The sequence below is a fragment of the Lolium perenne genome, chromosome 3, assembly GCF_019359855.2.
Source record: "Lolium perenne isolate Kyuss_39 chromosome 3, Kyuss_2.0, whole genome shotgun sequence".
NCBI lineage: Eukaryota > Viridiplantae > Streptophyta > Magnoliopsida > Poales > Poaceae > Lolium > Lolium perenne.
The window spans coordinates 125,679,268-125,823,446 of NC_067246.2; the positions used below are offsets into that span (position 1 = coordinate 125,679,268).

Sequence of the window (144,179 nt, forward strand, 5' to 3'; positions counted from 1 at the left end):
AATGAGGTAAAGACCTACTCATGCTTGTGTGTTCTTGATTATTGATGAATATGATTACAATGATGCCGTGATGGATATGGTTGTCTACGGTTTTTCTATGAGGTATCACCTTGTCTCCTCTTTTCCCGCCAGCCCCTCTTATAGCCTTTATATAGGAGGTTGCGACGCAGGTATCGAGTCCAGCTCGTTTACAAGTTAAATGTGAACTCTAGGGTTATGTGTCTTCGGCATGTTCTTGTTCCGCACACTAGGAACATGGGCCTTGAACGCTTCACGGTTGCCAAATCATCCTGGGTTACATGATCCTTACCAGGTCATGAGGTGGGCCTCCAGTTACGTAACATGAGGTATGTTAATGATGGGAACCCGAAGGGTCCCACGTTAGTTATCTTTTACGGTGAGGGTTAGCATAGGCGTTGCCACTTGTAAATCCAGTTGGCACCTATAACCCTATTTCCCACAATGTATATGAGGGGAACGGGACCGCCAAATGGGTAACCACATCCTCTCACCATCATCTCTCACACATCCATCCACCCACCATTCACGAAATCTGGCTCTACCTTGCGATTGTGAGAGCATACGACGGATAGTCACACGATGTGACAAACAGAGTAATGTTTTTACTGGATATTGTATGCCCGGGTTAGAACGTGTATAAATATATGTCTCTGGGTGTTACCATCCCGATTTCGGAACGTGGCCCCTCCAAACACAAATATACCATCGTAGAATATCCTCAACACAACATATGCCCATAGTTTTTATTTATAAAACTGAACAAATTAGAAGATGTAAAGGTTTTCAGTACTACTCCAATGGAGTACAAAATTATGAAGCCTTGGTTTTGGAACGGAGGGAGTAGGTGGCACTCTAATGGTGTCTAACACGGTATCTAGCTTTCTTAGGGTAGAGACTAGAGAGTCTCATGTGAGCATGATGTATGTATCTTCTCGCGCCTTGGGTCCTTGACGCACGTTTTTAATCCTTGAGCTTTGGGCTCTTGTCAGCACTTCCAGTCAGCAGGTATTACCAAGCACCGATTGCTTCCATTACTAAATGTGTAAGTTCACATTCCATAGCAATAAAAGTATTGCAACTTGCAGGTATGATGTAGGCGTAAGCTTCTTGCATTTACTAAGCTCTTTTGGTATGCTTCCACTGAGCCCAGCACCTTTGCAAACAGCCGAGTTAGATTGCCCAGCTCACAGATGTTGGCAGTTCAGCATTGAAGTTGTTCTCTGATATATCAAGTTCCTTCAAACTTTTGAGACCACCAATTGACCAAGGGATGGTGCCTGTGAACTTGCATCCGGGGAGTTGAAGAACTTTTAGCAGCTTCAGGGGGCTTGAGGGAAGTGCTTTAAATCGATTCAATGTCATTCTTCTTTCTGGATCAACGATGAAATGGAATCAAAACAGGAGGGAGGTTGCTTTTTTGCTTTCGACTCTCCTCGTCTCGTGGTTACTGGTTTCCTTTTCTCAATGAGTCTAAACTCTACTTTTCATCTCGTAAGAAATTTTTTTTTTGCGAACACGCAAAAGCTTTGCGTGTCATTGCATTAGAAGAAAAAGAAGCGGACTACAGCGGTTCTGGCATTCAAGAGGGAATGCGGGTACAAGGCGTGCTAGAATGGTAGGGCGACCATGAGCATGCCAAGAGAGTACAACGCCCGAAAAAAAGTGTAGAGCCCTATCTCCAAATGTTGCCCAGCCCTACTGCACCCGATAGCTTCCAAAGCTCCACTTCTTCGGAGATGCGCTTGCAGATACCTCGAGCAGTCTCCGCCGAGCGCTCGAAGACGCGGTTGTTCCTCTCCTTCCAGAGTGTCCATACCACGAGGAGGATAAGGGAGTCGAACCCTTTCCTCAGCTGCTGCGGGACGCGCCGCCTAGAGTCGGGCCACCACTCGATGAGCATGTCACCGGCCAAGGGCGTCAGGTGCGACAAGTTGCAGCGCTGGAGCGTGGCATGCCAGACCTCCCTAGCGAGGACGCAACCGAGGGCGAGATGATCCGCCGTCTCAGGGGCCTGCTCACAAAGAGGGCAGTTGGAGTGGGATTGCATACCATGCCGCAACATGCGATCCGCCGTCCAAATACGCCATTGCATTGCAAGCCAGATGTGGATCCGTAAGAATATTGCCAACCCCTCATCCTACGGAGGATTAATCGATTTGACACAGAGGTCACAAACGCTGAGACGTTTCTGGCATGAAAGAGTCACTGATACACCGTCGTCTTTCCATAGCCCACTCAAGTCCCTGACGCTGACGGGTGGCGAGATGCGATGCTTTCCGGTCGCAGTCGTACCAAGCCATGAACGGTGACGTCCGATCAAAAGAGTGGACCTATTGATTCCATGCCGCCCGCCACGCTGCCCGCGCCGCGCGGCGAGGAAATGTTCGCCGACTGCGACGGCGCCACGCGACCTAACTATTACGCGTGCTATAGACCTTGCGCAGGCCCATAGGTGCGACCGCGAGGCATGTTCAAATTTCCACAGCCGCTGTTACGACCAGCGACGGGGAATTAACACCGCAGATGAACTTTACTGGAGGTTCATTGGAGATAATTAGATAAACTCAAACGATGATTCAGATAGCAGCACGCAGCGACATGTATCAACGAACAAGAAAATGGTGATTTCTTGCGTTATTGCTAGGAGTACAAGCCATGTTGTATGGAGTAACATCGATCGGGTAACACGAACATTAAGTAAACAGGGCATCCAGCCCACATCACACGCACGCACGCACACGAACTGAAAATAGGCAAGCCACCGCTGCCGCTGCTCTTTCTTTCATATTTCCTGGCTCCCCCGTAGGATGGATCTTGTGGAGAGCGCGCACGTCCGGGGACGTCGGTAGCGGAGCGCGGACGAACCTCCAACCTCCCCTGTTACTGTCACTTATCAGCGGTTTATCACGCGAGGGAGTAGAATGGTGGAGCGGGCCTTTCAAGCCCGTGCGTGGGTGCGGCCGAGGTGGGCGGCGCGGAGGTCTGCGGGGTCGACGGCGGCGGCGCGGTTGGCTGGGCGGTAGTGGCCGGTGACGGGATCAGGGACCCACGACGCGTCGGTGGCGGCCTTCTCGGCCTCGCCAGCCGCCTTCCTGTCAGCGGCGCCGCGCCTCATCGCGCCGGAGGCGGCCGCCGCGGCGTAGCCCCTGGTGTTCGGGGCGAGCAGCTGGGCGAGCGCGCGGGCAGCAGCGGAGCCGGAGAGAGCGAGAGCCATCGGATCTTCTGTGTGTCGATCGGACGGCTGGTGGCGCTCTGGGCTCTGTGCTGCTGCTGCTCCGGGTAGATGGGTGCGGTGGTGTAGGAGGATGAGAGAGTCGAGAGGGAGGAGCTGTATTTAAAGGGAGACGGTCAAACGGGAGAGGGAGAGAGCGGGGGTTTTGGATTTGCGTAGCTCTTGGGTGGCGGGAGGGCCGCGTGCCGACTGACGAGCGGCAGAAAGCACCACGAAATGGCGCCGCGGGTTCGTCACTTCCTCTTGCTGGCCTTGGACGTGGTCGGCTTGATATTTTTGTTTACTCGTCCTGCTGCCGGGGCAGCGTGCAACGCCCGGTTCTCTGGACACCTGGCTATGAGTAATGATTAGGAACGGTTCAGATGAGCCAGCCAAGTCGGGTTACTTTTTTGGTGGGACGGCTGGATGTAAAACGGATTGGCACGATGAGGTTAATACTTTAGAGCATCTCCAGCCGGGCCTCCTCCAAAACAACCCCTAAGAGCATGGCTAATAGAATAGCTGGCTGCTGGCTCTAGACTTATGCCATGTCACCTAAAGCCTTTATAAAAGCCCACTTGTATAACAGGCTAGCTATTAGATTGGCTATAGTCTGGCATGTGTATGCAATTTACTAGGATCCAATGTAAACTACAACTTTGTGGCCATTTCAAACACCATAGATATATATGTCATTCATGCCAACAGGATGTGACGAGACAAACTGATTAATATTCAGACCACATTTAAACATTACATAACAAATAAGATCTTCGGCAAACGAGCCGTTAATTTCGATCTAGACAAACAATAAGCAACAAACGGGTGGAACATAGCACCATCACATTCTCGACACTTAAACATTATACATGAGTCTATCAGAAGTCATCAACCAAACATAGTACCAAATATGATCTTAGGCGAACAAGCCATTAGTTTTGATCTAGAGCACACACAGAAAGTCACAAAGTATAGTTGAAACTTTGTAGAAAGGAGCGACCGTCCATTTGCATCAATATACTTCAAGACTGTATGGAAAAAAGGAAACAAAAACAACGTAAATAAGCAGATATACATTACATTTTACTGAGCGACCGTCCATTTGCATCAATATACTTCAAGACTGTATGGGAAAAGGAAACAAAAACAACGTAAATAAGCAGCTATACATTACATTTTACTGAGCGACCGTCCATTTGCATCAATATACTTCAAGACTGTATGGGAAAAGGAAACAAAAACAACGTAAATAAGCAGCTATACATTACATTTTACTGAACAATACAGTAGGGTGCTCTTTAATTAGTTGATAAACAAAACAAGGTTGGATTAGAAAATGCATACCTGTACTAGCAAGTGAACTGTAGATGTAGATGCATAAGGAATTAAGAAATCATACCATACTTCCACATCGAGTCAGCCAAATTTCAATGCCTGAACCAAGGAGACGCGGATCCACCAAGGGCCTTGAGCCCGAGCACCTGCTGCACTTGGTTGCTGCAGCCTGGCGGGCTAACATGGTGTAGAAGAGGAGGCGGCCATGGACTATGCTAGTACTAGTGAAGATCCAAGACCCTGTGTGGAAGGGAAGGTCGACGACGGGACGAACTGGGGCACCGGTGGGCAGGACGAGCTGAGGCCCTGCCGGCCGGACGAGATAAGGCGCCGGCGGAGGGAACTCCAGAGGATCCGGCGGCGGCAAATCAATGGTTCGGGAGGTGGGATCTGGGGGAGATTTGGAGCATCGGTTCTGAAGGGGATTTAGGGCCTTCTTCGATTAAGGCGCGCAAGGAGCGATTTGGGACGAGGGAGAAAGGAATTGGCGCGCGGGAGACGAGGGAGACGCACCGGATCAGCAGCGCCGGCGCTAGCGCCAGCATCGGGCTGCAAGCGAGCGGTTGTTTCTCGTATCTGGAGCTGTAGCCGGACGATACACGGAGCGCCCGCTCTGTTCTCTCTCCTTTCGTCTCTCCCCTCCAGCTCGGATTTCAGTGACGTGGATGGGCTTATAGCCTGCTGACTGTGATCTATAATACTTGCTCTAAAGGGATTTGAGACGTGTCGGACTAAAAAAAATTTGCAGTCACGTCCCCCAAAGCCCATTTTTGTCCGGCGTGGTCCGATACGGTGTCCGGCGTCCCGAGTCCGTCTCCGTCCCACAGAGGACGCACCGGGGACGCTCGACACACCCAAAAGCGAGACGAACCGACGCGGGCCCGGCGCGTCAGCGGCTCAGTGAAAAATCGTCTCCCACTCCCGCCAAATCCCGCCCCTCCCGCCATATCGCGCCTATCCCGCCGCGCATTTCTGGCCTCCCAACACATATCCCGCCGCCGATTCATTTCTCCTTTCCCCGCCGATTTGTTTCTCCCTCCCGCCGTCCACCCGCCGCCACTACCCTCTCCCTATTCCATGACGCCGCCGGTAGCCCCCAAGAAGATGGCCAAGAAAGCGACCAAGAAGCCGCCGGACAATGCGACGAAAGGGGCGAAAACGCCGTTCGCGAAGCCGCGGAAGACGCCGGCCCCGAAGAAGAAGCCGGAAGGATGGACCGATGATCAGTGGCATCAAGACTGTCTGCGCCGGAAGATGTCGACGGCGGAGCGGAAAGGACGGAGGGCGGCGGAGCAGGAGAAGAAGGCTCTGGCGCGCCGCCAGCACCAGCACTTAATGGCCGGGTGTCTCGCCGCCACCAACGCGAGCCCATATAGTACGAACGTGCCGGTGTACGTTCCGGGAGTCTTCTCTCCGTCGTCATCCGCCTTCTACAACGACGGCCCCTCCGGCACTCCCGGGTGCGTGACGCCAAACTTGTCGCCGCACTACCTGGATGCGTTGCCGCATGGCGGCTTCAACCCCAACAACCTCTACTCCCCGGCATACAAGCAGCGCGAGCCAGGACCCGGTGCGGACGGCGACGCTTTCACGATTCAGCGGGAACGATCTCTTTTGAACGGCGTTTGGGGGACGCGACTGGGGAGCGACGTCCCCCAAAGGCGGCACGAACAAAACACGTCCCCCAAACGCTCAATCCGGCGCGGTTTGGGGAACGCGGCTGGAGATGCTCTTAGTCCAGTGACCTGACGCATAATGATTGTTTTATTCACAGTGTGTCTTTTATCTCCGGGCTTGTTTGACTTCTACGAGCTAATACTGACGGCAGCGTTGTGAGGGCTTTTTTGCGGCACGTTAATGGTCCCGCCTCGCCTTGTGTGAGTCAGTGCTAGCGTGGCAGGTATTGAAGGCAAGGTTGTGCATCCAGGGGAGCCCTGTGTACACTTCTCGCCACGCCACCACCACTACCTTATCCCGCACCAATGTTGCCAGCACTGTCAACGCCATAGTTGGCGTTGTCCTGGCATTGGCCGTGGACATCTTTGGTATCTTCGTGGACCTTGTCGGCACCGACGACGAGTAGGGGTCCATGGAACGAACCCTAGCTAGGGTTTTTATTATAAATATTTTTTCTTTGTTGGCACTATGTAAATTATTTCGTATTACTAATAATTATTATTAAAAAATGCCATATCGAACCATTGTGGCAGACCTAACCTAAACGGTCGCGCGCTCAAAATTACCATTGTAGTGTCCATGATCCGATTAAAACGATCAATTTTCATGTTCGAATTGCGTCGGGCCGTAAAACTTTAATCATTATTTTTTTGTTAGTAAAATATGAGATATTCCTGACCTTCTGTTGGATTATTAGGCAATTTCCGTGTGAGTTTAATTACCGAAAGCAACATTACAGATGCACAAGCATACTTAACCATACACATCAGACTAAGCACATGCATCAGATCTGAACATGGAATAAGTAGCAGTGCAAGGTAGGAGAGGGAAATCACGTACATCGCGACCGGGAAGGTCGCACCAGCAGTAGCACCACCACCACCATAGGAGTTGTTGATGTCGCCCATGGTGTAGTCGTAGTCGTTGATGAAGCAGACGGACCGGCGAAGATGAACACGAACAGCAGCGAGCAGTCGCGCCGAGACGCTCCCCAAAAACCTTATCGCCCGTCTCCCGGTGCAGGATCTCAACGGACGGAGTTTCGGAGGCCTGCTCTCCCGGACGGCTATGCACGCAGTCGCCGGGATGGGGAAGACTAGAGAGTAGCACAGCAAAAGGAACTTCACGAGAGAGAGAGAGATCTAAAAGCACTGTTTTCAGATCTGATCGGTCTCCTTGTATAGCTTGGGAGGAAGCCGACCCGACCACGTTGACACGCGTAGGAAGCCAGGGACACGCGGCGAGCATGCACATGCAGGCCGACACGTACCCAACACAGTTGGTGCACCAAGCAAAAATTTAGGCTTCCTTGAGTGTGTCTCGAACTCGAACTCGAGTCACGAAACGCGACGTGCGTGCGTGACGTGTCGTGACGTGCCGTGCCGAGCCGAGACGGGCGGGCGGAGGAGGAGGAGTGTGCGAGGGCTCTTTCTATTCTCACTCACTTGGAATGACTAGAACAGCAGCCCTTATATACCACTCCAACTCACTCCCAACTAGCAATGTGGGACTAAACTTTGTCCCCCAAGGCTGTCCCAAGCTGCCAACGTGATGGGCCTTGAGATTTCAGGAATTGTAGACAATATGGGCTGCCTTACTGGGCTGCAGCCCATCTACATTCAACACCTTCACAATTTTTTTTTGATAAAAGGCACTGAAGTGCCCAACTTTGAATTAACAAAGCCACGAACGGCGAGATTGATACACAGCACCTTCTCAACATAATGAGATTGCACAAGTGTAATCCCATTATTCTCATCTCTCAATAGCTTGATGTTCAATATAACATCAGCTTCTCCAAGATCTTTCATCTCGAAACACTGAGATAGGAAGGTTTTTACCTCCTCAATCACTTTGAGACTTGTCCCAAAAATTAGTATGTCATCCACATACAAGCATAGGACAACTCCCTCACCCTCACCATGGCGGTAGTACACACATTTGTCGGCTTCATTAACAACAAAGCCCACAGATGTCAAAGTTCTTTCAAACTTCTCATGCCATTGTTTAGGTGCTTGTTTAAGACCATACAAAGATTTATTTAATTTACACACCTTTCTTTCTTGACCTTGTAGTACAAAACCATCAGGCTATTCCATGTAAATTTCCTCATCCAACTCTCCATTTAGGAAAGCCGTCTTAACGTCCATTTGATGAACGAGAAGACCGTGTGAGGCAGCCAATGACAGTAGTACTCGAATGGTGGTCAATCTCGCCACAGGTGAGTAGGTATCGAAGAAATCTTCGCCTTCCTTTTGGGTATAGCCTTTGGCTACAAGCCGAGCTTTGTACTTCTCAATAGTACCATCAGCTCTAAGCTTCTTCTTAAATACCCATTTACATCCTACATGTTTGCACCCATAAGGACGCTCAGATAACTCCCACGTTCCATTAGCCAAGATGGAATCCATCTCGCTTTGAACCGCTTCCTTCCAAAGAGTACGCATCAGGAGATGCGAGAGCTTCTGAAATGGTAGTGGGAGTATCATCCACAAGATATACAATGAAATCATTACCAAAAGACTTTGCAGCCCTTTGTCTCTTACTCCTTGTGGGAGCTTCATTGTCATCTTCGTCAGAATCTGAACTTTCATCATCAGATTCCTCATCAGACTCCATAGGAGTTTCATGTATTGGATCAGATTCCCAACTAGACATGCCATGCATATCTCTCATAGGGAATATATCCTCAAAGAATGTAGCATCTCTTGATTCAAAGATGGTGCCAACATTCATGTCGTCTACTCCAGATTTCACCACAAGAAATCTATAAGCAATGCTATGGGCAGCATAGCCAAGAAAGACACAATCCACGGTTTTTGGTCCAAGCTTTCGTTTTTTGGTGATTGGCAAATTCACTTTTGCCAAACAGCCCCAAGTTCGTAGGTAGGAGAGTGTTGGTCTTTTCTTTTCCCACTCCTCATAGGGGGTAATCTCTTTATTCTTGGTTGGAACACGATTTAGGACATGACACGAAGTCAATATAGCCTCCCCCCACCATTCCTTGGATAAACCCGAAACATCTAACATGGCGTTAACCAAATCTGTTAGAGTACGGTTTTTCCTTTCCGCAATCCCATTGGATTGTGGGGAATTGGGAGGCGTCCTCTCATGGATTATACCATGTTCCGCACAGAATAAATTGAACTCATTAGAAAAGTACTCTCCACCACGATCGGACCGAACCCTTTTTATCTTTCTTTCAAGTTGATTCTCAACTTCAGCCTTATAGATTTTAAAGAAATCAAGAGCCTCATCTTTAGTTTTCAGTAGATACACATAACAGTATCTAGTGGAATCATCGATCAAAGTCATGAAATATTTCTTTCCACCTCTTGTCAACTCACCATTCATCTCACATAGATCTGAATGTATGAGCTCTAGTGGTGCCAAGTTTCTTTCCTTCGCAGGCTTGTGAGGCTTACGAGGCTGCTTTGCTTGCACACAAGCATGGCACTTAGAGCCTTTGACAAAAGTGAATTTCGGAATTAAACTCATATCAGCAAGCCGCGTCATACAACCGAAATTAACATGACAAAGTCATGAATGCCAAACATTAGTTTCATTAACACTAGTGCTTACATGGTTCACAACATTATCACAGAAGTCTTCTAGAGAGAAGCGAAACATTCCCTCACATTCATATCCCTTTCCAACAAAAGTTCCATACTTGGACAGTACAACTTTATTGGATTCAAACACCAACTTAAACCCATCTTTCATAAGACGGGAGCCGCTAACGAGATTCTTCTTGATAGAAGGGACATGCAGCACGTTCCTCAGTTGCACGATCTTTCCCGAAGTAAACTTCAGATCTACCGTGCCAACACCACGAACAGTAGCATGTAACCCATTCCCCATCATTACTGAGGAACCTCGGGCCTGATAAGAGGTAAACATGGAGATGTCAGCACATACATGAACATTGGCACCTGTATCAACCCACCATTCCGTGGGCTGAAACACCGAAAGAACAGTAGGTAACATATTACCATACCCTGTAGTTCCTTCCTCTGTGTTGCCAATGACCATGCTGACAGAATTTGAGTTCTGTCCAGCCTGACATTTCTTTCCTTTGCGTTGTGGACAACGATTGGCCCAATGGCTGATGGCGTGTAACTCACACGTTCGTTGGGAACCCCAAGAGGAAGGTATGATGCGCACAGCAGCAAGTTTTTCCTCAGAAAGAAACCAAGGTTTATCGAACCAGGAGGAGCCAAGAAGCACGTTGAAGGTTGATGGCGGCGGGATGTAGTGCGGCGCAACACCAGGGATTCCGGCGCCAACGTGGAACCTGCACAACACAACCAAAGTACTTTGCCCCAACGAAACAGTGAGGTTGTCAATCTCACCGGCTTGCTGTAACAAAGGATTAACCGTATTGTGTGGAAGATGATTGTTTGCAGAAAACAGTAGAACAAGTATTGCAGTAGATTGTATTTCAGTAAAGAGAATTGGACCGGGGTCCACAGTTCACTAGAGGTGTCTCTCCCATAAGACAAACAGCATGTTGGGTGAACAAATTACAGTTGGGCAATTGACAAATAAAGAGGGCATGACCATGCACATACATATCATGATGAGTATAGTGAGATTTAATTGGGCATTACGACAAAGTACATAGACCGCCATCCAACTGCATCTATGCCTAAAAAGTCCACCTTCAAAGTTATCATCCGAACCCCTCCAGTATTAAGTTGCAAAGCAACAGACAATTGCATTAAGTATGGTGCGTAATGTAATCAACAACTACATCCTTAGACATAGCATCAATGTTTTATCCCTAGTGGCAACAGCACAACACAACCTTAGAACTTTCTCACATCGTCCTGTGTGTCAATGCAGGCATGAACCCACTATCGAGCATAAATACTCCCTCTTGGAGTTACAAGCATCTACTTGGCCGAGCATCTACTAGTAACGGAAAGCATGCAAGATCATAAACAACACGTAGATATAACTTTGATAATCAACATAACAAGTATTCTCTATTCATCGGATCCCAACAAACGCAACATATAGAATTACAGATAGATGATCTTGATCATGTTAGGCAGCTCACAAGATCCGACAATGATAGCACAATGGGGAGAAGACAACCATCTAGCTACTGCTATGGACCCATAGTCCAGGGGTAGACTACTCACACATCACACCGGAGGCGACCATGGCGGCGTAGAGTCCTCCGGGAGATGATTCCCCTCTCCGGCAGGGTGCCGGAGGCGATCTCCTGGATCCCCCGAGATGGGATCGGCGTTGGCGGCGTCTCTGGAAGGTTTTCCGTATCGTGGCTCTCGGTACTGGGGGTTTCGTCACGAAGGCTTTAAGTAGGCGGAAGGGTAGGTCAAGAGGCGGCACGGGGGGCCCAGACCATAGGCCGGCGCGGCCAGGGGTGGGGCCGCGCCGCCCTAGGGTTTGGCCACCCCGTGGCCCCTCTTCGTTTCATCTTCGGACTTCTGGAAGCTTCGTGGACAAATAGGCCCCTGGGCTTTGATTTCATCCACTTCCGAGAATATGTCCTTACTAGGATTTCTGAAACCAAAAACAGCAGAAACAAAGAATCGGCACTTCGGCATCTTGTTAATAGGTTAGTTCCAGAAAATGCACGAATATGACATAAAGTGTGCATAAAACATGTAGATAACATCAATAATGTGGCATGGAACATAAGAAATTATCGATACGTCGGAGACGTATCAGCATCCCCAAGCTTAGTTCTGCTCGTCCCGAGCAGGTAAAACGATAACACAGATAATTTCTGGAGTGACATGCCATCATAACCTTGATCAAACTATTTGTAAAGCATATGTAATGAATGCAACAATCCAAGACAATGGTAATGACATGAGTAAACAACTGAATCATAAAGCAAAGACTTTTCATGAATAGTACTTTCAAGACAAGCATCAATAAGTCTTGCATAAGGGTTAACTCATAAAGCAATAAATTCATAGTAGAGACATTGAAGCAGCAACACAAAGGAACATGAAGTTTCAGCGGTTGCTTTCAACTTATAACATGTGTATCTCATGGATATTGTCAACATAGAGTAATATAATAAGTGCAATATGCAAGTATGTAGGAATCAATGCACAGTTCACACAAGTGTTTGCTTCTTGAGGTGGAGAGAAATAGGTGAACTGACTCAACATTGAAAGTAAAAGAATGGTCCTCCATAGAGGAAAAGCATCGATTGCTATATTTATGCTAGAGCTTTTATTTTGAAAACATAAAGAGAGCATAAAAATAAAGTTTTGAGAGGTGTATGTTGTTGTCAACGAATGGTAGCGGGTACTCTAACCCCCTTGCCAGACAAACCTTCAAAGAGCGGCTCCCATTTTATTTTATTTTGGGTGGCACTCCTTCCAACCTTTCTTTCACAAACCATGGCTAACCGAATCCTCGGGTGCCTGCCAACAATCTCATACCATGAAGGAGTGCCTTTTTATTTTAGTTTTATTATGATGACACTCCTCCCAACCTTTGCTTACACAAGCCATGGCTAACCGAATCCTTCGGGTGCCGTCCAACAATCACATACCATGGAGGAGTGTCTATTTTTGTTAATTAATTTGGGACTGGGAATCCCATTGCCAGCTCTTTTTGCAAAATTATTGGATAAGCGGATGAAGCCACTAGTCCATTGGTGAAAGTTGCCCAACAAGATTGAAAGATAAACACCACATACTTCCTCATGAGCTATAAAACATTAACACAAATCAGAGGTGATAAATTTTGAATTGTTTAAAGGTAGCACTCAAGCAATTTACTTTGGAATGGCAGGAAATACCATGTAGTAGGTAGGTATGGTGGACACAAATGGCATAGTGGTTGGCTCAAGTATTTTGGATGCATGAGAAGTATTCCCTCTCGATACAAGGTTTAGGCTAGCAAGGCTTATTTGAAACAAACACAAGGATGAACCGGTGCAGCAAAACTCACATAAAAGACATATTGAAAACATTATAAGACTCTACACCGTCTTCCTTGTTGTTCAAACTCAATACTAGAAATTATCTAGACCTTAGTGAAACCAAATATGCAAACCAAATTTTAGCATGCTCTATGTATTTCTTCATTAATGGGTGCAAAGCATATGATGCAAGAGCTTAATCAAGAGCACAACAATTGCCAAGTATCACATTACCCAAGACATTTATAGCAATTACTACATGTATCATTTTCCAATTCCAACCATATAACAATTTAACGAAGGAGAAACTTCGCCATGAATACTATGAGTAGAAACCAAGGACATACTTGTCCATATGCTACAGCGGAGCGTGTCTCTCTCCCATAAAGTGAATGCTAGGATCCATTTTATTCAAACAAAACAAAAAACAAAAACAAACCGACGCTCCAAGCAAAGCACATAAGATGTGATGGAATAAAAATATAGTTTCAGGGGAGGAACCTGATAATGTTGTCGATGAAGAAGGGGATGCCTTGGGCATCCCCAAGCTTAGACGCTTGAGTCTTCTTGATATATGCAGGGGTGAACCACCGGGGCATCCCCAAGCTTAGAGCTTTCACTCTCCTTGATCATGTTGCATCATACTCCTCTCTTGATCCTTGAAAACTTCCTCCACACCAAACTCGAAACAACTTATTAGAGGGTTAGTGCATAATAAAAAATAACATATTCAGAGGTGACACAATCATTCTTAACGCTTCTGGACATTGCATAATGCTACTGGACATTAGTGGATCAAAGAAATTCATCCAACATAGCAAAAGAGGCAATGCGAAATAAAAGGCAGAATCTGTTAAAGCAGAATAGCTCGTATTGACGAATTTTAAAATGGCACCAGACTTGCTCAAATGAAAATGCTCAAATTGAATGAAAGTTGCATACATATCTGAGGATCATGCACGTAAATTGGCTTAATTTTCTGAGCTACCTACAGGGAGGTGGACCCAGATTCGTGACAGCAAAGAAATCTGGAACTGCGCAGTAATCCAAATCTAGTACTTACTTTTCTATCAACGGCTTAACTTGGCACAACAAAACACAAAACTAAGATAAGGAGAGGTTGCTACAGTAGTAAACAACTTCCAAGACACAAAATAAAAACAAAGTACTGTAGGTAAAAACATGGGTTGTCTCCCATAAGCGCTTTTCTTTAACGCCTTTCAGCTAGGCGCAGAAAGTGTGCATCAAGTATTATCAAGAGACGAAGTGTCAACATCATAATTTGTTCTCATAATAGAATCAAAAGGTACCTTCATTCTCTTTCTAGGGAAGTGTTCCATACCTTTCTTGAGAGGAAATTGAAATTTTATATTACCTTCCTTCATATCAATGATAGCACCAACAGTTCGAAGAAAAGGTCTTCCCAATATAATGGGACAAGATGCATTGCATTCAATATCCAAGACAACAAAATCAACGGGAACAAGGTTATTGTTAACGGTAATGTGAACATTATCAACTTTACCCAAAGGTTTCTTTGTAGAATGATCAGCAAGATTAACATCCAAATAACAATTTTTCAGCGGTGGCAAGTCAAGCATATTATAAATTTTCTTAGGCATAACAGAAATACTTGCACCAAGATCACATAAAGCATTACAATCAAAATCTTTAACCTTCATCTTAATGATGGGCTCCCAACCATCCTCTAGCTTTTTAGGAATAGAGGCTTCACGCTCTAGTTTCTCTTCTATAGCTTTTATGAGAGCATTTGTAATATGATGCGTGAAAGCCAAATTTATAGCACTAGCATTAGGACTTTTAGCAAGTTTTTGCAAGAACTTTATAACTTCAGAGATGTGGCAATCATCAAAATTCAAACCATTATAATCTAAAGCAATGGGATCATCATCCCCAATGTTGGAAAAAATTTCAGCAGCTTTATCACAGGCAGTTTCAACAGTTTTAGCAGTTTCAGGCAGTTTTTCGCGCTTTGCATTAGAAGTGGAAACATTGCTAACACCAATTCTTTTATTATTAGTAGTAGGAGGTGCAGCAACATGTGTAGCATTAGCATTACTAGTGGTGGTAATAGTCCAAACTTTAGCTACATTCTTCTCTTTAGCTAGTTTTTCATTTTCTTCTCTATCCCACCTAGCACGCAGTTCAGCCATTAATCTTATATTCTCATTAATTCTAACTTGAATGGCATTTGCTGTAGTAACAATTTTATCATCTAAATCCTCAGGTTTAGCAGCCATTTTATTAATTAAAGAAGATTGTGATGCAGACATGTATGAGATTCGGGTTTCAGCATTAGCAAGTTTAGTTTGCAACCCCGAGATCTCCCTATTTAGATTTTCAAGTTGATTCCCTATATTCTTCAACAAGGTAGATTGCTCATTCATAGTTTTAGTAAACAATTTATTTTGCTCATATTGTGATTGCATAAAGCTCTTGGTGGATCTTTCAATTTCTAGCATCTTTTCTTCATTAGGTGAAGCATATCTACCATAAGAATTACCATTAGCAGGGTATGGCCTAGAATCATTGTGATTGTTATTTTTAATGAAATTCACATCAACATATTCTTTTTGAGCAACCAATGATGCTAACGGAACATTATTAGAATCAATATTAGTCCTATCATTCACAAGCATAGACATAATAGCATCAATCTTATCACTCAAGGAAGAGGTTTCTTCGACAGAATTTACCTTCTTACCTTGTGGAACTCTTTCCGTGTGCCATTCAGAGTAGTTGATCATCATATTATCAAGAAGCTTTGTTGCTTCACCAAGAGTGATGGACATAAAGGTACCTCCAGCAGCTGAATCCAATAAATTCCGCGAAGAAAAATTTAGTCCTGCATAGAAGGTTTGGATGATCATCCAAGTAGTCAATCCATGGGTTGGGCAATTTTTAACCAGAGATTTCATTCTTTCCCAAGCTTGAGCAACATGTTCAGTATCTAATTGTTTAAAATTCATTATGCTACTCCTCAAAGATATAATTTTAGCAGGGGGATAATATCTACCAATAAAAGCATCCTTGCATTTAGTCCATGAATCAATACTATTCTTAGGCAGAGATAACAACCAATCTTTAGCTCTTCCTCTTAATGAGAAAGGGAACAATTTTAGTTTAATAATATCACCATCTACATCTTTATATTTTTGCATTTCACATAGTTCAACAAAATTATTAAGATGGGCAGCAGCATCATCAGAACTAACACCAGAAAATTGCTCTCGCATAACAAGATTTAGTAAAGCAGGTTTAATTTCAAAGAATTCTGCTGTAGTAGCAGGTGGAGCAATAGGTGTGCATAAGAAATCATTATTATTTGTGGTTGTGAAGCCACACAACTTAGTATTTTCAGCGTTGGCCATTTTAGCAACAGTAAATAAAGCAAACTAGATAAAGTAAATGCAAGTAAACTAATTTTTTTGTGTTTTTGATATAGCAAACAAGATAGCAAATAAAGTAAAACTAGCAACTAATTTTTTTGTATTTTGATTTAGTGCAGCAAACAAAGTAGTAAATAAAACTAAGCAAGACAAAAACAAAGTAAAGAGATTGAGAAGTGGAGACTCCCCTTGCAGCGTGTCTTGATCTCCCCGGCAACGGCGCCAGAAAATTTCCTTGATGGCGGGTACCTCACACGTTCGTTGGGAACCCCAAGAGGAAGGTATGATGCGCACAGCAGCAAGTTTTCCCTCAGAAAGAAACCAAGGTTTATCGAACCAGGAGGAGCCAAGAAGCACGTTGAAGGTTGATGGCGGCAGGATGTAGTGCGGCGCAACACCAGGGATTCCGGCGCCAACGTGGAACCTGCACAACACAACCAAAGTACTTTGCCCCAACGAAACAGTGAGGTTGTCAATCTCACCGGCTTGCTGTAACAAAGGATTAACCGTATTGTGTGGAAGATGATTGTTTGCAGAAAACAGTAGAACAAGTATTGCAAGAGATTGTATTTCAAGAAAGAGAATTGGACCGGGGTCCACAGATTCACTAGAGGTGTCTCTCCCATAAGACAAACAGCATGTTGGGTGAACAAATTACAGTTGGGCAATTGACAAATAAAGAGGGCATGACCATGCACATACATATCATGATGAGTATAGTGAGATTTAATTGGGCATTACGACAAAGTACATAGACCGCCATCCAACTGCATCTATGCCTAAAAAGTCCACCTTCAGGTTATCATCCGAACCCCCTCCAGTATTAAGTTGCAAAGCAACAGACAATTGCATTAAGTATGGTGCATAATGTAATCAACAACTACATCCTTAGACATAGCATCAATGTTTTATCCCTAGTGGCAACAGCACAACACAACCTTAGAACTTTCTATCCTTTGTCCCGGTGTCAATGCAGGGCATGAACCCACTATCGAGCATAAATACTCCCTCTTGGAGTTACAAGCATCTACTTGGCCAGAGCATCTACTAGTAACGGAAAGCATGCAAGATCATAAACAACACGTAGATATAACTTTGATAATCAACATAACAAGTATTCTCTATTCATCGGATCCCAACAAACGCAACATATAGAATTACAGATAGATGATCTTGATCATGTTAGGCAGCTCACAAGATCCGACAATGATAGCACAATGGGGAGAAGACAACCATCTAGCTACTGCTATGGACCCATAGTCCAGGGGTAGACTACTCACACATCACACAGGAGGCGACCATGGCGGCGTAGAGTCCTCCGGGAGATGATTCCCCTCTCCGGCAGGGTGCCGGAGGCGATCTCCTGGATCCCCGAGATGGGATCGGCGTTGGCGGCGTCTCTGGAAGGTTTTCCGTATCGTGGCTCTCGGTACTGGGGGTTTCGTCACGGAGGCTTTAAGTAGGCGGAAGGGTAGGTCAAGAGGCGGCACGGGGGGCCCAGACCATAGGCCGGCGCGGCCAGGGGTGGGGCCGCGCCGCCCTAGGGTTTGGCCACCCCGTGGCCCCTCTTCGTTTCATCTTCGGACTTCTGGAAGCTTCATGGAAAAATAGGCCCCTGGGCTTTGATTTCGTCCAATTCCGAGAATATTTCCTTACTAGGATTTCTGAAACCAAAAACAGCAGAAAATAGCAACTGGCACTTCGGCATCTTGTTAATAGGTTAGTTCCAGAAAATGCACGAATATGACATAAAGTGTGCATAAAACATGTAGATAACATCAATAATGTGGCATGGAACATAAGAAATTATCGATACGTCGGAGACGTATCAATGGCCAGTCTCGCCACACACCCAGCAAGGATCTTTCTTCTCCGTTTTCCCTTTCTTCTTGAAGTTGGTAGTCTGGGAGACTCCCTTATTCTTTCCCTTGGACTTGTGGGCATTTTTCTGCACCATATTGGCAGCAGAATGTCCCTCGGTGACAAGGTATCAACTTGTCAATGCCTACGGATTGTAGGCTAGGGTTTAGTTGGAAGTAGAGGGTAAGTAGATCTCGAAGGTTTCAGCCGGAAAGTACTCGACGAATATGAAAACTAGGGTTTGCAGACAATGATTCGATTGATTCTTCGTCCCTCGACTCCCCCTTTATATAGGAGGTGGAGCCGAAGGATTCGTGCTATACAAGTTTACAGAGTCCGGGACGGTTTCTAACTCATCCCGCCAAATTACAAACAACACTTCCTATTACAACTCTTATCTTTCCTTAATAAATCTTGGGCTCCCGAATCTTCTTATTCTTCGGGTATTGGGCCTCCAGCAAACCCCGGGTACCATCTTCGGCAGGCCCATTTGGGATGCCTATGTCAGTAGCCCCCGAGATTTTGCTTGAATCGTAGAATCAAGGAAAATCTCCACTGTTTATTTTTATTCGGAAGCTTTAACTTTTTTATACTTCTTCACATAAAATTCTATATTGTACAGGGATAATGGTAGTTGGGGCTAGTTCATCTGACGGATCAGGTACTAGTTAACTGCTCTAGTGGCAATCCGCAAAAACCTACTTCAAAATCACGTCCCTGGACATGATCTCGGGATACTGGTGTAAACTTCGACAGGTGCCGCTTAAGGTCTTACCATTCTGTCGAGTCCCAGTCGAATTTATCGGGTACCTAACGCGTCCGTTAGGATTTTTCTTCGTATCTGTTGATACGGAAAAAAGTAGCAGAGCGCAGTCTTTGGCGATGCCACGCCCAGCAGAACGGATCTGGGGTCTTACCTTCGCAAATTTGCGGCATTCAGAAATTGATCGCAACTTCGGCGTTCTGAGAATATATTGTCGAGTGCTTTTCCGGCTGTTGGAATGGCACATTTTATCGAGTCAAATATGACTTATACTGCTCTCCCGATGGGAGTATATGTAGAGTTAATTATAACTCGAAATATACTCTCTTACTTTTCCATTTTTTCTTTGTTAATTTCATCGGGCACGCGAACAGCGTTCCCGATGGGAGTAGCCCCCGAGGCTACAACCAAGAACTTGTGCTTGGTTGTAGGCTCAACATTTTAATCCACCTTGTCACTATATTGTCATTATTTCCCAATATGATCTTTTTCTTCTTCTCTCTTTTTTATTTCTCGGGTGCGCGAACAGCGCTCCCGATGGGAGTAGCCCCCGAGGCTACAGCCAAGGACTTGTGCTTGGTTGTAGGCTCCCGCAATTTCTATATTTGTCATACTCGAAAATTTACTTTTTTCCGAAGTAGCCCCCTTTTTTGATGTTATGACGACATCATCAATGTATACTTGCACGTTCTTCCCAATCTGTGTCGCCAAACACTTCTGCATCATCCTTTGATATGTTGCTCCCGCATTTTTTAGACCAAAGGGCATTGTTCTGTAGCAGAACACGCCGTAAGGTGTAATAAACGCGGTCTTTACTTCATCTTCTTCTTTCAATCTGATCTGGTTATAACCAGAATATGCATCCAGGAAGGAAAGACGTTCACATCCAGCCGTGGAATCGATAATTTGATCGATCCTCGGGAGGGGAAAGTGATCCTTTGGACAATGTTTATTGACACACGTAAAGTCGACGCACATGCGAAGGACCTTAGTGTTTTTCTTCGGCACCAGCACAGGATTTGCTACCCATGTGGCTTCTGTGAATATCTCTTTGATAAAACCAGCTTCTTGTAGTCGATTAATTTCTGACAGCATGGCTTTGCGGTTTGGTTCCGAAAAACGTCGCAAAGGTTGTTTGATTGGTCTCGCTAGTGGATCCAAGTTTAGGTGGTGCTCGGCAAGTTCCCTGGGTACTCCTGGCATGTCAGCTGGACACCATGCGAAGATTTTCCAGTGCTCACGGAGGAACTCGACGAGCGCGCTTTCCTATGCGATATCCATGTCGTTTGCGATAGATGTCGTCTTTTTTGGGTCTGTCGGGTGAATCTGCACCTCTTTTGAATTTTTCTCGGTACTGAAAGTTGATTCTTTGTTTGGCCTTCCAACGTCCTGGGCAAGACGTCGTAATCAGTCATGCTTTTTGACGCCAAGTACTCAGCTTGCATCCCGAAGGTTTCTGACAACCGGTGGAAATCCTTGTCGCACTTATCGGCTAAGGCAAAGCTTCCATTAACTGTGATTGGTCCCTTTGGTCCAGGCAACCTCCACAACAAGTATGTATAGTGTGGCACCGCCATAAATCTAGCATATGCCGGTCGTCCCAACAGAGCGTGATATTGCGACGGAAAATCCACGACTTCAAACTCGAGCCTCTCGATTCTGTAATTTTCTCGGGTCCCAAACCGAACGTCGAGATTGATCTTTCCTAATGGATAACTTGGTTTCTCCGGTGTGATGCCGTGGAACCTTGTGTCCGTTGGTTTCAAGTTTGCCAAGGATATGTTCATCTTCCTCAATGTATCTCGCATACATAAGGTTTAAGCTGCTGCCGCCGTCTATGAACACTCGAGAGACATCAAATCCCGCGATAACTGCTGGCGAGAATAAGTGCCGACTGCCCTGGTCGAGGAACTTGCTGCGGATGATCTGCTATTGTGAAGCCGATATCTTGTCCCGACCAATTAAGGTACTCAACTGTTGGTGGAGGCATTTTTCTGCCATAAATACCGTCGTGAGATTACTTTCGAGCTCTATTGGACGGCCTTCCCTTACGAATCATCAACACTGCTCCATTGGAATTAGGATCAACATAAGGTGGTGGTGCAAAGCTGCCGCTATTACGAGCCGATGCCGATTGTCATCTCGTAATCGCGGGAGGAGGCGGCAAGTGAATCTCGCTTACGGGTTCTCGAGGATTTCTCTCGTGCTGCCCGCGCATTAGCGTTCTCTGCATACCGTAACATTGCTTGGAAATTTCGACAATCATACGCAAGTGCCCTGACTGTCTTTTTCCGTTCTTTGTCGAGGAAAAATGCATCCGGCATGGTCCGTTCATCATCTCTTCGGGGGACACGAAAGGTCTTGGGAACCTAGGCCCGCTATTTTGCCTGTTGCGTGAATCATCCCTGTTATCACCTCGCTGCTCACTGCTTCTACGATAATCATCTCTGTTGCTTCCTCCTGTGTTTGTCCGAAAACCTGCCGAAATTTGTCCTGGAGCGTCGTAGTTACGGTACGTCCGAGGAAATCTTCGCCTCGATTGATAGTTTCGACCATGGTCCTCCTCTCGGCGACTGTGTCGTTTGTTGTGGACGGCATCTTCTCCGTCCGCCCATTTATTTGCTATCTCCATTAACGCGGATACTGTCTTTGGATTGGTCCTTCCCAAGTCTTCGACGAAATCTCCACGCGACTCTCGCGACAAACGCATCTATTGCTCTCTCGTCGATATATTTTCTGCCGAGTTTTTAATGATATTCCACCTCTGGATGTACTTCCTCATTGGCTCATCCGGCTTCGTCGACACGCTCTCAACTCCTCTAACGACGCGGGTTTTTTGCACGTGGATCTAAAGTTCTTGACGAACACATCCTCGAAACTTTCCCATTGTCGATGGATCCCGGAGCGAGTTTCTTTATCCAAGATCGTGCGGCTCCACTCAAATGCACCTGGATACTTTGCATGGCTGTTGCCCTGGTTCCTCCCGTGAGCTTCACCGTCTCCAGGATAGTCGACTAGCCAATCCTCTCGGATCTTGAAGGCCGTCGAACTTCTTGAAATTATCGGGTAACTTGAATCCCGAGGGGACTCGAGTTTTCCGGACTCTCCTCGTAAAGCATGGCAAGCCACACATATCTTCGTCGGTCAATTCCGGAGATTGCCGATGATCCCTTCGCTTTGCCGCGCTCCGTCGACTCTTGCATCTTCTTCGTGTCTCTTGCTCCACTTGGCCCTTCAAAGCCGCCGCTGTTGCTGCTGCAGGTCGTGGACTATTTTGCCTTGCCACTCCTTCGGGAGGCGTTTGACACAAACGCTGTCCCCATAGCTCCAACTCCTGCTACCGCCATATTGTACAATGTTTCCCTTGGATCACCTGGAGGTGGTTTAGACGCAAGGATAAAAGCATGTGTCGCCATATACCCAGCCTCTGGTGTCTTAGGGATGATGTTTCCTCTTGTATCTATCGACATGAAGGACATGTCGAGGTTACGGACCAAGTGCTCTCTTTACGCTTCGGGTATGTGTTGCAGCCTTGATCTTGCTCTGTTCCGCGCCTCCCGATGGCTATCACCCGTTGTTCTAGATTGTCGACTTAAATCTGCCCTTATCCTCCTGGATGCAGAAGCTGCCTCCTTTCTCCTGTTCAACTCAGCGGTCTGATTTCTAATTCCCTGGCAGCTCGTGCGAGCCTATATTGATATGCTTGCAGTTCTTCTGGTGTGGCCGTGGTAGCCATTGGTTCTGTGCCGTTCATAGCTCTCGCGGCTCTGTCCCACGCTGCTTGTGAAAGTTGAACTCTATCTCGCGGCTCTGGCCCGACGTATTTGTTGCCCAGGCCTTGTCGCAGATTGGAGGGATCGACGTATGGATTTCCCAAACTGTCGAAAGCCTCAGATGTCTCCTCTTGATCTTCAATGGCGTAAATCTGATGATACTTTGTACTCAGATCTACGTTGGGTTTGGCGACATCATCGTTGAGATTGATGAAGACCTTGCCCACTGTGAGAGATTTGTCGATGAAGTCGTAACTGTCGACATCGCTTGAGCCATCGCTTATATATGAGTCCGCAGATGACTCAAACGACATGTCGTTGAAGATCTTGGCGAGTTTCTCTCTTGCTCTGGTGCTGACGTAGCGTGTCGCCGAGGTTTCTTCTTCTCCTGACTCGGTCGACGATGCATAGTTTGAAAAATCGGAATCGACCACCGACGATCCCGACGAAATCGGAATCTCGACACGATACGATCCTTCCTTCTCGACGCGAAAGTGAAACCTTCCGAACGTCATCTCCATGGGCTCCGCCAGATACGCATATGCATCCAAACGGGAGGGTGGGTGAGGAACAAAATCGACAAGACCAGCAGCGATCTGTTTACCTCGATCCATTGTGTTGCTTGCGGTTGACGATGTCGAAGATCTTGAGCGTGCCATCGAGATCAGCTCCTTACGCCTCTAGTCCCCACGGACGGCGCCAATTGACAAGGTATCAACTTGTCAATGCCTACGGATTGTAGGCTAGGGTTTAGTTGGAAGTAGAGGGTAAGTAGATCTCGAAGGTTTCAGCCGGAAAGTACTCGACGAATATGAAAACTAGGGTTTGCAGACAATGATTCGATTGATTCTTCGTCCCTCGACTCCCCCTTTATATAGGAGGTGGAGCCGAAGGATTCGTGCTATACAAGTTTACAGAGTCCGGGACGGTTTCTAACTCACCCCGCCAAATTACAAACAACACTTCCTATTACAACTCTTATCTTTCCTTAATAAATCTTGGGCTCCCGAATCTTCTTATTCTTCGGGTATTGGGCCTCCAGCAAACCCCGGGTACCATCTTCGGCAGGCCCATTTGGGATGCCTATGTCACTCGGTTCCTCCAGTGTGTTTGTCTTTTGCCCTCGCCTTCTCTTCAACATCCAGAGAGCCCATGATATTCTCAACAGAAAACTCATGCCTCTGATGTTTCAGGGAAGTGGCAAAGTTCCTCCATGAAGGAGGAATCTTAGCGACAATGCATCCCGCGACAAACTTGTCCGGCAGCACACACTTGAGGAGCTCGAGTTCCTTTGCCATGATCTGTATCTCATGAGCCTGTTCTACTATAGATCGGTTCTCAACCATTCTGTAGTCATTGAACTGCTCCATAGCATACAGTTCACCTCCGGCATCGGCAGCACCAAACTTAGCGTCCAGTGCATCCCACAGTTCCTTCCCATTTCATATGTGCAGATAAGCATCAACCAACTTATCTCCAAGCACACTTAGAACGGCACCCACAAAGATTACGGTGGCATCCCCGAACGCTTTATCCTCGTCAGGAGTAAGCGGACCTCTGGGAGTACCTTCCGCAACTCGGTGCACGCCCATAGAAGTGAGCCACAAGAGGGTCTTACTCTGCCATCTCTTGAAATGAGAACCCGTAAACGGGCTCGGTTTAAGCACAGCAGCAAAACCAGACGGTGAAAATTGCCTATGCATATAAGGTTTTTGGATTGTTGGATTATTAGGCAATTTCCGTGTGAGTTTAATTACCGAAAGCAACATTACAGATGCACAAGCATACTTAACCATACACATCAGACTAAGCACATGCATCAGATCTGAACATGGAATAAGTAGCAGTGCAAGGTAGGAGAGGGAAATCACGTACATCGCGACCGGGAAGGTCGCACCAGCAGTAGCACCACCACCACCATGGGAGTTGTTGATGTCGCCCATGGTGTAGTCGTAGTCGTTGATGAAGCAGACGGACCGGCGAAGATGAACACGAACAGCAGCGAGCAGTCGCGCCGAGACGCTCCCCAAAAACCTTATCGCCCGTCTCCCGGTGCAGGATCTCAACGGACGGAGTTTCGGAGGCCTGCTCTCCCGGACGGCTGTGCACGCAGTCGCCGGGATGGGGAAGACTAGAGAGTAGCACAGCAAAAGGAACTTCACGAGAGAGAGAGAGAGAGATCTAAAAGCACTGTTTTCAGATCTGATCGGTCTCCTTGTATAGCTTGGGAGGAAGCCGACCCGACCACGTTGACACGCGTAGGAAGCCAGGGACACGCGGCGAGCATGCACATGCAGGCCGACACGTACCCAACACAGTTGGTGCACCAAGCAAAAATTTAGGCTTCTTTGAGTGTGTCTCGAACTCGAACTCGAGTCACGAAACGCGACGTGCGTGTGTGACGTGTCGTGACGTGCCGTGCCGAGCCGAGACGGGCGGGCGGAGGAGGAGGAGTGTGCGAGGGCTCTTTCTATTCTCACTCACTTGGAATGACTAGAACAGCAGCCCTTATATACCACTCCAACTCACTCCCAACTAGCAATGTGGGACTAAACTTTGTCCCCCAAGGCTGTCCCAAGCTGCCAATGTGATGGGCCTTGAGATTTCAGGAATTGTAGACAATATGGGCTGCCTTACTGGGCTGCAGCCCATCTACATTCAACACCTTCACAATTTTTTTTTAGATAAAAGGCACTGAAGTGCCCAACTTTGAATTAACAAAGCCACGAATGGCAAGATTGATACACAGTGCTGAACCCAGCTTACAGAACGACACCACAGACCCACACAAACTACCGAAGAAGCTACAGTCGGAAGCGCAACCAACAAGCTCAGCCAACGCGCCTGCGAGGACTCGGAGGAGAGGTGGAGTCTACAGTGTCGGGCCGGAGCTCACTCGAGAGCGAGCCATTTTCACGCGCGCCTTAACAGACCTCCTCCGTCGCAGAAAACACCGCCGGAAGCCGACCACTGATACGTCCCCGACGTATCCATAATTTCTGTCGTTCCATGCTTGTTTTATGACAATACTTACATGTTTTGCTTGCACTTTATGATGATTTCATGCATTTTCCGAAACTAACCTATTAACGAGATGCCACAGTGCCAGTTCCTGTTTTCTGCTGTTTTTGGTTCCAGAAAGGCTGTTCGGGCAATATTCTCGGAATTGGACGAAATCAACGCCAAACCTCCTATTTTTCCCGGAAGCATCCAGAACACCGAAGAGGAGTCGGAGAGGGGCCAGAGGGCCACCAGACCATAAGGCGGCGCGGCCTGGCCTGGGCCCGCGCCACCCTATGGTGTGGCGCCCCCAGGTGCCCCCCTGCGCCGCCTCTTCGCCTATAAAATCCCTTTCGACCTAAAAACGCGACACCAATTGACGAAACTCCAGAAAGACTCCAGGGGCGCCGCCGCCATCGCGAAACTCCAATTCGGGGGACAGAACTCTGTTCCGGCACCCTGCCGGAACGGGGAAGTGCCCCCGGAAGCCATCTCCATCGACGCCACCGCCTCCACCATGCTCCGTGAGTAGTTCCCCCATGGACTACGGGTTCTAGCAGTAGCTATGTCGGTATACTCTCCCCCATGTACTTCAATACAATGGTCTCATGAGCTGCCTTACATGATTGAGATTCATCTGATGTAATCGGTGTTGTGTTTGTTGGGATCCGATGGATGATACATTATGATTAGTCTATCTATAAAGTTTGTGAAGTTATTGTTGCTGCAATCTTGTTATTCTTAATGCTTGTCACTAGGGCCCGAGTGGCATGATCTTAGATTTGAGCTCTATATTGTTGCTTAGATTGTATCTACAAGTTGTATGCACATGTCACTGTCCGGAACCAATGGCCCCGAAGTGACAAGAATTGGGACAACCGGAGGGGATGGTAGTGATGTGAGGATCACATGTTTTCACGGTGTGTTAATGCTTTGCTCCGATACTCTATTAAAAGGAGTACCTTAATATCCAGTAGTTTCCCTTGAGGCCCGGCTGCCACTTTGGTAGGACAAAAGATGTTGTGCAAGTTTCTCATTGCGAGCACGTACGACTATATACGGAAAACATGCCTACATAATTAATAAGCCTGATGTTCTATCTTAATGCTTTGATTCCTATCAATTGCCCAACTGTAATTTGTTCACCCAACACTTGTCACTTATTGGAGAGTTACCACTAGTGTAGATCGCTGGGAACCCCGGTCCATCTTTCATCATAATATACTTGTTCTACATGTCATTGGAAGTAGTACCAACTATTTTCTGGTGCCATTGCTCTCATATTGCTATCACTGCTGCTGTGTTACTGTTACTACTGCTCTCATATTACTGTTACTTTCACATCACCCCTGTTGCTAGTGCTTTTCCAGGTGCAGCTGAATTGACAACTCAGTTGTTAAGGCTTATAAGTATTCTTTACCTCCCCTTGTGTCGAATCAATAAATTTGGGTTATACTACCCTCGAAGACTATCGCGATCCCCTATACTTGTGGGTTATCAAGACTGTTTTACGCGCCGTTGCCGGGGAGGCATAGCTCTACTCATAAGTTCACCTGGGGAGTACACTCTACCTCTCTCTCTGTTTTATTTTATTTTGTTTTGCTTAGTTTACTTTTGTCTAGTTTATTTGTGCTTAGTTTATTTCTGTCTAGTATTAGTTTGCGTAGTTTACTTTTGCTTAGTTTATTTTTGTCTTGTTTTATTTGTCTCATATACCCAAAAATCCATAAAAATTTGAAAAACCGAAAAATTAAAAAACTGCTGTTATGGGAGAACCAACAACCTACTTGGAGCTTATAGAATGTTATAATAATTATAGAAAATCAAGAGCTGGTGAAGTAATGAGTGCTATGATAGAAAAAGTGAATACAATTGCTAAAATCTTGCTTAAACGCCATGATATAAACTGTTGCTCTCAACAGGATACTAAACATCTTAAATTTCAATGTGGCTTTAGTGAGGAATTTTTAATTAAGAACTATAATCGGAATTGCTATATTCATTATGGGTTCGAAGAGGTAGAACAATTTGTCGTGTTTATGGGAGCCTCTGAGATCGAATCCTTCATGGTTGAGAATTATGAAACTTGTGTTGTTTGTAAGGACCTTAAAGATTATGTCTCTTCTATCCTTAATTGTTGCATAGAATGCTTCGGTAATAATCCTTATATCATTGATTATAAAGAGAGACACATTAATGCACAAGAATGCACTCACAATTTGCAGGAACCGGTGGAAGAAGAAATTGATGAACCTGAAAGCTCATTGGATGAAAAAGAGGAGGAAATTGATGAACCTGAAAGCTCATTGGATGAAAAAGAAGAGGAGAGCGACGAACAAAAGGAGGAAGAATGGATTAGCTACCCATGCCAACCTTCTAATGAGAGTAACTCTTTATCCCTTACACTATTTGATTGTCCTCCATGCTTAGGAAGAGGTTGAATGTTATGTTCTCGTGGATTCTCTTGAAATAGTACCTATGAGTAATACTTGTGAGAATAATTATGCTACTGTTATTTATGATAATCCATGCTACTTTGATAAATCTTATGATAATGCTTTGTTTGTGCCTGATGTCGAAATGCATGGTACTAAAGAATTTTGCTTGGCAAATGTTTATGATAAATCTCTAGATGATGGTCCTATGTTACTTGATAATATTAATTGTGCTACTAATGAAAATGGGATTGGAGAGTTCTTGACTTATTCTATGAGTCCCATATCTCTTGAGAATGATCAACTACCTTGTTATATTATTAATAAAAGTAAGTTTGAAAGCATTAAATCCACTATTCTTGAACTTGATAAAAATTATATGTTTGTGGATCATGAAAAGTATGCTGCATGTGATAGCTATATTGTTGAGTTTGTTCATGAAGCTACTGAAAATTATTATGAGAGAGGAAAACATGGTTGTAGAAATTTGCATAGTACTAATACGCCTCTCTATATGCTTAAAATTTTGAAGTTATACTTATTCTATCTTCCTATGCTTGTTACTTTGCTTTTCATGAACTTGTTTATTTACAAGATTCCTTTGCATAGGAAGCATGTTAGGCTTAAATGTGTTTTGAATTTGCCTCTTGATGCTCTCTTTTGCTTCAAATACTATTTCTTGCGAGTGCATCATCAAAACTGCTGAGCCCATCTTAATGGCTATAAAGAAAGCAACTTCTTGGGAGATAACCCATGTGTTATTTTGCTACAGTACTTTGTCTTATATTTGTGTCTTGGAAGTTGTTTACTACTGTAGCAACCTCTCCGTATCTTAGTTTTGTGTTTTGTTGTGCCAAGTGAAGCCTCTAATCGAAGGTTGATACTATATTTGGATTTCTGCGCAGAAACAGATTTCTATCTGTCACGAATCTTGGTCCAATTCTCTGTAGGAAACTCAGAAAATTATGCCAATTTACGTGCGTGTTCCTCAGATATGTACGCAACTTTCATTAGTTTTGAGTTTTCTGATTTGAGCAACGGAAGTATTTTATTAAAATTCGTCTTTACTGGCTGTTCTGTTTTGGCAGATTCTGTCTCTGTTTTTTGCATTGTCTCTTGTGGACTTTAAGCGAGCTTTTCTAGACGTAGAGGGCTGTAGCTAATGTTTTATTGAGTTCTTGCAATGTGCCACTACAGGACCAAAGTGGATTCAAATTTTTTGAGTACTAACCCCTCTAATGAAGTTTATGAGAAGTTTGGTGTGAAGGAAGTTTTCAAGGGTCAAGAGAGGAGGATGATATATGATCAAGAAGAGTGAAGAGTCTAAGCTTGGGGATGCCCCCGTGGTTCATCCCTGCATATTTCAAGAAGACTCAAGCGTCTAAGCTTGGGGATGCCCAAGGCATTCCCTTCTTCATCAACTTATCAGGTTCCTCCCCTGAAACTATATTTTTATTCGGTCACATCATATGTGCTTTACTTGGAGCGTCTGTATGTTTTATTTTTGTTTTGTTTGAATAAGATCGGATCCTAGCAATCCTTGTTTGGGAGAGAGACACGCTCCACTTTTTCATATGAACACTTGTTCTTCGTTTTACTTTTAATGTTCAATGATAAAAGTTGGAAGCTACAATACTTATCTTTATTTGGTTGGAAGAAGAAAATGCCTCATATGTATTGGATAATTTGACACTTGGCAATTGTTTTGAGCTCTCAAGTAGATCATAAGTTTTTGCATGTAGTTTAAACCTATTAGTGGAGAACTACCGTAAAGCTTGTTAAAATTGGTTTGCATAATTGATCTCTCTTAAGGTCTAGATATTTTCTGGTAAAAGTGTTTGAGCAACAAGGAAGACAGTGTAGAGTATTATAATGCTTGCAATATGTTCTTATGTAAGTTTTGCTGTACCGGTTCATACTTGTGTTTGCTTCAAACAACCTTGCTAGCCTAAGCCTTGTATCGAGAGGGAATACTTCTCATGCATCCAAAATACTTGAGCCAACCACTATGCCAATTGTGTCCACTATACCTACCTACTATGTGGTATTTCCTGCCATTCCAAAGTAAATTGCTTGAGTGCTACCTTTAAACAATTCAAAATTTATCACCTCTGATTTGTGTTAATGTTTTATAGCTCATGAGGAAGTATGTGGTGTTTAGCTTTCAACCTTGTCATTTACTTTTGACGGACTCTCATATGGACTAGTGGCACATCCGCTTATCCAATAATTTTGCAAAAAGAGCTGGCAATGGGATTCCCAGTCCCAAATTAATCAAACTAAATAGACACTCCTCCATGGTATGTGATTGTTGGACGGCACCCGAAGGATTCGGTTAGCCATGGCTTGTGTAAGCAAAGGTTGGGAGGAGTGTCATCATAATAAAACTAAAATAAAAAGGCACTCCTTCATGGTATGAGATTGTTGGCAGGCACCCGAGGATTCGGTTAGCCATGGTTTGTGAAAGAAAGGTTGGAAGGAGTGCCACACAAAAATTAAATAAAATGGGAGCCGCTCTTGAAAGTCCGGTTGGCGAGGTAGTTAGTGTACCCATTACCATTCGTTGACAACAACATACACTTCTCAAAACTTTACTTTTTATGCTCTCTTTATGTTTTCAAAACCAAAGCTCTAGCACAAATATAGCAATCGATGCTTTCCTCTTTAAAGGACCATTCTTTTACTTTTATGTTGAGTCAGTTTACCTACTTCCTTCCATCTTAGAAGCAAACACTTGTGTTAACTGTGCATTGATTCTTACATACTTGCATATTTGCATTCATCATATTACTTTATGTTGACAATATCCATGAGATATGCATGTTGAAAGTTGAAAGCAACCGCTGAAACTTATATCCTCCTTTGTGTTGCTTCGATGCCTTTACTTTGAATCTATTGCTTTATGAGTTAACTCTTGTGCAAGACTTTTGATGCTTGTCTTGAAAGTACTCTTTATGAAAAGTTTTGCTATATGTTATCTACTTGTTAGCAACTATAGATCATTGCCTTGAGTCACTTCATTCATTTCATATGCTTTGTAATAGTATGATCAAGGTTATGTAAGTAGCATGTCACTACAGAAATTATTCTTTTTATCGTTTACCTGCTCGGGACGAGCAGGAACTAAGCTTGGGGATGCTGATACGTCCCCGACGTATCCATAATTTCTGTCGTTCCATGCTTGTTTTATGACAATACTTACATGTTTTGCTTGCACTTTATGATGATTTCATGCATTTTCCGGAACTAACCTATTAACGAGATGCCACAGTGCAGGTTCTGTTTTCTGCTGTTTTTGGTTCCAGAAAGGCTGTTCGGGCAATATTCTCGGAATTGGACGAAATCAACGCCAAACCTCCTATTTTTCCCGGAAGCATCCAGAACACCGAAGAGGAGTCGGAGAGGGGCCAGAGGGCCACCAGACCATAAGGCGGCGCGGCCTGGCCTGGGCCCGCGCCACCCTATGGTGTGGCGCCCCCAGGTGCCCCCCTGCGCCGCCTCTTCGCCTATAAAATCCCTTTCGACCTAAAAACGCGACACCAATTGACGAAACTCCAGAAAGACTCCAGGGGCGCCGCCGCCATCGCGAAACTCCAATTCGGGGGACAGAACTCTGTTCCGGCACCCTGCCGGAACGGGGAAGTGCCCCCGGAAGCCATCTCCATCGACGCCACCGCCTCCACCATGCTCCGTGAGTAGTTCCCCCATGGACTACGGGTTCTAGCAGTAGCTATGTCGGTATACTCTCCCCCATGTACTTCAATACAATGGTCTCATGAGCTGCCTTACATGATTGAGATTCATCTGATGTAATCGGTGTTGTGTTTGTTGGGATCCGATGGATGATACATTATGATTAGTCTATCTATAAAGTTTGTGAAGTTATTGTTGCTGCAATCTTGTTATTCTTAATGCTTGTCACTAGGGCCCGAGTGGCATGATCTTAGATTTGAGCTCTATATTGTTGCTTAGATTGTATCTACAAGTTGTATGCACATGTCACTGTCCGGAACCAATGGCCCCGAAGTGACAAGAATTGGGACAACCGGAGGGGATGGTAGTGATGTGAGGATCACATGTTTTCACGGTGTGTTAATGCTTTGCTCCGGTACTCTATTAAAAGGAGTACCTTAATATCCAGTAGTTTCCCTTGAGGCACGGCTGCCACCGGCTGGTAGGACAAAAGATGTTGTGCAAGTTTCTCATTGCGAGCACGTACGACTATATACGGAAAACATGCCTACATAATTAATAAGCCTGATGTTCTATCTTAATGCTTTGATTCCTATCAATTGCCCAACTGTAATTTGTTCACCCAACACTTGTCACTTATTGGAGAGTTACCACTAGTGTAGATCGCTGGGAACCCCGGTCCATCTTTCATCATAATATACTTGTTCTACATGTCATTGGAAGTAGTACCAACTATTTTCTGGTGCCATTGCTCTCATATTGCTATCACTGCTGCTGTGTTACTGTTACTACTGCTCTCATATTACTGTTACTTTCACATCACCCCTGTTGCTAGTGCTTTTCCAGGTGCAGCTGAATTGACAACTCAGTTGTTAAGGCTTATAAGTATTCTTTACCTCCCCTTGTGTCGAATCAATAAATTTGGGTTATACTACCCTCGAAGACTATCGCGATCCCCTATACTTGTGGGTTATCAACCACCACCGGGGGCCGAGCCAAGATGCTCACAAACCGAACCGCAACACCAAGGAAGCTCGACAAGGGGAGGGCACGAAGCAAGCCTTGCCGAAGATCGCCGAAGAGTCACCTCTGACATGACCAGCGGAGAGCCGTGTGATGTGGGCTCCAAGACGGTGTCTTCAAGAAGAGCACGACACCGGAGTGCCGCCACCACCCGATCCGGGGATCTTGGGTTTTCACCCGGAGCATGAAAGGGGGCAGGGAGAAGCCACAACGACGCCTTCAAGAAGGAGACGACGTCCGTGGACGCCGCCGTCGTGGCCCTGGAAGAGCCAGGGCGAGAGTTTCCTCTCGGCATCACCTCTCCACCACCCAGACATGGCGAGGGCCACCACCGAGGTGACAGCCACCACGCCCCCACAAAATGCAACTCGCTAAGAACCATGACATCCCCATGTCCATGGCCCCAGCTAGCACCAGAACCTCAGAACCTCGGGCTCGCCCGCCAATCCACAAGGTTCCCACCTTCCAGGGCCGCCGCCCCGGCTCCCAACTCTGCACACTACCACACTGAGGAAAGACGGTAACTTTGCATTGAGGACACCGGGCGCCAACCAAGGAGCCGGCCGGTGATACGTCTCCAACGTATCTATAATTTCTTATGTTTCATGCTTGTTTTATGATAATACCTACATGTTTTGTTCACACTTTGTATCGTTTTGATGCATTTTCCGGAACTAACCTATTGACAAGATGCCGAAGTGCCAGTTCCTGTTTTCTGCTGTTTTTGGTTTCAGAAATCCTAGTAAGGAAATATTCTCGGAATTGGACGAAATCAACGCCCACGATCTTATATTTCAAGGAAGCTTCCAGAGCACCGAAGAGGGGCCAGAGGAGAGCCAGGAGGGCCCCACACATGGTGGCGGCGCGGCCAAGAGGGGGGCGCGCCTCCCTGGTGTGTGCCTCCCCCGTGGCCCTTCCGACTCCGACTCTTCGCCTATATAAGCCTCCCTGACCTAAATCTTCGATAAGAATAAGCCACAGTACGAGAAACCTTCCAGAGCCGCCGTCATCGCGAAGCCAAGATTCGGGGGACAGAAGTCTCTGTTCCGGCACGCCGTCGGGACGGGGAAGTGCCCCCGGAAGGCATCTCCATCGACACCACCGCCATCTTCATCATCGTTGCTGTCTCCCATGAGGAGGGAGTAGTTCTCCATCGAGGCTAAGGGCTGTACCGGTAGCTATGTGGTTCATCTCTCTCTCCCATGTACTTCAATACAATGATCTCATGAGCTTCCTTACATGATTGAGATCCATATGATGAGCTTTGTAATCTAGATGTCGTTATGCTATTCAAGTGGATTTTACTTATGTGATCTCCGGAGACTCCTTGTCCCACGTGTGTAAAGGTGATAGTGTGTGCACCGTGTGGGTCTCTTAGGCTATATTTCACAGAATACTTGTTCACTGAGTTATGATTTGAGTTGGATGTCTCAATGAAATTGTGGTGTGTTAGTACCTCCTATGAATTCTCACAGTGACAGCGTGGGGTGTTTATTAGTACTTGGGAATACATCTTTAAGGTTTGCCTACATGATGAATTAGTGTTCGTTATCTTGCCAGAGAGTAATTCAGAATAGCATAGTGAAGTGCTTATTTATATTCAATTATGATTGCAATGTTGAGAGTGTCCACTAGTGAAAGTATGATCCCTAGGCCTTGTTTCCACACATCGAATCTCCGTTTATTTACTGTTCCACTGCATGTTTACTCGCTGCCATATTTTATTCAGATTGCTATTACCACTCATATTCATTCATACCACTTGTATTTCACTATCTCTTCGCCGAACTAGTGCACCTATACATCTGACAAGTGTATTAGGTGTGTTGGGGACACAAGAGACTTCTTGTATCGTGATTGCAGGGTTGCTTGAGAGGGATATCTTTGACGTCTTCCTCCCTGAGTTCGATAAACCTTGGGTGATTCACTTAAGGGAAACTTGCTGCTGTTCTACAAACCTCTGCTCTTGGAGGCCCAACACTGTCTACAGGAAAAGAAGCGTGAGTAGACATCAAGCTATTTTCTATCGCCGTTGCCGGGGAGGAAAGGTAAAAGGCACTCACACTCCGGTCCCAGGCAACTAAGCTATTTTCTGGCGCCGTTGTAAGTGCTCGAAGCTATTTCCTTTAGATCCTGCAATTGCATCTTTTTGTTTCTTGTTAAACACTAGTTAGGCATAATGGAAAGCAACTATGAGCTTTTTAATCTATTTCCTGAGTTAAGACATGAATTGTTTGATGCGAAAATTAAAAAACCTATGAAATCTTATTTGCATGATAGTAGCAATGATATTAGTATGAACGCTTTGAACATCATTGTTGCTAATGATATGGAAAATTCTAAGCTTGGGGAAGCTGGTTTTGATGAGCATGATATTTTTAGTCCCCCAAGCATGGAGGAGAAAATTTTCTTTGATGATATCTTGCCTCCCATTTATGATGACTATAATGATAGTAGTCTTATGGTGCCGCCTACTATGGAGGATAAATTTGATTATGATTACAATATGCCTCCTATATTTGATGATAGCTACTTTGTTGAATTTGCTCCCACTATTACTAATAAAATTGATTATGCTTATGTGGAGAGTAATAATTTTATGCATATAGCTCATGATAAGAATGTTTCATGTGATAGTTATATTGTTGAGTGTGTTCATGATGCTACTGAAAATCTTTATGAGAGAGGAAAATATGGTTGTAGAAATTTTTATGTTACTAAAACACCTCTCTATATGCTGAAATTTTTGAAGCTACACTTGTTTTATCTTCCTAATCTTGTCACTTTGCTCTTCGTGAATTTATTTGTGTACAAGATTCATTTTCATAGGAAGTGGGTTAGACTTAAATGTGTTTTGAATTTGCTTTTTGATGCTCTATTTTGCTTTAACTCTTATTTCTTGCGAGTGCATCATTAAAATTACTGAGCCCATCTTAATGGCTATAAAGAAAGCACTTCTTGGGAGATAACCCATGTTTTTATTTTACTACAGCAATTTTGTTTTATATTTGTGTCTTGGAAGTTGTTACTACTGTAGCAACCTCTCCTTATCTTTATTTTATTGCATTGTTGTGCCAAGTAAAGTCTTTGATAGTAAAGATGATACTAGATTTGGATTACTGCGCAGAAACAGATTTCTGTCTGTCACGAATTTTGGCAGGGTTCTCTGTGGTAACTCAGAAAAATCTGCCAATTTACGTGAGTGATCCTCATATATGTACGCAACTTTCATTCAATTTGAGCATTTTCATCTGAGTAAGTCCAGTGCCTCTAAAAAAATCGTCTTTACGGACTGTTCTGTTTTGACAGATTCTGCCTTTTATTTCGCATTGCATCTTTTGCTATGTTGGATGGATTTCTTTGTTCCATTGACTTCCAGTAGCTTTGAGCAATGTCCAGAAGTGTTAAGAATGATTGTGTCACCTCTGAACATGTGACTTTTTGATTATGCACTAACCCTCTAATGAGTTTGTTTTGAGTTTGGTGTGGAGGAAGTTTTCAAGGGTCAAGAGAGGAGGATGATACAATATGATCAAGAAGAGTGAAAAGTCTAAGATTGAGGATGCCCCGTGGTTCATCCCTGCATATTTCAAGAAGACTCAAGCATCTAAGCTTGGGGATGCCCAAGGCATCCCCTTCTTCATCAACAATTTATCAGGTTTCTTCTATTGAAACTATATTTTTATTCTGTCACATCTTATGTACTTTACTTGGAGCGTCTGTGTGTTTTATTTTAGTTTTGTTATTTTCATTCTCTGAATAAATTCATGCTTGTGTGGGAGAGAGACACGCTCCGTTGTTGCATAAACATATATGTTCTTAGCTTTATTCTTAATGTTCATGGCGAAGGTTAAAACTGCTTCGTTAATTGTTATATGGTTGGAAACAGAAAATGCTACATGTGATAATTGGTATAATGTCTTGAATAATTTGTTGGAGATATGCCCAAGAGGCAATAATAAAATGGTTATTATAATATCTTTGAGTTTATGATAATGTTTACATACCATGCTATAATTGTATTAACCGAAACATTGATACATGTGTGTTATGTGAACAACAAGGAGTCCCTAGTAAGCCTCTTGTATAACTAGCTTGTTGATTAATAGATGACCATCGTTTCATGATCATGAACATTGGATGTTATTAATAACAAGGTTGTGTCATTATGTGAATGATATAATCGACACACCCAATTAAGCGTAGCATAAGATCACGTCATTAAGTTATTTGCTATAAGCTTTCGATACATAGTTACCTAGTCCTTATGACCATGAGATCATGTAAATCACTTATACCGGAAAGTTACTTTGATTACATCAAACGCCACTGCGTAAATGGGTGGTTATAAAGGTGGGATTAAGTATCCGAAAAGTATGAGTTGAGGCATATGGATCAACAGTGGGATTTGTCCATCCCGATGACGGATAGATATACTCTGGGCCCTCTCGGTGGAATGTCGTCTAATAGCTTGCAAGCATATGAATGGTTCATAAGAGACCACATACCACGGTACGAGTAAAGAGTACTTGTCAGGAGACGAGGTTGAACAAGGTATAGAGTGATACCGATGATCAAACCTCGGACAAGTAAAATATCGCGTGACAAAGGGAATTGGTATCGTATGTGAATGGTTCATTCGATCACTAAGTCATCATTGAATATGTGGGAGCCATTATGGATCTCCAGATCCCGCTATTGGTTATTGGTCGGAGAGAAGTCTCAACCATGTCTACATAGTTCGCGAACCGTAGGGTGACACACTTAAGGTTTGATGTCGTTTAAGTAGATATGGAATATGGAATGGAGTTCGAAGTTTTGTTCGGAGTCTCGGATGGGATCCAGGACATCACGAGGAGTTCCGGAATGGTCCGGAGAATAAGATTCATATATAGGAAGTCACTTTCCAAGTTTGGAAATGATCCGGTGAATTTATGGAAGGTGGTTTCTAGAATTATCCGGAGTAAATCACTATGGAAGGAGGAGTCCCGGAGGGACTCCACAAACCCTAACCAGCCAACCAAGTGGGAGGGTGGAGTCCATGGTGGATTCCACCTCCTTGGCTGGCCAAGAAAAGGGGAAAGGGGAGAGTCCCTGTCCCTCTAGGTTTTGTCCATAAGGCAGTTTTTCTGTTGGGGTCTTATTCGAAGACTTTGGGCAAACCCTTGGGGTTCCACCTATATAATGAGGAGGAGAGGGAGGGGCAGCCCATGGCTTGGCCGCACCACCCCTGCCCCCTTGAGGCCGGCGCCCATGGCACCCCCTCTCCCCAAACCCTAGCACCCCTCCTCCACTACTTCTCCCGCATATGCTTAGCGAAGCTCCGCCGAAGATCTCCATCGACACCGCCACCACGCCGTCGTGCTGCCGGGATTCCGAGGAGGATCTACTACTTCCGCTGCCCGCTGGAACGGGGAGAAGGATGTCGTCATCAACACCAAACGTGTGACCGAGTACGGAGGTGCTGCCCGATTGTGGCACCGTCAAGATCTTCTACGCGCTTTTGCAAGCGGCAAGTGATCGTCTACCGCAGCAACAAGAGCCTCATCTTGTAGGCTTTTGAAATCTTCAAGGGTGAGTCTTGATCATCCCCTCGTTGCTCCCGTCTTCTAGATTGCATCTTGGCTTGGATTGCGTTCTCGCGGTAGGAATTTTTTTGTTTTCTATGCAACGAATCCCTACAGTGGTATCAGAGCCGTGTCTATGCATAGATGGTTGCACGAGTAGAACACAATGGTTTTGTGGGCGTTGATGCTCTTGTTGTCTTTAGTTTGAGTACTTTGCATCTTTGTGGCATAGTGGCATGAAGCGGCTCGGACTAACTTTACATGACCGCGTTCATGAGACTTGTTCCTCGTTCGACATGCAACTTGTATTGCATAAGAGGCTTTGTGGGTGTCTGTCTCTCCTACTATAGTGAAGATTCAATTTACTCTTCTATTGACAACACTAGTATCACCGTTGTGGTTCATGTTCGTAGGTAGATTAGATCTTACTCGAAAACCCTAAACCACGTAAAATATGCAAACCAAATTAGAGACGTCTAACTTGTTTTTGCAGGGTTTGGTGATGTGATATGGCCATAATGTGATGATGAATATGTATGAGATGATCATTATTGTATTGTGGCAACCGGCAGGAGCCTTATGGTTGTCTTTAAATTTCATGTTGAGTAGTATTTCAAAGTAGTTGTAATAGTTGCTACATGAGGTGAACAACCATGAAGACGGCGCCATGAACCTTGACGCTACGCCGACGATGATGGAGATCATGCCCGTTGATGATGGAGATCATGTCCGTACTTTGGAGATGAAAATCAAAGGCGCAAAGACAAAAAGGGCCATATCATATCACATATGAATTGCATGTGATGTTAATCCTTTATGCATCTTATTTTGCTTAGAACGCGACGGTAGCATTATAAGATGATCCCTCACATTAATATCAAGATAATAAAGTGTTCTCCCCTCGTATGCACCGTTGTACAGTTTGTCGTTTCCAAGCATCTCGTGATGATCGAATGTGATAGACTCAACGTTCACATACAACGGGTGTAAGCCATGTTGCACACGCGGAATACTTGGGTTTGCTTGACGAGCCTAGCATGTACAGACATGGCCTCGGGACAACGAAAACCGAAAGGTTGAACACGAATCATATGGATGATATGATCAACATGTTGATGTTCACCATTGAAGCTACATCATCTCACGTGATGATCGGTTTTGGTGTAGTGGATGTGGATCGTGTACCACTTAACAACTATGAGGGATGTTGTATTAAGTGGGAGTTCATTAGTAATTAGATTAAAATATGAACTAATTATCATAAACATAGTCTGAGTAGTATTTTGAATTAATTTTGTAGTATTGGCATCCGTTTTCTACCATGCACTAGTCTTGTAATTGAGATAGAAATACTGTTAAAATCTGACAAGAAACTTTACGGATTGGTACCGTATTGTTAAAAGAATCAAGAATTGATTAAGTCCTATTGCAAACTTTTAGTAAACCTCACATTGTTGATTCAAAGAGCTATGGTTTCAATTAGTACCTAAAGTTATCTTGTCTCCGTGAAACTTGAAGTTCAAATCTGTTTGAAAAGTAAGGAGCTGAAAATTTAGTTTTCAGAAATAATCAAGGTATGAGATATATGTGATATCTAAGACCTTATTACAAGATGATAGAATATAATTTGGTGAGACTACATAAACTCATAAGTTTTATGGGAATGTACGAAGGTTGAAGACGCAAGGCGTCCCAATCCTCCAACTATTGGGGCACTAACGATATTCGCATATCCATGAAGTTATCATCCTTAGTATGCACCGTTGCTAAGACTCGTCGTTTCGAAGCATCACGTGATGATCGGGTGTGATAGATTCTACGTGTGCATACAACGGGTGCAAGCCAGATTTACACATGCAAATACTAAGGTTAAAACTTTACGAGCCTAGCATGTACCGACATGGTCTCGGAAAGTCATCAAGATACAATGGATAAAATTATGAGTGAAATTGTTCATCATATTACAAGGTTACTAATAGTGAAATCCGGAACACTTGTCATATGATGATCAACTTCAAAGTTAGAACCTCAAGGTTATTGGTATTTGACCAACAAACCTAGAAGTTAATGATGTTGAAGTGTTTTTCTAAATAATAAGGAAAGCTAAAAGAGAAACTAAAAAAAATTATTGGCAGAAAGAAAGAAAAGACTAGAAAGTCTAGCTCAGGTGTATATAAATGATATACATGTTATGGATGTATTCCTCGTTTGGTCACACAAAGAAATTCTTGGGTATTAGTACTATATTGGTTGGTATGAAGTGTCATACAAAACAACGCAATACAAGAATACAATGGCCTAAGTGACTGACAAGGAATACGATAGGAATGCACGTCTGGAACAAAAATAAAGTGTTATTATGTTCGTCGTTAGCATTCTATCTAGCCCTTAGAATTTATAATAAAGAACTTAATAATTGTTATTTTGCTCTGGTCAAATGAAAACAATGAGTTGTTCAAATTATGACATTACTCCATGTACGATGGATAAGTTATTATAAATCTTAATGGTGAAACACACATACATAACACTGACGCTAAAATGTCATAAGGCAAATGATTTGAATTCCACTTATTTGTGGAACCGCCATTTAGGTCATGTTAGAAAAGAACGCATGAAGGAACTCCATGCAAATGGATTTTTGGAGTCATTTGATTTTTGAATCATTTGGCGCTTGCAAATATTTTCTAAAGAGAATGATTAAAATACCGTTCATAGGCCAAGAGTTGAACGGGCAACAAACTTAGTGGAAAAATACATGATGATGTATGTGGTTCACTAGGCATAGTTGTGTGCGGGAGATTCTTCTACTTCATGAAAACTTCCAACAATGAATTGAGTATATATATGTGGATATATTCGATAAGGAAGAAGTTTGAAACATTTGAATGGATTCAAATAATTTTCAGCATGAAATAGAAATCATCGTAATAGAAAAGTCAAATATCTATGATTGGATCATGGTGGAAATATTTGAATTACGAGTTTTTAGCGAACATCTAAGAGAGTTATGAAATTGTTCTACAACTCACGTTTCTTGGAGTATCAAAGTGATGATGAAGTATCCAAGAGATGTATCCAAACCTTGTTGGATCAATGATGAGATAAAATATTGATGCCATTATATTTTTGTGGATTATGCTTTAGTGACTACCGCTTTTACACTGAATAGAGCATCATCATGATCCGTTGAAATGACACCATACGAGTTATGGCATGGGTATGAACCCTGATAGTCTTTTCTTAAATTTTGGTATGCATAGCATAAGTAAATAAGTTTACAACCAAAATTGGATGAATGTCTTTGTTGGTTATCCCAGAGATTTGATTGGGAATTCTTCCCACGAGACAAAGACAAAAGTATTTGTCAATGTTTCTTATTTCCGAGAAATTGTTTCTAGCGAAGTTTTTGAGTGGGAGGACAATAGAACTTGATAAAGTTTATGAACCTGAGCATAATGATCAGAGTAGCACATCATCGGAATTGGTTCCGGAAGCGGCCACGACGATCATGGCTCCCATGACTACAAAGTGTTTTAGTCATGGAGATCGAAGTAAATATTGAACCTTGTAGGTATGGTTTACTTTGTGATCAAATAAATGATTTGTGGACAAAGGATTGATTTTGAACAATGATAAACCAACTACAAACAAAGAAGTTATGATGGGCCCTGACTCCGTTAAAATGGCTATACGCCATGAAATCCAAGATAGATGAATACTTTTTGAAAGTAATGGATCTATAAATTTGATGGACTTGGATGAAATATCCTTGAAGAAGCTTGACTTGTCGAAAAGTTGTTTACGAAAAAGTTCAAAGAGTTGACTACGATAAGATTAGATCTTCCGTAGCAATGCTTATAGTCTATGTGGATTATTCTAGTATTCACTACATATTTCTTTCATGAGATATGTTAGTAGGATGGCAAAATACATAACTTATCAGAAGTGTGTATTAAAAGGTGTATACAAGATACAACCAAGAGTTTTGCTGGTCCGTGGAATACTAGATAGGTATACAAACTTCAATTGAATGAAGTGAGTATCACGGAGTTGGAATCTTCACCAGATGAAGTAGTCAAAGAGTTTTTGATTTCATCAGAGACGATGAAGAGGCTTGCATTTGCAAGAAATTAAGTGGGAGCGCTGAGACATATTTATAATACTTTATGTAGATGACATATAGTTGGTTATAAATGATGTAATTATATACTTGGTTAAAAAGGTTTCATTGAGAAATTAACTTCAATGAAAGGATATGGACTGAAACAAATTTAGTGTCAAGATCTATGAAGATAGATTGAAACACATAATAAGTTTAAGTCAAAGTACATAGAATGGATATTGAAGTAGTTCAATATAGAAATATTAAGAAAATGTTCTTGTCATGTGAAGTTTTAACAAGACTTGAGTGTATCTGACACTCAATGAGTAAAAACACATGAGTGATTATAGATCACGAATAATATGTACACAATCAGATGTCCTATGCTCTAAAAGTGTTATGAGCATATATCAGAATGATTCATGTGATGATCATTGAAAAACAGTAAGAATATTCTTGAGTACTTAAGAAGAACCAAGTATATATAAATATAGTTTTGTATGGAGAAATGACAAACAAATCACTGTAAGAAGTTGCACCGATATTTGGTTTGTCACATATGAAAATAAAATTTCAATCTCAATTAGACTAAGTGTTATTTAAAAGGTAGCACAATGAGCTAGAAGTTGTCTATGCTAGATTTAGAAGAGTTCTAAATATTGTGACGGATTCTACAAAAGAAGGCAGAGTATGTCATTGTTTTGACAATGGCAAAGGATGTTAAGTCAAGAGGTTCTTTGAGAGCTTGGTGTAGTTTCGACAGAGTCAGAACTTTCAAGCTATATTGTGTGTGACAATATTAGTGACATATTTCAGAGCGCGGAATTAAGGTTCCACCAGAAGACCAAACATATTTAATGCCGACTCATTTGGAAATGAGTGATGCGTTGAGACGCAAATGAATTGCAAAATACATACGTTTCTGAGCGTGTCAGATCCGTTGACTAAAACCTCTCCTGTGAGCAAAATATGATAAAGCACCAGAAGGCCAAGGTGTTATATCTTTACAAATGTAAACTAGATTATTGACTCTAGTGCAAGTGGGAGACTGTTGGAGATATGCCCAAGAGGCAATAATAAAATAGTTATTATAATATCTTTGAGTTTATGATAATGTTTACATACCATGCTATAATTGTATTAACCGAAACATTGATACATGTGTGTTATGTGAACAACAAGGAGTCCCTAGTAAGCCTCTTGTATAACTAGCTTGTTGATTAATAGATGATCATCGTTTCATGATCATGAACATTGGATGTTATTAATAACAAGGTTATGTCATTATGTGAATGATATAATGGACACACCCAATTAAGCGTAGCATAAGATCACGTCATTAAGTTATTTGCTATAAGCTTTCGATACATAGTTACCTAGTCCTTATGACCATGAGATCATGTAAATCACTTATACCGGAAAGGTACTTTGATTACATCAAACGCCACTACGTAAATGGGTGGTTATAAAGGTGGGATTAAGTATCCGGAAAGTATGAGTTGAGGCATATGGATCAACAGTGGGATTTGTCCATCCCAATGACGGATAGATATACTCTGGGCCCTCTCGGTGGAATGTCGTCTAATAGCTTGCAAGCATATGAATGGTTCATAAGAGACCACATACCACGATACGAGTAAAGAGTACTTGTCAGGAGACGAGGTTGAACAAGGTATAGAGTGATACCGATGATCAAACCTCGGACAAGTAAAATATCGCGTGACAAAGGGAATTGGTATCGTATGTGAATGGTTCATTCAATCACTAAGTCATCGTTGAATATGTGGGAGCCATTATGGATCTCCAGATCCCGCTATTGGTTATTGGTCGGAGAGAAGTCTCAACCATGTCTACATAGTTCGCGAACCGTAGGGTGACACACTTAAGGTTTGATGTCGTTTAAATAGATATGGAATATGGAATGGAGTTCGAAGTTTTGTTCGGAGTCTCGGATGGGATCCAGGACATCACGAGGAGTTCCGGAATGGTCCGGAGAATAAGATTCATATATAGGAAGTCACTTTCCAAGTTTGGAAATGATCCGGTGAATTTATGGAAGGTGATTTCTAGAATTATCCGGAATAAATCACTATGGAAGGAGGAGTCCCGGAGGGACTCCACAAACCCTAACCAGCCAACCAAGTGGGAGGGTGGATTCCATGGTGGACTCCACCTCCTTGGCCGGCCAAGAAAAGGGGAAAGGGGAGAGTCCCTGTCCCTCTAGGTTTTGTCCATAAGACAGTTTTTCTGTTGGGGTCTTATTCGAAGACTTTGGGCAAACCCTTGGGGTTCCACCTATATAATGAGGAGGAGAGGGAGGGGGCAGCCCATGGCTTGGCCGCACCACCCCTGCCCCCTTGAGGCCGGCGCCCATGGCACCCCCTCTCCCCAAACCCTAGCACCCCTCCTCCACTACTTCTCCCGCATATGCTTAGCGAAGCTCCGTCGGAGATCTCCATCGACACCGCCACCACCCCGTCGTGCTGCCGGGATTCCGAGGAGGATCTACTACTTCCGCTGCCCGCTGGAACGGGGAGAAGGACGTCGTCATCAACACCGAACGTGTGACCGAGTACGGAGGTGCTGCCCGATTGTGGCACCGTCAAGATCTTCTACGCGCTTTTGCAGGCGGCAAGTGATCGTCTACCGCAGCAACAAGAGCCTCATCTTGTAGGCTTTGGAAATCTTCAAGGGTGAGTCTTGATCATCCCCTCGTTGCTCCCGTCTTCTAGATTGCATCTTGGCTTGGATTGCGTTCTCGCGGTAGGAATTTTTTTGTTTTCTATGCAACGAATCCCTACATAATTTGATACTTGGAAATTGTTGTGCTCATGTTTAAGCTCTTGCATCATATACTTTGCACCTATTAGTGAAGAACTACATAGAGCTTGCTAAAGTTTGGTTTGCATGATTGGTCTCTCTAGCTAAGGTCTAGATATTTTCTAGTAAGGGTTTGAGCAACAAGGAAGACAGTGTAGAGTCTTATAATGCTTGCAATATGTTCTTATGTAAGCTTTGCTGTACCGGTTCATACTTGTGTTTGCTTCAAATAACCTTGCTAGCCTAAGCCTTGTACTGAGAGGGATTACTTCTCGTGCATCCAAAATCCTTGAGCCAAAAACTATGCCATTTGTGTCCACCATACCTACCTACTACATGGTATTTCTCTGCCATTCCAAAGTAAATTGCTTGAGTGCTACCTTTAAACAATTCAAAAGTTATTACCTTATATTTGTGTCAATGTTTTATAGCTCATGAGGAAGTATGTGGTGTTTATCTTTCAATCTTGTTGGGCAACTTTCACCAATGGACTAGTGGCTTCATCCGCTTATCCAATAATTTTGCAAAAAGAGCTGGCAATGGGGTTCCCAGCCCCAAATTAATTAACTTTCATAATTTTACAAATAGACACTCCTCCATGGTATGAGATTATTGGCAGGCACCCGAGGATTCGGTTAGCCATGGTTTGTGAAAGCAAGGTTGGAAGGAGTGCCACCCAAAAATAAAAATCTTTCATGGGATCCGCTCTTTGAAGGCCTGTATGGCAAGGGGGTTAGAGTGCCCACTACCATTCGTTGACAACAACAAACACCTCTCAAAACTTTACTTTTATGCTCTCTTTATGTTTTCAAAATAAAAGCTGTAGCACAAATATAGCAATCCATGCTTCCCTCTTCGAAGGGCCTTTCTTCTACTTTCATGTTGAGTCAGTTTACCCACTTCTTTCTATCTTAGAAGCAAACACTTGTGTTAACTGTGCATTGATTCTTACATACTTGCATATTTGCATTCATCATATTACTTTGTATTGAGAACTATCCATGAGATAAGCATGTTGAAAGTTGAAAGCAATTGCTGAAACTTAATCTTCCTTTGTGTTGCTCCAATGTCTTTACTAAGAATTTATTGCTTTATGAGTTAACTCTTATGCAAGACTTATTGATGCTTGTCTTAAAAGTACTATTCATGAAAAGTCTTTGCTATATGATTCAGTTGTTTAGTCATTGTCTTTATCATTGCTTTGAATCACTGCATTCATCTCATATGCTTTACAGTAGTATGATCAAGATTATGTAAGTAGCATGTCACTTCAGAAATTATCTTTGTTATCGTTTACCTACTCGAGGACGAGTAGGAACTAAGCTTGGGGATGCTGATACGTCTCCAACGTATCTATAATTTCTTATGTTCCATGCTTGTTTTATGACAATACCTACATGTTTTGTTCACACTTTATATCGTTTTGATGCATTTTCCGGAACTAACCTATTGACAAGATGCCGAAGTGCCAGTTCCTGTTTTCTGCTGTTTTTGGTTTCAGAAATCCTAGTAAGGAAATATTCTCGGAATTGGACGAAATCAACGTCCACGATCTTATATTTCAAGGAAGCTTCCAGAGCACCGAAGAGGGGCCAGAGGAGAGCCAGGAGGGCCCCACACATGGTGGCGGCGCGGCCAAGAGGGGGGGCGCGCCCCCTGGTGTGTGGCTCCCCCGTGGCCCTCCCGACTCCGACTCTTCGCCTATATACGCCTCCCTGACCTAAATCTTCGATAAGAATAAGCCACAGTACGAGAAACCTTCCAGAGCCGCCGCCATCGCGAAGCCAAGATTCGGGGGACAGAAGTCTCTGTTCCGGCACGCCGTCGGGACGGGGAAGTGCCCCCGGAAGGCATCTCCATCGACACCACCGCCATCTTCATCATCGTTGCTATCTCCCATGAGGAGGGAGTAGTTCTCCATCGAGGCTAAGGGTTGTACCGGTAGCTATGTGGTTCATCTCTCTCTCCCATGTACTTCAATACAATGATCTCATGAGCTTCCTTACATGATTGAGATCCATATGATGAGCTTTGTAATCTAGATGTCGTTATGCTATTCAAGTGGATTTTACGTATGTGATCTCCGGAGACTCCTTGTCCCACGTGTGTAAAGGTGACAGTGTGTGCATCGTGTGGGTCTCTTAGGCTATATTTCACAGAATACTTGTTCACTGAGTTATGATTTGAGTTGGATGTCTCTATAAAATTGTGGTGTGTTAGTATCTCCTATGAATGCTCACAATGACAGCGTGGGGTGTTTATTAGTACTTGGGAATACATCTTTAAGGTTTGCCTACATGATGAATTAGTGTTCGTTATCTTGCCAGAGAGTAATTCAGAATAGCATAGTGAAGTGCTTATTTATATTCAATTATGATTGCAATGTTGAGAGTGTCCACTAGTGAAAGTATGATCCCTAGGCCTTGTTTTCACACATCGAATCTCCGTTTATTTACTGTTCCACTGCATGTTTACTCGCTGCCATATTTTATTCAGATTGCTATTACCACTCATATTCATTCATACCACTTGTATTTCACTATCTCTTCGCCGAACTAGTGCACCTATACATCTGACAAGTGTATTAGGTGTGTTGGGGACACAAGAGACTTCTTGTATCGTGATTGCAGGATTGCTTGAGAGGGATATCCTTGATCTCTTCCTCCCTGAGTTCGATAAACCTTGGGTGATTCACTTAAGGGAAACTTGCTGCTGTTCTACAAACCTCTGCTCTTGGAGGCCCAACACTGTCTACAGGAAAAGAAGCGTGAGTAGACATCAGCCGGCCACCGCACCCTTGCACCGCCGGGGGGAAAGCCCCTTCCAGAATGGCAACCAGCAGCCCCCATGGCCCTGGCGCCCGCAGATCTGGGGCGAGGATGGGCTCGAGAGGTGCCCGGGGCCCCTTCCCCGGCCCGAACTCGATGCGACCAGATCTGGCACCAACACCACCTCGTCAGGCTCCACCGAACCGGGCCGGTCGGGCGCCGCCGCCGGCCGAGCTGCTCGCCGCGTCGGACGCCACACGCGTCGCCACCTTCTTCCTCCGTCCGTTAGGGAAGAGCCCGCGCCGCCTCGCCGGAGCCGCTCCAGGGAGCCGCCGCCGCCACGAGCGCGCCGAGGTTGCGTCGTCACCACGCCGAGGCCGAAGCTCCACGCCGCCGCGCCCGCCGCCCGCCGCGCCGCCTCACTGGCCGCCGGTCCCGCGCCCGGCCGCCGCGCGAGAGGTAGAGGGCCCCGCCGCCGGCGCCGCGCGGGCTTTGCCCGGCGACGCCCTCTGGCGGCGGCGAGGGGAGGGGGAGGAGAGGAGGGGGGTCGAGGAGGGGCGCCGCCGGGGGAGCCCTCGCGTCGCTCGCGGGAGCGACCGAGAGGCTAGGGTTTTTTCCTCACTCCCTGACCTTCATACTTAGAAAGTATTGCACTCAATGGTGTAATATTTGCTACATACATTTTATATTTGAAAATTAAATTTATTGTTAAAGTTTTCTCGAAGCACCTAATAATCGCCCGTATATGGAGGAAGTAGGAAGTTTCCTGGCTCTTCTCGGTTTAGTTAGTCAATTATTTTGGTGTACTTTTGCTGGCGTACTAGGTAGCGTGGTATCTTGACCTGCAGTATTGTTTCGGCCACGTATTCGAGGTAGAACGACACCGCGAAAACAAAACCAATTTTCCCTGTGCACGGGTAAATTGGAGGCGCATGTCGGCTGCTGCCTGGAGGCGTCCCCGTGGGCACGGCGAACATGCCGCTGATCTCTTTTTTTCTCAGACAAAACGTGGACGGGAAGGCGGTCGGCAGCGGGGCGATTCATCTGGACAGGTCGTATCCGCCGTGCGCCAATCGCTACCGTACCGACCTATCTGGACTCGGCAACAGCACCACAAATAGAAAACGGAGAAAAAGGAAGAGATCCGTGATGACGGGGAAATAATCCTATGAGACCGGGTCTATCGATCCAGCAATTTAGACCAACTCCAGAACGTGCCACGTGTGCTCACGAATCCTAAAGCAGCTCGAGGTCTTCTTCCCCAAATCATGTCAAATCTTTGTCGCCGCGCAACCCTGCTTCTAGGAATTTTTTCTGCTAATACAGCGGTGCCGGCAGCCAACATGAGATCGGAGCAATGGCTAGCCTGAATGCCTCATAACTGGCCCGACACCAGCAACAGATTACATGCGAACGAGATCGAGCCACATTGAGGCGCTTCCTCGTAGTGGACGCCAGGACCTCCATTCTCCATGTATGACTAAATCATGGCTTGCCCAATTACCATCAGCGTGATTATTATCCAGGCCATGGCCATGACATCGGCCAAGCTCGGTTAAGATCTCAAAATTCTTACGCGACTTGGGATGGAACAAACCAGGACGACTATCTATAGGAAGCCGCACCATGGCAGGAAAATGCCCCGTCAATTTAAGGTAGGAGCCATCCAGGGCAGAGTTCAACAACGACACACCACCGGCCATCAACCAGAATCATATCAGAACTTGGGAGAAGAAAATTCCAATGATTTGAGGAAGAGGACGTGGGCCGGCTTTGAGATTCGTGCGCACACGTGGCGCGTTCTGGAGTTGGTCTAAATTGCTGGGTCGATAGACCCGGTCTCATAGGATTATTTTCTCGTGATGACGCGGTCGGCGTTTTCGTGGCGGTCGCCATCCGGCGCGGCGCGGTGGACCGGAGCCGATTCCAGATTCCGGTGACGTTGTGACGGCCGCACGCGCATCTTCGGTCAAGTTTGGCCGTTCGGCAAAGCGGAAGAAAATATGCAGAATCGGATGCAAAGCCGCATCTTATTTCTCTACTTTTCTTTATATGTGCAAAATGCCAAGGACGCCATTTTGTTGGAATAATAGTATCAACCATGCTGACGGTGTCAATCAAATGCGACCTAACCTTCTTTCGGTTCCTTCAATCATGACAAGCCTAATTACCAAAATAGTCCGGGAATAAGATATTACTACATTGTCCTCCTGCTGTCATTCGGCCATCATGAGGCATGCCCACCTCGAAATCGATCAATATACACTACTATACGGGGGAAATTTATTATTCCTACCAGTAAAATCCGTAAAAAAAATGAGAACCAACAACAATAGGTTGGATGGTTAGAAAGGTGGTTCTACCCCAAATCTATTAGAGTTCAAACATTAGGTTTGACATCTATGTGTCTGGAGGTGACGTTCCCATCGACAGTGAGGTGCATGTGTTCACCCTTCCGGTTCCGGACAGACAAACACGGGCTGCATTTTCGAAAAGATAGAGACTGGCTGTAGACCCTGAAGTTGCCACTGCAGATAAACAAAGTCTATTGACAGCACAAAGTCTCTCCGCCTAGGTCTGCAGGATGTGGTAATCCACGCCGAATCAGTCTGTCAGCTGTTCAACATCAGTTCCTCGGGTTTGTTGTATTCGTCAGGCGTGTGTACTCAATTCTCACTCCAGTTGAGAAAACGAGGGAGAACTCGTTGTACTGGTTGGATGTGTTAGCTACGAATTTGTTGCCACTGAGAATTTGAAGTAGTTTGTCCTATTTGTACGATGTGGGAGATCAACTTTTGCCTTTGGGGCCGCGTGTCAGCGCTACCCAGTTTTGAGGGAGATGAGAGCTCTCTAAAGCACAGGGAAACAGTAGACCTTGGACACAAGATGCAGATTTTGACAGGGAGCACTATTCAAACATAACAACGGTCTTCAAGATTAGGATTTCCTCCTGAAGTTCAGAATCCCCTGAAGAAACAGAGAAAAAGCAACGAGCAATCAAAAAGAGGAGAAATCAACAAGAATCCAGGCACCGGGTGCTACACTGCTACCCCAGATAGGCAAACATCCCTCCGAAGGAACAAGGAAGCAAAATCGTGATCACATCCTCTCCAAACATACTCTCCAATCGTGATCAAGCATTAATTCTGATTTTAAATGGAACCATGATCCATTAAAAAGCAACGTATGAAAAACAGCGTGACGGGCAAACAAGGGCTGTATTTTCAGAAAGATAAAAACTGACTTCAGATCCCAAAGTGCTACTACAGATTGACCAGTCTACCTCCTTTCAACACAGTCGTTTTATTGACCTGTAGAATGCTTGCTTAGCGCTGAATTCAGTAACACCAAAGTTGCTGCCCAATTCGAATCAGTCCAAACTTTCAGACAATACAATTCAAGATTCAAATGCTAATCGAATTTATCTGGTTTCAGCATCACAACAGCTTAACTCCAGATTCTCTGACAGAATCTATAACAGCCCTGACTTTGCCATGGTACTTCTGCTCTCGCTTCAGGTGGATGGACACGGCAGGTATCCCCTGGACCAGTAGGCGCTCGCCGAGCAACTTCCCAATCTTTGCAGCAGCAGAGACGTCACGGGTCGACTCCATGCTCGGTCTCAGCAGCTTCTCCTGTGAGCTTGCAGAGCACGCGACGGTTGCTGTTGGAGTATGGATGACCTGTGCGGTAACAAACTTGTTCGAGAAATGCATCTTCAGAAGGTAGGGTTTGAGAAAAGTGACAATCCTAGCTGCCCTGTCCGGTGGAGGAATCACCATCGTTGCTGTTTGACAAGCAATGGAAATATATTAGTTGATGATGTGATACATTTCAATTACCTATGAGAAACCTGTGCACATTGTGAAAATAAATTGTTGCCTCTGATATAGACAAGGGAAATGAAATCAACATCGAACATAAAATCTAACTAAAGCAGTTGCCTGCAAAGCAGATAACCAGATATTGAATGTAGCATGCATTTCACTGTCCGCCACTGTGACAAGGAGTTTTACACAGATACTCCCTTGATCTTATTTGCTTATACGCAAGCTTATGAATAGCCAAATCTTGTACAGTTGCACCTTAGGGTGTGTTTGGTTGAGATCAAGACCGAATATAAAATCTAATCAAAGCAGTTGCCTGCAAAACAGATAGCCAGAGTTTAAATCTAAGCCTGTGTTTTGCTTTGCAACCATGCCACTGTGACAAGTTGTACCAGGAAACCCTCTTGATCTTTTTGCTCTATATAGTTACACCTTAAGTTGGTTGAACCCAAGCCAAAACATAGAAATTTTTTGGCCAGCCAAAATATCGTATGTGCTTTTGGTTATCCATATTCTGGCTTATGTTGATAACAAAATTCAATGGGAATTGCCAACAGAGCATGGGCATGCAAAAAGTTCGGCAACGATCAAACAAGAGCCAGATGTTTCATCATTAGCATAGAATCAATACGGTTAATTTGAGCATATACCAAACATAACACAAACCTGTAGCATCAGCAGTAACTTAACAGACATGCAGAAAATTATCAAATGCAGCTGCTATGGCATCCGAATATTACGAGCCAACAATCCAAAAGTAGACTTTAGCAGGTTAGGCAAGAGGAAACTTAATGCCAATCTCTTTTAGGCATGACGGGACAGTTTCATGCTGGTACATCAGCAAGTGAACATGGTATTACACCGCAAAATCCAATTTCATCTAAATTCGCTAGAATGTCAAGCTCCAATGATAAAAAAAAAGTAACATTTTAAGCATGCATGAGGTAGGAACAGAGTGATTTGTCCAGAGAAAACTCCTTCACTGCAGTAAAGCAGGAACCCGGAACTGGGAAGTATTGTAACCGAGTGAGGCCCTGACCTTCATATGCACTTGCAATCCTAGGGACCTATAAAAAACAGTACCCAACAATTGAAGGCTATACATATTTCAGTTTGTCAGTACACATTACACCTAATCGATTCCAGCCTATGAATTTTCCAATAAAGAACGGCAATCAAAGTATGCAGACACTGGATCTAAGTGTATCTACTTATCGCGCAGTTCACAAAACCTAAATGTGACAATTAGCGGTACTTACTTTTCGGGCCAAACAAAGAACTCTCTACTGTTCTGTATGCATCGAATCAACAGTTACAGAGAGGCAAACCAAAGATCGAACCCATCCGACGAAGATATCTTTCGAGATGAGTTGAGCTCTACCACACAATTTGATAATACTACCTACTACTGAATGAACGCATACTTAGATATCTACGGATCCAACGAGCAGCCGCAAGTGCGCAACCTTAATACGCGGCGTTACGAGGCATGTGGCTTACCTCGGCGAACACGTGACGCCGGAGCAGGAGTAGTACTGCGCGGCGGGCCGGAGATGCAACAGGTAGCGGATACCGGGCGGCGGCGGCGGCGGCGGCGGGCGGCGCGACGTGGGTAGCGAAGCCGGTCGATCAGAACCCAGAGCGTGGACGGGGCTCCAGGGTTAGTGGAATGGTGGGCCGAGCCGCATATATCCCTTGCAACGGGCCAGTTAGGCCCAGTTAGGCCCACATTTCAGCAATTTTTGGCTGGGCCGAGTGGCCGACATTGCGAACCGTCTCCACAGTCCACACACTTTTGGACAAGACAAGAGAAGGGAGGAGAAGCGAACTATCTCGGAGATCCTCGGCGGCGGCGGCTATGGCGATGGTGGCGGCGGGCGGCGAGCCGGTGGAGCCGCAGTCGTTGAAGAAGCTAAGCCTCAAGTCGCTGAAACGCTCCCAGGACCTCTTCGCGCCCAGCCACTCCCTCCTATTCTCCCCAGACGCCGAGAGGTAAAGCCAGCTCGCTCAGCCCCCTTCCATAACCCCAAAACCCTAGCACCCTGGTACTAACCGCTTCTCTCCTCTTGCTCTCAACCTCGCGGCAGTAAGCGGATTCGTGTCAGCTGCAAGGTGAATGCAGAGTATGGTGCGGTCAAGAACCTTCCGACCGATCAGGGCCGGGTGCAGGGGAAGGGTGCCGCGGCTCCTTCCTCTGCATTGACGCTTCCAGGTAAATGTTGCTGCCCTTTTTTAGATCATAGCCCCTGCTGCTTACTAAAAAAAACACTAACTATAATCTAGCTAGAGCGTGAAATCATGTTCACAAGTAATGAACCCTAGGATAACAAATAAAGGATTACCTAGGGAACAGATGCAACTGCCGAAATCCTAGCAAATTTGATTCCAGCGTAATTTCATATGATTGCCTTTTTCTCTTAAATAAGACCTTTGTTTTCTGTAATTGCATGTTACATAGGAAGAAATCAGGCAGAGGCAAGAAAGTTAGGATAGTCTATCTGAACACTATGTTTTGCTGCATTGGAAGTGATGGAAGAAACCAAAGCTGGGAGTTCAGTTGTATGCTAGTTAATCATCTCTTCCACATTGTTCAGATGGAACTGGTTGATTTATTTATGTATTTCAGCGTTTGGTTTAAAATGTTACTTGAATAGTTGAAACAGTTGTTTCGGGCTGTCCCTTGCGCTTCTCTACTACTCCCTCTGCTCACAAATATATGACGTTTTAGACATTTCAAAGTGAGCTAGATACACATCATAATGACTGAATCTACACACTAAGAGTAGACTAGATACGTACCAAAATAGATGAATCCACTAAAAGCTAAAACATATTATATTAGTGAATGGAGGGAGTATAATTTTCCATCTAATTTTGTAAAAAATATAAATACTGGGGTAGACTAGATGATACGAACTTCCACAATAATGTTAGTGTTTTTGTTATTTTAGCTAACAATTATCTTCTCAGGCACACAAGACACAAAAGATGCTCGTGGGGGAGGCACAAGTAATGCCATTATCCCTGCCCCACTTATGCTTCCTAAGGCACCGTAAGTGCATTCATATATTCTTGTCTGTTGCTAACATGTTGATTCTATTCCTTTTTATTTCTACTGAATTTACTTTTTTATTTTTATTTTTGACAGTGATTCTACAGGACAAGGCAAAAACAGAACTGTACTATCGATTCCCGGGTCATCTGACAGGTTTGTTCACTTGCCTTTTCTTCTATGGCTGTCTATTACTTGTAACATGACATCCGTCTGATCATTCTATTAGTTTTGTCAATTTTTGGACAATAATTGTAAGGTGCAGTTCTGTCTGTTACTTTGAATTGCTCATATCTTGACACCCTTTCAGATTCTCGACATCTGCACTGATGGAGAGGTTACCAAGTAGATGGCCTAAACCTGAATGGCATGCTCCCTGGAAGAACTATCGGGTATTATTTTTATTCAAGTGCCATCTTTCGTGTTGTTTGTTGTACTAACAGGTTTGGCACCTCAAAGAAAAAATAATGGAATACCGGTGCTATTTTTTGCTTGGGAAAATGGTTTTGTTCATGCATATATTATAATATCCACACGCTGAAAATATTATACTGGTCAAAATTATTGAACCCTTCATGTTCTGCACGATTGCTTGGAGTCAGACTGATGTACAATAGCATCTTAGTTCTTACTTAGCAACAAAGTACATTCTTTACTTTCAAGAAATTGTGTTAAGTTTTTTGTTTTACGTATGCAGGTCATCAGTGGTCACTTAGGATGGGTGCGATCTATAGCATTTGATCCAGGGAATGAATGGTTCTGTACTGGTTCTGCTGATAGGACAATAAAGGTGAGCCCAGCATCCTGCATTATGCATTGGAATTCATGTATGCATGCAATACCTGATGACTATCACAACCTGTATTAGCACTATTAGTTGCTCAGAGGTTATACATGTGCATTTCTTTTTGAATGGTTTATACTTCTGCTTGCATGATAGATACGGTCAAGCTTCATGCACTAGCCAATGCAATCAAAAGTCCAAATTGACAGAAAGGGCTAGGCAATCCACATATACTGTAACACCCACTCTCACATGTGACTCGGGGAGGCCAGCACGTGCATTGAGGGATCTCATGTATGACTCAAGAGACCTAAACGTGGACAGAAAGGGGGCCAACGCAGCAACCCGTAGAATTTTGAAAGCCATGACTTGAACTCAAGACCTCAGGCTCTGATATTATCATGTCATGCACTAGCCAACGCAACCAAAAGTAAAAAGCATCATGCACTAGCCAACGCAACCAAAAGTAAAAAGCATCATGCACTAGCCAACGCAACCAAAAGTAAAAAGCATCATGCAGTAGCCAACGCAACCAAAAGTACGAGCTGACGGAAAGGTCTAGGCAATCCACATATAATACAATCTCCAGTTTGAGAATCTTGTTGGACCTAATAGGACGGTTATACTGCTATTCTGGGGACTAACTCCTGCGAGAACAAGAAAATAGTGCATGTATATTGTATGAGCTGTTTATGCTTGTGGTGCCAATTGGGTTTTTATTTGACATCAAACTTTCAGTTGTTTTAGATCTCAAGTTATTTTCTAATAAGGATAGATATTATAAATGCACACGGAGCTAGCAACCCAACTGCCTGAGCACGTCACACTACTTTCTGTTGTAGTTCACGTATTGGTCCTCTGAACTGAGTGTTGTCCTTTTGTAGATATGGGACCTTGCATCGGGAACTTTGAAGCTTACACTGACTGGTCATATTGAGCAAGTACGCGGTAAGTTTCTCTTGTTTTGGGGTACCAGAGTCTGGCAACACACTCATCACCCTTTCAATATGCTTTTCTTGTTTAACCCATTCTGAAAATTTGTAACTGATGAAATTAACGCGCATTGACTTAGGACTTGCTGTCAGTCAGCGGCACACATATTTATTTTCCGCTGGTGATGACAAACAAGTAAAATGTTGGGATCTCGAACAAAATAAGGTTTGTTTTATTATTTAATCCTCTTTGGTATGTGACATATTGACATTCTCATGACATCGTCTTTATTCCCTGTCAAAGGTTATACGGTCTTACCATGGGCATCTGAGTGGGGTTTACTGTCTGGCTCTCCACCCAACAATTGATGTCTTGCTGACAGGTGGTCGAGATTCAGTTTGTAGAGTACGATATCACTTCCTAAAGTTGCACATTATGCAAAATCTGGCAGCAAAATGATGCACTAAGATGTTCTTATTTCATACACAGGTGTGGGACATCCGAACAAAAGCACATGTTTCTGCTTTAACTGGTCATGATAACACAGTTTGTTCAGTGTTTGCTCGGCCAACGGTAAGATAGCATTTTACTTGTCGCGACTCATGTAATTCTGAGTTTTGCTCTCAATATTGTTTTCATTCATTTAAGCAAAACTTGTAATTCGAGTCTTCTGATTCTTGGTCACATTGTGTGTTAGTAAATCTGATGTGTGACATTTTGAGTTTTCTTTTTAATGTTGAACAAAAAACAGTTAAATAGTGATCTTGATACATGCATGCTCTGATTTGTTCATCGTGTTATTATTTAGACCAGGCTTGTAAGTTGGTATAGTATTTCCTTGTCTATGGCAGTTCCTGCTGTTAATTAATTATATAACTTTATTCTCAGGATCCACAAGTTATCACTGGCTCACATGATACAACTATCAAGCTCTGGGATCTTGTAGCTGGTAATTCAACTATCAAATTCAACAATGTTCACCAAAGTGTTTACTTTAGCTGTATCTATTTCTGTTTCCATTACAGCTGTTTGTTTCTTCAGGGAAGACTATGTGTACTCTTACGCACCATAAGAAGTCTGTTCGGGCTATGGCTCTGCATCCGAAAGAGTTGGTTCTTACCCACAAGTTCATTTGCTTATTATGTACACTGTTTGAACTTTAACAATAACTTCTCTTATGTAGGAAATCATTTGCATCAGCATCAGCCGATAACATTAAAAAGTTTAGCCTGCCCAAAGGCGAATTTTTGCACAACATGCTGTGAGTTAACCTATTTGCATTCATACTTATTTCACCTTGTCTATTGTATAAGTGGTACATTTCGTGATTACTTTACTGTATTTGTAATTGGAAACATTCAAGTACTGCACTATATGTTAGGTCTGCTTTGCTGTCTGCTTGATGGCCTTTCTGGTGAATGTTTGCATGCCATATACGTTGACCAGGATGTCCTTTTTGTTCTTTTGTGTACTTCAAATGGTTTTGAATTAGCTGGTGTTGTTTCTGCTGTAAGTTTGAATTCTAATATCCCAGATTTATTATAACATTTGAAGTACACAAAGTTCTTATGGAGGCATTTGTGCTAGTAATTCTTGCGATTGTAACATTATAATCTATAATGTCAAAACATGCCACTTCCCCTAAGTAGTGACCATCTGGTGTTATTTTAAACTTTGGCTTCAATATTTTTCGTGACTGTAGGGGTTATATTAGCATCATGATACTGTTGCAACATCTGAATGTTATTTTATCCGCTCAGTCCAACCTATTGATGGTGGATCATGCACTAAACTTCTCATCCGTGATCACCTTCAGGTCCCAGCAGAAAACAATTCTTAATGCAATGGCTGTTAACGAGGATGGTGTCCTGGCAACTGCAGGTAAACACTGTGACTCCCACAACATGCCTTCTTTAATATTGTTGTGTTCTTTATGCCATATCTATTGTCTGGAATTTATTCATTTCTAAGATCACGTATAGAAGAAACATATTTCACCATCCCTTGCATGCTTTCAGAGTTCAGACCATATATCTATAATGGAACATCCATTTTTCATTTTTCAGGGGACAATGGAAGCATGTGGTTTTGGGATTGGAAGAGTGGCCATAATTTTCAGCAAGAACAGACTATCGTCCAGCCTGGTACGTATTGCTTATCCTTATGCATTATCAGAAATGCTAGTGGCAATGGTCACCCCGCAGTCAGATCTAGGCCTTGATGTTTGTTTACAACTAGAATCACTGATTATCTGCATCCCTGTTATCTCCAATTGCAGGATCACTGGAGAGTGAAGCGTGCATATATGCCCTATCTTATGATAACAGTGGGTCGAGGCTCGTGACCTGTGAGGCAGATAAAACTATAAAGATGTGGAAAGAAGATTTAACAGCAACACCAGAAACCCACCCTGTCAACTTCAAGCCACCAAAAGACATCCGGAGATATTGACTGCCACAGAAATCACAAGATTAATTTCAACTGCCCAAATTCTACCTCTTGGTTGGTTGAGTGGTCACTTCAGTGAGCCTGTATGGTTGGTATATTTCAGGTCATAACGTCCCTGTAACTGTAATACAAGAAGTGTTGTACTGGTATTTATTGCTTAATATGAAGAATGCTTTCTGGTTCTAATTAATTATGTTCTATGGCTTGTACCGCATAAATAATTCAATGATGTATCAAAATCCGGCTGTTGTAGTGATGTTTGTACTCTACAGGTTCTCCGTAAAATTGTTGTGTTGCGGGTGCTTCAGACTGGGGTGAGCAGTATGAATTTGGGTTTGTTCGGTGTCATTAGTGAGACTTGCAATATATATTTAAATTATTTTTAGACTAACAGGGACCACTCCCCGGCTCCATTTCATAGAAAAAGACCATAGTGTTCAAGGATTACAATATAGTGAACAGTACACATTTGAAGACTAAAATTTGTCAGGTTTTGTCTATTACGTGTAGCCTAGAATACAAATTAGTTTGCATTGAGATTTTACACCATTGGCTACCTCTAAAATTTTGTTTCATATTTTTGGAACTTTGAAATACGAATTTTAAGTGTTCGAAACTAGAGCTATATGTAGCTTGGCCTCCAAATGAGTTCATATGTAAGTACCAAACTCATATTGTAGATCTGACGGCTTTTCAGAGGATTCCAAAGCTTTAACATTCAGACAGTCGCTTTGCCAACCAAAAATAGGGTATGCAACATAAGATTGAGGCGCACATTATTCACCACAATTTTACATTCCACAGTATAAACGTTGATTGCAGACGGCATCACGAAAAGATACCAAGGAAGCGTGACCAGAAAATTTCACGCTACACTACAAGCTCATATCCAGAAGGCAAATAAAACCTCACAAAGGAATAGAAATAGGACTCCCTTCCAACATCCAACCTTCTTAAGATATCAACGTTTTCCACATCAACATTTCAAGTTCTTAACGTAGCAAGAATAAAGTTAAAACCGTTAGCTTAAACCACCGTTGGTCACCAACAGGGCCTACTCCAAATCTCCACAGATAAGACTCCATTGTGTGGGGGAATTCAGATTGGATAGCACTCCTAGTATGAGTGACCTTACCAAAAATTACAGCACGCCAAATGATTCGATCTAGCTATTCACATGTGGGAAACCTAGACTATTCGTTCTATCTAGGCTCTGCGTAGGGCTCTGCGCAGTTCTGTCGGATAGTCACCAAACTGAACGCCAGTAGGAGGGTGCATGTTGAAAATGTAAGCAACCGGTGCTGATACTTGCATCCCATTCGGGTAACTGGGGGTGTCTGAAAACCATCCAAGAGTTCCTTCATCGAACATGAATGATTCACCCAGAAAATAGAAGCATTCCCTTGCCAATCTTTCAGCCTGTTAAACAAGGCAGTAAGTGTTAAATTCAGATACCTTGTTGACTACATCTCAGATTTGGAACAAGTTATTCGAATAAGATATTAGCAATCCCTTACAATTCTCGCTTAAGAAATGGCATACCTGTAAATGAACAAATTTTGTGTTATTCATGATCAAGACAACCTGCAACTTAGACAATGTTTCTGACAAGGTCTTGATGGCAATATACTCAAAGAACTTCTGCAAGAGAACTTTCTCATCGACTGATTCATCAGAATCAAAATCAGCAAACCAGAAAACTCGTTGTACTTTTGCCCAAGGAACTGGTAGTTTATGTTCACCACCAATAATTAGATGACAAGGATCAGCCACATTCTGGAGTATCATCATGCCATTCGTCACTGAATCAGACTCAACTGAATGCAGACCAGGTGTACACGCAACTATCTTCCTGGGATCATAATAGTGGCAAATTTTACAAGAGAACTGCAGATTTTTGTCATTCATGACAACAATATGCCCATCGCCACCTGCAGGCAACAACTTGGTACAACATACTGAGGTGGCTCTGTCTTCTTGAGAGCATATTCCAGATGTAAAAGATGAAGTCTTCGAGGAGCCACGATCATGTGAAAATGAACAAGAGCTACCATTTTTACAACCCTGATCACATGGAACAACAAAACACATTAAAAAGCTACCTCATGCCCATGCAGGTCCCAATATACATGTGCACATCAATGAACACATGCAGCTCAATAAATATAAGTTGAATCAAAGGCAAAACTGGTATTGCATCACTTTGTTGTTAATGGCATTGACTGCACAACAACATCAAAGCCTTTTTCCCAAGCAAGTTGGGGTAGGCTATATATGAAACCCAACAGAAATGAAAGGAAGCCAAAACAAGAACGAGAAGGAAAAAAGAGAGTAAACTAAGATTCAGGCACATGGATCGCTGATCTCCATGTAGTCCTATCAAGCTGTGTTCTAATAAAAATTGTCTGGTTAAATCAACACCATTGTGTTCATAGTCTCATCAATAAATTGCCTTGAATTATTACAGCAATAGTACATCAAAACATTTAACTCGCTAGAAACACAAACAGAAGAGAAACACTAATCCTACCCTGCCAATTATATGCTCGAATGCAAATGGACTGAGCAAAAGAAAATGTGAAAAAATAATGAAATTTTAATATTGTACCTGTAATGTAAGGAAGAACTTGCATACTGGTTTGGGGGCACGAGTTGAATGAGAAAAGGGGCATGTGTTCCCCCGAGTACAAGATCCACGAACAAAGAACACACACATCTCACTTTCAAAGGGTTGTTGTACATAAACATAACCACCAGCGCGTTCCCTACGAGGAACTACCTTGTCCTCTGCAAGTTGCGTCTTCATCTGGGAATAAACCAAGAATCATTATGGTTACGCAGCAAAAATATTTATACTAATTTTAAGGATAAATTTGGCGCAACATGAAGTTAGTACAATGAAACAAACCTCTGTGATAAGCGCCTTGAGTGCTACAACAGTGAGAGTGGCCTCAAAATCAGTGGGAGAAACATAAGGGGTTGCGGCACACTTCGTCTGTGAATCTAATTGGGAATTCTCAGCTTCCAACAAGAGTGGATTCATATCCTCTGGCTTTAGTACTTGATGGTGAAGACATGAATGGTGGAATTCAGCAGGCTGAAGGTACCTCGGACAATTGATTTCCACAAGAAAACTAGGCCTAAAACGGTGGAGTGTGCTCATAACATCATCATCTGTTCAAAAGAAAGTCAATAAACACTCAAATTTTCTTGCATTACTTTTTGGAAAATATTTGCAAATGGCACTTCTAGGAGTAGTTCAACACAAGCTAAGTATATTTTGAACACAATAACTTCAGCAAAGCATACTATGCTACAGTTTTTACTATCTATGTACATTTTCCCATTTAATGTGGTATATTACAACTGCGAAAAAATACGCAAGGCACTACAAATGCAAAGTGTGCGGTCAAAATACAGATACTAGTGAGAGTAACTACTCCTAGATGAGTACACCATTCATAAAATATTGATCACAAGTCGAAAGACGTACAAATTTCAGAGATATGGTTAAGTGCTGCTGGCAAGATGTTATGTAATGCACACCAAACTTCTTCATGTTTAGAAATGAAGGATTGAGATAGTGTTGGCTCTTGGGTGTTCGCCACATTTTTCAGATACTCCAGACGATACTTGTCCTGAAACATATGGAGATGTAACTTTGATAAGTAACTACTGCTTTGAACAGAAAACAATGACGAGTGCATTGATAATGATTCTCGCTTAGCATCCTAGCAATAGACAATCACTAGGCATGGAACTAACAGAGAAAACCGTTTAACTGTTGATGGAAAGAGAAATGAGTATGTGCATTACTAAATGTTACTCCCTCCGTCCTATATTATGGGACAGAGGGAGTACTTGCTTTTTTTTAGAGAATGAACAAACAGCATTTGCACATTTTTTTTCATTGAAATGAGAAGCAAGTATGTATACAAGAGTTTAAGCTTATGGGCAAGACAATTACCACAATACTCGCAGGCAAACAAATTAGTAAATGTTACCATAAAAGGGTATGAAAGTTACTAATATCAATGTTGAAATTGACTAACTATCAAATGCAGTAGATCCTGAAAATATGCGCAAGGATTATTACAAACAAGATAAGGTGTACCTTAAACATTCGCTGCCAAAATTGAAATGCACAAAGGTTTCCAATGAGTGTAGCTTCCTTCTTGCCAATTTTCAGTTTGTTGTCCTCGTAAAAGTAATTGTCTCTAAATATCTTACACTGTAAAACAGAAAATAAGATACATATAACTGAAACAGCATAGGGACCAAATCATTTGTTGTGAGGCGACTGAAACATTACCAATGCTTGATAGCCAAAAGGTTGCAGGATAGGAAGCGGTTGGATGTCCAACATAATGCCTATCAGAATTCCTTCATGGAGAAAGCCAACCTCACCAAATTTCAGGGCAAGAACAGAAGCATCAAATGATAATGGCAAGCTATTGAGCAAACAGCCATAAAAAGTGGGCTCATAGCGCCCTCTCGGAGAAGTTGGCTTAACCAATGCGTGAATTTGAACAAGTGAGTCTAATGCATCTTGAACAACATCCGAATTTGGTGGGTCAAGAACTTTTTGCAGCACGACTGGCAAAATGAGTAACTGTTAGTGAGAATATTACATTTATCTAAATACAATGGTATATAATCCCCCGCCTACGTACCCAAATAAGGAGTTTTAAATATGTCAAATTTACAACTTCGCGTTGCTAATATGCATAGAAGTATTTAGTCATCTTATTATAACTTGATACTCCAGAATGTGGTTGAGTTTTTCTGGGCGTATGTGTCTTGTGTGTAAGTTTGCCTCTGATATATGTAGATGACACGTACTTCCTCAAATTAAAACATGCTCCTATGGAATTAAATGTCAAACTTCTATATAAAAGTCAGTGCAAAGTGTAAAAATAGACACTTAAGGACAGGTGGTGCAGTGACTAAAATAAGGATAACATCAAATATTAATTTGAGCAGCATAAAAAATATTGAAGAAACATCAATAAAATACTTAATGAGAGAAAAGATACCATTAGGATCGTTCATAGCTCTCGACTCTGCGCAGCAAACCATGAGCACTTGTTCTCTTAACGATAACCTCAAAATGGCAGGATGTTCATGATCATCTAAACTGTTGTAAAATGATCCAGTTACCAAGCGATATATTTGACCATCACAGGTTCGGCCTGTCCTGCCTTTCCGCTGCTCAGCCTATAAGAGGTTAAAAAATAGTTGCAAACTTCAGGGTCGAACATAAGTTTTAAATGAATATCATCAGTATATTTGTGAGATTGACCTGAGACTTGGAAGCCCATACAAGCCCAGCTGAGTCAGTTTTCCTAATTGGATCCCAATAGACTTGCAATGATCTACATGAATCAATAACATAAGCAACTCCTGGAATAGTGACAGACGATTCAGCAATGTTTGTTGCCAGTATAACCTGCAATGAAAGTACAAAAGGCTCATAAAAATGATAGTTCAATTGGAATCAATACATAGAAAAAATTGCTCCATTTATGTAAACAATTAGACGTCCTCCATGTTAAATTTTGACTCTACATGATTGTCTAATTGCAACTTTAATGATTACTAGGGTCCTTATTATTTACAAAAAAAAAACTCACTGTGGGGGCCTCCCCCACCACTTTTCTTTCAAAAAAAAAATCTGCTCTTTCAGTGTGCTACATATACAGTGAACCAACACATCTACATCACCTGACAAATTAAGATAAGATCGGGAAAGAGAGGCACTTCTTCTGAAATTACACCAAATAGTAATTAGCAATAGTTATAGTCATGGTTCGAAAGGCGTTAAGGTGTCTTAGAGCGGAGGAGGAGCGCTCTGCCAAATATTTAAATTTGTCACCATCTCTCATTACTAGCCGAACATAGCTTAAATATAACCTTAACAGGTAAAAAGGTTAATTGTACTAAGTTGAATAGTAATCCAACAACTCGTACCTTTCGGCAAGATTTTGAGACCTTCATAGTTTGAAGTGCTTCATCAGTATCAATACTGCGATGAAGAATGTGCACCTTGAAAATTGAACTAAGAGACAGCAGGCGGATCCACTGTTGCTCCAACGCATAGTATGTAGGAAGGAAAACCAAAACACTCTTTTCAATGTCTGGATCATTTAGGTGTATGTGCAATAATAACTCGTGGATAAGTTGATACACATCAGGATTAAGATCAGCCTCAGCATCAGCATCCTCTCCAGAGCAATACTTTGTTGAAAGTGATTCAGAACTCATCTTGAGAATATCAGCAATCTGTGAAGCATTACTTCGCATCAGGTGATAACAGAACAGACCAGAAGAGGTCTATGTAAAGTATCGATTGTATATAGGAAGGCAAATAACAGATAGGGGCAGTGGAAGGTAACCAATTTCGGGGCGAAACCTCATGCACCCTTGTAAAAAAACCTTATCATAGACACAAGCCACCCATGTGTCATAGAACACACTTCTAATAACGATGACAATAAACATGAACTGGTTACGGTTCAACATCACTTTCTGTGGAAATTGAGCAAATACAGAAACAAACAGCACCCTGTTTACACTATATAAGAAACTGCAGCTTGTTCAGTACCCAGACATTGTGAAGACTAGAGAGTACAGCATGCAAAGAAATCCAGTTCAAGTTTTATCAAGCTCACGGGATACAATAGTAAAACGGAACACTGATTGCCCACTTAAATTTTGAAACCAATTACGATATTTACCTGCTCAAGGTATAGGACTTTTCGTTGAAAAATGCGAGCACGTGGACTGCTTGGAACGGCAATCACTTCAACCCTTTCACCCCTTCCAATATCTCTGAAGTATTCCTTATATCTTGTGATATCAGCAGTGGCAGACATTAAAACCAACCTACAAGAATGACATGACATGTCTTAGCAATCAGAAGGAAGTAAGATTATTTTGTAAGGTGGATGGAGTCCATTACTACTGTAAAAAGTGTGTCTGGTTGAATTCACTAATGCATGTTAATCAGAGTACTTACCTCAAGTCATTCTTTTTCATCAGAAACTGCTTAACCAGAGCAAGGACAAGATCAGATTCCACAGACCTTTCATGTACTTCATCAAGAATAATAACCTTATATTTCAATGCAGCAATGCCCTTGTCACGCAGTTGCTCCAATACAACACCAGCTGTTTTGAAAACGATTTTTGACCTGGTTCATACATTAAACAAGTTTTGAGGGCAATCAAGTAGCACAAATGATATCATGATGTTCATGTGAATATGGTGCATGAAATAAGGCAGAAGGCCAAATATATTGGAAATTTGGAGGCAAGAAGTAGAACTAGACATTAAACTGCCATGATGGCAATCAAATTCGTGATAATCTCAATACAATTGATAAGCAAGCAGTAACTCACGATCATCTTATACCTCACAGTTTAATGGATACATATAAATTGTAGGCAAGGATGACCGCACAAAGAGAAGCTAAAACGCGAGAAGCAATACTATTATTTGCAAGCATACGTATCTGTATATGTATGTGAACTGATCATTTTGGAAACAATCAACATTGAATTACCAGTTACTAATGTAAAAGTAGAAATACACCAACTCATAAATACATTTGGATGCAGGTATGAAAGGTAACGCTTTTCCGTATAATTAGTTTGATAATTGCATGATCCAGAGTATTTGAATGAAATATAAAATAACTGAAAAACTACAAGGAATGCAAGTGAGTGTGCCTTTCTTTTGTTGAGATGTCAACGATCAACATACTCAGAGATCCAATCTATACTGCCTATGACTGAGTTGCTGATGATAGTGATACTGATTTCATTATGGCCTCTAAACACTCCGCGTCAACGAAATCATTATTTTTCCACTTAACCAAGCAATAGAGCTGTTTAATCTAGAATTGAGAAGCCATAAGAATGCAGTCCTAACAGGTTGTGGGTTCTGGACCACAGTTTATCCAAACTTTAAGATTTAACTTATACAATCATATGCATGAAATGGTCATATATATTTGTGACACCGTGATTCCTGGAATGCTTTGTCGTGGTAGAATGTAGCTAAGATTACACTGTAGCAATATGCTTGAATAATTCTGAATTCTTCCTTGAGATACACCCAACCTTGCAGCCTATGCTACCTATCCAGCATATAATGTCTGGAGAATTCAGATCAACGGCACATGTAGAAGAAAAATGAAATACTGTAGTAACGATACGTTTCATGTGCTAAATATCAAGGAGTAAGGTGCCATTGGATGACAGGCTCGGTGAGGAATTACCTTTTGGAATTGAGATTTGACATATTTGAGTGGCCTATATGATATCCAACCTCTTCTCCTACCTGACACTTGCGAGCTTCCGCTACCATTTGAGCAATGGCGACCACAGCAAACCTCCTAGGCTGCGTGCACATGATGGGTTCCATATTTCCATCTAGGAGGAACTGGGGAACCATGGAGCTCTTTCCTGCAACAGAAGGACGAGTTGAATCCATTAGTATGACTAAACTGGGACAAGTTCGTTCTTTTACATCCTAGAGCACGATCATTGCTGCCGATGTCATCAACTGTTGTACACTACACCATTCCTCCATCCTATGCCGCCTGAGCATGCAATCCTAAAAAAAAGGCTATAACAATGCGAAAAATGAAATCAATTGCATGAAAAAGACACCAGTAAACTTAAAAAAGGAACTGTCTCCACAAAAGGTAAGCAACCAATTAACAAATCTGCACTGCAAACCCTTGTTAGCTAAAATTCCAACCCAAAAGGTCGATTTTTTCATTTCTAGAATGTAGATCCACAGTAGCGTCATGAGGAATCGACACATTGTAAGTACTAAAAACGAAGATTCCCGGAGAAATTCCCGGGAGGAAAACTGCCCCAAAAAGGCTTAAACCCTTGAAGAAAACAAGCGGTAAGCCGTAGGCAGAGAGAGATCCTTGAGGTTTCAGATCAAAGTTAAAACGCGCCAAGGCCCTCGCAGGTCTTCCCAATCTGGCAGAAACCCCACCCGGAGACACCCCAATGCTGCCACCCTCCGTCGACCCAAAAAAAAAAACAGGAGATGAAAAAAAACATTTTTGGAAAAGGAAAGTATAGATGAAAACGCAACAAAAGATGGAAAATTGCGAAAATCCAGGCCAACGAAACGCGCGGTTTCCGCGAACAGAGGAACAAAAAAAGTTGGGGGCTTGGGGCTAAACCTCCCCCAAACCCCAAATGGGGCACACCAAAAGAATCGAATCACCCAATGCGAGCGAGCGATCGAGGCCGAAACGAGCGCGTATCGAAGGGAGAAAGAGCAGGCAGATCGTTACCGCATCCGGTGTCCCCGACGATGAGCGTGACGCGGTTCTCCTTGACCTTCTCGACGATCCTGTCGCGGAGAGCCTCCGTGGCGACCGGCGGCCGCTGCCGCGGCGGCGGCGGCGCCGCATCCTCCTGCTCGATGCCCGGCATGGCGGCGGCGAGGTCTGCTCCGCCTCCCGAGACGGCGGCGGCGGCGCGGCCTTCCTCTTTTCTCTTGCACTGCAAGACTCTCTCCGTACGGGGAGTGGGGGGTTCGTTTCCCTTTTTGAAGACACGACAAGCCCGGAGGCAGCGGCACGGCGCATGGACCGGCCCGCAACAGAGCACGGGAGCGGGGCGTGGGTCTGCGGTGCACCAGGACCTGGTCCACGCAGTGGTCGTGTCTCAGGCCCATGACCTCTGTTGACCATCCCGATATTTTGTCCACAGCTGGCGACCATGCCAAGTGTTGACGGGAGGCTGACAAGCAGGACCAAGGGTCAGCTCGTGTTGACTGGATAAGAGCATCCCATCAGATGGGGTAGGATGTAAAAAACCTGTCATATATACCACTATAATTTAGAGGTAATAGCACTAGATGTCGGGGGATGGTCCCCGGTAGACCAAGACTATGGCAAAATAAGTCATAATATGGTAGTGGTAAACCGGATCAAAGATTGATCCGGATTCAAGAGTTAAGTTTAGCTAACCGGAGTTGGTACGAACCGATATCCCAAGAGGTATCGAAACCGAAGTACTGACTCTAAGGGTTCGTATCGCTAAGTGCAAAGGTACCGAAACCGGTACCAGGGTCACTGTAGCATGTCAGCACTTTGGTCAAAGATTCCATAAAGGATTAGAGGACAAGGATGAGCGAAGCACTTCAGCTTTAATCGAAGCCCTAGCGCCAAAACAGATGATGACGTAGAAGATACCGGTCGAGGTCATCGCTCCTGATTAAAGACAGAACAGGCGCCCGGGGGGCCAAAGTAGCTTTATAAAGTAGCTTAGCTCATCCAAGATTCCATTAGGGTTTCTTCCCTTGTAAGCCATCCTCCCCCTATATAAGGAGAGGGGGCACACCATAGCGTGGGGAGATAGATCAGAGAGAGATTCGTTAGAGACAAGGTAGAGTTGCACTGTACATCTTCAACCTCTGGCCAAGGGCCAAGTTCATCAATACATATCGGAAACTTTGTCAATGTTAACCAAACCCTCCCCCGGATCCGCTAGCGCACATTCGGCCCCAACTTAAGCCATCTTATGGCATCTGTTGTTTCCCTACGACGACGGTTGGCGCCCACCGTGGGACCAGCAGCTGCGCTTGCTGGAGTTCATATCCGGGCGGGCCTCCTCACCATCTCCGGCGAGCGCGTGGTCTCTGGCCTCGTCTACCGCCTCGGCTCGCTGGACTTCATCGACGACAACGCGGGCTACTTCGCCAACCCCTCAGAACGGCCGCATCATCGAGTTTGGCTGCCACCGCGTCTACCTCGGCACCGTGAAGGAGCGCCAGTACCCCTCGCAGGTGCTGGTGGTGCCGGATCCACCAAGGTCTTCATCTGCACGCGGGTCGCGCTCCGAACGCGTCGCCGGCATCGTGGAGGTGATGATGGCTGGCGCAGGATGCGCCGGCAAAGAAGCTGCAGTGGAGGGCGCTGCGCAGACCAAGTCCACGCGCACGGCCAAGCCACCGACCGAGCACGACGAGATCGTCGCCGGAAGATGATGAGGACATCCCATCTATTGATACAACCGCTGTACCTACAGCCACACAAATACAAGGACCAATCACTCGAGCTCGTGCCAAACAACTTAACTATCAGGTACTTTCGTTTCTTGGAACTATTCCTCACATACATGAGAATATGATGCTGCCTAAATCAGATAAGTTTGTTACTCTTAGGAATGATGGACCAAGCATGGATGAGGAGGACAATCATTGGAGCATGATCACGCATGGAGGAGATGGCAGCAAGCATTTGAGGATTGAAGATGATGCCGCAAGTGGAGATTTTAGAACTTTGAAGCCACCATAAGAAGAGATGAAGACATGGACGAAATATAGAGTTGTCCACTTCATAATTTCGTCCATAGCATAATATGATGTTGTGTCACCTTTAGTTTTGGGCCAGGCCCATGTCATTTCGCAGGAATTAAGATAGCCACTTTTTAGAGTCCGTATTAAAGGGGGAAAGGCCTTCTAGGGTTTGGTTCGGCCATCATACGTATGGCTGGCCGAAACCCCACCTTTTCCTCCTTTAAATACCCCATAGTCGTCACGTTTAGACTCGGATTTTGATTAGACTAAAAGTTAGCCATTGTAGCAACTCTCGTGTACTTCTTTTGAGGCCAACACCCAGAACAAGACCGACTATTCGGAATCCCACCTTTCTCAATAAAGCTTTCATCATTCATCCGCAATATTCTGATTGCATCATTAGTTCTTACTAGTTCTCGATTTCAGGTAGGAATTAAGACTCTCGCTTGTCAGGCTGATCGTGCATCCGCAAGATCAGTAACTCCCGGAGATTGTCCTAGCGATTGCATTGGCGCACGAGCTTTGCACGTGTAGTCGGATCATCAAGCACGAACTCGACCAACAAATCGACGCTATCATACTCTCATCGAAAGATCAGACACCTTTGCCCTATCAAGTGGTATCAGATTTCAGGTTGCTCGGTGAGATTTTACTGTTTTCCTAGTGTAGATTGCATCTGCCATCATACCCATAAACCACGAAAAAGCCAAAAAAATACAATTAGGGTTTAGATCATATCGTCGTATAAACCCCCTGCCACGCCTTGCATTGTCTTTTCAGTTTTGCATAGTTGAATTTGTGTCTGCATCTTCGTGTCGAGTTGCTGATCTTAGCGTCTAGTTCCTTAGAGTTTCGAGTTCTGGTCATATTAGTCACGTCGCCGCCGTCCGCTCGCACCATACGCAGATCACTGCCATATACACCCACCATATACTTCCGCCACTGCCATATACTCCATCACATACATCTGCCATATACCCTGTTTCCGACCGCGACACAGATTCGTGTTGTTTCTCTGCCGCAACAGAGTCCGAGTAGAATTAGGTTTTATTGTTTTTCCTACTTAGCTGTTGCCTTCTAATTTCGTCCGTGCTGTAGAAATTTTTTCTGTGAGATAAATTTTGGCCGCCGGTAAAGAATTGTCAAGGAGAGCAAAAAAAAGTCTGGAACCGCCTCCGAAAAAATTTCTGGCTACATTGGTTTTTGACCTTGGCGATCACTTTTCGCCACTGGCCGTTATAGCGACATTTTTCTGGCGCCTGCGCGCTTTCCGGAGCACTTTCCAGAAATTCCGACAAATTTTTTTTCTGAGGCTATACTGTTTTTAGACCTTGGGGATCAGTTTGAGACACTTGCCATCATAGTGATTTTTCGCACCTCGCGTCGCCACCTCATCGCTGCCGCTAGTTGCTTGTGTACCACGTCGTGACCTCGCTAGTGTTCTAGGCTCGCGTCTTTAGTACGGTCTAGCCTAGGACCAGCACAGTACCGATGTTGAGCATACTTTCAATATTGCATTGATGTTTGACAATTGATGTTTTGCTACCATATTAGCCTTCCTACAGCTCTACATATTGTCTCCACGTGCACCGTGTCGACACCTGGTAATCGCTTTGGCAATCTTTGGAGACGTTGATCCTTGTTGGTTGCCGTATCACCTTCCCCCTTTTTGGTAAGACCTTGTAAGAGCTTTGTATGTTGCTTGACGAATTGCGCGTGAACCACCATATTCCGTAGTTTGTAGACATATACATTTGTGCTTTTTGGTGTACTAACCATGTCAGAACCTACACCGACCGCTGTTGACCCGGCCAAGATGATGTCTGAGGAGTTGCATGCTCACTTCACCCACCTTTTGGGCTTGCATGCACGCGACGTCGATGCGCGCATTTGTGATGTTGACGCCAAACTCACCGACGCGTTGGACAAACTGGATGGCCTCGAAACAGCTTTCAACTCCAAGCTCGACGCCAAGTTCCAGGAGCTCTTGACTCGGTTGCCGCCACCTCGCGACAACGTGCGACGACGCGCACGCCGCGTTCCTCGTGTGGATGTGCCTGCGGGTACCGCTCCTGCTGCAGCAGCCGCACATGACGCGCTTCTGATGAAGAATACAAAGACTATGAAGGGGACGCGGACGAGCAGGTCGAGGAGAACATGCTGGACAGTGAGGAAGTCGAACAACCTGCACCTGGTCGTCCACGACAACTGAACTGCAACGCTTGACCACCTCCACGGCTGGTACATGATGATGATCATGTTGCAAAACTTAAATTGAATATTCCGCCATTTGAGGGTAGATATAATCCTGATGCATATCTTACATGAGAATTGGAAGTAGAACAACGCTTTGCATGTTTAAAATACCCTGATCACTTGCGTGTTAGTGCTGCTACTTGTGAGTTCAAAGATTTTGCTTCTATTTAGTAGTCTGAATATTGTAGAGCACATCCAGCAAATATTCCTACTACTTGGGTTGGTTTAAAACTTGCTATGCGTACTCGTTTTGTTCCTCCACATTATCAACGTGATTTGCTAAAAAAATTGTCTCGCTTAGAACAAGGAAAAAATTCTGTAGAAGACTATTATCAATAATTGCAAACTGGCATGATTCGCTGTGGTATTGTAGAGGATAATGAGGCTATGCTTGCACGTTTCTTTGGTGGTTTGAATAAAGAGATTCAACATATTTTAGATTATAAGGAGTACAACACTATTACTCGCTTGTTTGATCTTGCTTGCCAAGCTGAACATGAAGTGCAGGATCGTCAACCACCATGGAGTAGAGCTAATGTTTCTGCAGGTCGTACATCATCATGGTCTCTGCGACCATCAGCACCACCATCTCGTGGGGCTGCACCAGCGCCTACTACCTCCAAGTACACCGCGCCTGCATCACGCGCACCATCGGCTGCTACTCCACCACCATCTGTTGGTCCTCCTCGGAGTTCATCTTACATGGCCTCCACGGGGAAGACGCGCGATATTCAATGTCGCAAATGCTTGGGATTTGGTCACATAGAGAGAGAATGCAGAACCAAGCGTGTGATGTTGGTGCGTGAAGATGGAGAATATGATTCTGCAAGTGACTTTGATGAAGATACATTGGCTCTTATTGTTGTACGTGACGGTACCAATTCTGATTCTGAGAGAGAGATGGAGGTAATGGAAGCTGACACTGCTGATCAGTACATGAGCTTAGTTGCACATCGTGTGTTGAGCGTGCAATTGGGCAAATCTGAGCATGATCAATGATAGACGTATCGATAATTTCTTATGTTCCATGCCACATTATTGATGATTTCTACATGTTATATGCACATTTTATGTCATATTCGTGCATTTTCTGGAACTAACCTATTAACAAGATGCCGAAGTGCCAGTTCCTGTTTTCTGCTGTTTTTGGTTTCAGAAATCCTAGTAACGAAATATTCTCGGAATTGGACGAAATCAACGCCCAGGTTCCTATTTTCACCGGAAGCATCCAGAACACATGAGAAGGACCAGAGGGGGGGGGGCACTGGGCCCCCAGACCATAGGCCGGCGCGGCCCAGGCCCTGGCCGCGCCGCCATATGGTGTGGGCACCCCTTCAGCCCTCTTGCGCCGCCTCTTCGCCTATTTAAAGCCTCCGTCGCGAAAACCCTGATACGTTCGACGAAACCCACAGAAACCTTCCAGAGCCGCCGCCATCGCGAAGCCAAGATCTGGGGGACAGGAGTCTCTGTTCCGGCACGCTGCCGGAGCGGGGAAGTGCCCCCGGAAGGCTTCTCCATCGACACCGCTGCCATCTCCACCGCCATCTTCATCACCGCTGCTGCTCCCATGAGGAGGGAGTAGTTCTCCATCGAGGCTCGGGGCTGTACCGGTAGCTATGTGGTTCATCTCTCTCCCATGTACCTCAATACAATAATCTCATGAGCTGCTTTACATGATTGAGATTCATATGAGTTTGTATCACAATTTATCTATGTGCTACTCTAGCAAAGTTATTAAAGTAGTTATATTCCTCCTGCACGTGTGTAAAGGTGACAGTGTGTGCACCGTGTTAGTACTTGGTTTATGCTATGATCATGATCTCTTGTAGATTGCGAAGTTAACTATTGCTATGATAATATTGATGTGATCTATGCCTCCTACATATGCATGAAGGTGACAGTGTGCATGCTATGTTAGTACTTGGTTTAGTCTATTGATCTATCTTACACTAAAGGTTACTAAAACATGAGCATTATTGTGGAGCTTGTTAACTCCGGCATTGAGGGTTCGTGTAATCCTACGCAATGTGTTCATCATCCAACAAGAGTGTAGAGTATGCATTTATCTGTTCTGTTATGTGATCAATGTTGAGAGTGTCCACTAGTGAAAGTCTAATCCCTAGGCCTTGTTCCTAAATACTGCTGCGTTACTACTGCTTGTTTACTGTTTCTTTGCGTTACTCTCTGCAATACCACCACCATCAACTACACGCCCGCAAGCTATTTTCTGGCACCGTTGCTACTGCTCATACTTATTCATACCACCTGTATTTCACTATCTCTTCGCCGAACTAGTGCACCTATTAGGTGTGTTGGGGACACAAGAGACTTCTTGCTTTGTGGTTGCAGGGTTTGCATGAGAGGGATATCTTTGACCTCTTCCTCCCTGAGTTCGATAAACCTTGGGTGATCCACTTAAGGGAAAACTTGCTGCTGTTCTACAAACCTCTGCTCTTGGAGGCCCAACACTGTCTACAGGAAAGGAGGGGGAACGTAGACATCAAGCTAAATTTCTGGCGCCGTTGCCGGGGAGGAAAGGTAAAAGGTACTCACACTCCGGATCTCGGCTACTAAGCTATTTCCCGGCGCCGTAAGTACTCGAAGCTATTTCCTTTAGATCCTGCAATTGCAACTTTTTGTTTCTTGTTTTACACTAGTTAGGCATAATGGAAAACAACAAAAAAATTGGTGAGCTTTTTAATCTTTTTCCTGATTTAGGATGGTTTGATCCGAAAATTAAAAAACCCATGGAACATATTAATATGAACACTTTGAACACCATTGTTGCTAATGATATGGAAAATTCTAAGCTTGGGGAAGCTGGTTTTCATGATCTTTTTAGTCCCCCAAGCATTGAGGAGAAAATTTTCTTTGATGATACTTTGCCTCCTATTTATGATGATTATAATGATATTGGTCTTTTAGTGCCGCCTACTATGGAGAGTAATTTTTATGATGATAATACTATGCCTCCTACACTTGATGAGAATAATAATGATAGCTACTTTGTTGAATTTGCTCCTACTACAATTAATAAGAATAACTATGCTTATGTTGGGAGTAGTAATAATTTTATGCATGAGACTCATGATAAGAATGCTTTATGTGATAGTTATATTGTTGAGTTTGCTCATGACACTACTGAAAGTTATTATGAGAGAGGAAAATATGGTTGTAGAAATTTTCATGTTACTAAAACACTTCTCTATGTGCTGAAATTTTTGAAGCTATACTTGTTTTATCTTCCTATGCTTGTTACTTTGCTTTTCATGAACTTGTTTATTTACAAGATTCCTATGCATAGGAAGCATGTTAGACTTAAATGTGTTTTGAATTTGCCTCTGGATGCCCTCTTTCGCTTCAACTACTATTTCTTATGAGTGCATCATTAAAACTGCTGAGCCCATCTTAATGGCTATAAAGAAAGAACTTCTTGGGAGATAACCCATGTGTTATTTTGCTACAGTACTTTATTTTATATTTGTGTCTTGGAAGTTGTTTACTACTGTAGCAACCTCTCCTTATCTTAGTGTTGTGTTTTGTTGTGCCAAGTAAAGTCTTTGATAGTAAAGTCAATACTATATTTGGATTACTGCGCAGAAACTGTTTTTTTGCTGTCACGAATCTGGGGCTAATTCTCTGTAGGTAACTCAGAAAATTATGCCAATTTACGTGAGTGATCCTCAGATATGTACGCAACTTTCATTCAATTTGAGCATTTTCATCTGAGCAAGTCTGGTGCCATTTTAAAATTCGTCTTTACGGACTGTTCTGTTTTGACAGATTCTGCCTTTTATTTCGCATTGCTTCTTTCGCTGTGTTGGGTGGATTTCTTTGTTCCATTACCTTCCAGTAGCTTTGAGCAATGTCCAGAAGTGTTAAGAATGATTGTGTCACCTCTGAACATGTGAGTTTTTGATTATGCACTAACCCTCTAATGAGTTTGTTTCGAGTTTGGTGTGGAGGAAGTTTTCAAGGGTCAAGAGAGGAGGATGATATATTATGATCAAGAAGAGTGAAAGCTCTAAGCTTGGGGATGCCCCGGTGGTTCACCCCTGCATATTCTAAGAAGACTCAAGCGTCTAAGCTTGGGGATGCCCAAGGCATCCCCTTCTTCATCGACAACATTATCAGGTTCCTCCCTTGAAACTATATTTTTATTCGGTCACATCTTATGTACTTTACTTGGAGCGTCTATTTGTTTTTGTTTTGTTTGAATAAAATGGATCCTAGCATTCACTTTGTGGGAGAGAGACACGCTCCGCTGTAGCATATGGACAAGTATGTCCTTAGGCTTTACCCATAGTATTTATGGCGAAGTTTCTTCTTCGTTAAATTGTTATATGGTTGGAATTGGAAAATGATACATGTAGTAATTGCTATAATGTCTTGGGTAATTTGATACTTGGCAATTGTTGTGCTCATGTTTAAGCTCTTGCATCATATACTTTGCACCTACTAATGAAGAAATACATAGAGCATGCTAAAATTTGGTTTGCATATTTGGTCTCTCTAAGGTCTAGATAATTTCTAGTATTGAGTTTGAACAACAAGGAAGACGGTGTAGAGTCTTATAATGTTTATAATATGTCTTTTATGTGAGTTTTGCTGCACCGGTTCATCCTTGTGTTTGTTTCAAATAAACCTTGCTAGCCTAAACCTTGTATCGAGAGGGAATACTTCTCATGCATCCAAAATACTTGAGCCAACCACTATGCCATTTGTGTCCACCATACCTACCTACTACATGGTATTTTTCCGCCATTCCAAAGTAAATTGCTTGAGTGCTACCTTTAAAATTCCATCATTCACCTTTGCAATATATAGCTCATGGGACAAATAGCTTAAAAACTATTGTGGTATTGAATATGTAATTATGCACTTTATCTCTTATTAAGTTGCTTGTTGTGCGATAACCATGTTCACTGGGGACGCCATCAACTATTCATTGTTGAATTTCATGTGAGTTGCTATGCATGTCCGTCTTGTCTGAAGTAAGAGAGATCTACCACCTTATGGTTAAGCATGCATATTGTTAGAGAAGAACATTGGGCCGCTAACTAAAGCCATGATCCATAGTGGAAGTTTCAGTTTTGGACATATATCGTCAATCTCAAATGAGAAAATTATTAATTGTTGTTACATGCTTATGCATAAAAGAGGAGTCCATTATCTGTTGTCTATGTTGTCCCGGTATGGATGTCTAAGTTGAGAATAATCAATAGCGAGAAATCCAATGCGAGCTTTCTCCTTAGACCTTTGTACAGGCAGCATAGAGGTACCCCTTTGTGACACTTGGTCAAAACATGTGCATTGTGATGATCCGGTAGTCCAAGCTAATTAGGACAAGGTGCGGGCACTATTAGTACACTATGCATGAGGCTTGCAACTTATAAGATATAATTTACATGATACATATGCTTTATTACTACCGTTGACAAAATTGTTTCTTGTTTTCAAAATCAAAGCTCTAGCACAAATATAGCAATCGATGCTTTCCTCTTTGAAGGACCATTCTTTTACTTTCATTGTTGAGTCAGTTCACCTATTTCTCTCCATCTTAAGAAGCAAACACTTGTGTGAACTGTGCATTGATTCCTACATACTTGCTTATTGCACTTATTATATTACTCTATGTTGACAAATATCCATGAGATATACATGTTATAAGTTGAAAGCAACCGCTGAAACTTCATCTTCCTTTGTGTTGCTTCAATGCCTCTACTTTGAATTATTGCTTTATGAGTTAACTCTTATGTAAGACTTATTGATGCTTGTCTTGAAGTACTATTTATGAAAAGTCTTTGCTATATGATTCACTTGTTTACTCATGTCATATACATTGTTTTGATCGCTGCATTCACTACATATGCTTTACAAATAGTATGATCAAGATTATGATGGCATGTCACTTCAGAAATTATCTTTGTTATCGTTTTACCTGCTCGGGACGAGCAGAACTAAGCTTGGGGATGCTGATACGTCTCCGACGTATCGATAATTTCTTATGTTCCATGCCACATTATTGATGATTTCTACATGTTATATGCACATTTTATGTCATATTCGTGCATTTTCTGGAACTAACCTATTAACAAGATGCCGAAGTGCCAGTTCCTGTTTTCTGCTGTTTTTGGTTTCAGAAATCCTAGTAACGAAATATTCTCGGAATTGGACGAAATCAACGCCCAGGTTCCTATTTTCACCGGAAGCATCCAGAACACACGAGAAGGACCAGAGGGGGGCACTGGGCCCCCAGACCATAGGCCGGCACGGCCCTGGCCCTGGCCGCGCCGCCATATGGTGTGGGCACCCCTTCAGCCCTCCTGCGCCGCCTCTTCGCCTATTTAAAGCCTCCGTCGCGAAAACCCTGATACGTTCGACGAAACCCACAGAAACCTTCCAGAGCCGCCGCCATCGCGAAGCCAAGATCTGGGGGACAGGAGTCTCTGTTCCGGCACGCTGCCGGAGCGGGGAAGTGCCCCCGGAAGGCTTCTCCATCGACACCGCTGCCATCTCCACCGCCATCTTCATCACCGCTGCTGCTCCCATGAGGAGGGAGTAGTTCTCCATCGAGGCTCGGGGCTGTACCGGTAGCTATGTGGTTCATCTCTCTCCCATGTACCTCAATACAATAATCTCATGAGTTGCTTTACATGATTGAGATTCATATGAGTTTGTATCACAATTTATCTATGTGCTACTCTAGCAAAGTTATTAAAGTAGTTATATTCCTCCTGCACGTGTGTAAAGGTGACAGTGTGTGCACCGTGTTAGTACTTGGTTTATGCTATGATCATGATCTCTTGTAGATTGCGAAGTTAACTATTGCTATGATAATATTGATGTGATCTATGCCTCCTACATATGCATGAAGGTGACAGTGTGCATGCTATGTTAGTACTTGGTTTAGTCTATTGATCTATCTTACACTAAAGGTTACTAAAACATGAGCATTATTGTGGAGCTTGTTAACTCCGGCATTGAGGGTTCGTGTAATCCTACGCAATGTGTTCATCATCCAACAAGAGTGTAGAGTATGCATTTATCTGTATTATGTGATCAATGTTGAGAGTGTCCACTAGTGAAAGTCTAATCCCTAGGCCTTGTTCCTAAATACTGCTGCGTTACTACGCTTGTTTCTTGTTTCTTTGCGTTACTACTGCTGCAATACCACCACCATCAACTACACGCCCGCAAGCTATTTTCTGGCACCGTTGCTACTGCTCATACTTATTCATACCACCTGTATTTCACTATCTCTTCGCCGAACTAGTGCACCTATTAGGTGTGTTGGGGACACAAGAGACTTCTTGCTTTGTGGTTGCAGGGTTTGCATGAGAGGGATATCTTTGACCTCTTCCTCCCTGAGTTCGATAAACCTTGGGTGATCCACTTAAGGGAAAACTTGCTGCTGTTCTACAAACCTCTGCTCTTGGAGGCCCAACACTGTCTACAGGAAAGGAGGGGGAACGTAGACATCAATCAACGCCACAATCTGTTTCAAACAAGAGGCGTTGTAAAAGAGTGAGCTATAAGGATCATCATTGATGGAGGGAGCTGCAATAATCTGGCTAGCGTTGGCATGGTGGAGAAGCTTTCTCTACCTACGATACAGCGCACACATCCATATTACATTCAATGGTTTGAGAGCTCTCGGAAGCTCAAGGTAACAAGAACTACACGTGTGCATTTTACTATTGGTACATATTCCGATTTTGTTGATTGTGATGTTGTACCTATGCAAGCTTGTTCTTTGTTACTTGGTAGACCTTTGCAATTTGATAGAGAATTTGTTCATAATGGTAGAACTAATCAGTATTCTCTTATGCATGATGGAAAGAAAATTGGTCTCAAACCTACGACTCCTGAACAAATAGTAAAAGATGATCTTGCGAGAGCTAGTAGATTAAAAAACTAGGAGAAAATAAGAGTGAAAATCAGATTGTTGCTGCAGATTTTGTGCCACATAAGACTAATACTAAATCTGATTCAAACCATGCTACTGAAATTCGTTTGAAGAATCCTTGTTTGCTTGCTAGCAAATCTGATATTGCTGAACTTGATGTGAACACTACTCAATTCTATGCTATTATTTGCAAAGAAGTTATGTTTTCATTTGAGGATATGCCTCCTTCTTTGCCACCTGCGGTTGCTAACCTTTTGCAGGAATTCATTGATGTGTTCCCACAAGATGTTCCCCCTGGACTACCACCTATTCGTGGCATAGAACACCAGATTGACTTGATTTCAGGAGCTTCGCTGCCCAACCGTGCACCATACCGTACCAATCCTGAAGAGACGAAAGAGATTCAGCGACAAATTCAGGTTCTCCAAGATAAAGGTTACATTCGTGAGTCTCTTAGCCCATGTGTTGTTCCTATTATCTTGGTACCTAAGAAGGATGGTTCTTCACGCATGTGTACTGATTGTAGAGCTATTAATAATATTACAATTCGATACCGTCATCATATACCTCGTTTGGATGATATGCTTGATGAATTGAGTGGTTCTATTATGTTCTCTAAAGTTGATTTGCGTAGTGGTTACCACCAGATTCGTATGCAATTAGGAGATGAATGGAAAACATCGTTTAAAACTAAGTTCGGCTTATATGAGTGGTTAGTAATGCCTTTTGGTCTAACTAATGCACCTAGTACTTTCATGAGACTGATGAACGAAGTTTTATGTGCTTTTATTGGATGTTTTGTGGTGGTATACTTTGATGATATTCTGATTTATAGCAAATCTTTGGAGGAACATTTGGATCATTTACGTGTTGTTTTTAATGCTTTACGTGATGCACGTTTGTATGGTAATCTTGAGAAGTGCACATTTTGCACCAATCGAGTTGCGTTTCTTGGCTATGTTGTTACTGCGCAGGGAATTGAAGTTGATCCAGCCAAGATTGAGGCAATTGAGAGTTGGCCGCAGCCCAAGATGGTCACACAAGTGAGGAGTTTTCTTGGCCTCGCTGGTTTCTATAGGCGCTTTGTGAAAGATTTTGGATCCATTGTTGCGCCGCTGAATGAGCTTACAAAGAAGGATGTGCCCTTTGTGTGGGGCGATGCACAACAAGAAGCTTTCATGATTCTGAAAGATAAGTTAATACATGCTCCATTACTCCAACTTTCTGATTTCAATAAGACTTTTGAGCTTGAATGTGATACTAGTGGAATTGGTTTGGGAGGTGTGTTATTACAAGAGGGCAAACTTGTTGCATATTTTAGTGAGAAATTGAGTGGGCCTAGTCTGAACTATTCTACTTATGATAAAGAATTGTATGCGCTGGTTCGGACATTAGAAACTTGGCAACATTATTTATGGCCTAAAGAATTTGTTATACATTCTGATCATGAATCTTTGAAGCATATTCGTAGTCAAGCTAAGTTGAATCATCGCCATGCAAAGTGGGTTGAGTTTATTGAGTCTTTTCCTTATGTTATCAAACACAAAAAGGGTAAAGATAATGTTATTGGTGATGCTTTGTCGCACCGTTATACTATGCTATCTCAACTTGACTTCAAGATTTTTGGATTAGAAACCATAAAGGAACAATACTTGCATGATGCTGATTTTAAAGATGTGTTGCTGAATTATAAAGATGGTAGAACATGGAACAAATTCGTCTTCAATGATGGATTTGTGTTCCGTGCTAACAAGCTATGCATCCCAGATGGTTCCGTACGTCTTTTGTTGTTGCAGGAGGCGCATGGAGGAGGATTGATGGGACACTTAGGTGTGAAGAAGACGGAGGATGTACTTGCTGCACACTTTTTTTGGCCACGTATGCGTCGAGATGTTGAGAGATTTGTGGCACGCTGCACTACATGTCAAAAAGCTAAGTCTCGACTTAATCCACATGGTTTATATATGCCTCTTCCTGTTCCTAGTGTACCTTGGGAGGATATTTCTATGGATTTCGTTTTGGGTTTGCCTCGTACACAGAAGGGGAGGGATAGTATCTTTACTGTTGTGGATCGGTTTTCTAAGATGGCACACTTTATTCCATGTCACAAGACTGATGATGCTACACATGTTGCTGATTTGTTCTTTCGCGAAATTGTTTGTTTACATGGTGTGCCAAATACTATTGTTTCTGATCGTGATACTAAGTTTCTTAGCCACTTTTGGAGATGTTTATGGGCTAAATTGGGGACTAAATTGCTGTTTAGTACTACATGTCATCCCCAAACTGATGGACAAACTGAAGTAGTAAATAGACAGTGTCTACTATGTTGCGGGCTGTTTTGAAGAAGAACTTAAAATTATGGGAAGAATGTTTACCTCATATTGAATTTGCTTACAATCGTTCGCTGCATTCTACCACTAAGATGTGCCCTTTTGAGATTGTGTATGGTTATGTACCACGTGCACCTATTGATTTGTTGCCTTTACCATCTTCGGTGCAAAATAATTTGGATGCTACAGACCGTGCTGAATTGATACTAAAATTGCATGAGACTACCAAAGACAACATAGATCGCATGAATGCTAAGTATAAAATTGCTGGGGATAGAGGAAGAAAGCATATTGTGTTTGATGTTGGTGATCTTGTTTGGTTGCATTTGCGCAAAGATCGTTTTTCTGAATTGCGCAAGTCTAAACTAATGCCACGCGCTGCTGATCCTTTTAAGGTGTTAGAGAAAATAAATGATAATGCATATAAACTTGAGCTTCCTGCAGAATTGGGTCCGGTTAGTCCTACATTTAACATTGCAGATTTGAAGCCTTACTTTGGTGAAGAAGAGGAGCTTTTATCGAGGACGACTTCAATTCAAGAAGAGGGGCATGATGAGGACATCCCATCTATTGATACAACCGTTGTACCTACAGCCACACAAATACAAAGACCAATCACTCGAGCTCGTGCCAAACAACTTAACTATCAGGTACTTTCGTTTCTTGGAACTATTCCTCACATACATGAGAATATGATGCTGCCTAAATTAGATATGTTTGTTACTCTTAGGAATGATGGACCAAGCATGGATGAGGAGGACAAGCATTGGAGCATGATCACGCATGGAGGAGATGGCAACAAGCATTTGAGGATTGAAGATGACGCCGCAAGTGGAGATTTCAGAACTTTGAAGCCACCATAAGAAGAGATGAAGACATGGACGAAATATAGAGTTTTCCACTTCATAATTTCGTCCATAGCATAATATGGTGCCGCGTCACCTTTAGTTTTGGGCCAGGCCCATGTCATTTTCGCAGGAATTAAGATAGCCATTTTTAGAGTCTGTATTGAAGGGGGAAAGACCTTCTAGGTTTTGGTTCGGCCACCATACGTATGGCTGGCCGAAACTCCACATTTTCCTCCTTAAAATACTCCATAGCCGTCACGTTTAGACTCGGATTTTGATTAGACTAAAAGTTAGCCATTGTAGCAACTCTCGTGTACTTCTTTTGAGGCCAACGCCCAGAACAAGACCGACTATTCGGAATCCCACCTTTTTCAATAAAGCTTTCATATTTCATCCGCAATATTCTGATTGCATCATTAGTTCTTACTTGTTCTCGATTTCAGGTAGGAATTAAGACCCTCGCTGGTCAGGTTGATCGTGCATCCGCAAGATCAGTATTCCCGGAGATTGTCCTAGCGATTGCATTGGCGCACGAGCTTTGCACGTGTAGTCGGATCGTCAAGCACGAAATCCACCAACAAATCGACGCTATCATACTCTCATCGAAAGATCGGACACCTTTGCCCTATCAGAAGATCTACCGCGCCACCAGAAGCGACCCCGCTGCAAGCGGCCATGAGCTTGTTGGCCACGCCCATCGCGCAGAACGTCGACCCCGTCGCAACTCAAGCCAAACTGGAGGCGCAGCGACAGAAGCTGCTCTCCGGCGCAGCGAACATCGTCAAGGCCCAGCAAGAGCTCAACCCGACCCTACGTGAGTATAACGCTGCACATGGCTTTGCTTCTATTAGCGCGAACCCTACTAGAGTAGCGGGAAACCAGCTTAGAGGTCGCAATCTAGAGCAGGATCTGCGTCGGGAAGTGCTTTCCGGTAAGAGTGCGTCGGTATCTTTGAGCATGGTAGAGAAACCTAAGTACAACAGTCCGGATAAAACAATAAAAGCTGCTAGGGCTGCAGTAGAAATGTGTGAATCGCTTTCAGGTGAGGCCTTAGCAAAACAGCAAGATCGAGTAAGGGAGTTACTTATTATGATTGAGGCACAAAATGCTGAGCTGGCTCGTATCAACAAAGCAGCTGCGGTATCAAAATCGGTTCGCTCGGCTAGAAATGCCGGAAGCAAGTCACATGGGCAGGCATCGTCCCCCCATCCTGACAGAAGAGAAAAAGATGCAAATGTACAGCAAATGACTGTGTATGATCCGGTTCTGGCCGGAAAACAACAAACCGGGCAACATGATACCGGTAGAAAAAACCAAGGGGCAGGCCGTGGCTATGCCGGAAATGGCTACACCGGAAACGCTTATGCCGCTAAAGGAGAAACCGGGAAAAATTATCGAGCGGCTAGAGCAGCTTATGCTGAGGAGGAAATGCCACCACCAAGGTACCAGTGAGGAAAAGCTGCGATACCGGAACGATACAATGAAGCCGGTTTCGGAATGGAAAGGGTCAGAGCTTACCGAAACCCGTTGGGGGAACGTGTCGGAGAAAGATGCCTGTCAGACCGGGATGCGAGGCACATGCTGGACAGAGTGTATCTATCCGAAATGATTGAGGCTGAGGGTCCGCCGGGTCCGAAATGCTTTGGACCGCGGATCATGAGGGAAGAACCACCAATACGCAACTTTCAGTTGCCCCGTGACACAAAAACATACGATGGCACCACGAAGCCGGAAGATTGGCTAGCGGACTATGTGACGGCGGTATACGTCGCTGGAGGTGGAGGAACCACAGCTGACGGAGGAAACCGGCGTTGGACGGTGAGAATCATACCGTCCTTATTGGTGGGACCGACACGCATTTGTCTTAACAATTTGCCAAAGGGAAGCATAAATGGTTGGCTTGATTTTGAAGAAGCATTCATGAGCAACTTCAGCATCACGTACTTTATTTACTCGTACTTTATTTATTTGCAATATCAAATACCCCTGAAAACTTGTTTGCTAGTGTTTACAGTGAATCCTTGATCAAAGCTGATTGTCAACACCTTCTTCTCCTCGTTGGGTTCGTCACTCTTATTTATCGAAAGTACTACGATACACCCGCTATATTTGTGGGTCATCGTGTTTATCTTACTATAGTTCTTGTTTCGATGTGCATGAAGGATGTCCAGATTAGATCGATTTGTTATGCTATTGTGTAGATCTATGCTTAATGTTCCTTATGTGGTGTTCTGCATGTCTTTCATGCATATTGTGATGTGGATCTGCATAAAAATATCGTTGATTAACTAGTTCTTGGTCCATTGTCGAACGATGTAGGTTTACACATCGAATAAGGCCTTTGCACAGCTGATCGATATACATGACTTCTCCCCCTACGTTCCTAAGACCGAGGAGAACCTAAGTTATGCTGTCTCTCATGTACCCTTAGGGAGATCAAGTAACATATTTATTTTATAAGATCAAGTATTAAAATACCTTGCAATATTAAATGTAATTCAATATAGGATTTCATGACTCCTAAGGGCATGTACAGTAGTTTAGATACATGCAGTCTGTAAAGATCCTCCACGTCAATTACAGACAGACTTAAAGACACTATTTACAACAGACTTCTTTTTTTGCTATCTGTAGCACACCGCAAAATCAGCCAACTACTTCCGGAACGTGTGTTGATTAGTTGGATAGAGAACCAGAAGTTGCGAAAAAAAAGGGGGATCTTGAAGGCCAGGAACCCGGGACACAAGCAACGGGTCAATACAATGGGGAAAAGGACGACGTTAAGGAGCGATTTGTGCGGGAATAGATCGTCTGTATAATTACAGACGGACTCGACAGTTACTAGCTTTCTCTTTCTGACACATCAGGCGCGTTCCTACGTGTCCTGGCTTACAGACGGCTGATTAGACCCTACTGTACATGCCCTAAGTCATTTCTCGTACTTAGTTTCACCATCGCTTCTTAAGTCATTTCTTGTTTAGAAGAGGATGATAATGGTGCACCAGGTGCCACAAACAGGTTACGATGCACTCCATGGGGACTGGAAGCGATGAGCTGCTGGGCTGGAGGCGTTGGATCTGCCTGCACGGCTTGCCTTAGGTATGCATTTGCATGATCACTAAACTCTGGCTACTCCTATAATTGTACGCAGATCCAACGCCTCCGTATAGTTTAGAATTTTGGTATGGATTTATTTTTGGAAGTTTATGCGTGTATCTTGTGAAATGCATTCAACACAGAAATAGGGGATCATTTTTTTGTTTGCAGAGCTACATATTTTGTTTCCAGTAACACTAAAAGAAATTGGTTCTCACTTTTATATGGAAACTATTGCATTGCTGACGGAGTGTCTGCTCCTGGTGCAAAAATGATTGTTTATTCAAAGGAATTGAAGCAAGTTTTTACAGATGCGGGAGAATCCTTAAGGAGTTGATGCACAAGGTCTTCTACAGAGCAAAAAGAATAGTATAAGATGACCTACATGCCTAGATAGCAAGATGTATGTATCCTTTTCTCCTTTTGCCTCTTTCTTGCATCTCTACATACTCCCCTTTATTAATTTGTCTATGAAATGGTATGTGCGGGTAGAATTTTTATCCCAAACAAGAAGCAAAACTCGGGTGGTTTCCTGTTTATTTATGCACTTCTGAATAATATATCCAAGCAGCCTGATGCAGGTATTATCCTTCGGGTACCCATTATTGCTATACTCGGTGCCGATTATGGAGGTGAACTAGCATAAGGATTCTACAAAATGGATCCACATGTAGTATCGACTTGGACTACAAAAAAGAGGACTCCAATAATGTAATAGACTAGGACTCTTGTAAACCCCAACCCAATTGCATATATAAGATCAGGCAGGGGCACCTCTTGAGGGCACACACACATAGACATCACAACATAGAGATTAGACTAGACTAGATATAATCCGCCTACGGCGGCACCCTGTACATATATTATCATATACTCGATTGCTAGCAAAACGTAGCGATCCTCCACCGTGGGAACGTAAACCTGGGTACGTTATCCCTACTCTCGGTCCCGGAATCTTTAGGAGTCGTCTTTCCCAAAACCTAAGTCCATAACCTTGAACATTGCTGAGGGTACAACCTCATCACAACCCATGCCACTTACTGAATTCTGATTATTTGCTTCTATTTCTACCTAGCTGAAAGACATGATGTAACCTGAAGCCAGGAACAATTTGAAGTTCTTGAAAGGTTGGTTTTCTTCAATTTTGAGTCGCCTTGGTGTCTAACAGGAGGAGTTGGAGCTGTTGTTGCCTCTCTCTCTCTCTCTCTCTCTCTCTCTCTCTCTCTCTCTCTCTCTCTCTCTCTCTCTCTCTCTCTCTCTCTCTCTCTCTCTCTATGCGGTGGAGGTCGGGTATGTTCAGTGCACTGCTGGATTTGTTCCAACTTTCTTCTTTTGTCTTGACTTTTCTGAGAGTTCTACTATAATGTCACCAACACCTTGATACCTTGTTTAGGATTTTTTTCATCTAAATGATTCTTTTGTTAAAAGCAACATTGTCTAGGAGTTATTCTTGCAGTTTACATTGTCCTACTGTTAAAAGCAACATCAGTGCTAGTTCCTTTATTAGTTTCTTGTGTATGACATGCATTTTGACACTCCTAGAATAAAACAGGGAACATTAGTGTTGTCAAACTTACTTCTAGAATCACTGATGAGAATTTGTACTAAAACTTGCAGATTGTTTGAGTTACCCATGTTAATGTAATCAAACTTCAGAATATAAATGATCAATGGATTTAACTGAACTTGTCTGTACCAGTCTCTTGGTCATCCACATCATCCATTGCCTCATCTACTCCAATATCTTGTTCATCAACTACTTCCATTTGTTCATCTACTGGTGGACTGAATTAAGGTCCGGCATGACCATATTGATGTGCTGAACCGACAATTGTTGTTGTTGGGCTAGAGGAGAAACATAGAATCATGGCCAGACCGCTACCACCACAGCCACCCGTTCCTCATAGCCGTCGACGATCCCTGCACTCACCCCCGCCTCCACCGCCCCTCTCCACTCCGGCCCTCCTCTTGTTATGGACGATCACTGACTCAGGAGAGCTGGCGACCTGTGAGTGAGTATTGATGATTAGGGGAAGCAACTGGATGCCGTAGGTGAAGAAGTGGGAGGGAGTCTTGACCGAGGGTGGACCTGGGCGGAGGAGAAGTGATGGAGGCCGGAGGTGTAGCTCATGCAGAGCCCTAGAGCACATGATGGTAGTTGGGCGGAGGAGAAGCAGCTCCCAGGTGCTCCTGGGTGGGGGATCGTTGCCGGATCATGGCCGAGAAGGAGTGGTCGAGGAGATGGTGGTCGAGAAGGAGTGGTCTAGGAGATCGTGACCGAGAAGCGGGTGGGCGAAGGCGAGGCGAGGCGAGGAGAGATTGCGAGGAAGAAGATACACGGGGAAGCGGATCCTGGGGGTATTTTCAAATTAGAGGTAGTTCTTTTCACATGGTCGGGAATCTGCCCCAGCGTCCTACATTACGGAGCGGAGGGAGTACAATAAAAAACGGTGAACAACATTTTTTTAATTTGAACCATTTTTTGTATTTGGAACCATTTTTATCCGGTGAACAATTTGTTGAATTTGAACAAATTTTTAAATTGAACTGTTTTTTTGAATTTGAACCAGTTTTATCTGCATGAAACCACTTAAGTTTTTAAAATCATGAACAAATTTTCAAAATGATAAATAATCTCACAGGTCGCTCTGGTCGTGCGCAGTGCGTGGCACCCAGCGCCCCTTTTATTGGGCCGGCCCGCCAAGGAACAGAGCATGGGCGATCACCCGAATATCCCGTTTAATTTTCCTGTGTGACATGAAACAGGCCAATGCGCATGCGTTGGAACTAGTCTGCCTCTGGCCCGGCCCAGACTTGCTCTGCCCTCGGAGAAAAAGCATCAGACAGCCAGCGAGTGGGAAGGGACAGAGGAGAGAACCCTTAAAACCCCAGTCTTTCGCGCAGCAGCGGCGGAGCAGAGTGAAGAACCAAACGAACCCTAGATGATCGTGTTCTTGTCCCTCCACTGACCACCACAATGCCATCTGAGGCGCAGAAGAAGAGGGATAGGGAGAAGAGAGAGCAGGGCCAAGCCAAGCGGGCGGCCAAGCAGTCGGCGCCGCCGCCCAAAAAGGCCGCGCCGGCGGCCGCGCCGAGCCCTCCCAACCTCGACAAAGGCGACGATTTGGAGTGCGATAGCTTACTGACTTCGGACAAGTATTCTCATGATGTTGAGGTAACTCGCGCCCTCTAATCCAAGTGTTTTAGTTCCGAGATATTGGGCCGGAGACACCTCAAACCGCTAGATAGGCCGTAATTAGTCCGTGGAGAAACGGAGATAGGTCCGTTTCCGGTTTGGGCCACTATGGGGTCGATGCTAATCGCTCTATAATCAATAGTAAACCCGTTGGTATCTCTCTCATAAGTTTTACTCCTGCCCCAATTTGTCCCGTAGTTAATGGATTGTGCGCAATTTGTGCCCAATTTGCGCCCTAGTTCCACCGCTGTGGAAGTGTGCTTCAGCATGTGTCGCACGATTAGGATCTTGAATATCTTTTGCCTCATAATTATTCAATCAAACTGCTTGGTGGTCATAGATGTAGAAACTCTAAAGGCTGAGGTTTTAGGGCGACTGTGTGCGGCTTCTATGGTGGTGCGGTCCCTAAAAAGATGGACCTCCATTTTATCTGACACTAGTACAAATGCCCGTGCGTTGCCACGGGTCCTCAAATTTCATTTCTCAATGCACATATATAATTTACAAAAAATTAACAATCAGGGATATCATAATGTACTACAACATGATAATACCAAGAATGATAATACCGAATGCAATAACAAGATAACATTGTAACTCTAATGGTGATAAATTTAGCATGCTCCTTTCTGAACCCAAAGGCACAGCCGACACAATCAAACCTCTTTGAAGAAAGGCAATCATCATCAACATGAGATCAAACACATCAACCTAATTTTGGCCACTTTAGATGCAAGAAGTTTGTAAGTAACAGTGATGACACAAACAAAACCGCATCAAATCACAACACCACACTGACCTAACTCAAACAGTATGCAAGCAATAGCTCTACCGCTAGGCACAACTCTAAAAGAACTCAAAAGTCAAGGTACTTCCCTCCGGAACTTCGTGTTCATGCCCCTACCGCCCTCTTGTTGTTGTTGGCGATGGCTACTGGCATCATGTACTTCATGGGAAGCTCTGCTTCCACGGGCCTTGGTACCCCAGGAGGCGTGCTGCAATGGATGAGATCCCAGTTCACGCCCTCAGAGAATGGATGTTGTTTTATCTCCGTCGCACCCCTCTTCACACCGAGATACTGCTGCGGTTTAATTGAAAATCATCATCGACATGAGATCAAACACATATATCTAATTTTGGCCACTTCAGCCAAGACTTCAGCACCGCCATCACAGACCACCGCACTCGCCTTCATGCCCGTAACACGGAGCAAAAGATCATCCAGGAATGTACCTTGCACCGACAGCCCTCGCACCAGGCACACCGGTGGCTCGAGCTTCTCCTCATCGATCGCGACGTAGACCGTCTTCATGAGGTCCATGTCAATCGACTCCAGGAGGTGACTGGCCCCTTAGAAAGAGCTCCGGCCACCCTCATCCCTGGAGATGATATTGTTCACCCGTGCAGATGGACTGCTTAATCTATGATATGAAAGGGAAACACTTCACTTGTGAGATAACATGAATTTTATTTTCCAAGAGGATAATGAATAGTTGCGTTCTAGTTTTACATATAGGAATGTGGAAAGAACATTATTCAGAACTGAAATAAATAGAAGAAAACTTGTTGGAAAGACTAATATAGCTAGAAGTGTAATCGTTTATGAACTGGATGCCAGTTCCCTTCCAAAGCATTTGTAATTGTTTCAGTCAATGAATTGAAATTGACCCTAACCACCAAATAAAAATTAAACATATGTAAAACAACTAAGTGCATTCCAAAGCATTTGCACCGCAAAACAAACATCACCTCAGTACCTTGTAGTTAACTTCTAATTTTCAAGCAAGGAAGCTAAACAGGAAACAACATCTGCATTTGAAGCAACCAAGTTATCATTTGCACCGCAAAGCAAACATCACCTCAGTATCTTGCTACAGAACAAATAATACCCTTGTACTAATAAGAATGTCAGCAGGCAAAGAAGCAAAAGTAACCACAGAAACAAGGCTATGCAAGCAGAAACATAAATGTCGAGTTGTATTCAGAGAGGTCAAACTTACGTATAGCACAGGCAAACCCCTATCTAAGCCGCAACCACTCGACGCGGCAAGCTCCAGCATGAAGATAGACTGCAGGTAAGAGAGAGCAACATACAAACCCGAAATTTCAGACAAAGACAGAGACAATATCATACACTAAAGTTGGCGATGTCAAGAATCCATGCCATACCTGCTGCAGAAATTTGGCAGGCCAAAGCAAGCCTCGACACTATAAATGCCATGAAAATTAGTTAAGCCTATAAAACAAAAGGAAAACTATCAGTATGCCTTCAGGCTCTTGTCGGGGGACGTTGCTATTCGGCAAAAACATCATCCAAGAACTAACCTCTAAATTCCAGAGGCACATGAAAAAGTAAAGCAAAGATCATTGAAGAGCAACAATGTATCCACGAGAACCCAAACATACAACAGTTCAGTGAGAAAATGATAAATTCAGGAAATGCGACTTTTCTATTTGATGGGTTTTGTTTTGGCTTATAGCTGAGTTAGTCATTTGCAATTCTGTATAAGCTATCACACAACAGATCAAATTAGGAAGTACTTCGGACCAATCAAAGATATACAACAAATAAGATGTGAGGAATAAATATAGGGAAACACATGGCTCAATTGAGAATGAGTCACTTCAGACACGCATAAATTCAGGTTTAGATGAACAGCTAAATCCAGCACATCAAGTGAAAATCTGTACAGAGCTATATTCAAGTTTCAAAAGATTATTACTCCAAAGTGGCAGTTCTACTTATATATGGAAAATTAATTAACTGAACAGATTCATACTGCTTTTATTTGCATGCTGGACTATGTGAATGGAAAAAACTGCAGGATTCACCTATATCCGCTTATTTGTTACTTTGAAGACACAAATGCATAAAAATTCATACGGCGTCGTCTACTTCGCCTATAGGAGGGCGTCTACTCCCTGCAGCTCTTCGACCGCCTCCTTCATGTCAGGTGCCCATTTACTCGAATTAAACTTTTCTGCAATCTAGATTGTCACCTCATCAGTGGTTGCAATGTTAAACTTTTGAAAATTAAAAGACCTGTTAATTAAGATGGCATCCGCTGCAAATACAAACATGTTGGGATGTACTGGCTAGATGTCAAGAGGTTGGAAGGTGTAAGACAATGTTAAAAAAACGAAGATTACTGAAGCCATGCACTGGCTATGTACACCTGAAGCACTGGTATAATGATGTTCTATATTCTTCAATAGCACTTCTGTGTTAACAAGTAAGTTTGTCCTGTGTGTATGCGATGTTATACAACTGAGCAAGTCCCACTTCTATTCCCCCTCTAGAACTGTGAATGTTCAATGCATTGTTAAGTTAACATGGATATCACATGACTTCCAAACTTGGGACAGACATTTCGTTCAAAGTGTACTCCATAATTCTCTAATGCCTACTACATTACTGCCCAGTTGACAACCATACAAAGGAATTAACATTCAGAACTTACGAGTACCAAGTTGAATTAAGGTTGGAGTTTGGCATCAGGAACATTAAGATGATTCCCAGGAGTTAAGGGGTAACCCAAAAAGATTCCTGTGTTTGCCAGAAGACCTGGAAAAGGTAGTTAGGAATGATAGATCACACGAGGAACAAGATTCATGTAATTTTATATTCTCTTTGAAATAGGCACATATCTTCAGAGTAGTGTTAAACCCAAATATGAAGCGGTAAACCTATCCAAAAAGGGAAATAATGACTTTCTAGACTTGTAATGTAGCTACTGTCAAACCTGGGACAGACATTTTGTTCAAAGTGTATTCGATTTTGTTCAAAGTGTATTCTCATTGTTTGTAGCCTCTGACTCCCATCTTTGAACTAAATCCTATTTTGTATCTTGTCGAGGCATGCCATAATTCTCTAATGCAATGCTCAAACAATGTTCTTATGTCATTGTTTGTAGCCTCTAACTCCCGTCTTTGAACTAAATCCTATTTAGTATCTTGTTGAGGTATACCTTCTTCGTTGCAGCGACAGCGAGCACAAGGCACGCAGCCCCTGCCCTAAACCCAAATATGAAGCGGCAAACCTATCAAAAAACGGAAATACTGACTTTCTAGACTGTAATGTAGCTATTGTCAAACCTGGGACAGACATTTCGTTCAAAGTGTATTCTCATTGTTTGTAGCCTCTGACTCCTGTCTTTGAACTAAATCCTATTTTGTATCTTGTCGAGGTATGCCATAATTCTCTAATGCAATGCTCGAACAATGTTCTTATGATGTTACATAATAATTCTCTAATGCTTGGGAGTAATTTAGGTGACTTCTCTCAACCAACAAGTATTTAGAGCCTTGTCAAGAGGCGGCAGTACATGAAAATTAATCATATGCTCAACATAGAAAATTTGATAAAGATCATATGGATTTCTTTGTAACCATTCATTGCCTTGTTGATCTTACATTGCATTGACCTTATATCACCATACACATTGTTGATCTTAAATTTGCAGGTTGCTAGACAATGGGAACTTGAGCAATAGATCATACAGACCTGCACCAGCGAGCCGGACACGATGGCGGGGGCGGAGCTCCTGGGCGTCGCCTTCATCGTTGCAGCGACGGCGAGCACAAGGCACGGAGCCCCTGCGTGTGTTCGCGAATGCTAGCGATATCCTGCGCGTCACCTCCGTCGTTGAAGCGACGGCGAGAAGGGCGGCGCCCCCCTGCAATAGCGAGCAGAGCATCGGCCGGAGGTGGAACTGCTAGCCGCGGCCCCCGCAACGGCGAGCAGAGTTGCGGCCGGAGGTGGAGCTGGTCTGGGCGGCCCCCGTGACGGCGAGCGGAGGGGCGGACGGCAGCCGGAGGTGGAGCTGGTCGCGGCGGCCCCTGCAACGATGAGCGGAGAGGCAGCCCCTCCGCCGGAGGTGGAGCTGGTCTCGGCGGCCCCTGCGACGGCGAGTGGAGCGGCGGCCGAAGGTGGAGCTGGTCGTGGCGGCCCCTCCGCACGGAGGTGGAGCTGGTCGCGGCGACCCATCGGACGGCGAGCAGAGCTGGTCGCGTCGGCTCTTGCAGGTGAAGAATCTCCGCGAAGATCCGAGCAGCAGCGGCATGACGGCGGCGCGAATCGGGGCGGTGGGCAGCAGGATCGAGGCGGTGGGCGGCGGGCGGTGGGAGTGGTGGAGGGGGTGGAGGTGGGAGGCGGTAGGCCGGCACGGGATCGGTAGGCTGGCGGGCGGAGCTAGTACATGCGAGGCGATCGCCGACGGGTGGATGTACTGGCCTTTGAATCCGGCACGAGATCTCTCGGGTGAAAGCAAAGGGAGTTACCACCGCCGAAAAGTTTAATTGGGCTTGGCCCAGTTAGACGTGCGTGCCCGGGGCGAGGAGTACGACGAAAACGGTTGTAGTGGCAGAATAGGGAACACATTTCTCCTTTTTAAGTAGTGTAGAAATCAATTGGTTTCCTGTAGATTTCCATTAAATCTCTTGCATTTCGGGGAGAGGACCTCGTCACCAAGTCTACTCTGAAACTGGAGCATGGCAGGTATACTTCTACACTTGCTGATGCTTATTACATAGAATTATGCAATGTGCAGATAGATTATTGATTATTTCACCATATATCAGGAAGTATGGACTTGTAAGTTCATCAAGATCAGGAAAGTCAGTTCTCTTCAGAGCATTGACAGACAAGAGCATGAAGATTCCACTGCACATGGAAGTGTGCCCTCCGCTGTATAACCCCGAGCACAGCCATCTGTCTGTCAGAGAGTATGTGACGTCCTGTAATGAAGAAATAGACAAGATTGAACATATATGTGGAGTATTGGCTATCGAGGTCAGCTCTCATAACTTGTGTTACAATTCTCCAATATTGTGCGTATTAGCCGAAATAGAAGTTTGTAAACAAGTTTACCTTGATGATCTTTCCAGGGTGTCGGTGATACTGAAGCTGCAAACCTCTTATCTTGGCGGCACGCAATGTTGGAAGATTCACTTGTGGAACATCGTGCTTTCCAAGTGCTGCATGGACTAGGATTCGACAGAGATATGCAAGAAACAGTGATTGAAAAGCTCGAGGACAGATGGCATATGGCTATCGCATTGGCAAAAGCGTTGGTCGTGAACCCAGCAATTCTCTTGCTTGATGAACCGACACATTACCTTGGTAAGTCTCCTCTGTTCAAGTCTTGTAATTAGATACATTTTGTCCAAACGCAACACAAACATTGTGCCTATGCTTACAAGTACAAAGGCTCTTATGCTGATTAAATGATTTTATGGTCTAAATTTTTGTTGTAGCAATATGTTAAATTGTTAGTTTCTCGAGTGACAATCCTCACGTTTCAGGCACTCTTAGGAAGAACCTATACCAAGATCCCACCAGTGCCATGAGACACAAAATCTCAAACACAATTCTATAATTGTCTTACGATTTTGTTTTTGATGTTGATGTTAATGTGGTCTACAGTTTCCACCCCTTAAGAGGCACAACTCTATATCTGGTTAGCAAGTAACAGTTTTTAGCATCTTGTAAATAGGAGTTGGTGAGGAATGGTTGGTCCGTGTCTCCTACAACTCTCCTGATTGATAGAAACTCTTGCACATTTGCTAACTTAAATATAATGAAGCTTCCTGCACAAATTACCTAACGAATTTTAAACTAACATAGCATAAATTAACCATGACGCAATGCGAAGGCTGAGACATTACTGTGTAGCTGTGTGGAGCTGGCTTAGCCCAGGACAGTGTCTTAACATGGTTGGTTATATATTTTGTTTATCTGTAAGATACCACTGGAATTTAGCTAGTAAAATCGATAATGACATAGTGAATGGTTTCCTTCACCTATACAGTAATATCAAAACAATAAACCGTCATGTTACATTCAGTAGATATCCATCATTCATGAGGGTCTTTGTTCAATATTGGTATGCCATATTTGCACTCAAATAATCAGAATTAATCCACTGCTTCCGTGGTGCTTACTGTAAGTTCCCTATCTTCATAGTTTAAAGTTGGGCATTGCTAGGTGTCATTTGTGCATTAGAGTACAAACATCATTGAGGTGCTCAACAGGTGCAACCTAAGGGTCTAACAGGAAAACCTTCACGCGTCCTTTTTCTAAGGGTGCTAGAACCAAATTTTGTAGACACTATACAATAATGACATAATCAAGTAGTTCACCATCCCGAAACTTTAGTATTGTGCATGTTTTATTTACAAAAAATACTACTTTTTGGTGCCGCCACTTCTTTCCGATTCTTGTTGTCCATCTGCGGTGCCAAATTACTATATGCTTTCTTCATGTTCTTAGCACAAGAAACAGCAAAAGGAAGTAATGAACTAAATTCCTGTATCATGTGACCTGCCCCCTTTGATCACATGCCTAAAGGGCAGTAATTGTTTTTTCCCACCTAGTTCACTGGTTCTATTCCTTGTGTTTCTTTTTGTTCTATAAAATTGTTACTTATTACCTTGATTTTACTGCAGTTGGATATTCTTACTATAGACTGTTAGAAATAATGTATTGACTTTCTTTTGTCTTGTAAATATCCATTAGATAACATAACTAGATGATAGGTGACTTGTTGCATATCATCTAGCTCCACAAAGTGTAGGTTTCGATAGTTGAACCAATTATGGGGTTCTTGCATGGTGTTTCTAACAATTAATTCTGTTTTATGCTATATTGACTTGCTTATTTTTCTCTTGCTCCCTGGAAATAAGTGGTGGTTTAAATTAGGTGGAACCTGACATATTGATGGAACTACCATCATAAATCATAAGTATTGCTGCCCTGAACAATTATTTATTTCGTTTGCAGACCTATATGCGTTAATTTGGCTTTCCAGTTGGTTGAATAAACTAAACAACAACTGTATACTCATTGTCAAGTCAAATGATGTGGAGTTTCTGAGTGAGGTCTGTGATAATTTCATTGATCTGCACAACAGTAAGTTGAAGCAATATGATGGTACATATGAAGATTATTCCAAGTCGAAGGAAGTGGACCTCTCATACCAATCTCCACCTTTCCATTTGGCAAATGCAGAAAAAATAATGCCACCATTTCTGCAGCTTGTTGCTCTAGAGAAAACGTATCCTCCTGGCAAAGTTATTTTCAACAACGCCAATTTGGATATTGATTTGAATTCGAGAATTGCACTGATTGGCGTCAAAGGGGCAGGAAAAACCACACTTTTAAATATATTGGCAGGTGCTGTGGTTGGAGGCATGTCACGCAGTTCCAACTTACGGATAGGACACTTTGATCAGGTTCTAGTTGAGAAGCTGGAGCTGGACCAGTCAGTCGGGGACTATGTCCAAAAGGAATGCCATGCGGAGAAAAAAAGTGGAATGCTACAGTTTTGGCTGTCAAGTTCAATGCGTCGCAAGAAAACACGCACTCTCATGCATGATCAAAAGGCATCTCTTGCTTTTGCTTGCATAGCAGCCAAGAAGCCCCATTTGTTGTTGATTGATGATCCAACCAAGTTCATGGACTTCGAGAGCATTGAATCCCTAGCGATGGCATTGAAAAACTGGGAAGGTGCTTTTGTGTTGGTGAGTAATAACATCAGATTAATCAATGCTGCACTTTGTGATGTCTGGGTCTGTGGGAGTAAAGAACTCCTCAAAATTGAAAGTAATATCACGGAGTTAAGTCAAGAAATCAAGGACCAAAATGGTAAGCTATCTACTTCAATGTGAATATGCATGACATGTTGATCATCATATTTTTTCCGATAAAGATGTTTATCATCATATATTGACACTTTCATACTTTTCACATGTGTATCTTTTTGTGCAGAAAACATGAAACTTCTTGAAGATCCAACAGCTTTTAGAGGTTCCTACCCCCGATTTGCTATATTTACCAACTCAAAAAATGTTACCAAATTTGCTGAAGGTGTGCACGGAATTCCCTTTATACTTTTATACATTGCATGAAAGATAATATTTAATATTTTTCCTGCAGCATATGCAGTTATGATAAAGTACTGATTTTTCTTATGTTTTTTGTAGCTGTTCACTCGTCACTTGTATATGAGGAGTATATTGATGGCTTGAAGTGCAGCTACAAGCCAAACTGCATTCGCTTTGGTGAATATAAAAAACAGATAGCAATGGTTACATCTGCGCCTACCTGTAGCCTAGCAAAGGGTGACATGCAAATTCAAGGTGAGATGTTTGTTTGGAAGACCTACAGAATGACAACTGACCCGGGAAAGCTGATATGCAAATCGTTGCTTTACATCCTTCATGAGTCCGAGTCAATGGTAGAGTGCTTGAGTGATTTTGACGAATCACATGTCTGGGTAAGTCCTGATGGTAGAGCACTTCTTAGAGGACCCCGACGCAAGAGGCTCTGTAAGATTCAGTTGAGAAGAAACCGCATGTCCATTCACAAGATAATATCAGACATGTGTTCAGAGGGTGGTGCAATTCCACCAGATACAAGTTATCTCCTTGACATGATAAAGAATAAACCTGAGATGTCATACATGTACCATATTCAGTGTTCGCTCGCACCAATCAGTCAAACCGCGCCGCTGTTCATGAGGATGCAGGAGCATCTTTGCCGGGACATAAAAGATGTTGCCCTGAAGGAACATATTCTACTGGCGATTCCGTATGTTGAGTTTGGAGAGTGGCATGGTTTATTCACTGATAACTATATTCTCCGAGAAACATACTATTATCCTGACAGGAACCACGTACACTCGGCTTACATCTTACCACCACTCCCGCTGCTGCCAACACCTCAGGAAATACGTGAGAGGCAGATCAAAGAAGCAGACCTGTTTCTTCTCTGTTTAAGGAATAGAGCGAAGCACAGAATGGACTATCTCCGGCGGGTGACTCACTATTTAGCCCAAGGCTCAGATTTAGCAACACATGCACGGTTCTCGCTGGTAAATTGTGTCCTGCAAGAAGAATTGGAGAGAGCTAAAGAGACAAAGGACCTGAAGCTGCATGAGTTTCTTTGAGGTATGAATTTCATCTGGCCATATGTGTTCTGAATTGAGTGATATATGCAAATTGAATGAATTAGTTGTGTCGTGTTCTAGGTTTGCTTAAGGTTTATCATTTTCATGGGCATGCAGTTATGAACTTTTGCTTCTCATTGTTTCTGCTCTTTGAATGTAAACTTGCTATGTACATAAACTTGCCTTATGTGTATTCAAATGGATGGTGCCCAGCTGATAGCAGTATTTCTACCATATCAAGGATGGATAAACTATAGGTAGCACCAACATGCAAATTGACTGAATTAGTATGGAAAAAATCCAATCGCAGTAACATGACACCAAAATAGTTTTACAAAAACAGTACACAGAAGTCGTGTGTGCAGTCTGAGACAAGCTGCCCCATAAAGTTGAGGTAAAGCCATATTCTGTGTGCCACCAAATCGGCAGCCACAAGTCCGTGGCTGGAAAATGAGTATCACAGGTGGCCTAGGGTGCCCACAAGGTACAAAGAGTGTCATACACTACATATCAGGAGAGGCTGTGATCTTTTGCTACAGGACCTATGCAGTAAATGACTTACAACATGTAACTTTATGTTTTGCTGACTTGATATGTTTTTTCATTTGTCATTTGCCATATTATCAGTTAGACCTTGTTTTGCCTGAACATAGTAAACGTCATGGTGCTTAAAATATAGCATGTCTGTTAGCATCCTCTCACTTGTATATCATGCCTTATGAGCATTCAGCTCCTTTTAGTTATGAAAAACAATGTATAGCCTGTACATTGTGTAACGCTAACCCGTTAAGTAATTTTTTAGTTTGAACATTTTGGATTTGTGAAATAGGCCAGATTGCTGTTTGTCACGTTTTTTGTCAGGGATCAACGATATCATGCTAGTTCACTTAGGATGAGTTGACAAGAACTTTAATCTAGTCTTATCTCTGTACAGGATGGTCTCTCATTCCTTGAGGGTTGAGACCACGGTTTGGCAGCAAAGTTGCAGATAACTCTTCAGGGGGGCCATCACCTCCAGGGAGATATAGAACTCCGCTGAAGTGATCAAGCACGCTGTCTGCAAGGGCACCAAGGCCGTTACCATGCTCCTTCGATTTCGGGCTTCTTGTCTGAAGAGTCAGGTTCAGCCCTACATTTGTACTGTGTTAACTAGGCTGGCTGTGCTGTTGTTTGGCTCCGGAGAAAAAGCAATGGTCGTGTGATTCTCATTTGAATCATTGCCTTAACTTCCTTGTTTCTCTTCCTGTCCTTGATCTTGTCTTTTAGTCCGGTGAGGATCCTTGCGTTAATTTGCTTGTTTCTCTTACTATCTTTGATTTTGTGTAGCAAGTTCTTTTTTCTGTTTTGTATTGTTGTCGCGGCAACATCACTCGCACAGATATGACGGTATTGTCTCAGATCAAAATCAATCATCTCCAATCTCGTCTCAATGATGCTTGGTTTGAAGTTGCCCGGGGAACTTGGGAGCTTTTCTTTTGTCCTCGCCGTTATTTGTTGGACAACAGGCTTGTTCTTGTTGTGCGTTGGCGTGGCTCCATGGGCAGAAATTATTGTGCGCGTGCATGGCCGTCTGGTGCTGATTTCTCTCCTTGTTAATAGCCTAATTTCTTCAAAGCGCAGGTGCGCTCGATTGACGAAACAGGCGCACCCTCGATCGACCGGCAGGTAGACAGCAACGGAGCAACCCCGGGACCACCACCGCACCCGCACGCTCGCAAAAAAGAACAATCCCGCATCCTCCCCGACTCCCAATCCACAAAATTGCGTCATACATGCGTGCCCATAGGGGGAGAGCTCGCCACATGCACTCTTTCCCAGCCCGTTGACCTCCAGGTATCGCACTTTAGCTCATTTAGCTCATGTATTCGTCTCGAAATTTCCGCCTCTAACCTTGCATTTTTTAGAGTTTCGTAGCTCCTCGAAAGTCAAAAAAAAAAAACTAACAGAAGGTGTTTTCTGCCAGACAGAGTTAGAACTAGAGTAGAGGGATTATTTAGAAAATCCACGAAAATAATAATATAAAACATACAAATAATATTATACTAGTTAGCTGTGCACGTGCAATGCACGTTTTAAACAGCCATATGAACAGTCCAATTTTAATTTCCCACAAAATCCTTTACTTTTATAAGTAGTGGAGATAAATGTTAGGTATATACACGTAGTGAGACCTGCTCATCTTGTGAGACACAGCCTAATGAGTTTTTCTTTTATAAGATAGATTCCAAAAGAGAATCCCAGGTCTAATATATAAATGTTTAAATGCCAAAATTGAAAAATTAACAATGAGCCAATTCCGAGACTCAAATAAGAAGTTACGTGTGCATGGCAAATTCATGAACATGGCACAAATTTTTTTTTTGAAAAATAAAAATAAACAAGAAGGCCCAAACTGAATAAGCAATTGGACAATCACTTGTCAAATAAACTCAAACCATCAAACTACGGTGATAAATTTTACACAACATAACTTAATGGAGCTATAGTATGGACTTAGTGTAATATGATGCTTCTGCAGCTAGGTACACGCCACTCCAGTAAGCTGACCAGATGGCCTGTCTGATAACCAGAAGTGGTGTGTCTCCATAACTCCATTGACCGCAAGTGAACTATATAGACTGAAAAATAGGATCAGAAAAGGCAAGAAGTCTAACTGAATAAATGTGTTTATTCACTTAAGTGCACACTGCAACGGCAGCGGGCCATCAACATAACTACAACCACTAATCCTAGACAGAAGGTAATTACTTTGGAATCGATCACCTCGTGTGCCCAAGATAATAAAATTACCACATGAACTTATAGCACAAGCCTGTCAGAAAAGAAAAGGAATTTACTTAAGAGAGCTAGGTAACTAAGAAGCCATATCAAAGTGGTTCATATTTGAAATTGCAGCAAGGGCCAATGCAGATAATGTAAAACTCAAATATAACAATTAAATAAATGGTCACGCCATACTGATGTACAGTTCCATGGTTCTATCGAGTAGATGACAAGTGTACTATGTTTGTTTAATAATTAAATAGTACATTCAAGAAAAAAACACATGCACCTGAAATGTCAACTGGAACTACACTTGCCATTAGTCGCTTTCAAATTATTATAGACTTATGGAGGAGTGAGGGGCAGAGACCTTGGACTTGACGGAGTGCTTTAGTCTTAATGTGGTAATCAAAATGATGCACATGCTAGTCTAAAATTAGATCAAGTCTTCACATAATTCTCCAAGCATATATGGGCAACACCACTCCGTTGTCTCGGTGTCCACAGGAACATGCATGGCATTGGCATCATACAAGCTTTGCACTTCATTATTTGGTTTCTCCGTCTCGTAACCTGCAGAATCAGTTCATCAACCTTCAGTGCACAAAGGCTTTTTCAGAATTCCATTACCAGCAGATCCCGCTGCCATGACACTAAAACCACCATCCAGTATAAGTATACCTGAAATTTCCAAGACTCCTTTCAAGATCTTCATGACAATTTCGGGTCCTAGGCAAACTTTCAGTTCTTTCAATTGCAGATCGAGTTCATTACGAAATTTCAGAAAAAGATCAAAGGACGCTTTTCCCATCCATCCTTTTTTGCAATGTAAATGAGTTCAACATCCTCATATGCAAGAATATATACATACTGACATACCCCAGATCAGGTAGCTCAACGCCTTCAAGCCAGGATCAGGGAACCTCTCCTGGCTAGACGCAGTTGAGGCATCCACACTGCCATTCATCTCCTCCAGGGCCGCATCCTCCAATCCCTCGTTGGAACACAAACTCACGCAACTCATCGAGTGCTGAATAGAGAACATGTAAAGATCTCCCCCGACATGGCACGGGCACTTGCAGAGACCTTCAGCTCGCGTCCAGCGCCCCAACATCACCGGGTTCACTTCCTCCGCTGCGACCTCCCTAGGCACGCGTGATCCCTGAAGGAGGTGTCCAGACGTGGAGGCGGCGGCGGAGTGCGGCACGGGCAGGCGGCAGATCGGACATCGCGGGCATGGAGCGGTCACTCAGAGAGACACGAACGATAGCAAGTGAGTTGCGACCGTGGGCGTCCTCAGCATTGGATCGTATGGGGGAACCAGCACCTCCCCCTATGGTAGTGGCGGCGGCGAGCGAGGAGCCGAGGACGCGGATGATAGCAGATCATGCGTTCGTGCAGGGAGCACGTTGGGCCAGAGAGGAACGGATTCTGGGCGGTCAAACGCAGTGGGAAGTGCAGCGTTGTGCGGCAACTCGCAAGGAAAGCACCCGCGGCGAGGAGGCGTTCATGTGATTTAAGCAGATCGCAATTAATTGAGGAAACGGGGCTGCGGAAACAGGGGATTGGGGTGGGGGAGAACGGAGCGTTCGTGTTCATTAGATCAAGCCATATGAACGGTGTAGATTCAATTTTCCCACAAACTTCTTCCCTTTATAAGTAGTAGAGATAAGATGCAAATATGTGGTAATATGTGGCAATAAAGTGCAAAGTTCATGTATGCATTTTACTTGCATCAGTAGCATCCGCGCAGACGCATCCTAGGCGCATATTTTGGGCCGCATTTGCGTCTCCACGGACAGCGCGATCCCGATCACTATGCGTCGGACCGCTGGGTTTGGATGCAGACGCATTTTTCGACCGCACGGTCACGAACGGACGCTTGCGTCGCCCCGTTGGAGATGCCCTGAAGACCGGAGCAAGGTCGCGTCATGACACCTCACCTCCTCACCTCTTTTTGCGAGTAAGGGCATCTCTAGCAGGCCGACCGAAATCAGCGACCCAAACAATTTGGGGGTGCCTGTCCGTTTTGGTTGGGTGGTGCGCCAGCGGCCCGACCCAAACTTCCATCCCCCTCCGCTGTCAACGATGACGCTCTGCCTCTAATGGCGATGGGATGCTAATGGCCATTGCCGGCTTTGCGCGCGCCGTAGATGATTCCCGCGCTTCTGCCTTGTTCCTGCCGACGGCGGCTCCGGTTTCCCGCTCGCGCTCGTTTCCCGGTTTCCCACTCGCGCTCGTTTTCTGGTTTCCCGTCACGGCAGGAATACTTTGCGCGCCCGGTGGCCATTTCTCGTCCACCACACCGAATACACGCCGAAACACATGCCTCGCCGGAATATCGTCAACTGGGAGCACATCAGGGCGATGTGCCTAGCCCGCTTCCCTCGGAGGTCTGACGAGGAGGTTAAGATTGTGGCCACGGAGATGGCCCGCATACAGGCAGAGGACTAGGGGCCGCCTTCGAGCATGAAGGCGACGTGGCGTAGCAAGCGCTGGTGGAGGTGGTCGAGGCCGCGACGCATCAGGCTCAGCAGACGCTGGAGCAGGCGGTGGCCAAGGAGGCCGCCGCGACGGCCATGGCGCTCTTGTGGTCGGCGGCGCGCAATGCCACCAACAGCGTCACAGCCGCATCGAAGGAGGCGGCAGAGAAGGCGGCGCGACTAGTCCTACCGCGCCGCCGACGATGTAGAGGAGGAGGACAAGATCGTAGAGGTGGCGGCATTAGCCATGGCTTGGGGCCTCTTAGGCAAGGAGGAGGAGGACAACCTTTCCTTTGTTGGATTTATTTTTCACCCTCTGATTTTTGGCTATTTCCTTTTTTCTTTTGATGCACTGCCGCCTTGGAAACGTTGAGTAACCTGCTGACACATGGGGCCCGCATGTCATCCTCTATGTACAATCAACTTGCAAGATCTTGGAGCGAAAGAGCTTGTATTAGTGGGACCCATATGTCATCCTCTATGTACAATAAAAGTTTCTTTTCTTGGATTATTTTTTGCTCCTGATATTTGGTCACTTTCGTTTTTCTTTCGATCTCATGCCGCCTCTGAAACGTTGAGGAAGCAGCTGGCTCATGGGTCACGCATGTCATCCTCTATAAACAATAAAAGTTTCCTTTGTTGGAGTTATTTTTTACCCCTAATTTCTGGCTACTTCTTTTTCTTTTGATCCCCTGCCGCCTTTGAACGTTGAGGACTCTGCTGGCTAATGGGTCCCACATGTCAGCCTCTATGAACGATAAAACTTTCTTTTCTTGGAGTTATTTTGACCCCTAATTTCTGGCTATTTTGCCATTTTTTGGGATCTCGTGCCGCCTTGGAAACGTTGAGGATGCTGCTGCCACATGGGTCCCGCATGTCATCCCCTCAGAACGATAAATGTTTCTTTTCATCGATTTTTTTACCAACTGATTTTTGATTTATTTTTTCTTTCGATCCCCTGCCGCCTTTAAAATTTTGACGACGCTGCTGGCTCATGGGTCCCGATGTCAGCCTCCTCGTACAAGAAACATGTGATATCTTGATTATTTCGCAGACAATAAAAAGTGTATTTCGCTCTGAGCTATTACAAACGGATAAATTATATCTTTATTTTTACGTAAACAAAATAATATGTTGAATCTCCTTGTTTTTGTTTTTTTAGAAGCATAGGACTTTCCTATTTTGGAGTGGGTGATGTCTACGCACGCTTATATTCTTGTAGACAGTGTTGGGCCTCCAAGAGCAGAGGTTTGTAGAACAGCAGCAAGTTTCCCTTAAGTGAATCACCCAAGGTTTATCGAACTCAGGGAGGTAGAGGTCAAAGATATCCCTCTCAAGCAACCCTGCAATTAAGATACAAGAAGTCTCTTGTGTCCCCAACACACCTAATACACTTGTCAGATGTATAGGTGCACTAGTTTGGCGAAGAGATAGTGAAATACAAGTAATATGGATGATTGTAAGTAGTAATTGCAATCTGAAATAAAGATGGCAGCAAGCAAACATATAACAGAACTTGTTGGAAACGGTGTTTCAATGCTCAGAAACAAGGCCTAGGGATCATACTTTCACTAGTGGACACTCTCAACAATGATCACATAACTGAATAAATAAATGCTACTTTCTACACTCTCTTGTTGGATAACAAACACCATTCATTGTGTAGGGCTACAAAATCACACCTCAAGCCGGAGTAAACAAGCTCCACAACATCCGGAGTTCATATTAAAGTAACCTCTAGAGTGCATAATAGGACGTTGCAATTTAGACCGAGTACTAACATAGCATACACACTGTCAACAATAGCTATGAAAGGGGGAATAGATCGCATCAATACTATCATAGTAATAGTTAACTTCATAATCTACAACACAGTGTCAACTTTACATCATGGAGGAGGAATAGACTACTTTAATAAGATCACTAGAGTAGCACATAGATTAATAGTGATACAAAGCTCATGATCACATAAAGATCACACCATGGGAGAGAGAGATGAACCACATAGCTACCGGTAGAGCCCTCAGCCTTGGGGGAGAACTACTCCCTCATCATCATGGGAGACAGCAATGGCGATGAAGATGGCGGTGGTGTCGATGGAGATGACTCCGGGGGCAATTCCCCGTCCCGGCGGCGTGCCGGAACAGAGACTTCTGTCCCCCGAAACGGAATTTCGCGATGGCGGCGACGTCCCTGGAGTGTTTCTGGAGTTTCGTCAATTGTTGTAGGGTTTTCACATCACGAGAGATTATATAGGCGAAGAGGCGGAGTCGGAGGAGCCAGGGGGCTCCCTCCCCATAGGTCGGCGCGGCCAGGGGGCCACCCGCGCCGCCATATGGTGTGGATCCCCTGCTACCCTTCCTCGTCTCCCCTTCGGACTTCTGGAACCTTCCGTGAAATATAAGATCGTGGGCTTTTGTTTCGTCCAATTCCGAGAATATTGCCCGAACAGCCTTTGTGGAACCAAAAACAGCAGAAAACAGGAACTGGCGCTTCGGCATCTTGTTAATAGGTTAGTTCCAGAAAATGCATAAAATCATTATAAAGTGTGAGCAAAACATGTAGGTATTGTCATAAAATTAGCATGGAACATCAGAAATTATAGATACAGTGGAGACATATCAAGCATCCCCAAGCTTAGTTCCTACTCGCCCTCGAGTAGGTAAACGATAACAAGGATAATTTCTGAAGTGACATGCTACTATCATAATCTTAATCAATACTATTGTAAAGCATATGATATGAATGAAGTTATTCAAAGCAATGGTAAAGATAATGCCTAAACAGCTGAATCATATAGCAAAGACTTTTCATGAATAGTACTTTCAAGACAAGCATCAATAAGTCTTGCATAAGAGTTAACTCATAAAGTAATAAATTCTTAATAGAAGGTTTTGAAGCAACACAAAGGAAGATATAAGTTTCAGCAGTTGCTTTCAACTTCAACATGTATATCTCATGGATACTTGTCAACACAAAGTAATATGATGAATGCAAATAAGCAAGTATGTAGGAATCAATGCACACAGTTGACACAAGTGTTTGCTTCTAAGATAGAAAGAAGTAGGTAAACTGACTCAACATAAAGTAAAAGAAAGGCCCTTCGCAGAGGGAAGCATTGATTACTATTTTTGTGCTAGAGCTTTTATTTTGAAAACATAGAAACAATTTTGTCAACGGTAGTAATAATTCATATGTGTTATGCATAAGACATCCTATAAGTTGCAAGCCTCATGCATAGAATACCAATAGTGCTCGCACTTTGTCCTAATTAGCTTGGATTTCCATGGATTATCATTACATTACATATGTTTCAACCAAGTGTCACAAAAGGGTACCTCTATGCCGCCTGTACAAAGGTCCAAGGAGATAGATCGCATTTGATTTCTCGTTTTTGATAGATATCAACTAAGGACATCCATACCGGGACAACATAGAAAACAGATAATGGTCTCCTCTTTAATGCATAAGCATTTAACAACAGATAATATTCTCATAAGAGATTGAGGATTAATGTCCAAACTGAAACTTCCACCATGATTCATGGCTTTGGTTAGCGGCCCAATGTTCTTCTCTAACAATATGCATACTCAAACCATTTGATCATGATAAATCGCCCTTACTTCAGACAAGACGAACATGCATAGCAAGTCACATGATATTCAACAAAAGTGTAATAGTTGATGGCATCCCCAGAAACATGGTTACCGCTCAACAAGCAACTTATAAGAAATAAGATACATAGGCTACATATTCTTTACCACAATATTTTTTAAGGCTATTTTTCCACAAGCTATATATTGCAAAGACAAGGAATGAAATTTTAAAGGTAGCACTCAAGAAATTTACTTTGGAATGGCAGAGAAATACCACATGGTAGGTAGGTATGGTGGACACAAATGGCATAGGTTTTGGCTCAAGATTTTGGATGCACGAGAAGCATTCCCTCTCAGTACAAGGCTTTGGCTAGCAAGGTTGTTTGAAGCAAACACAAGTATGAACCGGTACAACAAAACTTACATAAGAACATATTGCAAGCATTATAAGACTATACACTGTCTTCCTTGTTGTTCAAACACTTCACCAGAAAATATCTAGACTTTTAGAGAGACCAATCACGCAAAGCAAATTTTAACAAGCTCTATGGTAGTTCTTCATTAATAGGTGCAAAGTACATGATGCAAGAGCTTAAACATGATCTATTTGAGCAAAACAATTGCCAAGTATCAAATTATTCAAGACCATATACCAATTACCACATGAAGCATTTTCTGTTTCCAACCAAATAGCAATAAATGCAGCAGCTTTCAACTTTCGCCATGAACACTAAAAGTAAAACTAAGAACACCAGTGTTCAATATGAAAAAGCGGAGCGTGTCTCTCTCCCACACATGCATGATAGGATCCGATTTATTCAGAGAACTAAGATAACAAAACGAAAATAAAAGCACACAAACGCTCCAAGTAAAGCACATAAGATGTGATGGAATAAAAATATAGTTTCACTAGAGGTGACATGATAAGTTGTTGATGAAGAAGGGGATGCCCAAGGCATCCCCAAGCTTAGACGCTTGAGTCTTCTTGAAATATGCAGGGATGAACCACGGGGGCATCCCCAAGCTTAGACCTTTCACTCTTCTTGATCATATTATATCATCCTCCTCTCTTGATCCTTAAAAACTTCCTCCACACCAAACTCAAAACAATCTCATTATAGGGTTAGTGCATAATCAAAAATTCACATATTCAGAGGTGACACAATCATTCTTAACACTTCTGGACATTGCTCAACTACTGAAAGTTAATGGAACAAAGAAATCCATTCAACATAGCAAAAGAGGCAATGTGAAATAAAAGGCAGAATCTGTCAAAACAGAACAGTCCGTAAAGACGAATTTTTTTAGAGGCACTTAACATGCTCAGATGAAGAAGCTCAAATTGAATGAAAGTTGCGTACATATCTGAGGATCACTCATGAATTTTCGCAGATTTTTATGAGTTTCCTACAGAGATACCTACTCAAATTCGTGACAGCTAGAAATCTGTTTCTGCGCAGAAATCCAAATCTAGTATCAACCTTACAATCAAAGACTTTACTTGGCACAACAATGCAATAAAATAAAGATAAAGAGAGGTTACTACAGTAGTAACAACTTCCAAGACACAACAAAACAGTAGCAAAATAAAACATGGGTTATCTCCCAAGAAGTGCTTTCTTTATAGCCATTAAGATGGGCTCAGTAATTTTAATGATGCTCACATAAGGATGAGAGTTGAAGCAAAGAGAGCATCAAAAAGTAAGTATGAAACAAATTTAAGCCTAACCCACTTCCTATGAAAAGGAATCTTTTACACAAATAAATTCATGAAGAGCAAAGTGACAAGCATATGAAGATAAAACACGAGTAACTTCAAGATTCTCAACATAAAGAGGGGAACTTAATATTATTAAGATGCATATAACCATGTTTCCCTCTCTCATAATAAATTTCAGTATCATCATGAACAAACTCAACAATATAACTATCACATAAAGCATTCTTATCATGAGTCTCATGCATAAAATAATTACTACTCCCAACATAAGCATAGTCATTCTTATTAATTGTAGTGGGAGCAAATTCAACAAAGTAGCTATCATTATTATTCTCATCACCATAATCATCAAATATAGGAGGCATATTATAATCATAATAAACTTTATCCTCCATAGTAGGTGGCACCAAAATACCACTATCATTATAATCATCATAAATGGGAGGTAAAGTATCATCAAAGAAAATTTTCTCCTCAACACTTGGGGGACTAAAAATATCAAGCTCATCAAAACCAGCTTTCCCAAGCTTAAATTCTTCCATAGAATTAGCAATAATAGTGTTCAAAGAGTTCATGCTAATAACATTGCTACAACTATTTTGCAAACAAAGTTCCATGGGTTTTTTAATTCTCTCTTCAAACACATCATGTCCTAATTCAATATAAAGTTCATAAAGATCTCTAATTTTGTTGTTGTTTTCCATTAAGCCTAACTAGTGAAAATAAAAACAAGAAACAAAAAGATATAATTGCAAGATCTAAAGGAAATAGCTTCGAGCACTCACACACCTGCAATAGTGCTAGGAAATAGCTTAGTAGTCGGAGGATGTGAATACCTTTTACCTTATCTCCCCGGCAACGGCGCCAGAAAATAGCTTGATGTCTACGCACACTTCTATTCTTGTAGACAGTGTTGGGCCTCCAAGAGCAGAGGTTTGTAGAACAACAGCAAGTTTCCCTTAAGTGAATCACCCAAGGTTTATCGAACTCAGGGAGGTAGAGGTCAAAGATATCCCTCTCAAGCAACCCTGCAATTAAGATACAAGAAGTCTCTTGTGTCCCCAACACACCTAATACACTTGTCAGATGTATAGGTGCACTAGTTCGGCGAAGAGATAGTGAAATACAAGTAATATGGATGATTGTAAGTAGTAATTGCAATCTGAAATAAAGATGCCAGCAAGCAAACATGTAACAGAACTTGTTGGAAACGGTGTTTCAATGCTTAGAAACAAGGCCTAGGGATCATACTTTCACTAGTGGACACTCTCAACAATGATCACATAACTGAATAAATAAATGCTACTTTCTACACTCTCTTGTTGGACAACAAACACCATTCATTGTGTAGGGCTACAAAAGCACACCTCAAGCCGGAGTAAACAAGCTGCACAACACCTAGAGTTCATATTAAAGTAACCTCTAGAGTGCATAATAGGCCGTTGCAATTTAGACCGAGTACTAACATAGCATACACACTATCAACAATAGCTATGAAAGGGGGGATAGATCGCATCAATACTATCATAGTAATAATTAACTTCATAATCTACAAGAGATTACAATCATAACCTACGCCAAGTACTACATGATGTGCACACTGTCAACTTTACATCATGGAGGAGGAATAGACTACTTTAATAACATCACTAGAGTAGCACATAGATTAATAGTGATACAAAGCTCATGATCACATAAAGATCACACCATGGGAGAGAGAGATGAACCACATAGCTCCCGGTAGAGCCCTCAGCCTCGAGGGTGAACTACTCCCTCATCATCATGGGAGACAGCAATGGCGATGAAGATGGCGGTGGTGTCGATGGAGATGACTCCGGGGGCAATTCCCCGTCCCGGCGGCATGCCGGAACAGAGACTTCTGTCCCCCGAAACGGAGTTTCGCGATGGCGGCGGTGTCCCTGGAGTCTTTCTGGAGTTTCGTTAATTGTTGTAGGGTTTTCACGTCACGAGAGATTATATAGGCCAAGAGGTGGAGTCGGAGGAGCCAGGGGCTCCCTCCCCATAGGTCGGCGCGGACAGGGGGCCACCCGCGCCGCCATATGGTGTGGGTCCCCTGCTGCCCTTCCTCATCTCCCCTTCGGACTTGTGGAACCTTCCGTGAAATATAAGATCGTGGGCTTTTGTTTCGTCCAATTCCGAGAATATTGACCGAACAGCCTTTCTGGAACCAAAAACAGCAGAAAACAGGAACTGTCGCTTCGGCATCTTGTTAATAGGTTAGTTCCAGAAAATGCATAAAATCATTATAAAGTGTGAGCAAAATATGTAGGTATTATCATAAAACTAGCATGGAACATCAGAAATTATAGATACGTTGGAGACGTATCAGTGGGCTGAAATTGTACGAGTCAAAAGGCGTCCAGCAGGTTAGAAAGCCCAGATGGCCATGCAGCCCCAGCAGGGATACATCCTTTTTCTTTTGGTCCTATGCCGCCTTGGAAACATTGAGGACGCTGCTGCCTCATGGGACCTGCATGTCATCCTCTATGAACTATAAAAGTTTCTTTTCTTGGATTTTTTTTCACCCTCTGATTTTTGGCTATTTCCTTTTTCTTTTGTTCCCCTGCCGCCTTGGAAACATTGAGTAAGTTGCCGCCTTGGGACCCGCATGTCATCCTCTATGTACAATAAACTTTCTTTTCTTGGAGTTTTTCCCCCTAATTTCTGGCTACTTTATTTTTCTTTTGATCTCAAGCCGCATTTGAAACGTTGAGACCGCTGCTGCAAAATGGGACCCACATGTCATCCTCTATGTAGAATAAAAGTTTCTTTTCTGTAGTGACCTCACCTTTTAAGGTGCCGATCTCTGTGCATATCTGTGCTAGTCCCTGGATCAATCGCTAGCACACACAGTACAAGATGTAATACCAAGAAACAAAGGTCTTTATTACATCGTATGATCCAGAATATACATAAAGGATTACAAATTGCATAGCACAAGGATATCATATCATCAGAGTTTCACAACGAATAAACATAGACAACATGGAGTCCTTCGTCTTCATGTGCCACAGGCGAGCATGTTGAGGATAGACTCGTAACCCCTAACGTTTCCTTACTCATCGTCTGAAAAACCTGCAACATGATACGTTGCAGCCACGAATGGTCAATACATTTGAATTGTATTGGCAAGGACACTTTTGTGGACTCAAAAGGCATCCTATACCTACGTGCACATCTGGCTGGTAGAGCTCAGGTTCATTTTGCATAAAGCCAATTTTTCCCTATCATTTATCAAAACATTTTCTTTCAATCTAATTAGCAGTAACATTGGTAAAACCCCAATGTACCAAATTAACAGTAGCATTGGTAAAGCCCCAATGTACCTTCCTACCCTTGTTCACCCATTCAAATTTTATTTAAGAAATTGGGATGAGGAGATCTTCGAACAAAGACTTGTCAGTTCGCTCAAGTTGTCCATAACCGGGGACACGGCTAAGTACTTAGATTTACACTCTCGAGAGGTTGTACACCTTTACCCACATGGCCAGGTCAATCCTTCTACCTCGATGCACATTTTGCTCAAAGGACAGGTGCAGACCGTGGCCGAGACCTTCTGTGTGTAATCACCCGAACCATTCCCTAAGGGCCACGTTACACCTACAGTATCCCTCTACCACCACCTGGCCCCTAGGATCCGGGTTCATACAACATACTTTGTCAAGCCAGAGCCATAGTAGCATGTGGTTGTACGGGAAGCTAATGAGCAAGGTTTGTCTACAATCTCTTTAAGCCTGGGTGACTTTCCGCAAGTGTGCACTAGCACCAGGGTCTTGCCCCCTGATACAGCCACCCTCTCCATAACTCCACCATTCACCCAGGTAATTCATTAAACTTAGTTGTTTTTCCTTAACCTCTATCAAAACATTTTCCATGGCATAGCAGGTAACAATTAAATTTAATGGCGGCTAAAGGTGTCTAGGAGTGGTGTAGCTAAACTACTAGGATTTATTAGCAGGCATAAAGCATAAACCCTAGACATGTCTACTATAAAAACACTACGGTGCAAGAATTAAAACTGGGACTTTTGGTGTGTGTCACTTGCCTTTTTGGTAGTTGAAGATCGTTCCCTTTTCTCAATCAAAACACACAACTCTCGTACGAACTATAAGATAAAAGGTAACACAACATAAATACACAATTCATAACAATATAATACAATCAAGACAATCAATTTGGAAAACGCTCTATGGTACTAAGGTATGGCATGAGGTTTGGCTTGCAAGATATGATTTCATAAATTGGAAGGGTCATGTACTTTAAAAGATAAAGATTATCCAAGTCAAATGCTTAGGAGGAAAAGATTGACAAGGGCATATGATAAAGGGTTGTTTGCTACACCGGAATGAATAATTGGAATGATCCATGTGATAGAAATATATGAGTCTCATATGGGGTAAAGCAACATACCATTATGGAGAGTATGACAACACTCCCCAATGGCACAAGGAAAAAGATTAGATAGGAACTAGTGATATGAAAATTTACTCAAATAACTCAATTGCTATTTGAATAATATGGAATAAGATAATATGTTGTGGAGAGATGTGATCATGGAACATGGTGAATGTGTCTAATTGATTTGCATAGTGGAAGAACTATATTACGGACCATAGAAATACCACGAAAACAAAGTGTGTGAATCCGATATGCAAAATATCTAGAATGATTCAGGCATTTTACTGATTACAACGGTATAAAGTTTGTCGAAAATCGACGTGTAGAACTCAAGGTATGAATTTTACAATACGCGGTTAGAATTCTAGAGGTGTCCGAAAAGTTGTCCGAACAAGTTGCTCGGATGGGAAAACTTTCTACAGAAAAGTTGTAGAGAATATAATTACGAACTTAACAACAGAGAAATAATCTAAAACGGAGATCTAGATCTATTGTTAAGGAATTTCAAGGTTAGACCTGAGCTATGAGCTGGTACACACGATCGATTCGTTGTATGAAAAAGAAATGACGTGGCATGGCTTTTCGCTTGCTGGTACTAGTTCACTTTTAACCAGGTGTGCACGATCATGATCAGACAAAAAGGGAAAAAAGAATAAACCAGAAGAGATGCTCACGGCGGGAGGCTGTTTTGGTCGCTGAAAACGTACGCGCCCGTGAGCGTCGTTGGTTCGTATCGTCGACGCAAAAGGCACCGCGCTTGGACGAAGTGAAGACTGAAGAGGGTGTGCGGATGATGTGCGGTAGGCAACGGCAGTCTCGGGGGTGTACTTGGCGCTCTCCAGATGACCGCGTTGTTCGTCCCTCAACATGGCGATGGCATGGCTTCGGCGGCAACGCAGAAACAAAATCAAAACAGCGCAAAACCATGTCTTAGGGGTAGGCGACGGTAGGAGGAGTTCACGAAAACAAATGGAATAGAGCTAATGATCAACGTACGCGGCGTACCGGTTTGATGAACTCCGATGACGTTGTGGCCAACAGCAACAACTTGATGCACCGCCATGTCCTGGAGGTAGCTCTTGATGAGTATAGTAATTTGGCCGAAGGAATCAGCGAGGTGATCACCGAGGACGTCGGCATCTAGCGATGAACTCGATTTTAGGAGTGGTGTTGGCATGGTTGGTGTGGGCTGTACAGAGCATCTCAGTACAAACTTTCTGAAGCAAAGTGGTGGAGGAGAATAAGGGACACACGGTGCTCTCCTCGATTCGTGTTGGTATGATCTGTGGAGGGAGATCGGGAGGTGTATGCCAACCGATGGCATTCGGGGCGCCGGTTTGGTTGGGCAGAATTAAGACAATAAAATGGAGATTTAATTCCCTGAATGGATTCTCCACTAAATTTATAGTAACTTTCGTATTGAACTCTACAAGAAACGCTCATTGGATTTGATGAGGGAGGAGGGGAAAAGTAAACTGCCATGAACGTTATAGCTCTCAAGTATGTACGTGGGCGAGGTTGAAGAAGAGCACGAGCGCTCGGTCAGGTGGGCTAGGGAAAGTAATGGGCCAGGTTGGGCCGTTTCTTTTTTTTTATATTCTAGTCTATTTCCATTTTCTTTTTGTTATTTGATTTTAACTTCTAATTTGATTAAAAACTAAAACAAATCATAGCAGAAAAGTTTGAGGAAAACGAGCTCACACAAAGTTGAACAATTTGGCACTGTTTTTACATTGACATATATTAAAAAAAAAATTGCGCATGGGCATATAAGGCCATTCTATGCATAATTTAAAACTAGGGTTTTGTTTCAAATATTTGAAAATCAAAGGTTTATGAAATATCTATTTTGAGGAGTATTTTAGCTAATAAAAAAAGTAATTTCTATGGAATTTCAATCAAGACAAATAATTCAAACATTAAATTTATTTTTATTTTACATTCCAAAATTGGGAAAATTTTGGGATGTGACATTTTCTTGGACTATTTTTCACGCTCTGATTTTTGGCTATTTCCTTTTTCTTTCGATCCCCTGCTGCCTTGGAAACGTTGAGGATGTTGCTGCCTCATGGGTCCCACATGTCATCCACTATGAACAATAAAAGTTTCTTTTCTTCGATTATTTTCACCCTCTGGTTTTTGGCTATTTCCTTTTTGTTTTGATCCCCTGCCGCCTTGGAAACGTTGAGGATGCTGCTGCGTCATGGGACCCGTATGTCATATTCTATGTACAATAAAAGTTTCTTTTCTTGGACTATTTTTGGCTCCTGATATTTGGTCACTTGCGTATTTCTTTCAATCTCATGCCGACTCTCAAACATTGAGTAAGCTACTGGCTCATGGGACCCGCATGTCATTATCTATGTACAATAAAAGTTTCTTTTCTTGGATTATTTTTGGCTCCTGATATTTGGTCACTTGCCTTTTTCTTTCGATCTCATGCCGTCTTTGAAACGTTCAGACCGCTGCTACAACATGGGACCCATATGTCATCTCTGTGTACAATGAAAGTTTCTTTTCATGGATTATTTTTGGCTCTTGATATTTGGTCACTTTCCTTTTTCTTTCGATCTCATGCCGCCTCGGCCCTCTAAAACGTCGAGTAAGTTGTTGGCTGATGGGACCCGCATGTCATCCTCTATGTACAATAAAGTTTTTTTTCTTGGATTTCTTACCCCCTGATTTTTGGTCACTTGCCTTTTTCTTTCGATCCTGTGCCGCCTTTGAAATTGTGGACGCTGCTGGCTCATGGGTCCCACATGCCAGCCTCTATGAACAATAATATTTCTTTTCTTCGATTTTTTTACCCCTGATTTCTGGCTATTTGCATTTTTCTTTGGATCCCCGGCCGCCTTTGAAACGATGAGGACGCTGCTCGCGCATAGGTCCCACATGTTAGCCTCTATGAACAATAAACCTTTCTTTTCTTGGATTTATTGTTGACCCCTAATTAATTGCTACTTCGCTTTTTTTCGATCCCCAGCCGCCTTTGAAACGTTGAGGATGCTGCTGGCTCATGAGTCCCTTATGTTAGCCTCCTGAAAAATAAAACATTTACTTTCTTGGATTTATTTTTGACACCTAATTAATGACTACTTGGTTCTTTCTTTTGATCCCGTGACGCCTTTGAAATGTTGAGGGCGCTGCTGGCTCATGGGTCCAACATGTCAGCCTCTATGAACAATAAGAGTTTCCTTGGTTGCATTTATTTTTGACCCCTAATTTCTAGCTATTTGCCTTTTTTCGATCGCATGCCGCCTTAGAAACGTTGAGGACGCTGCTGGCTCATGGGTCCCACATGTCAGCCTCTTTGTACGATAAAAGTTTCCTTTGCTGGATTTATTTTTGACCCCTAATTTCTGGCTATTTGCCTTTTTCTTTCGAGCTCCACCGCCTTTGAAACGTTGATGACGCTGCTGCAAATTGGGTCCAATATGTCAGCATCTATGTGCGATAAACCTTTCCTTTCTTGGATTTTATTTTGGACACCTGATTTCGAGCTACTTGCCTTTTTTCGATCTCCTGCCCCCTTTGAGAAACGTCGAGAACGATGCTGGTTTGTGGGTCCCACATGTCATCCTCTCTGAATGATAAATGCTGTGGCCGCGGCTGCAAGATAGGTCCCACATGTCAGCCTGACTGTTGAATAAACATTTCCTTTCTCGAATTTATATTTGACCCCTGATTTCTGGCTACTTTGCTGTTTCTTTCGATCCCCTGCCGCCTTGTCAACGTTGAGGACACTGCTGCAAAATAGGTCCCACATGTCATCCTCTATGTAGAATAAATGTTTCCTTTCTTGGATTATTTTTTTCTTGGGTTTTTTGTTCTCGTGCCCCTGGTTCGTTAGTTGTACTCAGTTTTCCCCAGGCTCTTAACTTTTCCTCAGTTTTCCCCTCCCTCTAGTTTGAAACCCCTCGCAGACGCTCGGATCGGAGGGTTGCCGTCTGGTCAGAGGCCTTCCTTTACCGGTGATGGCTAGGGAGCCGCGGTGGTTTTGACTTGACCGTTGCTTTCGAAATGTGTTGACTGTTGACTGGAAGAGCTGACCCAAAGCTTCCCCCCCGCCCGAGACTGGAGGAGCTCACACACCGCCCATCCATCGCCACACCGTCCTGCCCACCTACCTTATGGCGTCATCCGCCGCTGAGCCGGCCCCGCCCCCGCCACCACCCCCGGGAGGCGGAGAGGGCTCCGCCTCCACCAGATCTGGATCTACCCCTGTCCTCTTTGTATTTCCGTCTGGTGTGCCACCTAATCCCGTCAGCCGTGGAGAAGATTGGGAATCGGAGGGATCTAACGCATGGATTCCATCTGGGTAAGCATGGTCTGCCTATGTGAATTAACAGTAGGCAGTTTTTGAGCGCCAACCGTTGTTGCTCAACTAACTGCATTGCTTTTCGAATAGGATGGATCCAGCGCTGGCTTTTCGGCTGGTGGTTAGGCTGGATTCTAGCTTTACGCGTGATTCTAAACGCTATAAGAATGGGTTTTACTTCCCTGCGGTGGTTGCAACCACCATCTCGTTGAGGGATTTCAAAGCTAACATCTACGATAAGTACACCTGGAGCTCTTTCGATGCAGTTCATTTCGAATATTTCAACAGCCCGAAGCGAAGATTTGTTCGACTAATTTCCGAAGACGATCTGGGAATTCTTTTTGCTTTGAATGCTTCTTGTCGGTTTGGTAAAATTCGCATCCATGTGGACAGGGGCCAGGCATCATCTGGTGCTGGGGCATCATCAGGTGGTCGGGCATCATGTCTCTCTACTGCTGCTGCCTCTGCTAATAGTGTGCGCCGCAGCGTGATACGCGTACAGCACGCGTCCGTTGGGAACCCCAAGAGGAAGGTGTGATGCGTACAGCGGCAAGTTTTCCCTCAGTAAGAAACCAAGGTTTATCGAACCAGTAGGAGCCAAGAAGCACGTTGAAGGTTGATGGCAGCGAAGTGTAGTGCGGCGCAACACCAGGGATTCCGGCGCCAACGTGGAACCTGCACAACACAACCAAATTACTTTGCCCCAACGTGACAGTGAGGTTGTCAATCTCACCGGCTTGCTGTAACAAAGGATTAGATGTATAGTGTGGATGATGATTGTTTGCAGAAAACAGTAGAACAAGTACTGCAGTAGATTGTATTCGATTAAAAGAATGGACCGGGGTCCACAGTTCACTAGTGGCGTCTCTCCCATAAGATAAATAGCATGTTGGGTGAACAAATTACTGTTGGGCAATTGACAAATAAAGAGGGCATGACCATGCACATACATGATATGATGAGTATTGTGAGATTTAGTTGGGCATTACGACAAAGTACATAGACCGTTATCCAGCATGCATCTATGCCTAAAAAGTCCACCTTCAGGTTATCATCCGACCCCCTTCCAGTATTAAGTTGCAAACAACAGACAATTGCATTAAGTATGGTGCGTAATGTAATCAACAACTACATCCTTAGACATAGCATCGATGTTTTATCCCTAGTGGCAACAGCACATCCACAACCTTAGAACTTTATGTCACTGTCCCAGATTTAATGGAGGCATGAACCCACTATCGAGCATAAATACTCCCTCTTGGAGTTACAAGCAAAAACTTGGCCAGAGCCTCTACTAGTAACGGAGAGCATGCAAGATCATAAACAACACATATATAATAGATTGATAATCAACATAGCATAGTATTCTCTATTCATCGGATCCCAACAAACACAACATGTAGCATTACATATAGATGATCTTGATCATGTTAGGCAGCTCACAAGATCCAACAATGAAGCACAATTAGGAGAAGACGACCATCTAGCTACTGCTATGGACCCATAGTCCAGGGGTGAACTACTCACTCATCACTCCGGAGGCGACCATGGCGGTGAAGAGTCCTCCGGGAGATGATTCCCCTCTCCGGTAGGGTGCCGGAGGCGATCTCCTGAATCCCCCGAGATGGGATTGGCGGCGGCGGCGTCTCTGGAAGGTTTTCCGTATCGTGGCTCTCGGTACTGGAGTTATTATCGACGAAGGCTTAAGTAGGCGGAGGAGATAGGTTTAGGGGCGACGTGAGGGGCCCACACAACAGGCCGGCGCGGCCAGGGCTTGGGCCGCGCCGCCCTAGCGTGTGGGCGGCTCGTCGCCCCACTTCGTTTCTCTCCCGGTGTTCCAGAAGCTTCGTGGAAAAATAAGATCATGGGCGTTGATTTCGTCCAATTCCGAGAATATTTCCTTACTAGGATTTCTGAAACCAAAAACAGCAGAAAATAGCAACTGGCTCTTCGGCATCTCGTTAATAGGTTAGTGCCGGAAAATGCATAAATATGACATAAAGTATGTATAAAACATGTAGGTATCATCAATAAAGTGGCATGGAACATAAGAAATTATCGATACGTTGGAGACGTATCAGCATCCCCAAGCTTAGTTCCTGCTCGTCCCGAGTAGGTAAATGATAACAAAGATAATTTCTGAAGTGACATGCCATCATAATCTTGATCAATACTATTGTAAGCACATGTAATGAATGCAGCGATCAAAACAATGTGAATGACATGAGTAAACAATTGAATCATATAGCAAAGACTTTTCATGAATAGTACTTTCAAGACAAGCATCAATAAGTCTTGCATAAGAGTTAACTCATAAAGCAATAATTCAAAGTAAAGGCATTGAAGCAACACAAAGGAAGATTAAGTTTCAGCGGTTGCTTTCAACTTGTAACATGTATATCTCATGGATATTGTCAATGTAAAGTAATATAACAAGTGCAGTATGCAAGTATGTAGGAATCAATGCACAGTTCACACAAGTGTTTGCTTCTTGAGATGGAGAGAAATAGGTAAACTGACTCAACATAAAAGTAGAAGAAAGGCCCTCCGCAGAGGGAAGCATTGATTGCTATATTTGTGCTAGAGCTTTGGTTTTGAAAACAAGAAACAATTTTGTCAACGGTAGTAATAAAGCATATGTATCATGTAAATTATATCCTACAAGTTGCAAGCCTCATGCATAGTATACTAATAGTGCCCGCACCTTGTCCTAATTAGCTCGGATTACCTGGATTATCACCGCAATACATATGTTTTAACCAAGTGTCACAAAGGGGTACCTCTATGCCGCCTGTACAAAGGTCTAAGGAGAAAGCTCGCATTGGATTTCCCGCTTTTGATTATTCTCAACTTAGACATCCATACCGGGACAACATAGACAACAGATAATGGACTCCTCTTTAATGCTTAAGCATTCAACAACAATTAATTTTCTCATATGAGATTGAGGATATTTGTCCAAAACTGAAACTTCCACCATGGATCATGGATTTAGTTAGCGGCCCAATGTTCTTCTCTAACAGTATGCATGCTCAAATCATTCAACTCATGGTAAATCGCCCTTACTTCAGACAAGACGGACATGCATAGCAACTCACATGATATTCAACAAAGAGTAGTTGATGGCGTCCCCAGGAACATGGTTATCGCACAACAAGCAACTTAATAAGAGATAAAGTGCATAAGTACATATTCAATACCACAATAGTTTTTAGGCTATTTGTCCCATGAGCTATATATTGCAAAGGTAGAGGATAGAAATTTAAAGGTAGCACTCAAGCAATTTACTTTGGAATGGCGGAGAAATACCATGTAGTAGGTAGGTATGGTGGACACAAATGGCATAGTGGTTGGCTCAAGGATTTTGGATGCATGAGAAGTATTCCCTCTCGATACAAGGTTTAGGCTAGCAAGGTTATTTGAAACAAACACAAGTATGAAGCGGTACAGCAAAACTCACATAAAAGACATATTGTAAACATTATAAGACTCTACACCGTCTTCCTTGTTGTTCGACCCTTACTAGAAATTATCTAGACCTTAGAGAGACCAATTATGCAAACCAAATTTTAGCAAGCTCTAGGTATTTCTTCATTAATAGGTGCAAAGTATATGATGCAAGAGCTTAAACATGAGCACAACAATTGCCAAGTATCAAATTATCCAAGACATTCTACCAATTACTACATGTAGCATTCCCCGTTTCCAACCATATAACAATTTAACGAAGAAGATTCAACCTTCGCCATGAATACTATGAGTAAAGCCTAAGGACATATTTGTCCATATGCAACAGCGGAGCGTGTCTCTCTCCCACACATTGAATGATAGGATCCATTTTATTCAAACAACACAAGAACAAAAACAAATAGACGCTCCAAGCAAAGTACATAAGATGTGATGGAATAAAAATATAGTTTCACTAGAGGAACCTGATAATGTTGTCGATGAAGAAGAGGATGCCTTGGGCATCCCCAAGCTTAGACGCTTGAGTCTTCTTAAAATATGCAGGGGTGAACCACCGGGGCATCCCCAAGCTTAGAGCTTTCACTCTCCTTGATCATATTGTATCATCTCCCTCTCTTGATCCTTGAAAACTTCCTCCACACCAAACTCAAAATAACTCATTAGAGGGTTAGTGCATAATCAAAATTCACATGTTCAGAGGTGACATAATCATTCTTAACACTTCTGGACATTGCACAAAGCTACTGAAAGTTAATGGAATAGAAAAATCCATCAAGCATAGCAAAACAGGCAATGCGAAATAAAAGGCAGAATCTATCAAAACAGAACAGTTCGTAAAGACAAATTTTATTGAGGCACCAGACTTGCTCAAATGAAAATTCTCAAATTGAATGAAAGTTGCGTACATATCTGAGGATCACTCACGTAAATTTTCATAATTTGCTGAGTTACCTACAGAGAATTAGGCCCAGATTCGTGACAGCAAGAAATCTGTTTCTGCGCAGTAATCCAAATCTAGTATGAACCTTACTATCAAAGACTTTACTTGGCACAACAATGCAACAAAATTAAGATAAGGAGAGCTTGCTACAGTAGTAACAACTTCTAAGACTCAAATATAAAATAAAAGTGCAGTAGTAAAATCATGGGTTGTCTCCCATAAGCGCTTTTCTTTAACGCCTTTCAGCTAGGCGCAGAAAGTGTGTATCAAGTATTATCAAGAGATGATGCATCTACAGTGGGGTTTGGAGTTTTCTCAACCATGCATTGTATTTTGGATACATAAGTTTTAGAGGCTCCCTTTTCATTAGTCTTGGGCTTGCTACTCTCATCGAACAAATTTTCAGGAACAAGCCAAGCATAATTATCATCTAGAGCTTCATGCATTGCTAGGAGCTTACAAGGTATTGGTGCTTTAATCTTCCCACCATCATTAACATTATTAGTGTACTTAATTCTATCCATATCCATCTTTTCAAGTGTTCTTTTAAAATCGTTGAACATACCAAGCCTCTTATGTTTAATAAAAACTTTTCTAGCTTCTTTGGCTATATCCTCAAATTCTCGCACAAGGACTTTTAAAACAAAATCTCTCTTCTCTCCCCTCTTCATATCAGAAAGTGTAAGAAACATGTGTTGTATCATGGGGTTGAGACTAATAAATCTAGCTTCCATCATGCGTACCAAACAAACAGAGGCATCTTCATAAGTAGGGACAGCTTTTGCCAGGGGTATATCTTTAAGATCTTCGTGCATACTAACATGGGTGAAAAATTCTTCTATATTATCTCTTCCAATTATAGACCCTTGTCCCACATGTATATATTTTAAAGTAAAATTAGGAGGAAACATGATGAAGTAAGTAAAGTAAATGCAAGTAACTAATTTTTTTTGTGTTTTTTAATATGGAGAGCAAGACAGTAAATAAAGTAAAACTAGCAACTAATTTTTTTGTGTTTTGTTTTAGTGCAGCAAACAAAGTAGTAAATAAAACAAAGCAAGACAAAAACAAAGTAAAGAGATTGGAGGTGGAGACTCCCCTTGCAGCGTGTCTTGATCTCCCCGGCAACGGCGCCAGAAAAAGAGCTTGATACGCGTACAGCACGCGTCCGTTGGGAACCCCAAGAGGAAGGTGTGATGCGTACAGCGGCAAGTTTTTCCTCGGTAAGAAACCAAGGTTTATCGAACCAGTAGAAGCCAAGAAGCACGTTGAAGGTTGATGGCGGCGAAGTGTAGTGCGGCGCAACACTAGGGATTCCGGCGCCAACGTGGAACCTGCACAACACAACCAAATTACTTTGCCCCAACATGACAGTGAGGTTGTCAATCTCACCGGCTTGCTGTAACAAAGGATTAGACGTATAGTGTGGATGATGATTGTTTGCAGAAAATAGTAGAACAAGTATTGCAGTAGATTGTATTCGATTAAAAGAATGGACCGGGGTCCACAGTTCACTAGTGGCGTCTCTCCCATAAGATAAATAGCATGTTGGGTGAACAAATTACAGTTGGGCAATTGACAAATAAAGAGGGCATGACCATGCACATACATGATATGATGAGTATTGTGAGATTTAATTGGGCATTACGACAAAGTACATAGACCGCTATCCAGCATGCATCTATGCCTCAAAAGTCCACCTTCATGTTATCATCCGAACCCCTTCCAGTATTAAGTTGCAAACAACAGACAATTGCATTAAGTATGGTGCGTAATGTAATCAACAACTACATCCTTAGACATAGCATCGATGTTTTATCCCTAGTGGCAGCAACACATCCACAACCTTAGAACTTTATGTCACTGTCCCAGATTTAATGGAGGCATGAACCCACTATCGAGCATAAATACTCCCTATTGGAGTTACAAGCAAAAACTTGGCTAGAGCCTCTACTAGTAACGGATAGCATGCAAGATCATAAACAACACATAGATAATAGATTGATAATCAACATAGCATAGTATTCTCTATTCATCGGATCCCAACAAACACAACATGTAGCATTACAGATAGATGATCTTGATCATGTTAGGCAGCTCACAAGATCCAACAATGAAGCACAATTAGGAGAAGACGACCATCTAGCTACTGCTATGGACCCATAGTCCAGGGGCGAACTACTCACTCATCACTCCGGAGGCGACCATGGCGGTGAAGAGTCCTCCGGGAGATGATTCCCCTCTCCGGCAGGGTGCCGGAGGCGATCTCCTGAATCCCCCGAGATGGGATTGGCGGCGGCGGCGTCTCTGGAAGGTTTTCCGTGTCGTGGCTCTTGGTACTGGAGTTATTATCGACGAAGGCTTAAGTAGGCGGAGGAGATAGGTTTAGGGGCGACGCGAGGGGCCCACACAACAGGCCGGCGCGGCCAGGGCTTGGGCCGCGCCGCCCTAGCGTGTGGGCGCCTCGTTGCCCCACTTCGTTTCTCTCCCGGTGTTCCAGAAGCTTCGTGGAAAAATAAGATCCTGGGCGTTGATTTCGTCCAATTCCGAGAATATTTCCTTACTAGGATTTCTAAAACCAAAAATAGCAGAAAACAACAACTGGCTCTTCGGCATCTCGTTAATAGGTTAGTGCCGAAAAATGCATAAATATGACATAAAGTATGTATAAAACATGTAGGTATCATCATTAAAGTGGCATGGAACATAAGAAATTATCGATACGTTGGAGACGTATCATAGCGCTCCTTGTAGGTCCACAGCAGCACCATCTGTCCCCAGTGCTACTGGTAGCCTGATCGTTCGTACGGTCGATATGGAGGACGATGCAGACATTCAGGATCAGTCTCCTCAAGATGATGAGGATGAGTTGATGTTTCCTGAATTGGTAGATCGATGCAGTAAGAAGGCAATGGAGGATCAATACATGGAAGATATTGCTTTTGGTGCCAGATTTGATGACACTGATGATGAAGAGAAGAATGAGAACAATGACAGCCTTGTTTTAGCCGATTACGAAGGTGATGACTTGCCAACAATTGAGTGGAACAGGAAGGATCCTCAGCTTGCAGAAGGCACCATGTTTCAAACGATGATGGACTGCCGTAATGCAATTACTACATATTGCATTCTCTCTAAGAATAATTATGAGGTTATTAAAAGTGAGCCTGGTAGGTTCACAGTTAAATGCCCATACAAGAGGTGTAGGTGGAGGCTGCATGCATCCACAATGCGCAGAAGCAGCTTGGTTCAGGTACTACGCCAACCAGTTGTGTATTTTAGATCACGGTGTAAAATTTGTTATCTATTACTGACATCCTGATGACCCACAAGTATAGGGGATCGCAACAGTCTTCGAGGGAAGTAAAACCCAATTTATTGATTCGACACAAGGGGAGCCAAAGAATATTTGTAAGCCTTAACAACAGAGTTGTCAATTCAGCTGCACCTGGAAACAGACTTGCTCGCAAGAGTTTATCAGTAGTAACAGTTTTATAGTAGTAGTAGTAGTGAAATATCAGCAGCAATGTAACAAAGACAGCAGTAGTGATTATAGTAAACAGCAAGATTAAAATACTGTAGGCACAGGGATGGATGAACGGGCGTTGCATGTATGAGAGAAACTCATGTAAAAATCAAAGCAGGGCATTTGCAGATAGTAATAAAACGGTATCCAAGTACTAAACAATCCATAGGCATGTGTTCCATATTTAGTTGTACGTGCTCGCAATGAGAAACTTGCACAACATCTTTTGTCCTACCAGCCGGTGGCAGCCGGGCCTCTAGGGAATCTACTGGAAATTAAGGTACTCCTTTTAATAGAGCACCAGAGCAAAGCATTAACACTCCGTGAACACATGTGATCCTCATATCGCCGCCTTCCCCTTCGGTTGTCCCAATTTCTATCACTTTGGGGCCTCGGGTTCCGGACAACAATACGTGTATACAACTTGCAGGTAAGATCATAAAGCAATGAATATCATCATGAATTGATAACATGTTCAGATCTGAGATCATGGCACTCGGGCCCTAGTGACAAGCATTAAGCATAACAAGTTGCAACAATATCATAAAAGTACCAATTACGGACACTAGGCACTATGCCCTAACAATCTTATGCTATTACATGACCAATCTCATCCAATCCCTACCATCCCCTTCAGCCTACAGCGGGGGAATTACTCACACATGGATGGGGGAAACATGGTTGGTCGATGGAGAGGCATCGGTGGTGATGATGGCGATGATCTCCTCCAATTCCCCGTCCCGGCGGAGTGCCAGAACGGAGTTTCTGGTCCCGAGACGGAGTTTCGCGATGGCGGCGGTGTTCTGGATGTCTTCTGGCGATTTCGTCTAACCCCCATGCGTTTTTAGGTCGAAGCCTTTAAGTAGTTGAAGGGGAGGCACCTGGGGCTGCCCGAGGCGCCGCCACCATAGGGCGGCGCGGCCCAGGGGCCCACCGCGCCGCCTGGTGGGGTGGCCGCCTCGTGGCCCCCCTCCTTCTGGTCTTCTCGCTCCGTCCCTCTTCTATAAAAATAGGCCCATTGGAATTAATCCCGGGGATTTTCCTGAAAGTTGAGTTTCTGCACAAAAACGAGACACCAGGGCAATTCTGCTGAAAACAGCGTTAGTCCACGTTAGTTGGATCCAAAATACACAAATTAGAGGCAAAATAATAGCAAAAGTGTTCGGGAAAGTAGATACGTTTTGGACGTATCAACTCCCCCCAAGCTTAGCTTATTGCTTGTCCTCAAGCAATTCAGTTAACAACTGAGTGCGATAAAAGAACTTTCACGAACACACTTGTTCATATGATGTAAATATTCTCATGATATGGCAAATACTTAAGCAATTCATAATAAGATACATGCAAATAAAGTCATCTAGTAGCTACGTCAATCATGGAAAGGGTACCAACAAATTAATAATAAGCATCATGAATCATGTCTATCAGCAAGATTGCAATGTTCATAAAAGGATATGATAAAGTGGTATCTCGCTTGCCCGTATTTGTACAGCAAAACATAAATGCTCGGGCACCTTTGAAGTTCATGGAAAGACTGGAAGTAGATATTATCAAAGATAAAAGCATCAAAGTTATACCACAGTTAATCACATTTTGGGACAAGCATATTATACTAAGAATGACAGTTGTGCTCTCAAGAAAGTGCTCAAAGAAAGGATGGTGACTCAATGTAAAAGTAAAAGATTGACCCTTCGCAGAGGGAAACAGGGATTAACATGCGCTAGAGCTTTTCATTTTTTTAAACAGGAGTAAAATTATTTTGAGAGGTGTTTGTTGTTGTCAACAAATGGTAGTGGGCACTCCAAATACCTCGTCAACCAGACTTTCAAGAGCGGCTCCCATGAAGGACGTTATCTCTACCAGCAAGGTAGATCATCCCTCTTTTCTTTTGTTTACACACGTACTTTAGTTCTATTATGGATGACACTCCCCCCAACATTTTCTTACACAAGCCATGGCTAACCGAATCCTCGAGTTCCTTCCAACATTCACATACCATGGAGGAGTGTCTATTTGCAAATTAAGTTGCTTACTGATAAATCAGGGCAAAACATGTGAAGAGAATTATTGATGAAAGTTAATTAATTAGGGCTGGGAACACCGTTGCCAGCTCTTTTTGCAAAATTATTGGATAAGCGGATGTGCCACTAGTCCATTGATGAAAGTCTGTCAGGAGTAAATGACAAGGTTGAAAGATAAACACCACATACTTCCTCATGAGCTATAAAACATCAACACAAATTGAAAAGTATTTTGAAGGTTTAAAGGTAGCACATGAGAATTTACTTGGAATGGTTTGAAATGCCATGCATAGATATTTATGGTGGACACTCTGGAATAACTTGGTTTTCAGGGGTTTGGAAGCACGAGCACCGTTCCCGCTCAGTACAAGTGAAGGCTAGCAATAGACTGGGAAGCGACAATCAAGAGAGCAGTAACTGTCATAATCATGCTTGCGACAAAATAAATTAACGGAGGCATAAAAGTGATACAAGAACTCTGAGGCAAAGTAAATCATCGAGGCTTAATTGACTTTTGTTCAGTCATATGCATGCGTGAGCATGTGCCAAATCGATTCAAGTGAATTATTCAGAGGAGGATACCACAATGTCATACCTATTTATGAATAAAACAATGCAAGCAAATATTTATGACATGCCACGCATATTAATAAATTGGAGCTAAACATGAGAGATCATGAACTACTAGACTTTCTTAAATGACATATACCTCACATGAACCAACTAAGCATGCTCACATGGATGAGTATATGTACATTTGATTCCACTCAAATTATGAGAAATGCACACGCTATGGAGGAACTCTCACTATATTGACCTTCTAAATTTTTCACCCATTTTGGCAATTGGTGCCAATGGGGGAGAAGTTTGGAGGGTTTCAGGGAATTTGGTTATGTCTTTGCCTTGTGCTTAAGCATGTGCCTTTATTGCATTGCATCTTGTTGCTTTGCATAGTTGAATAGTTAGAGGAAACTCCACTAGGCTTTGAATGCCAATATATGCAATGAAAGTCAAGATCATTCACACACGCATATATTATGGGGGAGTTTGATCTATATATTCAACTTGCTTGCTACTTCAATTCCTTATATAAACCCTCTCAAAGAGATTGTCATCAATTACCAAAATGGGGGAGATTGAAAGTGCATGGAGCCCCCATGTGCGGTTTTGGTAATTAATGATAATCCCTATGGACTAATGTTTGCATTGAGTTATATTTGTAGGAGTTGCCCATAGGCAATTCTTGAACCATATGTTGGATTCAAGGTTGCAATAAGTGTCAAGTATGTCTTGAAGATGAAGATGAAGTGAGCCCTCAAGTGACTTCAAGGCATCAACATGATGAAGAATGAAGAAATGAAGTGCAAGTTCAAGATGAGCCAACACGAAGAGTTCATAAGCTTGAAGCTTGCCATTGAGAAATGAAGTGCAAGTTCAAGATGAGCCATCTCGAAGAGATCCTTTGCTTGAGTCTTGCCATCCATATGGTGATCATGGATATGTGAAGATGCGCCGAAGAAGAAGCTCTCCCATGGTGGATTATGGGGGAGCAATCCACATGGTGGTCATGGTTATGTGAAGATGCGCTGAAGAAGAAGCTCTCCCATGGTGGATTATGGGGGAGCAATCCACAAGACTTCGTCAAGCAAGCACAAGCAAGAAAGGCGTTCCATCTTGTTGAGGTCAAGATCGTCGTCATCAAGCTCAAGTGGAATGCGCAAGTATAAGGTTTGCTCTTGATAGGGTTTCTTTCTCACCGGTATCATTGTGTAGTTGGATACCGGTTTATAGTTTAGTTGCCGTACTATCAAGAGGGCTCTCGAGTGAGTAACTCGATCGTATCGTTCGGAGAGAGCTCAAACCTTTGCATCGTTGCATCATCTTTATTGGTTGTTATTTGGAACTTATCCATGTGATGTTTTAGAGCTAGTGCTTATTCTCATGACAAGCTCTAGTTCATCGAAAACGGATTTCGCATAGATCACTTGTTGCGTTTTCGAGTTTGGTTCATCATCTTTCTTGGTTTTATTTGGATCTTATCCATGTGATGTGTTAGAGCTTGTGCTTATTCTCATGACAAGCTCTAGTTCATTGAGAATGGTTTTTGCATGGGCAACTTGTTGCATTTTCGAGATTGGAGGTTTTACCGGTATGTCTTTTTTAGATAGGTCAAACCTTTCATCATTTGTTTCTATCCTCCCTTGTTGGACTATGATGGTTGATACGTCCATTTTGCATCACTATTTTATATCATAATTTACTGTTATTCATTGATATATTTCATATTTAGAGGTGATACTTATGTTATTTCATCTATTTTGCATGTTTCATGATTATTGGAGGATCGCGCACCGGAGTCAGGATTCTGCTGGAAAAAGCGCCGTCAGAATGCAATATTTCGGAAGATCAACAATTTACGGAATTTATATGAAAAATCCTATTTTTCCAGAAGACGAAGGGAGCCAGAAGGAGGAGCCGAGGAGGGCTGCCATGGGCCCACCTCACAGGTCGGCGCGGGCCAAGGCCTGGCCGCGCCGCCTTGTGGGGAGGGGGCCCACAACCCCCTCTGGCCTCCTCTCCTTCGCGTACATCTTCGCCCCGAAAACCTAAGCTCTAGAGGATAGTCGCGAAGAGTCACAGCCGCCTCTGCGGGGCGGAAAACACCAGAGAGAAAAGAGCTCTCCGGCAGGCTCAGATCCGCCGGGGAAATTCCCTCCCGGAGGGGGAAATCGACACCATCGTCACCGTCATCGAGCTGGACATCATCTCCATCGTCATCACCATCATCATCATCATCATCATCATCATCACCGCCATCTCCACCGCTGCACATCGTCACCGTTGTAACAATTTGGGTTGGATCTTGATTGTTTGATAGGGGAAACTCTCCCGGTATTGATTTCTACTTGTTATTGATGCTATTGAGTGAAACCATTGAACCAAGGTTTATGTTCAGATTGTTATTCATCATCATATCACCTCTGATCATGTTCCACATGATGTCTCGTGAGTAGTTCGTTTAGTTCTTGAGGACATGGGTGAAGTCTAAATGTTAGTAGTGAATTATGGTTGAGTAATATTCAATGTTATGATATTTAAGTTGTGGTGTTATTCTTCTAGTGGTGTCATGTGAACGTCGACTACATGATACTTCACCTTTATGGGCCTAGGGGAATACATCTTGTACTCGTTTGCCAATTGCGGGGTTGCCGGAGTGACAGCAACCTGAACCCCCGTTGGTATATCGATGCAGGAGGGATAGCAGGATCTCAGAGTTTAAGGATGTGGTTAGATTTATCTTAATTACTTTCTTGTAGTTGCGGATGCTTGCAAGGGGTATAATCACAAGTATGTATTAGTCCTAGGAAGGGCGGTGCATTAGCATAGGTTCACCCACACAACACTTATCAAAACAATGAAGATTAATCAGCTATATGAAGCGAAAGCACTAGACTAAATTCCCGTGTGTCCTCAAGAACGTTTGGTCATTATAAGTAAACAAACCGGCTTGTCCTTTGTGCTAAAAAGGATTGGGCCATTCGCTGCAATTGTTACTCTCGCACTTTACTTACTCGTACTTTATTCATCTGCTACATCAAAACCCCCTGAATACATGTCTGCGAGCATTTACAGTGAATCCTTCATCGAAACTGCTTGTCAACACCTTCTGCTCCTCGTTGGGATTGACATTCTTACTTACTACGATACACCCCCTATACTTGTGGGTCATCAAGACTATTTTCTGGCGCCGTTGCCGGGGAGTGAAGCGCTATTGGTAAGTGGAATTGGTAAGGGAAACTTTTACTGTTTGTGCTGATTTTATTCCTGCCTGCTGCTATAATTCATTATGGAGAGATCTTCTCTTGAATTTTTATTTGGAAAATCTACTACTACTGCAAAGGTAGTGGATGAGGCGCCAGGTGAGGAAGAAGTTCCATACAAAATCCCTATGAAAATTATTGAACGTGTTGTGGATAACCGCTATACAGGGGATGGAACTGTCCATCCTGGAGATCATTTACTGTTCTTACATGAATTATGCGCTTTATTCAAGTGTGCAGGTATTGCTATGGATGAAGTGAGGAAGAAGCTATTCTCTATATCGCTGTCTAGTAAAGCGGCGCATTGGTATAAATTACTGGATAATGGGGATTCTCTTGAATGGAATGATATTGTGCCCCGATTTTATTCTAAGTTCTATCCTCCAAGTGAAATTCACAAGGATCGGAACCGCATATATAATTTTTGGCCTCATGATGGAGAGAGTATTGCCCAAGCGTGGGGGAGATTGAAGTCTTCAATGCTCAAATGGCCCATTCATGAGCTTCCTGGTAATATTATTATTGATAATTTCTATGCAAGACTTTATTTTCAAGACAAGACCTTGCTGGATACTTCTTGTTCTAGATCATTTACACACAACAAAGAAGAGTTTAAAAGGGACCTTCTTAATCGGATCCAGGAGAATACTGAAGGATGGGAGAACGACAAAGATAGAGAGTCAGGTATAAAATATGATTATAAATGCATTGAAGCTTTTATGGATACTGATAAATTTCGTAATATTAGTGCTACTTATGGTCTTGATTCTCAAGTCGTTGCAAATCTTTATAAAGCTTTTGCCTCTCATTATGAATTGCCTAAGAAGAATTTTGATAAGTATCATGAACCGTATAAAGATAAAATTGATTCATCTATAAATAAATGTGTTGTAATTGAAACTGTTGATCATGTTATTCCTGAAGCTTATATTGAAAAAACTCCTTTCCCTGCTAAAATGAAGGAGTATTCTGTTATAAATAGTGCGGTTAATAAAAGTGAAAAGAAACCTATAGAACCTGAAGAGCAAATAAAAGTTGAACCTGCTGTTGCAATAGTTAAAGATCTTGTGACTGAAAATGTGGAAGATGGTCATATTATTTTCTGTGAAGATGCTTCTAATATTGTTTCACATCCTAATAAGTCTAGGAAAACTAGTGTTCCTATGCTATCTGTTAGAATTGGTGATCATTGTTATTATGGTTTATGCGATATTGGTGCAAGTATTAGTGCTATTCCTTATGAGCTCTACACGGAGATTATGCACGAAATTGGTTCTTGTGAACTTGAAGATATTGATGTGGTTATTTGGCTGGCTAATAGAGAAACTATCTCTCCAATTGGTATTGTTCGAGATGTGGAAGTTCTATGCGGTAAGATTAAATATCCTGCTGACTTTTTGGTACTTGGTTCTGCTGCTAGTAAATATTGTCCTATCATTTTTGGTAGACCTTTTCTAAATACTTGTGGAGCTGTTATAGATTGCAAGAAAGAGAAAATTTTGACTAAATTTGCTGGTGAATCTTATGAGTTTAATTTCTCTAAATTTGCCAAAACTCCTTATAAAGCTGATTCGCCTAATAATGATTTTAGAGTTGAACAGTGTGCATCTATTGCTCTTGCTCCTAATAATCCTTTGCAGCAACATTTGGAGAATAGTGAGAGCGAAGTTTTTAGGGAAGAAAGAAATGAGCTTGATGAAATTTTCCTTCGTCAACCTATTCTTAAACATGACTTGCCTGTAGAAGATCTAGGTACAATACTGCCACCAAAAGAAGATCCTGTTTTTGATTTAAAACCATTGCCTGATAATCTTAAATATGCTCATATTGATGATAAGAAAATATATCCTGTTATTATTAGTTCTAAGCTTTCAGAGTTTGAAGAAGAAAGGTTATTGTAAATATTGAAGAAGCACCGAGGAGCTATTGGCTACACTCTTGATGACTTGAAGGGGATTTCTCCCTCTATTTGCCAACATGCCATTAATATGGAAGATGATGCAAAGCCTGTTGTTGAACATCAGCGTCGTCTAATTCCTAAGATGAAGGATGTGGTAAGAAATGAGGTATTAAAACTTCTTGAAGCTGGTATTATATATCCTATTGCTGATAGTAGATGGGTTAGTCATGTGCATTGTGTTCCTAAGAAAGGAGGAATGACTTTTGTGCCTAATAATAATGATGAGCTCATACCTCAAAGAGTAGTTGTAGGGTATAGAATGTGCATTGATTATCGAAAAGTTAATAAGGTTACTAAGAGAGATCATTACCCTTTACCTTTTATTGATCAAATGTTAGAGAGGTTATCTAAAAATACTCATTTTTGTTTTCTTGATGGTTATTCTGGGTTTTCACAAATTGCTGTTAAAACTAAGGATCAAGAGAAAACCACTTTCACTTGTCCCTATGGAACTTATGCTTATAGACGCATGCCTTTTGGTTTATGTAATGCTCCTGCTACTTTTCAAAGATGCATGTCTGCTATTTTTCATGGCTTTTGCGAGAATATTGTAGATGTATTCATGGATGATTTTCTGTCTATGGGAATTCTTTTGATAATTGCTTGCGGAACCTTGATAAAGTTTTGCAGAGGTGTGAAGAAACTAACCTTGTTCTTAATTGGGAGAAATGCCACTTTATGGTTAATGAAGGAATTGTATTGGGACATAAAATTTCCGAGAGAGGTATTGAAGTTGATAGAGCTAAAGTTGAAGCAATTGAGAAGATGCCCTATCCCAGGGATGTTAAAGGTATTCGTAGTGTTCTTGGTCATGCTGGGTTTTATAGGAGATTCATTAAAGATTTCTCCAAGATATCAAAACCTCTTACTAATCTTCTTCAAAAAGATGTACCTTTTGTTTTTGATGATGATTGTAAGGAAGCTTTTGAAACTCTAAAGAAAGCCTTAACAACTGCTCCTATAGTTGAACCTCCTGATTGGAACTTACCTTTTGAAATTATGTGTGATGCTAGTGATTTTGTTGTAGGCGCTGTTCTTGGACAGCGAGTAGATAAAAAATTGAGTGTGATTCATTATGCTAGCAAAACTCTCGATGCTGCTCAAAGAAATTAAGCTACAACTGAAAAAGAATTGTTAGTTGTAGTCTTTGCTTGTGACAAGTTTAGATCTTATATTGTTGATTCAAAAGTTACAATTCATACTGATCATGCTGCAATTAGATACCTAATGCAAAAGAAAGATGCTAAGCCAAGGCTTATTAGATGGGTGCTTCTGTTGCAAGAATTTGATTTGCATATTGTAGATAGGAAAGGTGCTGATAATCCTGTTGCTGATAATTTGTCTAGATTGGAAAATATTGCTTATGATCCTGTTCCTGTTAATGATAGTTTTCCAAATGAACAATTGGCTGTAATAAAGGTGAGCTCGCGAGATAGCCCTTGGTATGTGATACGTCTCCGACGTATCGATAATTTCTTATGTTCCATGCCACATTATTGATGATATCTACATGTTTTATGCATACTTTATGTCATATTTATGCATTTTTCGGAACTAACCTATTGACGAGATGTCGAAGTGCCAGTTCCTGTTTTCTGCTGTTTTTGGTTTCAGAAATCCTAGTAAGGAAATATTCTCGGAATTGGACGAAATCAACGCCCAGAGTCTTAGGATTGCATGAAGTTTCCAGAACACCCGAGAGCCGCCAGAGAGAGGCCACAGGGGGCCCACACATGGTGGCGGCGCGGCCCAGGGGGGCGCCACCCTAGTGTATGGTGGCCCCAGACCCCTTCTGACGCCGCCTCTTCTCCTATAAGAAGCCCCTGACCTAAGTCTTCGATACGGAAAAAACCACGGTACGAAAAACCATCCAGAGCCGCCGCCATCGCGAAGCCAAGATCTGGGGGACAGGAGTCTCTGTTCCGGCACGCCTCCGGGACGGGGAAGTGCCCCCGGAAGGCTTCTCCATCGACACCGCTGCCATCTCCACCGCCATCTTCATCACCGCTGCTGTCTCCCATGAGGAGGGAGTAGTTCTCCATCGAGGCTAAGGGCTGTACCGGTAGCTATGTGGTTAATCTCTCTTCTTATGTACTTCAATACAATAATCTCATGAGCTGCCTTACATGATTGAGATTCATATGAGTTTTGTATCACAATTCATCTATGTGCTACTCTAGTGATGTTATTAAAGTACTCTATTCCTCCTGCACGGTGTAATGGTGAGAATGTGTGCATCGTGTAGTACTTGGTGTAGGTTATGATTGTAATCTCTTGTAGATTATGAAGTTAATTATTGCTATGATAGTATTGATGTGATATATGCCTCCTTCATAGTGTGATGGTGACAGTGTGCATGCTATGTTAGTACTTGGTGTAGTTGTGTTGATCTATCATGCACTCTAAGGTTATTTAAATATGAATATCGAATATTGTGGAGCTTGTTAACTCCGGCATTGAGGGTTCGTGTAATCCTACACAATTAGTGGTGTTCATCATCCAACAAGAGAGTGTAGAGTAGAGCATTTATCTATTTATTCTGTTATGTGATCAATGTTGAGAGTGTCCACTAGTGAAAGTATAATCCCTAGGCCTTGTTCCCAAATACTGAAATCGCTGCTTGTTTACTGTTTTACTGCATCTGTGCTGCCTGCAATATTACCACCATCAACCACACGCCAGTTGTAGCAGTAAGCTATTTTCTGGTGCCGTTACTACTGCTCATACTTATTCATACCACCTGTATTTCACTATCTCTTCGCCGAACTAGTGCACCTATTAGGTGTGTTGGGGACATAAGAGACTTCTTGCTTTGTGGTTGCAGGGTTGCATGAGAGGGATATCTTTGACCTCTTCATCCCTGAGTTCGATAAACCTTGGGTGATCCACTTAAGGGAAACTAGTTGCTGTTCTACAAACCTCTGCTCTTGGAGGCCCAACACTGTCTACAGGAAAAGAAGCGTGAGTAGACATCAATATGTTGATTATGCTAACTTTATTATTTCCAAGTACTTGCCTCCAACCTTTTCAGCCCAGCAAAGGAGGAAATTCTTTTATGACTTGAGGCATTATTTTTGGGATGACCCACACTTATATAAAGAAGGAGTGGATGGTATTCTGCGAAGATGTGTTCCCGAATATGAACAACAAGAGATATTGAGTAAATGTCATGGTAGTGCTTATGGAGGACATCACGCCGGAGATAGAACCGCGCAAAAGGTTCTACAATCAGGTTTTATTGGCCAACTCTCTTCAAGGATGCAAGAAGTTTATTTTATCTTGTGATGAATGTCAAAGGGTTGGTAATATCTCCAGACGCAATGAAATGCCTATGAATTATACTCTTGTTATTGAACCATTTGATTGTTGGGGATTTGACTTCATGGGACCTTTTCCCTCTTCAGAAGGTAACACTCATATACTTGTCGTTGTTGATTATGTTACTAAATGGGTGGAAGCCATACCCACAAAAAGTGCTGATGGTGAGACCTCTCTAAGAATGCTTTTAGATATTATTTTCCTCGATTTGGAGTTCCTAGATATATTATGACCGATGGAGGTTCTCATTTTATTCATGGTGGTTTTAGAAAAACTCTTGCTAAATATGGTATCAATCATAGAATTGCTTCTGCTTACCATCCTCAAACTAGTGGGCAAGTAGAATTATCAAATAGAGAGATCAAATCTATCTTGCAAAAGACTGTTAATAAATCTAGAAAGAATTGGGCTAGTAAATTGAAGGAAGCACTATGGGCTTATAGAACTGCTTATAAAAATCCCATGGGTATGTCACCTTATAAAATGGTTTATGGAAAAGCTTGTCATTTACCTTTAGAACTAGAGCACAAAGCTTATTGGGCTGTGAGAGAACTAAATAAAGATCCTAAACTAGCCGGTAAGAAAAGATTGCTACAATTGAGTTCTCTAGATGAATGGAGAAGTGAAGCTTATGAAAATGCTAAACTCTTTAAAGAGAAAGTTAAGAAATGGCATGATAGAAGAATTATCAAAAGAGAATTTAATATTGGGGATAAAGTCCTATTGTATCGGTCTCGTCTCAGATTCTTTGCAGGGAAATTACTCTCAAAATGGGAAGGACCCTATGTCGTTGAGGAGGTATATCGTTCAGGGGCGACTAAAATTAGTTCTCTCCAAGGCGATGCCTCACAAGTGGTGAATGGACAAAGACTCAAGCATTATATCTCAGGTGATTCATATAATGAAGATGTTGATGTTATTCGAGTGGAAACTCCGGAAGCTTTCATCAAAGGACAAATTGACAGTCCGGCAGGATTCGACTTTGAATAGGTAACAGTACTGGTAATGAAAAGTTCGTGTTTTACTTTCCGAACAATGTTTTTGCTGTTTTTGGAAAATATGAAAAATTACGAGATCGAAACGGAGTGGAGGAGACGCACGAGGGCGTGCCCTCATAGGCTGGCGTGGGCCCCAGCCTGGCCGCGCTGCCCTATGAGGTGGCCACCTCGTTGCCCCTCTCCGACTCTGGTTCGACCTGGTACTTTCCTTGTGTCGTAAAAATTCCTGCTATATAATCTCCCGGACCCCTGGAGGTCCGTATATCGTTTTCTCGACGTGTTTTGTTTCGAGCTGTTTCTGCCAGGATCTGTTTTCAATCTAGAAGCACCATGGTCTCCAACAACAAGGGCAAGGGGCTTTCGGATGAAGATATCCAAGATCCCGAGTGGAGAAAGATGGAGGAGAGTTTCGAGGAGGAAGTGAAGAAGATGCCATCAAAAAGAGATCAACGAGCTGTTGGGAGTAAGAAAATCTTGGTGGGATCGGTTAACACTGGACGTTCTTTTTCTCATAACTTGCAGGGACCTCTACCGCCTGCTCTTAGCCTCAACTCTTTCCCTTGCGTGGGGGAAGCACTACGGGTTACCGATGAGTTTTGTGATCAATACCGTGCTCTGAGAAGGGAAGTGGAGATACTTCAGGAGGAGAACAACCGACTTCGTAGAATGCTGGAATATTACTCGATTCCCATCACAAGGCTGCCACCGCCACTTTCAGATAACAATGAATCTCTTCGAGTCTTAGTGCAGAACTGCCAAACTGAGAAGCTGAAGCTAAAGGAGATCTTTAAGAATCGCGGGAAGGATTCATCATCACCACCGCCGAAGGAGTAATTCATCATCGGTATTGGCATCCCCTTGGTTTGTTCCAAGCTTGGGGGAGTGCCGCGGTATCACATCATCACTATCTTTTATTTTTTACTATCAAGTAGTGTCATATCATGAGTAGGGAAGTTATCATATAAGATGGGTTGCAGTGTGGAAGTATCTCTCCTTAGTTGGTTGTCTATGTATCCCTTGGTGTGAGTTATTGATACGTCTCCAACGTATCGATAATTTCTTATGTTCCATGCTACTTTATTGATGATACCTACATGTTTTATGCATACTTTATGTCATATTTATGCATTTTCCGGCACTAACCTATTAACGAGATGCCGAAGAGCTAGTTGATGTTTTCTGCTGTTTTTGGTTTCAGAAATCCTAGTAAGGAAATATTCTCGGAATTGGACGAAATCAACGCCCAGAATCTTATTTTTCCACGAAGCTTCCAGAACACCGGGGGAGATACGAAGTGGGGCGACGAGGCAGCCACACACCAGGGCGGCGCGGCCCAGGCCCTGGCCGCGCCGGCCTGTGGTGTGGGCCCCTCGTGGCGCCCCCTGACCTACCCTTCCGCCTACTTAAGCCTTCGTCGATAATAACTCCAGTACCGAGAGCCACGATACGGAAAACCTTCTAGAGACGCTGCCGCCGCCAATCCCATCTCGGGGGATTCAGGAGATCGCCTCCGGCACCCTGCCAGAGAGGGGAATCATCTCCCGGAGGACTCTTCACCGCCAAGGTCGCCTCCGGAGTGATGAGTGAGTAGTTCACCCCTGGACTATGGGTCCATAGCAGTAGCTAGATGGTCGTCTTCTCCTAATTGTGAATCATTGTTGGATCTTGTGAGCTGCCTAACATGATCAAGATCATCTATCTGTAATGCTACATGTTGTGTTTGTTGGGATCTGATGAATATGGAATACTATGCTATGTTGATTATCAATCTATTATCTATGTGTTGTTTATGATCTTGCATGCTCTCCGTTGCTAGTAGAGGCTCTGGCCAAGTTTTTGCTTGTAACTCCAAGAGGGAGTATTTATGCTCGATAGTGGGTTCATGTCTCCATTAAATCTGGGGGAGTGACAGAAACCTCTAAGGTTGTGGATGTGCTGTTGCCACTAGGGATAAACCATCAATGCTATGTCTAAGGATGTATTTGTTGATTACATTACGCACCATACTTAATTCAATTGTCTGTTGTTTGCAACTTAATACTGGAGGGGGTTCGGATGATAACCTGGAGGTGGACTTTTTAGGCATAGATGCATGCTGGATAGCGGTCTATGTACTTTGTCGTAATGCCCAATTAAATCTCACAATACTCATCATAACATGTATGTGCATGGTCATTCCCTCTTTATTTGTCAATTGCCCAACTGTAATTTGTTCACCCAACATGCTTATTCTTATGGGAGAGACACCTCTAGTGAACTGTGGACCCCGGTCCATTCTTTTAATCGAATACAATCTACTGCAATACTCGTTCTACTGTTTTCTGCAAACAATCATCATCCACACTATACATCTAATCCTTTGTTACAGCAAGCCGGTGAGATTGACAACCTCACTGTTACGTTGGGACAAAGTACTTTGGTTGTGTTGTGCAGGTTCCACGTTGGTGCCGGAATCCCTGGTGTTGCGCCGCACTACACTCCACCTCCATCAACCTTCAATGTGCTTCTTGGCTCCTACTGGTTCGATAAACCTTGGTTTCTTACTAAGGGAAAACTTGCCGCTGTACGCATCACACCTTCCTCTTGGGGTTCCCAACGGTCGCGTGCTGTGCGCGTATCAAGACTGTTTTCTGGCGCCGTTGCCGGGGAGATCAAGACACACTGCAAGGGGAGTCTCCACCTCCAATCTCTTTACTTTGTTTTTGTCTTTATTTATTTTATTTACTTCTTTGTTTGCTGCACTAAAACAAAACGCAAAAAAAATAGTTGCTAGTTTTACTTTATTTGCTATCTTGTTTGCCATATTAAAAACACACAAAAAATTATTTACTTGCATTTACTTTATCTAGTTTGTTTTATTAACTGTTGCTAAAATGGGTACTCCTGAAAATACTAAGTTATTCGACTTCACAACTACAAATAATAATGATTTCTTATGCACACCTATTGCTCCACCTGCTACTACAGCAGAATTTTTTGAAATTAAACATGCTTTACTAAATCTTGTTATGAGAGAGTAATTTTCTGGTGTTAGTTCTGATGATGCTGCTGCCCATCTCAATAATTTTGTTGAACTATGTGAAATGCAAAAGTATAAGGATGTAGATGGTGACATTATAAAATTAAAATTGTTTCCTTTCTCATTAAAAGGAAGAGCTAAAGATTGGTTGCTATCTCTGCCTAAGAATAGTATTGATTCATGGACTAAATGCAAGGATGCTTTTATTGGTAGATATTATCCCCCTGCTAAAATTATATCTTTGAGAAGTAGCATAATGAATTTTAAATAATTGGATAATGAGCATGTTTCCCAAGCTTGGGAAAGAATGAAATATTTGGTTAAAAATTGCCCAACCCATGGACTGACTACTTGGATGATCATCCAAACTTTTTATGCAGGACTTAATTTTTCTTCACGGAACCTATTGGATTCAGCTGCTGGAGGTACCTTTATGTCCATCACTCTAGGCGACGCAACAAAGCTTCTTGATAATATGATGATTAATTACTCTGAATGGCACACGGAAAGAGCTCCACAAGGTAAGAAGGTAAATTCTGTCGAAGAAACCTCTTCCTTGAGTGATAAGATTGATGCTATTATGTCTATGCTTGTGAATGGTAGGACTAATGTTGATCCTAATAATGTTCCGTTAGCTTCATTGGTTGCTCAAGAAGAACATGTTGATGTGAACTTCATTAAAAATAATAATTCCAACAATGCTTATCGGAACAATTCTAGTAACAACTATAGGCCATATCCTTATAATAATAACAACGGTTATGGTAATTCTTATGGGAATTCTTACAACAATAATAGGAATTCACCCCCTGGACTTGAAGCCATGCTTAAAGAATTTATTAGTACACAAACTGCTTTTAACAAATCTGTTGAAGAAAAGCTTGGGAAAATTGATATACTTGCTTCTAAAGTCGATAGTCTTGCTGCTGATGTTGATCTTTTGAAATCTAAAGTTATGCCTAATGAAAATAATGATATTAAGTCATTTGCTACAGCAAATGCCATCCAAGTTAGAATTAATGAGAATATAAGATTGATGGCCGAATTGCGTGCTAGGTGGGAAAAAGAAGAAAATACTAAAGAAGATAATATAGCTAAAGTTTGGACTATTACCACCACTAGTAATGCTAATGATTCACATGTTGCTGCACCTCCTACTATTAATGGTAAAATAATTGGTGTTGGCAATGTTTCCACTTCTAATGCAAAGCGTGAAAAATTGCCTGAAACTGCTAAAACTGCTGAAACTGCATGTGATAAAACTGCTGAAACTTTTTCTAATGTTGGGGATAATGATCCCATTTCTTTAGATCATAATGGTTTAGATTTTGATGATTGTCACATCTCTGAAGTTATAAAGTTCTTACAAAAACTTGCTAAGAGTCCTAATGCTAGTGCTATAAATTTGGCCTTTACAAAACATATTACAAATGCTCTCATAAAAGCTAGAGAAGAGAAATTAAATCGTGAAG

General features: G+C 42.9%; 6 protein-coding genes and 1 long non-coding RNA gene across 8 annotated transcripts; 2 read left to right on the top strand and 5 right to left on the bottom strand.

Annotated features, from left to right (window-relative positions):
• Positions 1–1,693: 1,693 nt before the first annotated feature.
• LOC139837989 (uncharacterized) lies at positions 1,694–2,083 on the bottom strand. Its single transcript, XM_071827332.1, has one exon. It carries the CDS (start codon positions 2,081–2,083, stop codon positions 1,694–1,696), a length of 390 nt encoding a protein of 129 aa, XP_071683433.1.
• A 736-nt stretch (positions 2,084–2,819) lies between these two features.
• Positions 2,820–3,341, bottom strand: LOC127342313 (late embryogenesis abundant protein Lea5-like). Its single transcript, XM_051368248.2, has one exon. The coding sequence runs from the start codon at positions 3,233–3,235 to the stop codon at positions 2,960–2,962; it is 276 nt and encodes a 91-aa protein (XP_051224208.1). The 5' UTR covers positions 3,236–3,341; the 3' UTR covers positions 2,820–2,959.
• A 48,232-nt stretch (positions 3,342–51,573) lies between these two features.
• On the bottom strand, positions 51,574–53,860 carry LOC127342315 (uncharacterized). The gene is made up of 2 exons (XM_051368250.2): positions 53,702–53,860; positions 51,574–52,161 (listed from the first exon to the last, which is right to left on the bottom strand). Exon 2 carries the CDS (start codon positions 52,154–52,156, stop codon positions 51,812–51,814), a length of 345 nt encoding a protein of 114 aa, XP_051224210.1. The 5' UTR covers positions 52,157–52,161; positions 53,702–53,860; the 3' UTR covers positions 51,574–51,811.
• A 160-nt stretch (positions 53,861–54,020) lies between these two features.
• Positions 54,021–59,670, top strand: LOC127342314 (protein pleiotropic regulatory locus 1). The gene is made up of 16 exons (XM_051368249.2): positions 54,021–54,193; positions 54,289–54,413; positions 55,172–55,253; positions 55,350–55,409; positions 55,564–55,645; positions 55,951–56,043; positions 56,922–56,985; positions 57,110–57,195; positions 57,274–57,375; positions 57,460–57,543; positions 57,859–57,919; positions 58,012–58,078; positions 58,154–58,231; positions 58,787–58,851; positions 59,037–59,114; positions 59,249–59,670. Exons 1-16 carry the CDS (start codon positions 54,060–54,062, stop codon positions 59,419–59,421), a joined length of 1,434 nt encoding a protein of 477 aa, XP_051224209.1. The 5' UTR covers positions 54,021–54,059; the 3' UTR covers positions 59,422–59,670.
• A 667-nt stretch (positions 59,671–60,337) lies between these two features.
• LOC127342317 (zinc finger CCCH domain-containing protein 4) lies at positions 60,338–68,967 on the bottom strand. The gene is made up of 14 exons (XM_051368251.2): positions 68,741–68,967; positions 67,700–67,886; positions 66,437–66,610; positions 66,156–66,303; positions 65,389–65,700; positions 64,721–64,867; positions 64,455–64,635; positions 63,731–64,014; positions 63,533–63,649; positions 62,912–63,056; positions 62,327–62,592; positions 62,027–62,224; positions 60,961–61,482; positions 60,338–60,837 (listed from the first exon to the last, which is right to left on the bottom strand). Exons 1-14 carry the CDS (start codon positions 68,880–68,882, stop codon positions 60,625–60,627), a joined length of 3,036 nt encoding a protein of 1,011 aa, XP_051224211.1. The 5' UTR covers positions 68,883–68,967; the 3' UTR covers positions 60,338–60,624.
• A 21,103-nt stretch (positions 68,968–90,070) lies between these two features.
• On the top strand, positions 90,071–101,756 carry LOC127342318 (ABC transporter F family member 1). The gene is made up of 8 exons (XM_051368252.2): positions 90,071–90,369; positions 95,814–95,887; positions 95,971–96,181; positions 96,277–96,511; positions 98,171–99,034; positions 99,158–99,256; positions 99,373–100,338; positions 101,272–101,756. The coding sequence occupies exons 1-7, from the start codon at positions 90,172–90,174 to the stop codon at positions 100,335–100,337; spliced, it is 2,646 nt and encodes an 881-aa protein (XP_051224212.1). The 5' UTR covers positions 90,071–90,171; the 3' UTR covers position 100,338; positions 101,272–101,756.
• LOC127342319 (uncharacterized) lies at positions 91,072–93,383 on the bottom strand. Of its 2 annotated transcripts, none has more exons than XR_011754104.1 (4): positions 92,560–93,383; positions 92,391–92,459; positions 91,624–91,811; positions 91,072–91,468 (listed from the first exon to the last, which is right to left on the bottom strand). It is a non-coding gene; the product is annotated as an uncharacterized lncRNA (long non-coding RNA). The 2 variants fall into 2 exon arrangements; XR_011754103.1 differs by having other exon boundaries at positions 91,072–91,471.
• Positions 101,757–144,179: the final 42,423 nt, after the last annotated feature.

Bases quoted from the DNA above. Each gene is read 5' to 3' on its own strand.
- LOC127342315 (XM_051368250.2), bottom strand. From the start codon at position 52,156: ATGGTGATTCCTCCACCGGACAGGGCAGCTAGGATTGTCACTTTTCTC.
- LOC127342314 (XM_051368249.2), top strand. From the start codon at position 54,060: ATGGCGATGGTGGCGGCGGGCGGCGAGCCGGTGGAGCCGCAGTCGTTG. The intron at 54,414-55,171 runs GTAAATGTTGCT...TTATCTTCTCAG, and splicing joins CTCTGCATTGACGCTTCCAG to GCACACAAGACACAAAAGAT. The intron at 56,986-57,109 runs GTAAGTTTCTCT...GCATTGACTTAG, and splicing joins TCATATTGAGCAAGTACGCG to GACTTGCTGTCAGTCAGCGG.
- LOC127342313 (XM_051368248.2), bottom strand. From the start codon at position 3,235: ATGGCTCTCGCTCTCTCCGGCTCCGCTGCTGCCCGCGCGCTCGCCCAG.
- LOC127342317 (XM_051368251.2), bottom strand. From the start codon at position 68,882: ATGCCGGGCATCGAGCAGGAGGATGCGGCGCCGCCGCCGCCGCGGCAG. The intron at 64,015-64,454 runs GTATCTTTTCTC...TCATTTTGCCAG, and splicing joins AGCTATGAACGATCCTAATG to TCGTGCTGCAAAAAGTTCTT. The intron at 60,838-60,960 runs GTATGCCATTTC...CTTGTTTAACAG, and splicing joins CAAAATTTGTTCATTTACAG to GCTGAAAGATTGGCAAGGGA.
- LOC139837989 (XM_071827332.1), bottom strand. From the start codon at position 2,083: ATGTTGCGGCATGGTATGCAATCCCACTCCAACTGCCCTCTTTGTGAG.
- LOC127342318 (XM_051368252.2), top strand. From the start codon at position 90,172: ATGCCATCTGAGGCGCAGAAGAAGAGGGATAGGGAGAAGAGAGAGCAG. The intron at 95,888-95,970 runs GTATACTTCTAC...ACCATATATCAG, and splicing joins CTGAAACTGGAGCATGGCAG to GAAGTATGGACTTGTAAGTT. The intron at 96,182-96,276 runs GTCAGCTCTCAT...TGATCTTTCCAG, and splicing joins GTGGAGTATTGGCTATCGAG to GGTGTCGGTGATACTGAAGC.